This window comes from Dermochelys coriacea, chromosome 10, assembly GCF_009764565.3.
Source record: "Dermochelys coriacea isolate rDerCor1 chromosome 10, rDerCor1.pri.v4, whole genome shotgun sequence".
In the NCBI taxonomy this organism is placed as follows: domain Eukaryota; kingdom Metazoa; phylum Chordata; order Testudines; family Dermochelyidae; genus Dermochelys; species Dermochelys coriacea.
The window spans coordinates 80,929,703-81,046,401 of NC_050077.1; the positions used below are offsets into that span (position 1 = coordinate 80,929,703).

Genomic DNA, 116,699 nt, shown 5'->3' on the forward strand with positions numbered 1-116,699 from the left:
ACCTGGGATTTTGAAGGCTACACTAATTGCTGTGCAGCGCAGCTGTCAACGGGTAGGTAATTCCCAGCCTTAAGTGATTGACTCACATATTTACACACTGAACAGGATTAGATATTTCACTCCTTAATACTTGAACAGAGGTTCTTTAAACTGACATTGTGGTTTATGGAGGCTAGAGATACTATAAGGTGCTTATTTTGGTGGCAAGCAGAAAGCTCTGTTTAAACCTAAATTGGTTTGCACTGCATCCTCTCAAGACACCCAGCAGTACTGACTTGCCCATCGTTTATCACGGGGGTGCAAATATTTTTTTGCTGGGCTGTTTTCTTGTTCTGTGAGGAAATGCCAGGCGTGTCCTCAGTGCTGGAGCGTGGCTTTTACATCTTACGAACATATTTAGAATTTGTATTGAGGTAGTGCCTATAGGCCCCAATTGGAGATCTGAGCCCAGTTGTGCTTGGTGCTGTACACCCACCCAAAGACAAGAAGGTTCCTTCTCAGAAGAGCTTATGCTATGTCTACACTGCCCTGCAGTTTGGACTACGGGGGTGTGAATAGTGGTGCGCTCCAAAGGGCTGCGCTGTAACTCCCCCATGTGGACGCTTCATGTACAGACCAAAAATTTCTTACTTTGCTTTGATGTAGTCCTGTTTAAAGAGGACATGCCCTCGGTGTAAAATGAGACATAACCAACTGCTGCGGGGAGCACAAGCGAAGGCTGAGACTATTAGAGTTTGTGCACGGGAGATGCTCGTCACTATAAATACAGCTGATGTTTCTTCCTTAAAAGATGATTTTAGATACATGGGCTGGATGGGTGTGATTATAGAACCAAGGAAGAGGGAGAGCAGCGGAAAGGCGCTGGGGATGGAGCGCAGGACTCTTTACTTTCTGTTTCATGTGAGCGGGGGAAACTGGTGACATCTGAAAGAGGGGGAAGAGAAACTGAAGTGTCCTCTGAGCTCATTTACAGCAGTGGGTAAAAGCTCATGATACACCTGATTCAAGATCAGGTTGGCACTACCTAGCCCAAAGAACTGCCAGTCACCCTATTTTCTTCTTTAGTCTATATTTCTTACAGTTGTCATGTACTGCAGTATGCCACGATGGGCTAAATTCTGCCCTCAGATACACCCTCATGCATCTCCCATTGTCTTCAGAAGGAAGACAAACTTGTGAGAAATGGACTTATCCCAATAGATTAAAATCTCAGACAAGAGCGTGCGCTTTTGCATCTATGCAGAAATGATTTTGTAAAAGATACATCCCTGTGTGCGTCATTTGTAAATGACCACACTTTTCTGCACTATCAAGGTTGTTGCACATGCAAAAAGTTTGGAGGAGCTGCTGCTGTTAGGTAAGGCTGTAGGAATGGCTGGAGAGCTCAAAGGCAATGCAGCACTGCTCCGTGAATGCTGGCCAGAATGGGGCCTGGGGCAGATGGGAGTTCTGGTCTGGGTATGTAAGGTGGATTACAGTTAAGACTAAAACAATGCATTTGTTTAACACCAGCTGTTCTTGTGACAATGTGAAGAACACCACCCCAGACATGGGGCGCACAATCACACACACATTCTACTGAAAATGTAGATCTCTACACCCGTCTAATGTAGGCTGTCACTTCAATCCGATGCTGCCATGAGAAATTTGTGAACATAAATCTCTTGCCCTGTTGGTGTCAAGTTTTTAATGTATAGTTGAAATCCAAGGTTGTATATGATTAAATGTATTTCCCTTTAATATGCCAGGATTATGTGTGTTTCCTCATTCACTGTGAAGAACATATAACTTGGTAAATGAGGTTAACATCAATTAATCTGATGGGGCAGAAGCAAGTTCCCACAAATCGGTCTCACAAAGCTGACAGAGGAGACAAAAGGTTCCTTTAAACTGCGCAAATGGAAACCTCACATAGTCTGTTGCGTGTGCCACTCAGCTGAAACATACATGGACTGAATGTTTTGAAAGCTATAATGTAAATACAAGTGATCATGGAAAGACACACCATGAGTGATCCTTTGAAAAGCATTGATTTGATTTTCAGTATAGGGACGTGCATGGGTTATGTACTGAGGTTTGCGTTTGTCACAAGATTTCTTAATGCTTAGGAGAGCTGTCTATTGGGCCAAAATAACATGAGATCTATCTTGCAGCACTCTTTTACTTCCTGGGTGATGGAGATTATACCATGAGAAGACTAGATCTGGGGTAATTTCGGGTTCATAAGTGGCTCCCTAAAGGAAAACCATTGAAAATAGCACACTCTGTGGTGTCTCACAAGGTAAAGGGGAGGCAGGACTCAGTTCCAACAAATATTAAGTGGATGCTTTATTGAGATTACTGGAAAGAGACAGAGGGCAAGATTTTAATAAATAGGTGCCTCAAGTTATGTTTCTACATTCACATGAAGACACCTAAATAAGTGGCCTGAATTTCAAAAGGGCTGAAGATCCAGTAGCACTGATGCTAAACTGTGAAAAGACTCATGTCAAGTCAGTGGGAACTAGTGGGTTCTCAACACTGTTGAAAGTAAGGCCTAATTCGGTGCCTAAATGTGGATTTAGGCCTCTTAGTTTAAGACCCTTTGTCACTTTTAGTTTAGGCACTGCTTTATGAAAATCTCAAATTCTCCTTTGCTCTGTAGCTCCCAGACTAATTCAGAGCATGCTGTCTCATGCCATCACACAGAGGCCCCCAAGTCTTGGTTAAAAGAGACTACAAATACAACTATCAATATGTAATGGCGCTATCCTACTCGGTTACCTCCTCTGGCACCATTCTTCTTGCGTGTTTGGCGGATAGGCCTGGGTTCTTCTGGGTCCTGTCTCTAGCCTAGCCTGAGTGTTTTCATTGTCTTGTCCCAGTACACAATCACTTGGCAGTTCTTCCACCTCCCTGGCAAAAGTACCAGCAGGTGCTGCTTGGAAGGAAAAATTTCTAACTATTGTCTAACCCTGGCCCAGCCAACTGATATATGGAGACTCCCAGGGAATAACCCAGAGACATACAGTGTGTCAAACCAAGTAATTTTAATAAAGGTAAACATTAATTAACAATGCAAACAAATACTTTTATGGTCACCAATGCCCAACCCTGTGACTTACTCCAGAAGGGAATAATGTCCAATGTGTACTATACAGGGGCCCTGGCTGGCTGGTGCTGGTGATGTGGGTCGATGAACAGAGAGCAATGCTTTAGGTCACAGTTGTTGTATAGGTAACTTCCGCCCAGTGGCCCCAACTACCTAGCTAAGGGTTGATGCACTCACAAACTCCATGATGTGGGAGATCTTCAGGTTCAAATCCTGGCCTGGCTCCCTCAGCAGCTGTAGGAGGGGTCTGACAGTCTCAGTCAAGATCCATGCTATCCTATGCTGGTCATGTGGAATTTTTCACTGCCAAAAGTATCTTGCTTCTGCCTCTGAGGTAACTTTCCCCACAGAGGGACTCAGGGAACAGGCCCAGACTATATAAAAATAATTCTAAAAAATCACAAATCCTCATTTCTGATTCTGTATAGCCCAACTGCAGGTTAAAGCAGGCAGGAACTCCAGAGCTAGCAACAGGAAGGATTTCTTGCTGCGTAATAACTGCTTTAGTTAGAGAGCTAAGGGACTAACCTAGTCCTAAACTAGGTGAGAGCTTTCCCAGCTGAAACCTATAAACTGAGAGCTATCATGAACAGGGACTGGAACAAGCTGAAGTCTATGGCTGCCAAGGTCCCAGAGGCCAGTTTTGGGGGATGACCCTGCATGCAGGCATAGGACTCCTCAGCTCTCCAAAAAGCATGTTCTCTCTTTAGTAGCTGGCTCCTCTTTACCCTAACACGGCTCGTCTCTCCTCATAACATGGCTTCTCAGGGGCCTGCTCATCACGAGAGCCTTCCTCATTGGTTAGGCTAATTCATTGCCCTTGGCTTAACCTGTCAATTAGCCACACTTTAAACCACCACCCCCCTGATCCCCCCCAATATGCATCTTTGAGCAGGCCTGCTGGTGGCCTTCTAGACACATGCTGCAACAACTTCCCCATGGCCTCTACCGCTGGAACTAGCATCTCCTCTCTCTCCCTCTTGGTTGCCTAGTGCCCAGGATTCTGAGTCTATCCTTGACCCCCGTGCCTCCAAGGCACAGAGTGCCTCTCCCTGAGCTATTAGCACAGAGACACCCAAGAACCAAGGTAAGGTCCACAGGGGTTACAGTTAGATTGATTCAGTTTCTTGCAGATACAGAATGCACAGTCTTAGTGTCTCTAGGAAGTGAAATGTACAGCTGTTGGATTATTTTTTACCCAGCAAAGCTCTATCAGTGTAAAATGAAGCCACTTTTCCAACCCTCCTAGTCTAAGATGATTTCAGTAAACCAGAACGGAGGCTATATTGTGGAAGAAACTTGAATTCACAGTTACGCTTGGACATGATCTTTGTTCCCGCCTGGTGGAAAAGAGCTTGGAATTTCAGCACAATGTGGATTTAAGGTCTGCTTTTCACACACACGCACTAACAAAAAACCCCTTCTGTACGTGGAACTCAATAGCCAGTTTGTCTAACTGCTATGGCATTTTTATCCATGGGCCAGGAGATGGAGGCTACAGGAGGTTTGTAATGAAAAGCATTGCTCTCCTGTCGGTGCCTCTGGACTTGCTGGAGGAATTTATGCTAGAGCAATCTTTCCAACAGATATTCAATAGAGGCAAGGAGAAAAGTCCTAATTTATTTTTCCCCTCCTCGCATAGTAAACATCTGGAATGTACATGCGTCTTTTCATAAATTAGCGTTAGTGTTGCCAGACCTGTGGGTTTCCTGCGGAACTGGGTGGCTTTTTTAATGGAGAGCAGCAGGATCATTTTAATATCGTGTTTTCTGGTGCACCAATCACCTTTTTCTTTCTGTTCCCTTGCTCTGACCACCAGTGAAAGTGCTCGTTCAAGTCCGAGCTGCAAGAAGTAGTGAGAGGCTGTAATGTAGTGGTTGGTGTGAGCGTCAGCTCCTTTCGTGCTATTATATTTTGGTTGGGGCTGGGAATGGTATGGTGTAGCTGTTCTGAGAGCCTGTTTGAGACTATGTACTATTGTGATCCCCTGACTGTTTGCCAGAGCAGCAACAACCAATACCTGAAAATCTCTCTCTCTCTCTTTTTGTCTTGCCAACTGATGATTTTAATCACGTTTCATTACATTTGGGGTGAAATTCTGGCCATGTTGAAATCAATGGGAGTTTTGGCATTGACTTAAATGGGGCCAGGATTTTATGTTTTTTGGTAAAGGTCAGGTCCTGGGGTCACGTGATTACATGAGAAACTCAGCTTTCATTTAAAATAAAAGGAAATGTCCAGTCCTCATCGTTTCAGAGAAAAACTTGAAAATATGAACCTTAAAAGGCTCAGAAACTAGAAGACCAATGAAGTGATCCCCAAATATATTGTTTTTTAAACCTTCTGATTTTTAAGCCAGTCTTGTGACTTCTTTTTTGTCCTGACTCAATTTGTGAACACTTGGGGTTGACAATACTGCTCTCAATCTCACTGTTTCTCCCTGCACCAAATAATTCAATTAATTTCTGTAATTCTACACTTCTATAATTGTACAAGCTGTAGAAAGGAAAAAGACAAAAACAGCCCAAGTTTTATAAAAGTACATACTAACGGTGCATGCACAAAATGCACAGGGTGTGTGCAAATCAATGTGTGCACCCAAATACTGTATGTTAGCTTCTGGGATTTTACAAATGTGCTTCTGAAAATGCAGGCCCTCATAGAGAAACAGTTATTTTTCAAGTCTGAGACAAATGTGTTATTTTTACACAGATCTTATTTGAAAACTTAGGGAAAAATAAGACACATGGGGCCAGATTCTGCTTTCAGTTTCACTGGTGCAAATCCAGAGTGGATTTGCCTTCAGTGGAGTTATCCTGAATTTATTTTGGTACTATTGAGAGTGGAATTTGGCCCATAATCTCTATCCCTGTATGTTTCTTTGGGAATTCAGACTCTTTGTTTATATGTTGTGTTTCATAATGATATTTTACATTAACAGGTGGCCTTTCATGCCCTTGATCCCAAACCGCTTTAAATCTAACCTAGATATAGAAATGACTTCATCTACCACTGAAGAGGAGCTTGGCAGTGCTGTAAGATCCCACTCCTACCTGGTACAGAGCACCTTCAGCTCCCACTGGAGACTGTAATTTTCTTGAATTGGTTTTTGCCTGGGAGTCAGATCTGGGATCTATTTATGGTTCTTCCTCCAAGGGTATGTCTAGACTATGATTAAAATGTGGGAGGACGGGCTGGGGATGGGGTTTAGAATGTATTAGCTAGCATATTGTAATTAACACCTTCTAAACCTCTGCTGTAACAAGGCAAGTTGTACTTTGGCACATAGGAGCTGGTTGAGTGGAAGCCTAGGCTCCAAAATAACTATTATTTTCCTTCTAAAAATGACAGCTTACATTCGGCAGTTTCTGATCGGGCCAGGAGGGAACTGCTGATGCCAAACAAGAATGGCTTCAGACCCGTGGCTAGACTCCTGTCTCCCAGCTCTGTGCCTTAACCACAAGACTACTCCTTCTCCCCTTTGATATGGCCATTTCTTAGTTGACCAAAAGGCACTGATGAAAGCCACCAAACAGTATCCAAGCTAGAAAAAAGCACGTGTTGTGCATTCAGAACGTCATTTCAGTCAAGTTCAGGGATCAGTAGACTAGACTCTGTTCTGTTAGACAGCTTCTGTGTGCCACCACAGAGATGGTTGTAATTCAGGGGTGGATAATCACTATATGTTCTTTGGGATGAAAAGCTCTATACAGTTGTATATTCCTTTCCCCCTCTAAGTTCAGCCTTTGGCTTGGACTATCCAAAGCAGTCAAAAGTTTATTAATAGTCTGTTTCTGGAGTCTAAGTGACTCCATAGAGGGGAAATATTCTGTGCAAAACAAAACAGGAAAAGAAAACAATATCCAAATCCTCCATTCTGAAGTTGAGTTCAGAATGCTGTATTGTTTTATCTTTCCCTGTGAAGCAGAGATCTTAAGACAGAGTAGCGATTGCTTAAGGTATATGCTGTGATCTGATATAGAAGCGCTGCAGTAAGAGAGACACAGGGAATATTCAGGAGTGAAATATGACTGACTCTTTTGAAAAGTAGTCTGTTCATAGCCAAGTCACTGATTTAGGAATTCGGCAGGAGAATCAAAGAGAGAAATTTCACACACCATGGTTTGTTATTTGATGGAATCCAAACGTTGGCACGTTATTGTGAATATGACCCTCATTATTGTTACCAAATGCATATGTGGTACAGGTGAAATTCATAGGATCTACAAAAGGCCTATGCAGCAATTAAGCCCCATTTAAACCGTAAGTTTCGTGCTTGCCTTCTGCATAGGGGCCAGTTTTCCTTATTTGTCCTCTTCCATCATTAATTAAACTAGCCTTATCTTTTGGGTTTTGTTCTATTATGTGCAGCTATCCCACAGGCTCTAACAAACATGGGGAGAAAATATGATGAAAAAAATCTCCCAGTAACAATCAAGATACAGGAGAGCAAGGTGAACAGAATGATAGATGGATGGGCAGCCAGATGGTCATTCCGACAGGGTCTGATCAAATTACCGTGGAAGTCAATTGATACCAGTGTGTTTTGGATTGGGCCCTTAGTAGCACTGAACTGGCTTACAACTGATAAAAATGAAGTTTGCCATCCTGGAAGTCCAGTATCATCATCATTTTGCTATCAAACTTGTGATTATTTACAAAAAGAAAAGGAGTACTTGTGGCACCTTAGAGTTATATTTCCTCAGAGGTGTTCTGCCTATCTCAGCTAATAAATCCATCTAAGTTGAAAAGAACCAGGGGAGAAAATGCATGTTTGCCCTAATTGACAATTTCAGCATGAACTCAAGACCCAATGGAGATACAATTTCATCCTCACATATTTTCTTTTTTAAGTTAATTATAAGAATAAAGCACATAAGCCTTTCCTGTGTCCGCGGGTTATCCCTAGCTGTGCTTTTCATCAGGAAAAGCATCCGGCTCACTCTTTGTCCCTATGCTGCATCAGTATAAAATAATCCCCCATGGTATATTCCACTGGGATTTTGACAGCTGTTAGTGGAGAATTGTTTTTTTCATTGCCACATTTAAATGTATGCCTCACATGACAGCTAAGTGCATTTCCAGAGTCATGTCTCTTTAGATAAATAACAAGTTAATTTTGCCCAGAGAGCATGAATAAAGAGCAGGATAGGTACATCAGAGCTAAAGTATAAGGGAAGAGTTTTAATGAGCCATACACAGTACAGAAAAGGCTGCATATTTTAGCAAGCAGCAGCTTGGAGCCATCTTTTCATTCCAGCAGTTCCAGCCTGGATTCCTTCAGCCTCACTTTGCATCCTCCTTATAATAACCTGGATCACCTGAGAAGGAACTGTTTTCCTGGGTTTGGCTTACATGTGAGACATCCAGGTTTGGGTCTTTAACTTGCAATTGCTCATCAGTGAAGAGCAATGCATGATCTACTCACCAGTGATTTATCAGAGAAGGGTCCAGAGTTCTGTAAAACAGATGAACTGCAAAACAAACAACAAAGTCCTGTTCCAAAGAGATTATAGTCTAAGGGCCCTATTCTACTCCCATTGAACACAACAACAAAACTTCCATTGGCTTTAATGGAGGCAGGGACAGGCCCTTACAATTATCAGCTCCTACAATAATATATTGCAACTTACATATTGAAGAGGAAAATAAATGGTTCCCAAGATATGCAATGTGACAACGCAGTTAATCTTAGCAATACATGCTTTACTTGGGCATTGAAGTGTGCTTAGTCTTTGGGCCAAACTCAGCACTAAATTGACATTGGTGTAAATGTGGAGTAACTCCATAAAAGCCAGCAGAGTTACTTCAGTGAGTGCAGAATTTTGTCCTGTTGTTTGCGCTGCAGCCTTACATATAAGTGGAAAATCTTGGAGTAGTTGGAAACAATCAGAGCTTGCTAGCTCAAAGAATCGCCACAATGTCCTGGTGCAGGAATGATGTATTTTATGCAGAGCAACTTTTTGGTTAAATTTCTCTTGGTCAACTTCGGTGCAGGATGTAGCAATGTCAGCAGCAGAGAAGGATTTCTACATGTCTCTTCATTTACCTGAGGCAGCTTATTGGTCTCCAGCGAAAGTGGAACTATTATGGTTGCTTTGGCAACAGAGGTATCACATCCTCAGGTAGGTGATGAGATGTCAGAGCAAGCAGCTCCTGGGGAAAGGCCCAGATCCTCAAAGGCACCTACCTCCCATTGATTTCTATGGGAAATACCTTATAGGATCTGGGCCAAAGTCCCATGGAGAGAAGTAGCGGGATTGTTCAGAAATATTTGTAAAACATTTGAGAAATCTTCAAATGTTAATAAAAAAAACATATTTCAGCCATTCATATCTACTGCCAACACCCCACTGAGGTAGCTTAATATTATAAATCACATTTTACAGATAGGGATGTGAAGGCTCTGACACTAAGTGACTTCCCCAAGGCCACACAGGTAAACCTGTCTCAGAATTTAGGAATTCCTGGTTCTTAGTCCCCTACCTAATCCATTAGACTCTGGTATATCTCAATAATAAAATTAAAAGAAAAGATTTGCATATCAGTTCTCTGTAGAGTAAGCTGTGTGGCTGTCATCAATGCCCAGGTAAGCTGTACCTAAATTGTAGAGCAGGAGTCCTTGATTCTGCAGCACTCTACTGGAAATTCAACAGCAGGCTCAGATAAATTTGCAAAATTGAGGTTTGTAATGCATTACACATGAAAATAAACAATAGTTAGTGCATTTATTTTGATATTAAATTCAGGTTATTTTATGCTGTCTCCACGTTACAAGTTTTCTAATATATAGCAGACTGTCTTCTTTAGGTTTCAGAGTTAATGTCAGCTTTAGATGAATGGGACAATTCACACCTCTCAGAGCTATTGTTCTAGGCTGCCTGCTAGTTCAGATAGACATCACTACATCAGTTACTCTTGGGTCACTTTTTCTATGTTTTCCCCACAACTGTGAAGGCTAGAAACATATTTTTTCTTTTAAATGAAAGCTGAGATTCCAGGGCACAGTTCTGCTGCTTGAGGGGAATTCTGCAGCAAATTCTGTCACTGTGGAATGATAGCACACGGATCGCACTGGCTTTAATGAGAGCTGGTTGGAAAGACTCTGATGAAACATGATTTCATTCAGCAAAATTTGCTGATTAGTCAAAATTGAAACATTTTGTGGTGAGGGTTTGATGTTGACGAAGTTCTGATGGAACGTAGCAGGTTTCAAATCGTGGCAGGCTGATGCGTAGAGGAACATCTGGGAGCCCAGGCTCATGGCAGCCCATGCTCTTGGATCTTCCAACATCCCTGTCTCCACGGCATCCCACCAGGCAGCCTGCCCTGGAGCTGGGACTCTATTTCCTGTCTCAGAGAATTTCAAAATTGTTGATTTTTGTTCAGAGTTGGAGTGAAACCAGATTTTGAAATATCTAAATCCTCCACGAAATGGAATGACCTTTCTCCTCCCAGCTCCATTGCTAAGCTCACCCTGTCCACAGGTTTTCTCACACTTAGAGAGATCTGCCTCTTTCTCTAAATGGTTCCAGTTTGTGAGTACTCTCACAGCCTTGCCAATGAAGGCACATCTGAATCTAGTTGCACCGGACACTTTAGTTTAATTATCGGAAAGAGTTATTGGTCTCAGAAGATTTTTACGCTGACAATGGATTTGTAACATAGTTTCTTTTAAGTATCTCTTTGATTTTCCCTTGTTGCTTTGTGATGTCTGAGCAGTCTCTGAAAGGCAGGGATGGGGAAAGGGGAAAGGGGAAAGATGTTTTCAAACAGGAAACACAGGAGCTTCATCTACACCAGGACAGAGGCTTCTGCACCAGTCCAGCAGCAAAGGTGGTAGCCATAATGCAGACAGGACCCAGTCCTTTTTACCCCCATTGGAGCATCTAAACTTGCTCAGAGAGACGATGGAAAAAAAGCCCACACAATACAGCTAGTCCAGGCAGAGCAGCACGCCAGTGGTGAACTAAGGGTCCAGGTTTTCCTCACAAAGATAAACCCTAATGCTCTATTTTCTTTTCACGCACATCAGAGTCAATCAGCAGTAACTCAGTTGAAGGCTGTAAGGTTACACCAGTGGAAAACTCATGTAAATAAGTGGAAAATCAGTCCTGGAGACAATAATCTGAGCGATGATAATCTCTGCATTGGAGCTGAGCAAAAGGGTAGAGATGGTAGAGATGTGGGGTGCCTGTGAAGTGGGCCCCTCAGTCCACACTCTATTCTGTTGCTTTGAGCATATCAAAAGCAGAAGCTAGAGCACTACTGATTGGCTTGCACAAAGCTTAGAGCAAATTCCCATTTTTAATATAGTCCATATGCTGTAACCACTTATTTACTTGTGTTTTTGCCTTGGACCCCAATCCTATGAGGTGTTGAGTACCTCTGCTTCTGATGGATCGAGCCCTTCGAAAGCACTAAAAATCCAATTGCATCCCAAAAGCTTATGCTCAAATAAATTTGTTAGTATCTAAGGTGCCACAAGTATCCCAAACAATGATACTGTTTTCCTTTGTGTTTTCTTTGGGGAGCAAAACAAATTAAATCTTCATGGAAAAATTGAAAGGCAACATGGTCTAGTGAGTGGGGCATTGGGCTAAGCATCAGGAGTGCTGGGTTCTGTTCCCAGCTCTTCTGTGAGACCTTGGATAAATCAGTTCATCTCTGATTCCCCTCCTGCCTTTGGTCTATTTAGATTGCAAGCTCTTTGGGGGCAGAGACTGTCTCGTACTTTGGCTATGTCTACAGCAACATGGTAGTATAGATGCTTGCTACATTGATGGAATGGGTAATTCTGTCACTGAAGTAAAACCACCCCTCTGAGAGTCGATGGAAGAATTTTTCTGTCAGTCTAGTGGTGTCTACGCCAGGGCTTAGGTCAGCTTAATTATGTCTCTCAGGGGTGTGAATTTTTCACAGCCCTGAGCTAGGTTGTCCTGAGTTTTAGGTGTAGACCAGGCCTATGTGTCTGTACAGTGCATACTACAGTGCGGCCCAGACATCAGCTGAGGCATCTAGGCACTACTGCATTATAAATAAATAATAATACAATTTACTAATGACTGTCCTTAAATAAGATTCCCCACCCTCCCTAATGCCCTGTTACAACCAATACAAAATAAGATTGCAGGAAAACTGAAAATCCATTGGAACCATTGCAGTGAACTGGTTTTCCTCCTTTTTAAAAATTGCTTTCGGTCGGCTTTTTCCTCCTTTCCTCTTTTTCAGGCACACGTTATTTGGTGCCGCTGGCACAGTGACAACACCGGGTAGTGATTGAATGAAAATGTACGCACAGTTCTGAAAGGGAGAGCGGCGCTGAATGGCTGCACGTTCCTATTCCTCTTGATGTCAGTGCTTTCCAGAGCAGACAGAGAACAATACACTAGTGTCGAAGAATGGGAGCGTCTAGCACTGACAACACTTTCTTTCTCTTCTAAGAACATATGAATATAAGCTGAAGTCATTTTGTCAGCTGGGCAAGGGAGTAATTAGAGGGCTCACATTAGCAGCTGAAGGCCAGGCTCTGAGTTGTGATATGATCGATCATGCTAGAAAACTGGGACAAAAAGTCATACAACCAGCATGACCAGGGAGGGTAACCTCTGGGTAGGGGAATCCTGCAATAGGCAGAGCTGGCATAGTGCTCATACAATCCCCTCCTAAGAGCTGGCTTGGGGAAAAGAGGGCACCTGGGGTATCTCCGCACCCTCACAATCCTTGGCTGCTGTACCAATGTCTTGGTAACTGGCCCCTGGACACCTGACGCCATTTAGAGCAGCCTTTAGCCCTGTTTAATACCGAACTCTAATGCAGGAAAGCTGTCAAGGAAGGAAGACTTTGCTCTGTGATTTGAATCTTCAGCAGCAGCACACACAAAATTGTACAAGATCTGACCTGTGACATGTTGCTAAGGATATGTCTATGCTGCAAAGAAACCCCCTCTGCCAAGAGTCTCAGAGCCCAGGTCAATTGACTTGGGCTCATGGGGCTTGGGCTGCAGGCTAAAAATAGAAGTCATGAGGTTTGGGCTTGGGCTGGAGCTCGGGCTCTGAAACCTGGCAAAGGGGGAGGGTCTTGGAGCCCAGTCTCCAGCCCACGCGGGAACAGCTATACTGCTATTTTTAACCCTGCAGCCCGAGCCCCACAACTTGACCCAGACTCTGAGACTGGGCGCTACAGGTTTTTCTTTGCAGTATGGACATAAATAGCTCCACAAAAACAACCCCTAAGAATGCTGATGGTCTTGGGTGTAGGTAGCAATGAGTGTGTTTGTTCTCTAGCATGGCCTCAAGTCACTCCTGCCCCTCTGTTCAGCAGCACATTGTCAGTATGATACTGTGTCTCTAAGGAGCAAGTACAATCTACCACATGGATCCTTAAATTCTGAGTCTTGCCTTAGACCCATGTGTTCCCAAGGAAGTTAACGGGAACCATACATGCATCTGTGGGCAGAATTTAGCCCTTGCTTTGCCAATGGATTATGCCACACCCATTATAGTCTGAGCCATGATGTCCATCTGCCTGGGACATGAAGCTGCATGTAGTCACTCTGGGTTTGAAAAGCCTCATGGAATTTTAGGGCTTGTCTAGAGAGCAGCAGCACATACTGAGGGTGTGATTTCGAAAGCGCACTAATGTGTTGCAAATTAATTAGGCTGTGTAGACCCTGCTAGTGAGAAATAAATGTTCCCTAGTGTACTTTAATGCAATATTGTTTAACAGCACTCCTGTAGTTTGCACCAACAGGGTCTATGCAGATCGTTTAATATGCAGCATCTTAGTGCATAGTAGAATCACACCCCCACAGTGTCCCTAGTGCTCTCTGCAGAAAAACACTTAATGTATAGGGATGGAAAATCAGACTTCTAAACCAATAATGTGGTGTCAGAGTAGCAGCCGTGTTAGTCTGTATTCACAAAAAGAAAAGGAGGAGTTGTGGCACCTTAGAGACTAACAAATTTATTTGAGCATAAACTTTCGTGAGCTACAGCTCACTTCATCAAATGCATCCGATGAAAGTGAGCTGTAGCTCACGAAAGCTTATGCTCAAATAAATTTGTTAGTCTCTAAGGTGCCACAAGTCCTCCTTTTCTTTTTGTGAATAATGTGGTGGTTACTGTTTTTCCAAAACACCCAAAGGCACCTTATACGTAGACAATGAATGGCCTGCACAGTTTTAGTTAAAATGTGAAGCTGTTTTCCAGTTACAATACTCATCCCAAGCTGGTTTTTGCTTTTGTTCCCTCTACTCCCAATAAATTAGCTACCAGGTGGATTTCCCATGGCCCCAAATTTGCTTCAAGAGATAGAAGCAAATAGTTATGTCTGCATTTCAAACCCCTTAATAAAATGGGAGGACAGTTATCTAAGTGCTGACCCAGCCTTAACTATAGAGGTGCAAAGAGTGGGCCTGGTTCTGCCATAACTAATACCTCACTCCAGGAGTCAGCCTCATTCATGTTAATGGGACTAGTTATGCAGTAAGGAGGGTATCGTAGTCTGGCCCTGTGGCTGTAACCCACTGAGCTTGTCTAGAGGCTACACCAGTGTTAACTGTCAGTTGCAGAGAGTCCGGAATGGTATCAAGGGCCCTGACTCCAGACTGGTTTTAATGCCAAGTGATTTAACTGGTCAAAGAAACAAACCTATCAGAGACTTTCCATGACAAGGAGATGTTGTTTAAAGCAACTCCAGGAACAAAAGCAGCTTGTGTAGGTTCATTTCCTTGAGCATAGCTCCTATGGCAAAAACTGCAGCCCAAAGTAGTGCAAATTTGGCTGGTAGTCATTAAGCAATAGGATTACCATTTTTGGTTTGAAAGCAAACTTAAAATAGAAAGACAGTCTGGAGCAAGGAAGAAACTCTGTTGACAGAACATAGGGAACATTCTTCCAATGTACGTTTGTAGAGGACTATCTCTGTCTTTAATCTCGGCACTATTTCCTGCACGTCTCCTGGGTCTAGATTCCCTCTCATTGTTAGGGGTATATCTGGAAATGACCTCAGACAGTTCTCAGTGACTGGCGACCCATGGTCAGAATGACTAACCCAGTCTGTCTCCATCCCTTGGACATGTCCTATTGACTAAAAAAATGATAGGCACTGACATATGAATAGAAACAAAAACAGGCTAAGAAGTGAAATCTTAACTCTTTGTAACAAATGGAGTTTGCAATAAACATTTCAACCCCTCAGTAACTAAATGTAACTAGAAAAGGAGTACTTGTGGCACCTTAAAGACTACCAAATTTATTTGAGCATAAACTTTCATGAGCTACAGCTTACTTCATCGGATGCATTCAGTGGAAAATATCTGAATGCATCCAATGAAGTGAGCTGTAGCTCACGAAAGCTTATGCTCAAATAAATTTGTTAGTCTCTAAGGTGCCACAAGTACTCCTTTTCTTTTTGCAAATAAAGACTAACACGGCTGCTACTCTGAAACCTGTCTAAATGTAACTAAACTCAATATAACTAAACATCATGCACATTTGTTTCGATGGCGATAATGTAACAAGGTTCAGTGAGATTAGCTGTTAAGGGGAACAGGCCAATACACAGGAAGCATATAGGTTGCAAAGACCTTGAATATTCTTAGCTGAGCTGCTTAAAAACTGTTTTAAAAGCCTTCTTGTCTTTGTATTTCTTTAACTAAGAATATATTTGTGTATAGATAAATGTTCCTTAGACTTGATTCAGTAACCCTCCTGGGAGGAATCCCATTGAGCTCCACTTTTGTAAGTAAGGATTACTCATGTGAGTAAGGGCTGTGGGAGCAGATGTTGAGCTTGCCATTGGATCCTGGGGAGTGGACCATGCGGAGGTTTGCCGGTATAATTTAACTCCAGGATTGGGGCCTTTATTGCATCCATCCTAACAATAGCCATTACTAGTCAATGGTCAGCAAATAGACCATTCCCTGCTATTACCACCTCCTGCCCAATGAAAATACCCACCCGGGACTTTGTAGCCCGTCCTTCTTCCATTGAAATCAATGGCAAAACTCCCACTAAGGGAGCAGGATTGGTATCTACATCCTTATGCCTCTCCCAAAGGCTGCCAATTTCAGGTTCTGTTAACCAAAAGAAGGAGGACCCCTATTAACAATATCCCACCCCCAGATTAACACTGGCACAGAGAGCAAGAGCATCCCAGGTAATCACAGTGTGATATATTTTTAAGCACCCAATCTGACTCTCTTTGGAATCCAATGCTAGTTTCACCATTGTTGTTACTGGGAGCAGCATTAGTGTCAACAAATTACATCATGGATGTTTCTTGGCTGGCAAAACATTCCTTTTAATATAACCAAAATATACTTTAAATGCTGCAATAATAACAATGAATACTAATGCTACTTAGAAGTGATAGAGCACTCAGTGTGTTGTAAGGATAACTGCATTGGGCAAGGGTTAACAATGAGAATAATATAAATCCTGGAGAAGAAGTAATGATATGAGGGGTGGATGTGCTGCTGTGGTCTGTTGGCTTTTTGCTTTAATGTAAGTAACAAATAATTCCCTCTGGCTCTCTGCACTTGTGGATAAGGCCATAAAAAATAAAGAAACCTCAACTAATAAATATGCTACCCTTGCTTTTATGCCTTAGAGAGCAACATTTGTTGGTTGTCTAATGACGATATTCATAACTAGCTCTGTGATCGCTGCTGTTATTATTTAGTACTATGTATTTAATATCTGCATCTAGGGTGTGAAGACCCTGAGCCTGCATTTCAAGGGATGCTGATCCATCTCCGGTTGTTACCTGAAGGTTTTTGGGCATCTCTGTCTGGATAGTTAGGAATCCATTCTATTGTTTTCCCAAACTGTGACCCATTATAATAACTTCATATGAGTGGAAATATTGGTGATTCAGTCAGCAACACTCTTAAGTCTGACCAAGGTATAGAACCAATGCCCAGCTATGGGGCTAGAGAGCTTGGTAGTGTTGGCAGTTGCATCTTTCAGGTAACATATAGGTCATGACTTAATCTTGATGTTTTAGTCAAAGTAATGACCTTCCTTCCTAAATTCTTCCTGTCCTAAGCTGTTGTGCGCAGTTAAACAGCTGCTGTGCTCCAGTCCAGAGGTGGATACTTTTCAGTGGTGATTGAAAACATCCCATGTGCAGATGAAAAGTGCTGTAGAAATGTCAAGCAGTAGTATTGTTCCATTGTATCCATCATATGGCTGTGGCCTTCTGAGCACCCAACCTGACAACTTGCTTTGGGGCCCCTAAATTAATAACAAATCTTCCTCCATCCTCCCTGGCTTTCTCTGTCTCTCTCTGAGTTAATCCTCTTTGGTGTAGAGATGTGCTTAATTAATAGCTATCTACTTATTAATTAAATTTAAAAAAACAGATGACTAAAAATCATCAACTTTTATTTCCATTCTATGCATTTGATGAAGTGGGCTGTAGCCCACAAAAGCTTATGCTCAGATAAATTTGTTAGTCTCTAAGGTGCCACAAGTACTCCCGTTCTTTTTATTTAAAGGACATTTTAAAACAGGTAATATACCCACATACATGGTCTTTTTGAGAAGCAGGGTGTTCTTGCCACATATTATCGGTGAATATAACCTGATAGGCCACGGGAAGCAATTAGTTTTAGTGGTTTTTTAAGTATCTAAAACTGATAACTATGGGTAAATTTTCAAAGCTTTCTATGAATTTCTGCAGATACTTGGTGCTGTGCAATTGCCAACGCACTGTCTGCAGATTCTACTCCGGAAATGTGCTGACTGATGTACTTTGAATAGGGTGGATAAAAGTCAGCTACCAGGTCTAGGTCAGGTATTGGTGTATGTCCCCAGGTATCATCCACAAAAAACAGATGAACTTAAATATATGGGCCAGTACCTCAGCTGGTAGAAATCGGTGTAGCTCCAATTGCCTTCAGTGGAGCTGTGCTGATGCACTCCAGCTGAGGACCTGGCCCCATGGAGGCTTGTTACCCAAATGTTAAGAGAAGCCTTAGAAATGTGTCTCAGCTTTGTTGTAGATGCAGAGAGAGATTTGGAAATCTTCAATTAAGAGTCCTAAGAAATAGGATTGGGTTCTACAAGGGTGGTAGATATATCCTGTCCCAAGTGGGAAACACCACAAGGGATTGTCTGATAGATCTTGATCTTGCAAAGAGATTTTGTTTTGTCCAGCCAGAGAAAGAGAAGTTGATGTCCAGGTCTAGGCATACACCATCTTACTACAATGTCTGAGATTGCATACTAGTATGGAGGCAGATTTTTGTTAAAGATGTTTTGGAAAATAAGCCACTGCTTCTGTTCTTCTCGCAGCAAAACCAAGGGATTTTTTGGAGAGAGATTTCTCTTCACTATTTAGCAGTGAAACACTTAATATATGGATACAGCATTCAGAATGGGGATCTCTTTCCACTGGCATATCATGGGCAACAGGATAGACAAGGCTCTCCAGAGATCGGTGTGACTTTTGAACCACATCTTCCTTTCTTAGCAGAGTTTATTCCCGTTAACACCTAGAATTCTATTGATACCTTGACTTGCTTGGTGTGTATTTAAAGATGATGTATCCTCTGTTACACCCATGAGCACCAAGGAATTCCAGGTCAGATCCTTTCCTCCGCACCCCATCACTTTCCATGTTCACATACCTCTTTACTTCCTGAGCTGGCTTTGCAGAGCTTGCAATTCAACCAGAAAGTAGAATGATTAGAAATAGAGGTGGTTGACATTTTGACCAAAAAAGGGATGAATTTTTTTGTAAAAAAACTCCCCATACTTTCTATCAGCTCTAATTAGAAGAGACCTTTTTTTAATGAGATTCACATCCCAGTTTGGAAGACCCAAGAGGGTTGGATAGAGCCTGAGGGAAGCATCCGACACATTTGAATGAGCCTTTTGAAGTGGACCCATTCACTCTCACTTTGATGATCCTCCTTAGCCAGTAACTCAGAATCAATAGTTTTCATTTTCTTTGGACGTTCAGGGGCAGTTTCCCCATCTTCCTTCCCCTGTTCCTGCTGCTCCAAACTTTTGCTCTGTCCCAGCAGCTTTTTGCTGATTGGTATTTTGTGGCATTTCTGCACTGCTCCATTTGAGTTATTATTGGAGATGACTCTGAAATAACAGTGCTGCCCTATAAGATCGCTACTGCACCACTGCAGAAAATATTTACCAAAGATGTGGTAAGCAGCTCTTTACTGGAGTGACTGGCGTCTGCTCTGAAATGTACCAGACGCCAGTCACTTCAGCAAAGAACTGCTGCAACAGAACAAATTGCCCAGGGCAGCAGATTTAGGGGAGGGAGGAAAGCCAGCAGCCCCGTCTGTCTGTCTTTGTGTTTTCCAAGGGAGAAAAATTATCTTTTTACAAGCCTGCCCTAGTTGGCGTTGACCAGCTCTTCCCAGAAAATACCAACATAAATAGAAGAGCAAACTCTTGCATAAAAGGACAGAATACCATTTATATTTGACCTCTCTCAGGTCTGCTTTGATGTTTTGGTCAAGTAATGCTTCCTTTTCATCCCATCCCACCACATTTTTAGCTCACAGGGCTACAATGGTAGCGTGGGTGCCCCTCAGCCATTTGCAGCGGAGAGCAAGAGATTTGTTAATTAAAGTCAAATTTTTTGTATTAAAAATATTTTTTTTTAATGTGGGGTTGGCAGGTTGTTTCCAGTCTGTTTCCAGTCAGGTTTGTGGCACATACAAAGCCAGAGTGTTTTTGTTACTGTCGAACGTTTCCAAATGGAAAAGGACAATCCACAGCAATTGTGCCAAAAAAATTAAAGGCAGTTTCAGCACTGGGTGTTATCTGCCTGGAAAAGACGCCAGAAAGGCAAACTGTTGCCATAGGCTGCTGAATAAATGCTGATAAAAAAGACAAAATATGACGTGTTTGGTATGGGTGGTAGCTTTTGTAGAAAGTATCCCCATGTGCACACTGGTTGCTGTACTCCCCTTCCGATTTGAACGAAGTGTCTGTTTTCTGTGATATCATCTAACTCCTGTAGTCATAACAGAGCCAGCAGAATTCAAACTGCTAAACCCTCTTGTCTATCTAAAGCTGGAAATATCAAAGAATGGCAGAAATGAAGCTTGAGACATGGGCTCCGTGAGACTCTTAGCTGCTGTTCATGTGTATACCGCAGCCTGAATCAGCATCTTCCCAGTGGAAAGGGCAGCACAGAGTCATGCTGTCCCTGGAGCAGAGCAGGGACTGAATTGTGATTGAGAGTCCCTGCTTCCACCTCTGCCTAATGGAGCCAATAAACTGCTCTGTTCTTTTTCCCAGCACAGATTACTGCCCCTTCTGCACTGGCTGTTGTATTGGAGGGATGGAGCCCAGGCCCTGTCCACCTTTGGCAAGGATAACAAATGCAGCTCACTCCCCGCAGCATGAGCACATGGCCAGGGTCATGATATGGCCCCATGTCGGTTTGGCTAACCATGAATTCCCTTCACCATATTTTTATCCCTCCTCCAGTGGTGCCTCCTCAGGGTGAACTCTGTAGTCAGAGCCATGACCCTGGAAACGATCACTGAAACGCCATAGTCATGTTCATTCATTTCCAGTGTGTGTGGTGCAAGAATGTCAAGCCATGTGAATACTATGTGTTCTGCCTGCTCAGCCCCTACCATGTGAATTGGGAGGCAGTGTGTCCTAGTGGATAAGGCACCAGCCTGGGATTCAGGAGCCCCCTCCTGCCCTTTGTCCTGCCTACTTAGTTTGTAAGCACTGAAAATAATTCCAAATGTTACGGTATGCTGGTCTGGTGGCTAGCAGTGTGTTTCCCCAGTGCAGCGCTTCTGTTTTTATGCTACAAAACACAGAGCATTGCCCCTACCTGTTACTCACGTTCTTGTGAAATTAGGGCTGGACTGTGACCCTGGAGGCTGAAGTCCTGGGTCACCCCTAGAATAAGTAAAGCAGAGGTGGAGTGACAAGACCCGGCCAATGTGTCTAAGGCCTTTCCTGTTGTGACCAGCTCAAGGTATGGTCTTGTCTCCAGGACCCATTAAGCCCTTGGTGAACACTTGGCCACTGAAAACCAAGCAGAAACCACCAACCTTATTTCACTGCCTGGCAATTGGATGGCAACAACATTTTGTGGGCTACCATGCTGGGCTGGCTTTGAACTGAGATCAAGAAATGAAGGGTGCACGGACCTATTACTGCTCCCCTGAGTCAACCGGTCCCTCTGCATTATGCACCAGTTAGAAATAATATGCATACAGTACACATCAATTCAGGGTTAGTGGAAGAGAAGGTGGATGGTCCAATGGGTAGGGTCTTAGCCTAGGACTTTGGATATCTGGGTTCAATTCCTTGTTCTGCCACAGAGGCGCTGTGTGAGTATAGGTGGGTCTCTCTGTGCCTCAGAGAGGGGGATAAGAGTAGTTCTCTATGTAACTGGGTGTTATGAGAATAAATGTATTAAAGATAATGGAGGGGCATAGACAGATTATAGCAGGCAAAGCTCAGAGGGTTTGAAGGTTCAGTCTGCAGAGGCAATGACAGCTTTGGAAGCTTAACTGAAGCTTGAGTCTGCAACATTGGGAAGGACATCTGGTGAGAATGGGCTCACCCATGACCGCACCATCACTTCTGGTTCAGACAGCAATCAGGAGGGTACTTCCTGAAATATGGAGGGAAAGCAATTTGTTAAAGCTCAAAAGAAGTTTGGTTTGGTTCAGATCAGACCATTTTTTATTTTACCCTGACCTATTTGCTCATCTCCCATCAGAATTGCCTAGTGTTCAAAACTCAGCTAAGTGTGAAGGTCCAGACTAAAAGCAGGTGAGGCTGACTTACCTATGTTTCTGACATGTCTGTTTTAGAGTTCTGTATTGTGGCCCATTACCCATAACTTCAGTGAGGCGTGGGCAAAGGCAATGGTGAAACAGATTACCACGTGGCCTCCATGAGGCCTCTAGTTCTTCACCCTTTTCAGGGTACAGAAAGCTCTGCTTAGGTTTGGTTTCTCTTGTTCTTATGACATCACCTAGCTATGTCTGCTCTTCAGCAACTTGCTCCCATCATCTGTGATTTTTGTTTTTCATTTTCTGCACCAGAAACTGTTAGCGGGGCTATGCCTGTACTTGGTTTCCATATTTCAGTGTCTCTCCTAAAACTGACAGGAGAGCTGAGAACCATCCAACTTCTTATTTCATTTGGACCACATCAGAGGAGTTTTGGAGTAACATACGGGAAACATTTGATGCAGATTCTTTTAAAAATCCTACGAAGTCTGAATTCATTACACTAAATGTCTGCTGTGATATTTTGCTGTGCTCTGGCTTTTCCATGGATTTGGGTTAGAGAGGGCCCTGCAGTAGAACCCTCATTTTTGAGGACTGCAATTATTTCTGTCTCTGGGGATTGGGACCTCGTTTGACACTGGCAGAAAATGACATGACCCAGGCTGTGAATTTGGCCTCTTTAAAATCAGCCTGAGTTGTCCATCTGGGTTACAATCTATCCTTTTTGACAATACCAAAGAAGAATACTTGCTGGAATATATACTATCAAACTTGTATAGTAAGGATGTATTTCTAAGTGGCTAGTATTTCAAGGGAGGAGGATGGAAAGTGTTTCAAGGTAGCCACTCACGATTTATGATCACTGCTGTGAGCATTCATCTCTTGCTGGACTGTGAAATTACACCATGAGATACGGGGGTTAAAAATATTATTTTGGCTGCATTATGAGAGTGTCCGAGTCAAAGACATTTGAGGGGACAGTAGGCCAGACAATGAGCCATATTCTTAGCTCTGTGCTGTCTGCAGATTGGAGTCTCTGTTATTTTTCTTCTTCTGCCCACAGCTATGTACTGAATAGGGATTGAAAATTTTTGCAGCATTAAGAAATTTTCTTCCTGGGGCAAAAGAGGAAAGAAAGAAAGGGGAGCTGCGGAGAGAGAATGGAGAAACCCAGGGAGGAGGAGGAGGAATGATAGCCACGAAGCAGCAGAAAGGAAGAGAGCAGGGAGGAAATCTATTAAGAAAAGGCATTTTTATCTGCAGCTGGGGTTTGCAATATGCTTGTTGCTGTCAGCCCCTGAGGCTGTGGTGCCTAATAAAGACTGTACATGCTGAAATGCTACTACAGCCCTGGAAACGCTGGGCTAACCTTGCCCCACCCACAGCTGATACTCAGGAGATGGGCTTTGGAAGGCCTGGAAACTCAGCAAAGTTTGTCTTGTCAAGTTTCCATTAACTCTTCGCCATACTCAGCGCCTTGTTCTCCTGCTGAGGTGGGCATGAGGGTAGTAAAAGAAGCCGGGGCGAGGCCTCCCAGAACCCACAAAGGCTCTGGATCTGCAGGGAAAATACTTGCGCTCCCCTTAGTGCCTCTTTGCTCCCTCCCGGCTCTCCTAGTGGCACCAAGGCCAGTGGGCAAGCAACTGAGACCTGCCCAAGAGCCTGTCCCAGAGAGGAGGACTCTGGTGTGCGGAGAGGGAGACTGATCTAACACTCCTGGAAGCAGTAGATGGATGATGTATTCTTGCTCTCCCCTAAGGCATGGGTTATCGCTCTGGGGGCTTGCACCCATCCTGCCCTTCCCAAATTGCTAAAGGGTAGGGAGGGCTCCCGACTAGTGGGAGGGGGGTTCTGCCATGGAAAGAGTTGAGAACCACTGGTCTAAGGCATTCACTGACAGAACAAGGAGTAATGGTCTCAAGTTGCAGTGGGGGAGGTTTAGGTTGGATATTAGGAAAAACTTTTTCACTAGGAAGGTGGTGAAGCACTGGAATGCGTTACCTAGGGAGGTGGTGGAATCTCCTTCCTTAAAGGTTTTTAAGGTCAGGCTTGACAAAGCCCTGGCTGGGATAATGTAGTTGGGGATTGGTCCTGCTTTGAGCAGGGGGTTGGACTAGATACCTCCTGAGGTCCCTTCCAACCCTGATATTCTATGATTCTATGATTTGTAATGCACCCATCCGTGCAGCGTCTAGGGCCCAGACCCTCACAGGGACTTAGGGGCCTAACTCACTGAGAAGGGCAGACTTTGGACACGCCCCTCTCCTCGGCACCTGCTGTTGGCTGGCTCAGGCAGTTCCCTGCCTAATATGCTGAGGCAGTATATAAATCTATCTGTGGGGGGGGTATCTTCTGCCTGGGAGGGTAGATACTTCTGTGGCACTGTAGTATCAGAGCACCTTTACAATCTTTAATGTAACACTCTCCCAACACCCCCGGGTGGTGGGGTGTTATCCCCATGTTACAAATGGGGAATTGGGACATGGAAAGAGACGAAGTGCCTTGGCCAAGGTCGCACAGGGAGTCTGTGGCAGAGCAGGAAATTGAATCCAATTGAGGTAAGCGCACTAGCCATTCTGCCCGCTTCCTCTTCCACTGCTTAGATCCGACAAACCCCAGTCTCTGGGAGCCTTGGCTGAGGGACTGCTGCAGGGTCAGGAAGGAAGGGGAGCAGGACGCACAGATGACTTCTCTCTTCCATGTCTCCCTCCCCACCTCTGATCTTTATGTTCGTCTTCCACTGGCTGGCAGGGGTGTGAACTCTTTGGGTCTTCCTGGGGAACCTTCGGCAAGAGGATGGAAGTTTGGTTTCCCGAAGAATTTTAAGATTTCTATATTTGGTTTGGTTCCAAATTGGAACCCCCGAATTTAAAAATTCCTCACAAAGCAGGTGGCCAGGCATTTTGTGTATGGGTTGATTGAAATGCTCTGTTTCAATTCTGACATTTTAAATTTCGTATTATGTAATATAGCACAAGAGCTAAACAATTCAAAACAAAATCATTTCAAAATGAAAAATCAAAATGTTCCATTCAGAAAATGTTCAAACCAGGATGAGTCAGCAAGGTCAGAACTTTTTTTTTCCACTGGTTTTCTTCCTAAACAAAATTTGGGCAAAAGGAACCCGATTTCACAAGATTTTTTGATTTCAAAGGAGTCGCATCTTCTGAAGGAATAGGATTCCGTTGAAATTTCTCAAACCAACTCTACAAGTCACTGAAGCTGGCTGTGACTCAATTCCTCATTATGTCAGAGGGGAATGATCATTCTTCTTTTCTCCTAGCCTTTGTGTGTCTTGTCGTTGAGGCTGTAACCTCTTTGAGGCAGGGACTATCTCTTACCACATGTAAGTACAGCACCCTGCCCAACAGGGCTTGAATGGAGTTCAGCCCTCCAGGTACTACTACAATACAAATAATAAAAGGAGTACTTGTGGCACCTTAGAGACTAACAAATTTATTAGAGCATAAGCTTTCGTGAGCTACATCGTAATGCATCCGATGAAGTGAGCTGTAGCTCACGAAAGCTTATGCTCTAATAAATTTGTTAGTCTCTAAGGTGCCACAAGTACTCCTTTTCTTTTTGCGAATACAGACTAACACGGCTGCTACTCTGAAACTAATACAAATAATAATATCAGATCAAAATACTGGGATTTTTAAAATGTAAATGTTAATTATTCAGATTTTTTTAAATCTCTTCTTATCCCTGTTAGTTTAACTTGGTTTAAAGCCTTTTAAATATACTGAAGGTAAAAAATCTAGAAAATTACCAGATTATTTTTCTTATTAAAAGAACAAAATAAAATGGTCTCTGTATGCAGGATTTGACCTCAGTTTCCCCTTAGGCTGGTGTGGCAGCCACTGCAGGTCTGTGCTCTGTCTCCCATCTCCCTGCATAATGCATCTGCATCCTGGCTCTCTCTGGGCGGGAGAAACAGGCTGATTCATTTCCCTGTCTTTGGGGCCACTTATGGTCCTTCTAGAGGATTCGACCTTGTATGGTACCTTTGGGAAGAATAAAAAAAGGATCAATTTTAGGTAACTGGCAAACTTTTAAAACCTTCTGATGCTTTATCTAGCTTTTATTCTGAGACCTATATGACAAGCTTGAGAGCATCTCACAAGAATGTTTGCTCTTATAAGAGGCCAAAAAAAATGCAGTGAAATAACACACCACTATTAATTACTAAAAATCCTTTAATAACCAACATTATTATAAATTATATGCACATTATGACAAGTACAATTGAGGTCTCTGTTTTTCTTGCCCCATTTTAGAGTGCCAAAAAATGTGATCTTGTTGGGAAAAAAATGAAATCAATGGCACATTTAGTCAACTTGGGACTCCTATGTTGCATACCTGTGCTTACAGTGATAGCAGGGCTTAGTTATTATCTTGAAGGCTCCATTGTTCTTTGAGCTATACTGTATGCAGGATGATTATACACTGTTGAGAAGCATAATACTTTGCTTGCCAAAACAATAACATGTCGGTTACTTAAATGAGGTACTATTTCAGATTTTTATATTTAGATGCCACTAGTAATTGCACATTTGTGACACTCTAATTTGGGCACCAGTTTGCAATGCTGATATTAGAAAGAAAAGAGTTGGCAAATTTTTAAAGGCATTGGAATCCATCAAGTTCTGACCTATAAAAAAGGATGAATTCTAAGTAGCTAGAGGCCAGGTCTGGTCTAAACACAGCCCTTGGATTTCAGAAGTCCTGAATTCTGCTGGCAGCTCTGAAACTGACTTCCTCTGTGATCTTAGCAAATCATGTAACCTCTGCCCTGGTTCCCCATTATAAAATGAGGATAATACTTACCTGCCTCTGTGGGGTGCTGGCTAATATTTGTAAATTGCTTTGAAGCATTAGATAAGTACAAAGTGTTGTTAGGCTGCAGATCACTACTGAGCAATGAGACATCCTAGTATTATCATGGTCTGTCACATGACATAATTTCCATGCCTTGTGAGTAACATTCAAATGAGATTCCCTGTGTTCACTCCCAACCAGATTTCTGCATAGAAATCTAGTGGGTCTGCTGGAGACAGAACTGCAGAGAATAGCTAATCCCCTGCTCTGCCCCCTAAAGCCCTGAGAATCCTATGGAGGTGGAGAGAGGTTCGAGTGAGTGCTCCCCACTTGCAGAGAGACCCCTGGTATATGCGCGCACACACATGGAATTGATGATCTGGCCTCGTACTCATTATATGAGGCAGCCGTGTAGTTCGAATACGGTGCTGGAGTGACCAACAGAAGCAAAGTGGATTTATTACAGGGCTAAGTGCAGTGGGTTATCAATGGCAATGGCTGTCTTCCTCCACACACAATATATAATACAGTCACACAGCTAGCTGCTAATAGGGATTGTCAAGCATTTCCACTTGAAATGTTGAATTCACCTCTCTTCCCCTTTTTAGTTTATCTTCTCAAGCCATGGAAGTGTAAACTGGGAAACTGAAAAAATACGAGCCAAGGAATCCACCCTTTGGAGCCTTGGGTGTCAGAAAGCAGCCAGAGATGTGTCAGGTAAGCTCTTTAGGGGCAGGGACTGTCTTTTTATTCTCTCTGTGTACAGCCCCTAGCACACTGGAGTCCTGCTCCATGACTGAGGCGACTAAGAGCTATGGTCAGACAAATAATAAATAATGACAATCAGAGGGCATTTTATTTTTTGTTATGGAAATTACTTAGGAAGGTTCATCACTTGGAGCCAGACTGAAGCCTGGGGTAAACAGGAGCAACTGAAATTACGTGGAGTGGTGCCAGCTGATGCCAGGGTGGCATGGTGCCCTACGACTCTACCGGCCTGTCAATAGTGGGGATGTCTGTACTGATGGAGCTATAATGCAAACACCCAGTATAGGACCACTGCCCTGCTGCCAGCCTGCTATTACAGCTACGCGGGAGGTTTGCCTCGGTGTAGCTACAGCAGGACACATATCCCCATTGTAGACAGGCCCTTAATAAGTGTTATTCGTTTATTTTGATTTAAGATCAGAAAAAGATGCCTAGCCCAAGCTCTAGGCTTGCTGCCCTCAATGCAATGTATAGGTCAGAACCATATAAAACCAAAACAGCCCCAAGCCCACCCGTACATACCAGCCAGGCAGCAAAGTCACATCACCAAATCCAAACTCCCCGTTGTCTTCAGTTCCCAAAGGAAACACCACCCCACAGCCTGATTTAAAAAAAAAATTAAGAAGAAGAAGAAGAAGAATTGCACAGCTTGCCCTGCAGGTCACTACATTTGCTCTGATTTGGAATGGAGCGGAAGAGAATTCCAAAGTCAAGGGACGTGTCTATCCACAAATGTAGCTAAACCAATGCAAACCCCTGTGTGGACACACTTACACTAGTTTAAAATTGGTTATATTGGAATGTACAGGGGCAAGCTAAACTGCTATCGGCCAGGTTTAAATCAGTTTAAGTGTCCACACAAAGTTGTGCTGATTTAACAATCAGTTTAGAGTCACAGATTTAGTTGAAGTCGTGCAACTCTGTGTTTAGACCAGGCCTAGGGGTCCTTGCAGAGAACTGTATAAATAAGACTGTAATACTGCCAGGAGTTGGTCAGAAAATAGAGGAGAGGAAAGAAAGCATGAACATTTTAATTTTATTTTACGATTTTTTTAATTGAAATTTCATTTTCATTAACATGTCCTGAGCAGTTCAATCACTGGTTGGGAACGGGAGGAGTAGGTGGCATGGGGGTAAATTATGAGCATGTACGGTTTGTGTGTGTTATCAAAAATTTTCAACTGGTTCTAGGATCAGCGTTAAAGGGTCTCAGGGTCTGTTATATTTGTTGGTTATATTTGTCTCTGATGTATAGCTCTGAATTCCCAAACAATTATCTCATTAAGCATTTGTATCTGTGAAAAACCTCCATCCTTAGCTGCAAGACTACCTTGTTTTGATGTTTGAGAATGAAGAGAGAAAGGGGAATTGAGCAGGTAAAAGCCCAGAGAATGATGGCGTGTGGAGAACTCTTTTACTACCTGTAGCACAATAAAAAATACTTGGCAGGGAGTTTGGAAGGGTCTCCTGCTACTCAAGAGTGACCTTTTACCACGTCTGTGCCCTTTATAATACTGGTATGAGAGAGTTGCATTACGAACATCATTCAAACAGGGGTTCACTACCAGAGCAAAGTTATCTCACAGGAGCAACCTCTCTCTTGATATTTACACATTTTTATACATGTCCCTTCCTGACAAGGTAAACATCCAAAATGTTCTACAATAAAGGTAACATTTAATAAGCGGCTGGTTTGCAGTATCACTCAGAAATCTCCCCAAGGGGGCAGCTGCCACTTAAAAGAGACATTCAATGTGATTGGAAAGGTCATACAAATTATAAGTCAGTATTTTAACTATAATAAGCCCATCTAGTTTTCAATAAACTTGTTTAATCCTCAGATAATAAGTTCAGGAGAACACGTTTGTTAGCCACTCAGTTTCAAGCCAAAGATTATGTTCCTAGCAGGAGAAAGCTGCTGCTACTTTTAACAAACTCTAACCTATTAATGGGCGGAATAAATCAATTTCTCTGCCCCAGAAAACGTTGTTTCAAGTGTTTAACAAAAACATTGAGGCTTTGAGCTGCCAGAGCCTCCCTCTAGTGGACTGACCTTGTAATACAGCTTCCTTGTTGGGATCTGTGCCAGAGAGACGTACATACAGCCTGCTGAAGTGCTCATAATAAAGGGTGTCATCTGAATAATTAAATTCGCTGCCATCTAATAATTAATCTCTCACTAGTAGTTTCTAGCCCAATATTCATGGTCATTTTATTTGGTGCTTCTGGCACTTGGGATCTGGTCATTCTAATTAAACGAGAGACACTGTGCACAGACCTGTAACATGCAAGATCTAAACCAAAGCTTCCTAAATTCCGGAGTGAGACTTATTCCGGAGTGAGGCAGTCAAACTGCCGACAACTAAAGCAAGAGTAATGCTGAGAGCTGCAGGTTTTGAGAGCAAGCTAGTAAATAACAAATTAAATCTACTCTGGAGCAGATTATAAACAGGAACAAAACCAAATGCAAAGGCTGGTGCGGGTGTATTGTAAAATCATGGATTGCTTTTTTTTTTTATTGCAAGTGCCTATACATTATACCATACTGCACTAACACAACGTGAATGATGCACAAATACCGCTGAGGACCAATGGCGATAACGGAATTTCTTTCATTCAGTGACAATCTGTGATATAAAGTAGGTTGCTCCCGTTCACTAGCCCAACCAACCAGCATTTAAGGGGCGAGGCACATTTCTGCTGAGAGCCAATCGAGACTTTACAAGCCTGAACTTTTGCCACCCTGAACCAGTTAATACATCCAGGAGGTGTGTCCCAGTCTCACTGACTCCAGCGGAGGAAACTACATTAACTCTTCATGTGCTGAACAACATTCATATCCGAGACATGCTTTTCTGACCGCCTTTTCCGAGTGCACCTGTAAAACGGCGCAGTGCTCAGCAGCCTCCGGAACCAGAGAGCAAAAAGGCCAATTGGAAAAAAAACAAACAAACAAACCCGCCACCCTCGTGGTGAGGTAGTAAATTAATGTTAAATAGAAAGAAAAGGAGGACTTGTGGCACCTTAGAGACTAACAAATGTATTTGAGCATAAGCTTTCCTGAGCTACAGCCCACTTCATCGGATGCATTTGGTGAAAAATACAGGAGAGAGATTTATATACACAGAAAACATGAAACAATGGGTGTTACCATACACATTGTAAGGAGAGTGATCAGGTAAGGTGAGCTGTTACCAGCGGGGGGACCTTTTGTAGTGATAATCAAGGTGGGCCATTTCCAGCCGTTGACAAGAACGTCTGAGGAACGGGGGGGGGGATAAACATGGGGAAAGAGTTTTACTTTGTGTAATGACCCATCCACTCCCAGTCTCTATTCAAGCCTAAGTTAAAAGTATCCAGTTTGCAAATTAATTCTAATTCAGCAGTTTCTTGTTGGAGTCTGATTTTGAAGTTTTTTTGTTGAAGTATTGCCACTTTTAGGTCTGTAATCGAGTGACCAAAGAGATTGAAGTGTTCTCCGACTGGTTTTTGAATGTTATAATTCTTGACATCTGATTTGTGTCCATTTATTCTTGTACGTATAGACTGTCTAGTTTGGCCAATGTACATGGCAGAGGGGCACTGCTGGCACATGATGGCATATATCACATTGGTAGATGTGCAGGTGACAGATTGACAGAGCCAGAAGAGTACCCAGAAGTCACCTACTACAGGACAGGCCCAACAAAGAAAATAACAGAACGCCACTAGCCATCACCTTCAGCCCCCAACTAAAACCTCTCCAACGCATCATCAAGGATCTACAACCTATCCTGAAGGATGACCCATCACTCTCACAGATCTTGGGAGACAGGCCAGTCCTTGCTTACAGACAGCCCCCCAACCTGAAGCAAATACTCACCAGCAACCACACACCACACAACAGAACCACTAACCCAGGAACCTATCCTTGCAACAAAGCCCGTTGCCAACTCTGTCCACATATCTATTCAGGGGACACCATCATAGGGCCTAATTACATCAGCCACACGATCAGAGGCTCGTTCACCTGCACATCTACCAATGTGATGTATACCATCATGTGCCAGCAATGCCCCTCTGCCATGTACATTGGTCAAACTGGACAGTCTCTACATAAAAGAATAAATGGACACAAATCAGACATCAAGAATTATAACATTCAAAAACCAGTCGGAGAACACTTCAATCTCTCTGGTCACTCGATTACAGACCTAAAAGTGGCAATACTTCAACAAAAAAACTTCAAAAACAGACTCCAACGAGAGACTGCTGAATTGGAATTAATTTGCAAACTGGATACAATTAACTTAGGCTTGAATAAAGACTGGGAGTGGATGGGTCATTAAACAAAGTAAAACTATTTCCCCATGTTTATCCCCCCACCCCACCCCTGCTGTTCCTCAGATGTTCTTGTCAAGGGCTGGAAATGGCCCACCTTGATTATCACTACAAAAGGTCCCCCCCCACCCCGCTGGTAATAGCTCACCTTACCTGATCACTCTCCTTACAGTGTGTATGGTAACACCCATTGTTTCATGTTCTCTATGTATATAAATCTCCCCACTGTATTTTCCACTGAATGCATCCGATGAAGTGAGCTGTAGCTCAGGAAAGCTTATGCTCAAATAAATTTGTTAGTCTCTAAGGTGCCACAAGTCCTCCTTTTCTTTTTGCGAATACAGACTAACACCCTGCTACTCTGAAACCTGTTAAAAAGAAAGCTATTTTAAGTGAAATGTTACATGACTGGGTCAAAGTGGAACTGACAGATTAAAGCTTGGTGATGAATTGCAGATCAATTGATCTGCACTGCATCTTGGAACTGCTTCTTCAATAATCATAGACGACCAATAATTAATAAATAAAAGCTAAACAAAAGACCTGAAGGTTGTGTATGAGTTACTGTTTATAACATCAATATAAAGCAGCCTCATAACTCAAGGGTGTCCCAAGGCGTCTCTGGGAAGCACTTCTTGGAAATACACGTGTGTTAGGGCAGGAACAGAAAGCACTTTTACAGAGGTACTTTTTGTGTCAGCTAAAAAATGGCTTAGCTGTGCTGCAAAGAGAGGGCTCACTTCCTGGGTCGCCAAAGCATTCACAGACACGTCTTTTCCTTCCCCCTGCAGCGATGGTTAATTCAGCGGGGATTCACTGTTGATCCATGCCCAGGCATTACCCTTCTGCCTTTGCCAAGCAAGATCAAAGTCCTCTTCAGCCGCCAGTGAGTAAGGATGGCATGTGCAAGACACTGCTTTTTATACAATTAAAAAATGAAGGGTTGTGGATGCTATCAATGACTTAGAATTTACCAGCTGAAACAAGACCAGATGCGCCCCACACCCCACGTTACTCCCGACGCCGGAGTTCAGCTGGAGAGGTTCCCCTCGACCTGCAAGCACTTTTTGGTTTTTGGTCCCCAAATTTCCCCTTCCCTTTTTGCTCGGGGTCCATCTTTTAGCAAACGGTCACTGGGTGTGTGCAGGGGCTGGCTGTCACGCGGCCGGGGAAAGGACACCCCCCCCCCCGACCTCCCCCAACCTTTCCCCCGTGTCCGCGCCTTTGCAAGGGATGTGTTTTCCTTTAAGAGTTAAGAAACTTGAAACCTTGTTTGCGCAACAATCAGTGCAGCAGAGAGCCGCCAAAGTGTCTAGACTGGCACATGATGGGAGGCAGCCAATGACTCCAGTTCTCTCCTAGGGGGCCCTGTGTGTGTTTTAGAAGAACAAAAAAGAGAGAGAGAGAAAGAGAGAGCGAGAGAGAGGGAGAAGGGGAAAGAAAGAAAGAAAGGCACAGTGCTGTTTAAACAGATCCCATCGCAACAGAGCAACCAGAAGTCACTTTTTGGGGTGGGGGCTGCTCCAGGACCATATTCCAGCCGTTCCAACGTGCAGGAGAGTGGATTGGTGTTTTTTGTTGTTGTTTTCCTTAATTAAGGATTTCCAGCCGCTCTCTCCGGGATATTTACAATTTCCATTCATGTGTTGAAACGTGTGTGGGGTTTTTGTTTTTTTTTTAAAGGGAAATAACTCCCAAGTGTCTCCAAGTCTAGGACCCGGTGCCAGTGTACTGATCCAGAGCAGCCGTTTCGGATTTGCCACCTCCCCTGTTACTGTTTTCATGGCAAAGAAATACGGTTGATGGGGCTAGATTTCAAGGAAGGATTTTTGTTTGAGAAACAGCAGCAGCGTTTGCCTTTGACCCCTCTGGCTGCTTTGTCTTTGGCTGCAAATTGCTAGTAAATGCAGGGCATCTCCTGAGCGCCTCCCGGGCCGGCCGCTGCCAAGGAGCGTTTGCAGGCGACCCCCAGTGTTGTGTCGATGTAGCCCCCCGCGGCGCGTCCCTCTGCCCTTTCTTCCTCCCCTCCCCGCCGCCTCCCTCATGTTTCAGCCTTGTTGCAGTCTATCGGCGATTAGCTGTGCAAGGCTTTTGCACGGCCGTGCAAGGGGCCGCCGCTTCAGGCGGGGTGGCGATCGCGGGGCTTGCGCCGGGGAAGGAGCGGGCATCAAATAAAATCCCACCCCCCCCCAAAAAACACCCCCCCCCCGAAATTACCAGCTCCGAGCTGTCGTATGTTCAGGTCCAAACGCGCAGGTCTTGTGCGGCGACTTTGGAGAAGCCGTGTCATCCCGGACAGGGAAGGGGGAGATGGGAGCTCCAGGCACAGCCATGACCACGGGGGTGGCCCCAGCCGCAGCAAAACCCCGGAGAAAAACCCCTCCTCGGAAATCCGCCCGGTAACCCGCACCCTGGCGAGGGACCCAGCGGAGCTGCGCGCCTGGGAGCCGGGCCAGGCGGGCAGGGGGGGCCCCATGGCGGCGCGGGACGGGCCCCGGGGCTGCCCCGGGCAGCGGCTGGCGGAGGACGGGGAAGAGGCGAGCCCGTGGTGGGCGCCGGAGCGCGAGTGCAAAACCGTGACTTGCTGCCTCTTCAAGGAGCGGGAGCCCGGCAGCCCCAGGCCCGCGGGCGCCTCCCCCCGGGACCGGGAGCTGCGGTCCTGCGACTTCCCGCGGCGAGCCCCCCCGGAGCCGCGCAGCCGGGAGGCCAGGTCCCGGCTCCTGCTGCTGGAGCAGGAGCTCAAGTCCGTCACCTACTCGCTGCTGAAGCGGCTGAAGGAGAGGGCGCTGGACAGCCTGGTGGAGGCGGTGGAGTCCCGCGGGGGGATGCCCAGCGGCTGCGTCCTGGTCTCCCGCACCGAGCTGCGCCTGGGGGGCCAGGCGGCGCCCCCGCAGCTGCTCCTGGGCAAGCTGTTCCGCTGGCCGGACCTGCAGCACCCGGCGGAGCTGAAACCGCTGTGCGAGTGCCAGAGCTTCGGGCTGGCCGACAGCCCCACGGTCTGCTGCAACCCCTACCACTTCAGCAGGCTCTGTGGGCCAGGTAAGGAGCGGCCCCGGGGAAGTCTGGGGGTCTCCCTTGGGGGGGGGGGGTGGTCAGAGACATCCCGCGTAAAGGAGACGGGGCGCTGGAGCGGTGTGATTTCACCCCCAGCCCGGCCTAGTGTCCTCCCCCCCCCCAGCTTTGGGAGCAGAGATCGCGCCCCGTCGAGCTGGGGGGGCATGGCACGGAAATTAGCCGGACCTCTAAGCAAGGTGTTGGGAAGCTCTCCTTGTCCCCGCTTGGTTTAATCGCGGCGTACGATTTAAATTTTGAATACAGATGGTTGGGCAACCCAGGTGCACCTGGCGGGCTTGCTAGGTTTGCAGGGCTGGGTCAGTTTTTATTTTTGTGTGTCCTCTTCCCCGCCCCCCCCCCAAGTAAAATTCTTTGCAGGATTTTTTGTTTTAACCATGAGCAAAACCTGTCAGATCTGCATCTGATTAACCGCAATAACTTGCACTTGAATCTGATACCCTTTAAGAAGATCTCTACCCAAAATGCCTATCCCTGATGCATTAAGGATCTAACAATATCCAGGCATGAGAGTTAAGAGGAATATGCAAAGATGCATAAAGGCCTACCCAAGCCAAAAGCCCTAAAGCCAAGAAAATTGGCAACATCACCTTTTTGCTCCTATTTCATGATTAGATTGTAGTTTGCTGTGTAGGCAGCACCAAGAACTATTCATCCCCAGAGGTTTTTTTTCATAAAAGGGAAAGATGGTATGATTGGTGGGTTAGGTGTCTTAAACAAACAACCAACTAACCAAAACTAAAGTGGGGCCAGTGGGAAGGAATATTTTAGTTCTTGCAACGTTGGAGCATTATTTTCTGTTTTAATTAAGATTATTTGTACCCTGGTTTAGGTTTAAGACTTTATGCTCTTTGCTTGGATCAGTAGCCCATCACATATGTTTTAGAAGCCTGTGTTGAAATTTAGCTGTTGATAATTCACAATGGGATAATGTTGAACCGTTTGTGTGGGATCTCCACGCCTCTTGCAGTTAAATGCCTTGACACTTTGTGTGTAGCAGGTTATCCCTAGCCTTGCGGGACCGGATTTTAGGAAGGCACAGAACCTTTTCCCGTGTGCATAATAAATTGTACTTATGTCCGTATGTCAAGTCTGAACTTCCTCCTGATTTTCACCGCTTTGGTGTAGTCCATGAATTGCACCATTGTTTCCAAATGGAGTCAAGGAAACACTCTTAATACGCAGCCAGCCGGTTGATGTTATGAATCGTATTTTTCCACCCATTCAAGGAGTTTGAGAAAGCCTCAGTGCACTGGAACTGTGTGTGCATTTTCAGGCAACCCAGCATAGACACTCCCCTCCTCCCCTGCAGCCTCTGTCTCCCTTTTAGTCTGGCAGGGGCGCTTCTTTCCCATTGTGCAAAGGCCAGTAGGAGGCACTAGTGCAGAGGGAGGAAGGAGGCTGCTCTAAATTGCTGCTGCTCAAATTCTGAGCTGAACAGAAGCCATCCAGGGCATCAGTAGTAGGTCTCAGCCCCAGCCCCCTGCACTCTGCTGGTCTGCACCAGCCACATGACACAAGTGAGTTCGGGGGGCATGGGGCAGAAATGGCAAACTCTGTTGCCCTGGTATCTTGGTGAGAGCCGGCTGAGACCCATTGCTGGTCTACCTACTTGCTGAGATCTGTTGTTTTCGTCCGTCAGGGGCCACAGTAGCATATGTGTGTGTGTAGGTAGGGAGGGAGTGGTAGCAGCCAGCTGGGGCAATAGACTCTACACGAGGCAAAGCCCATGGCGAGTTTGTAGATTTAATCTACTCAGATCCCCGGAATGGATTAACCCCCATAACTGGAGATTGCCTGTGTGAGGATGAGGGGTTTATAAACAATGGGGGAGGCGGTTCCCAAAGCTGGAGAAAGTCTCGTACCCCCCCTTACAATCACCCCTTTTTGTGCTAGCCCTCCCCAAAGGGAGCCAACAGCCCCTCTTTCAGAAGGCGGCGAGGCTCTGGTTGCATTGTGCACATAGCTGGCACTCATTGATGCGTGGCTTGATAAGGCTCTGTGTAATTTCTGTCATTGAGGGAGACAAACTGGACTTTTCCTTGGGCTCTCTCTCCAAACATGCTTTTAAAAGGACATCTGAAAGAGTGGCACTTCCTCCTCTCCCTCCCTCCCCCCCCACATTTTGAGACAGCAGGAAAACTTCCAGAGAGCTGCATTTGTTGAGATCAGTGCTTTGGAGCTATCTGTACTCATTTAAAAGATGCCTTCCTTTGACCCAACAGATCATAGACTGTTTCATGTCTGTGGATGGACATTTTAAGAAATACTTTAATCACTAATACAAGTGATGTTTTTAAAGCCACTTCTCCCAAAAGCCTCCGTGAACTAGGAATAAACCCCAGTCTCTTTGCTTCCCCATTTGTTATTTTGCTCTAATAATAGTAATTTTGTGACTATAAGCTAAATCACACCGAAGGAGACACAACTTTTAAGTGACTTTAGAAGGCAGCCTAGAAAAACATAGGTTTGCTGAAGCAAAGAATACAGGAATTAAACAGACAAAAACTTTTATTTGGCCCAGCATTATCCCCTTTGAATTGAGATCAGTTTCAAGTTATGCTTAAAAAGCCCTTTTTTTTCCTAAGGAGGGTCCCCCTCTGCTATTTAGGTGAAGAAGTGGTGATAATATGCAGTTTGCATATTGCTGGCGCCAGTCTGACTAGCTGTTTATCTGACTGACTGGGGATCTAGGCAATTACTGCTGCCTTTCTTAAAGCTGCAGTGACCCTTTTTTTAACTTCTTCCAGCCAGTTTAGGTTTTATGAGGAGAAGAAAGCACATACTCCTTTGTGATAGCTGTTTTAGTGCAAAGAAAACCTGGCGGAGTGAACCAAATAGCCCACCCTAAATAACGGAAGTTACTTATCCTTTTTCTGTGTAAAAATACAGGGTGAGAATAGAAGAACGAAAGAAATTCCAAGATGGAAAGTCCTGACCAAAGAAAATTCTTAATTTTCACATAGTCTGAAGTTTCTTGAGTTTCATTAGCTCATGCATAAATGCTGTTTTTCTTTTGTTATGAACAGAAATCCTGCAGGACATTAAATATCATGTTAATGTTCCTTTTTCTTGGGAAGAGCTTTTTAATTATTTATTTATTTATTTATTTTGCAAGCAGAAATCCTGTTTAGCTCTGTACCAATTTTTTTTGTAAGAAACTACTGTATTTTATGCAGAGAACTAATGCAGTTCTTTCCCCCTGAAGATTATGATGCCTGAACATGAAATCACATTTTAATTGTAGCAGATGTGTATTTACGTTAGAGAAGGCTACATCTGTAGAAATGTACAGGGTACCTTTTTATGTAAAAGTTTTCCAAACAATGTAGAATGTAAATGAAAACAATGTAAAACCACAAAGAAACAGCACAGATCTCAACTGTCTTTTTATCATTTTCATACTGGCAATTTGTGTTGGGACCCACAAACTTGGGGCTGGATTTTACTCCCATTGAGGGCAATCTGGAAATGAGATTCAGTAAGAGTTGGATCTGGCCTTGATGCCCTTTCTTCAAACATGTCTGTGTGCCTACTCTGGATTCTGATGTGTGTGTTCACATTGGATACCCACCCCTTCATCACTAGGTTTTACAGTTTCAGAGCAGCCGTGTTAGTCTGTATTAGCAAAAAGAAAAGGAGTGGCACTTTAGAGACTAACAAATTTATTTGAGCATAAGCTTTCGTGAGCTACAGCTCACTTCATCGGATGCGTTTACAGTATGTAACTAGCGGAAGGGTGTGAAAATGCTATCTGTGCTTGACAGAGGAAATCTAGTGCTGTGATAGGTCTGTTTTTAGAATGTAAGAAGTACATTTTGCAGACACAAAATGCAATTAGATCTCATTCCTTTAGAATCAGCACAATCTGGAATGTTGGCTACTTTTTTTTGTTCTTTGAAGCTCTTAAATACTTGGGAGAAAGCTGTCTTGCCTGTGCAGATCCTGTGCACTGGAGCAGAGTAAGAGAATTGTGTGCTCTTGTTTTATTATGGTTACTGATGCTCATTTCAAGATGTAGGACCTTTACTCTTGCAGCAGCAGTGAATGACTGCAGTCCAAATCAAAACCATCACTCTATGGAGATTGAGGTTATTTTTAATAAAGTAATCCAAACTGAACTGCAGATAGGTTAGGGAGTCATTGTGTTGCCCAAACTATTTGTTTACAGGTCACTGTAGAAAACACGCTAATCTCAATAGTCTGGGGGGGCCACATCATGCCATTGAATTGTAAGCAGAACTCATTGAAGCCAGTGGGAATTTCTGCTTAACAGGAATTAATTGATATGGCCCTGCCAATAGCATTTGGCTCTCACTTTTTAGAATGTTAAATGTTTAAAAGAAAATTTATATAATGATTAAAAAAAAGAAAGAACATAGGAATGGCCCTGCTGGGTCAGTTTATCAAGTGATCCATCTCCTGTCATGCAGTCCCAGCTTCTGGCAGTCAGAGGTTTAGGGACACCTGGAGCATGAGGCTGTGTCCCTGACCATCGTGGCTGATAGCCATTAATGGACCTCTGTGAACTTATCTAATTCTTTTTTGAACCCGGTTATACTTTTGACCCTCACAACATCCCCTGGCAACGAGTCCCACAGGTTGACTGTGCATTGTGTGAAGAAAAACGTGCTTTTGTGTTTAAACCTGCTCTCTATTAATTTAGTTGGGTGACCCCCTAATTCATGTGTTATGTGAATGGGTAAATAACACTTATTCAGTTTCTCCTCACCATTCATGATTTTATAAACTTCTGTCATATCCCCCATTAGTTTTCTCTTTTCCAAGATGAACAGTGCCAGTCTTTTTAATCCTCCAGTGGATGCTGTTCCATATCCCAAATCATTTTTGTTGCCCATCTCTGTACGTTTTCCAATTCTAATATATTTTTCGAGATGGAGTGATTAGAACTGCACGCATTATTCAAGGTGTGGATGTACCAGGGATTTATATAATGTCATGATGATATTTTCTGTCACTTTCCTAATGGTGCCTCACATGCTATGCTGTTCGCTTTTTTGACTGCTGCCGCACATTGAGCAGATGTTTCCAGAGAACTACCCACAGTGACTCCAAGATCTCTTTCTTGAGCAGTAACATCTAGTTTAAACCCCATCATTTTGTCTGTATAGCTGGGATTATGTTTTCCAATGCACATTACTTTGTGTTTATCAGCACTGAATTTCATCTGCCATTTTGGTGCCCAGTCACTCAGTTTTGTGAGATCTCCTTGTAACTCTTTGCAGTCTGCTTTGGACTAAACTATCTCGAGTAATTTTATATTATCTGCAAACTTTGTGACCTCATTGTTTACCCTTTTTTCCAGATCATTTATGAATATGTTGAACAGCACTGGTCCCACTGCAGATCCTTGGGGACCCTGCTATTTACCTCTCTCCACTGTGAAAACTGAACATTTATTCCTGCCCTTTGTTTTGTATCTTGTAGCCAGTTACTGATCCATGAGAAGACCTTCCTTCTTATCCCATGACTGCTTACTTTGTTTAAGAACCTTTTGTGAGGGACCTTTTCAAAACCTTTCTAAAGGTCCAAGTACGCTATATCTACTGGATCACGCTTGTCCACATGTTTGTTGACCCCCTCAAAGAATTCAAATAGATTGGCAAGGCATGAGTTCCTTTAATAAAAGCCATGTTGATTCTTCTCCAACATATTGTGTTCACCTACGTGTGTGAAAATTCTGTTCTTTGTTATAGTTTCAACCAATTTGCCTGGTACTGAAGTTAGGCTTACCAGCCTGTAATTGTCAGGATTGCCTCTGGAGCCTTTTTAAAAAATCGGCATCACATTAACTATCCGACAGTCATCTGGTACAGAGGCTGATTTAAATAATAGGTTAAATACCACAGTTAGTAGTTCTGTGATTTCATATCTAATTCCTTTAGAACTCTTGAGTGAATCCCGTCTGGCTGTGTTGACATATTACTGTTTAATGTATCAATTTGTTTCAAAATTTCCGCTATTGACACCTTAGTCTGGGACAGTTCCTCAGATTTGTCACCTAAAAAGAAAGGCTCAGGTGTGGGAATCTCCCTCACATCCTCTGCAGTGAAGACCGATGTAAAGAATTCATTTAGCTTCTCCACAATGGCCTTGTCTTCCTTCCTTGAGTGATCCTTTATCATCGCTCATCCAGGGGCCCCACTGATTGTTTGACAGGCTTCCTGATTCTGATGTACTTAAAAACAATTTTACTGTTAGTTCTTATGTCTTTTGCTAGCTGCTCTTCAAATTCTTTTTGGCCTGTCTGATTATACTTTCACACTTTAGTTGCCAGAGTTTATGTTCCTTTGTATTTTCCTCAGTAGGATATGACTTCCAATTTTAAAAATCTCTAATGACCTCTTTTACTCTGTTGTTTAGCCATGGTAGCAATTTTTGTGGTCCTCTGTTTTTTTTTAAATTTGGGGTATACATATAGTTTGACTCTTTTATGGTGTTTTTTTAAAAATTCCATGCGGTTTGCAGGCATTTCACACTTGTGACTGTTCCTTTTACTATCTTTTTAACTAGCCTCCTTGTTTTTGTGTAGTTCCCTTTTTTGAAGTTAAATGTGGTAGGTTTCTTTGGTATTTGCCTCCCTACAAGGATGTTAAATTTAATTACATTATGGTTGCTATGACCGTGCGGTTCAGCCATATTCACCTCTTGAACCACATCCTGTGTGCCACTTAGGACTGAATCAAGAATTGCCTCTCCCCTCATGGGTTCCAGAACTAGCTGCTCCAAAAAGCAATCATTAATGTGTCTAGAAATTTTATCTCTGCATTCGGTCCTGAGGTGACAGTCAATATGGAGATAGATGAAATCCCCCATCGTTGGGTTTTCTGTTTTTGTAGCCTCTCTAATCTTTCTGAGCATTTCACAATCACCATCACCATCTTGGTCAGGTGGTAGGTAGAATATTCCTACTGCTACTCTCATTATTCAAGCCTGATCAATTAAAGAAAAGTCTGACCAATTAAAGGGTGTTATTGTACAGCCATTATTTTCTTGAGTAGTCCTTATCTATGCAAGTGGTCCAAGAGCTATGTAGGTGGCCCTGGTTCAAAAAAGCATTTAAGCACATGTTCAACTTTGAGTCAACTGTCAGTAGACCTACTCATGTTTAAAGCTAAGCACATGCTTAAGTACTTGGTTGAATCAAGGCTGGTGTAGTATAGCTAGATTGGATAACATGCCATTATGGTAGGCTATTACTACTGACCTTTTATTCTATCTAGGAAGTTATAGGGACAGACCTAAGTTGCTTCATTGGGTTTACTAGATTTATATTGGTATGAATGAGATCAGAATCTGGATCATAATGTTTTCTTTTATGTCCTACGATAGTGTTTTTTTATTGATGCTATGCAGTTTCTTAGTCTTTGTGGCACAATATCCAGCTAATTCTTGTTAAGCCCATGTTTATGTTTTGAAATAGGAATATTTTAGACAGATGACCAGATGATAAAAGCCAAACTTTTCAAAAGAGACTGATGGTTTTGGGTAACTGGATTTTTGGAGATGCTCTAAAGGAGCCTAATTTCCAGAGGGTGGGTGCTCAGCACTTCTGGAAACCCCTTACAGGTGTGTTAAATTGAGCACCAAAAATCACCGGCTGCTTTTTGAAGTATCTTGGCCAAGAGTTATTTGCATATGACTTTTCTGCCATGTAATAAATGGGGATTTACCTTACCACCAAAATATTACTTCCTAGGAGGGAAAACTTGAGGGTTTGAACTTTTAACCTGATAGAGCACTAATATCAGGTCTTGTTTTTCCAGAGTCTCCCCCGCCTCCTTATTCTCGGTTGTCTCCTCATGACGAGCAAAAGCCACTGGGTAAGTATTTTCTCTTTACAAACTCTTAGGACATTCACGGTTCATAACCAAAATGTTGTATTGTTTTCTACTGGGGTCGTTTCCAGCCTGGTGTGTAAGGCAAATGTCAAAATATAGGAACGTGGAGCTCATTGCTAATTCTGAACAAGCATCAGCTGACAAGTTATCAGAAATACACAATAAAAATAAAATCTTCGGTATATTTTTTATCATATCTTTATTACCAAGGGTTTTATATATGAATACACATCTGTATTTTTCAGAATAAATCTGCATTCAGGTGAATCACTGTCATTATTAATGAAGATGTAATGACTGGTTATCAGAGTTAAATTTTTTATTGGCTATTAGATTGGATTTCAGCCTGGAGTGGGGGTCAGAACTCCTGGGATCTATCCCCAGCTCTGTAACTGTCCTGCTCTCTCACCTGAGGCCTATCACCCTGTAAAATAGGGACGATTATACTTTCACTATAAAGTTCATTAAGGTCTCCAGATGAAGAGTGCTATGTAAGAGCTAAGGATTATTAGTACAGTGTTTATTAAGAGACACAAGCTCTTTAAGCTCCATACTGTAAAACATTTGAATGGAATTTCATTTTTTCCAATGAATTATTCCGACTTTTAAAAATATCATTTAAATAAATCTGGTCACAGCGAGGCATAAGATGTGACCTACTTTAAAATTGGCAAAATTCAATAGCGAATGCCTTCCAAAGCGCATATTCCCTTAGTAGATGATGTGCCAAATTCTGCCCTGGCTTTCACGGTATCCAGGTAAATAGAAAGTAACAAGTGCACCTCAAAGGGGGGAAATTTGATGTGGTTATTTTGAGAGACTCTGTAGGCAATGGGCCAGATTCTTCCAATGATAGTCACTTTGAGTGGTATCTTACTCCTCCAGTTCTCCCATGGTCAGTAATGCTGGCTCACAAAAGCGGAAGTACACAAAGAAAGACATGTTCATCACAGAGCTGTTAGAATCACGGGGTGGGGGGGGGAATGAGGAAACATTCAGAATTTGCCAATTAGATAAGGACACACTTGGCAAATACCTTACTCTGAGGTCTCAAAGGGGTTTAGAGAGGGCCCACTCTTGAACTCTCTGTGCACCCAGGAACACCAGACTGGGAATTGTGAGGTCATACAGGACTGAGGAAAGATTTCAAAATGGCAACTTTAATCTTTTCTAAAAAAAACCCCAGAACAAGCTAACAAGAAAACCGAGCAACCAAAAAAATCCCAGCAAAAGCTAAAGGCTGGACCATGGTGGGCACAGTGCACCTATGCAGAGGCCTAATGGGAAGTGAGAACCTCTTTTACACTCCTTATTTAGGCTATTCAGACCTTGGGCCGGGCTGCTGAAGAGCACATGGGTGTTGTGTACCTGGTACTCTCTACATCGGTGGCGGGCAACCAGCGGGCTGCACATGGCCCGCCAGTGGATTACCCTGACGGGCCGCAGGTTGCCTACCACTGCTCTACATCCTGGAGCAGGTAGGCAGGGAGGGGTGGGTAGTGCCAGCTGAGCTGGTGTGGTAAGTTTCTTAATTCCCCGACGGTCTGGGCCAGCAGCAAATTACTAACTCCCAGAGCAAGGGAATTAGGGAGGGAGCTGTGTCCTGGCAGGGTGTTTCTGAGTCACAGTGTTTCCTGGGATTACACTTGGGGTGGTGCAGTGCATTGGCTGCCCCTTGCTGAGAGGGACAATCTGACCCGGAGAAGTGGCTCACAGTGGTTTTTGCAGTAGAGGAGAGTATGCTTCATGGCTACTGGTTCACACCAGAGGTCCAGCCATAGCATATCCCGGAAATAGAAAGGGCTGGTCGTGTAAGTTGACATTACATAAGAAAAATAAGCTCAAAATTAATTCCTTTTAGAAGCTGCTTGTGCTGCAGGTATGGAAAACAGTGAGATGTGCTTCGTGGGTTTATTTGACTGAAAAAATAATATGTGAGCAAACATTTGAGCGCTTAATTAAAGGGGTAAGCAAGAGAGAATAACAAGGACTCTTAACTTGTTAAAACAAAGTTTCCTTAGCTTCAGCAAAGAGGAAGGAAGGAAAGAAGCAAGAATAAACAGCTTCAAGAATTTTAATGGTGATAATTAGGTATAGTAACTATGAATTGTTTAGAAGCTTAACGTAACTTTATCCAGTACGCACCAAGTTTCTACTTGTTTAATCAACTGAACTGTAGTTATATTTGTGGTCGAAGCAATTGAAACTTTTCATTTTTGCATGTCAGAGAAGAAAAGTTAAGCACTTACTTTCCGCCCTGGGTCAGCAGCAGTTTCACTGTGGAAGGTGTGGGCAGGCAAAGTGGCACAATATGTCCGTGAGCGGGTGCAGTGTGCTTGTGGCACAAAAGTACTAAATGTTCTTCTTCTGTTTTCCAGATCTATCAGATTCCACGTTGTCTTACACTGAAACAGAGGCTACTAACTCACCAAACATCACTCCTGGAGAATTCTCAGGTTGGCAGACATTAACACATCAGCTGTTGAATGGTTATTGTGTTGGAGCTGTACTTGCTGGTTTTAGCAGAAGAGCAGAACTAAATATAGTTTTGTATGTGAGATTCTCAGGGAAAACAGAAAAAAAATGAAGGGGCTGTTCAAGTTGGTTGGTCAAATAGAGCTTTTTGCACAATCCAAGCTGTATTAAAATGTTGTTAATTGTCTGATGCACCCTTGGAAAAGCAAGGAGATTTGGAGTTAGGGCAAGAACCTCATTCCTACTCTGGAGGGTGATAAAATCACCCTCTGTTAAAAGATCCTGCTCAAACCTTGACACAGAAGGGTGAGTTAAGAATGGTCTCTTAGTGCCAGATATTTTATTATAAAAAGAATGAATGGGCAGTTCAGATTTAATGGAGTTTTTTGTACTGTCTCTGGTGAATACTTACAGCATGAATTAACTGTTGTGTTTCAGGACTTAGTGTGCAAACCCTTGCTCAGGCGAGCAGAATCTTCTATCCCATACAGTCCTGTTGAAGCCAGTGAGCAAGAGTTTGCAAAATGCGGCCCATAGCCCCGTCTTCTGGAATTGGCTCCCCACCATCTGTGCAGAACCTCATTGATTTTAATGGGGCTTCACGTAGGCCGAAAGGTCAATTCGCTGGCAAGACTTTGTAGGCTTGGAGACTTAGATTGTAAGATGCTTTGGACAGGAACCATGGTGCAATTCCATGGAATTCATCCCTGGGGTAACTCCATTTACTGCAGTGGAGTGGTGGGCCGAACCATTCTTTCTGGTGAAGCTCAGACAGCAGGGATAAAATGTTGGCGGAATGGCTGGCGAACCTTTCATGTTCAATCAATGGCACGTGCACTTATGTAGTGGGTGTCCTTTGATTGTTCTTTTGTAACGGTTCACAGAATTACAGAATTCATGTCTGTTAGGTCAACTTGCCCATTCCTTTGCCAGCCTGAGATTTTCCCATACGGTATATCCTCTAGTGCAGGTGTTCCCAAACCATAACGATACGTGAGCTTGATGTTCCATCCATTCACAGCAGTTTTTAAAACAGTGGTTCACGAACCAATAAAGTCCAGGAGCTGATGCTCTAGTCCTTATGGCTCCTTTGCCTAGTAGTACTGTTTTATCACACCTACGTGTGATTATTCCAGAATTACATATCTGAAAGATACAGCTACTTTTAATTAGTTTTGGTAGTGGCTGTTAATACAGCTCCCATGTAGTGCAGTATTAGAGATGAGTCTTGTTTGTTTTGTTCAGTGACAAGGCGAGCCCAGATTGGCAAGGCTCAATTTTTAAATACACCAAAAGGTATGAGCTTTCTTGTCCCTTTGTTTTCTTAATCCCAATTTTGCTGGTTATTGGGTTTACAGACATGCTTAAAGATCATCAGAGGATTGTGGCTCCCCCTAGGGGACTGAATGATGTTGCCTGTATAATAGTGTTAGGAGACTGCCTCTTCGCCCTACTCCTTTTATCTTGTCGAAGAGTTTATCACAGGCTTTGGGAGAGTGATGTATTTCTTGGGGTATTTAAATAGTTCCATACCACATGGCATTTTAAAGAGGAATGTCGTGTTGCTTGGCACTGCAGCACAATAATAACTTAGCGCTCTTCTCCCTTACATATTTTTTCATTTTCATTGCCCTTTAGGGTTCTTTTGGTACAGAACATGTCTTGGTGTTTTGACAAACTGAATCAAATGTGCCTGTTGTCAATTGTCCATAGCAGGGGAAAACTTGATAGTGGGGAGTTGGATTGTTTTGAGTTTCATTGTAATAAATATATGTTTGCAATTTCTAACAAATTCCTTGTGCTGTGTATTAGTTCATAATGCTTCTGATGTCCCTAGCTTTTATAGCACTTTGATGATAGCCATTAATTGTACCTGCAGAATTTTAGAAACAGAGTTCCTATGGATGGTGTTGGTTTAGTTACTGTGTTATCTGACAGGTTTCAGAGTAGCAGCCGTGTTAGTCTGTATTCGCAAAAAGAAAAGCAGTACTTGTGGCACCTTAGAGACTAACAAATTTATTAGAGCATAAGCTTATGCTCTAATAAATTTGTTAGTCTCTAAGGTGCCACAAGTACTGCTTTTCTTTTTGCGCTTTCTGAGTTAGACATCCGGAAGGTTTTCCGCAGTAGAAGAGATATTTTAGCTTTTACTTGAACAACATAATGTTAACGTGACCAGGATTGCACTGAAATTGGATACCTTCTCTCCCACTGTGTAGTTTCAAGTGGTGCAACTCTTAATAAGAGTCTGGGGCTAGGTGATTTATTTTTTCCCAGTGGCCATGGTTACAGATAGAGGATAAGAGTTTCATTGAAATTAACCCATGTATGTTGTCAAGCAGGAAGTGAAAAACTTAACATAGAACAATGTAAGTGCCATATTTTGGTCTGTTTAGTTCCTGGTGCAACCTACATATATGCAATGACATACAAAACTTATGTCTGCCATGCCTTCTCCATGTATCTAAGAAACCAAAGTGTGCATTTAACTCCTGTTCCAAAAATAAGAAAACTTTGGATCTAGCATCAAGCTGCTACTATTTATTACTTTAGCTTTGATCACCAAAAATGCTTTTCCTACTAAAACCACAAAATTCACTTTCTGGTAACAAAGAGGTCCATTCTTCACTGTTGTTAGTTTAACTTCTAGCCAGGAAGTTTTAGCAAGAAGTCAAATGGTTATCTCTGTAAAACAAAACAAAACCCCTCTCCTTTTGAACTTGGCCTGATTTTCATGAGCACAGTATTGATCCTAGCAATCTTGAAAAGTCTCTAATGAACCAGCAAATCCACTATGAAAATTGAAAAGTATGGGTGGCTTAATCATAGCCTGGAAAAGGACACACGAAAGCTAATCTTATCTTTTCTCTTTATCAAAAGCCTTCTTAAGATTGCATTGGAAAAAACAGACATTTATCAAGCTATAAAGGAAAGCTTCTTAAATGTATTGTGCAGAATGTTCACACTTTTGTTCTGTGCAAATGCACACAACAGTGGAATCCCTGGACCCTCCCTCAGCTGCGGCTTAAAACATTTTGGTCTGTAAAGTACTCCGGGATGATGCTGTGCCAAGCGTACTCTCCCATGAGCAAGTAACCCGTAAAGGCAGCACAGTCTGGAGTCTGGGCTGGTGCTTCTGGTTTCTTGATAAGATAAGACAGGTTTTGAATATTAGGATTGCACAGAAAAGGCAAATACGAATGTTTGGTTCCAAAGTCTCCAGTCTCTTAGTTCAAGTAGCCGCAGATTTAGGGTTAGGGAGTATAAAGAGAGGTCACGTATTTTCCTCATTGGAGTTATTTCCCTGCTATATATTATTACTGCTGATTGTTGTGGGTCTTTATTTAAGGAGGTGGGGGGGACAGGACAAGTAGGTCTTGATCCTGCAATGGCCTGAGAACATCAGAAAGACTGGTACACATGCTTACATTAAGCATATGCTTAAGGGCCTTCTTGGATCAGGACCGGAATGCTCAGCCCTTTTCAGAATCAAGTCCTTATCTGTGCACACGCACACACACTCATGCACACACGTGTGCACATACAGACTGACACATGGCTCAGTCATGAGAAGGGACGTGTGGTTGGTCCAGTGATGGCCAGGTCGAAACTTTGGTAAGAATGACTTATGTGTTGCTAGTAGAACCGCTCAGTGTGAGCAGGACCCAGCTGTGGGCCCCGATCCTTGGAGTCGTTATGTGATACCCGGCAGGGGGGCTGGCTGCTCATGCTCCAGTGCACAGGTGAGTGGATGATAAGTATGAACACAAGTGAAGTCAGACTCAAACAATGTGCAATCTTCCGTCTTCAGCAGACGCTCTCCTTGCCTACTCTCTTACTTGCAAGTCAAAGGGCAGAAAAGGGATGGGCGTGACAGTGCTATTCTCTCAGGCTTCTCCCCCCGCCTTGCCCCACCCCACCCCAGACTTGCTCTTCTGCTGCTAGTCATGGGGAGCTTGGCAGCCATCCATTAGTACTCTCATTAGTGCCCTGCTCACTACTGTTTACCTTGCACTTGTGCATGCAACACACTGCACCAGAGCTGAGCAGCATACCCACCCTAACTGACTGCAGAGAGCAAATCTCCAGATTGGGTCCACTGTGCTGCGATGTTCACCCCTGGGCTCCTTGCAGTCCCATGGGGAGAAGGTGGGGCCTGCTAGTTCAAAGGACAAAAAACACCAACAGCCCAAAATCAAAACCTCAGCCCCATGACTCATCATTGATGGAACATTAGTAGTAATTTTTTCCCCAGACAGTTGGCTCCTGTTCGAAATGCCAAGAAGCTGTTGTACCCATTAGACTTGCCTGGCATTTAGAGGGTTACGCTGTTGTGGAAACTGGTTCTTTACTGTTGTGACACGCTCAAGCAGATGGAGCCATGCCTTGCAGTAGGCACTGTGTAGGATGGTCCATGGGACAGTGGAATTTGCTCACCTTCCTAGGACCCTGAGCACGGAGGGATGTCTTCTCCTGCACAGCTAGCTTTTCTAAACCCCATAGCCTGGCACTTCATTATCGTCCACTGCCAAGCACACAGCAGGCTGTACATCAGCTCAATGTCTGTCCGGCTAGTCAGCTGTAATAAATTAATGTGAACAGTGACTCTCAGTTCTAATTTAGTGGGGCTGTCAACTCCTCCTGGAGTCTGGACGGGTATATGCTATAAGCTGTATGAAGAGTAGTGGCTGTGTTGGGGGGTATTATCCCTAGTATTGTGCATACTACAGTTTTCCAGTCTCCTTCTCTTAGAGCTTTGCATCTCTAGCATTTCAACAGCAAATCTGACTTCCTAACAGGCTCGGTCTGTCCCTCGGTTCTCATTCCGTCATCAGACTAAGTTCCCAGTGGCCCAAATCCTGAATGGGGCTGAGCATCTGTAACTTCCAGGAACTTCAGCAGGGGTTCCAAATGCTCAAGCACCACTCAAGATGGGTCCCATTTGGAGCTTACTCTGAGTACTGACCATATCCCCATTCTTTCCCCAGTGCTTTGAGTGGAGCCAATCAGCTTGATGGCATGCACCTAGCTTAATCACATAGCAAATAACCCCATTCCCACTCCTAGGAGCTGAGCTACATCATTTCCATATGAAGATCCCCGTTCAGTGGATTGTGGTGCTTGAGTCTTCCGGCCTTTCAGTCCTTTTTAAGCTTTAATTTGGCTTCACAGGCAAGTGAATGTCATCTAGTGGGTAGAACCTGGGGTTGGGAGTCAGGACTCCTGGTTTCTATTCCTGGCACTGTCAGTGACTCACAAATTCCCTTTCACTTTTCCACGCCTCAGTTTCTTCATCTATAAAATTGGGTTAATAGCATATACTTCACAGGGACCTCAGATGTTCATTAATGATTTGAAAACATACTGATTTTGGTTGGGTGGAAGGTGAAAAATATTATTGTCTTTATTATTATCTATGATAGACTAAAGCCTGGAGCAGTTAGCTGCCCTCTGGGGCTTCAAGAGCAAGCAGAGGTATTGGGATGCTAGATTCCTTTTGGAACAACAGTAGAAGGGCATAAATATTAGATGCAGAAACAGGCTGGCATCAGCTTTGCAGTAACTGTGGGTGAAATTCACTCCTGTGCAGGGGGCCATGGGACATTTAACCCAGTGTGCACACATTATGCCAGACGGAGATCGGTCTGTGTGCCTCCACGGAAACTGTTCAGTGAATAATGGGTGGTGCCCTGTTCCATGCCAGAGTCAGTGCCAAGCTTCTGTGAAGGCTGTTTTCTCTCAACATGAGCAGCTAGTCTCCACGACTTCTCATGTGTCGCTACGTGCCTGTTCTTTATTTCTTTCTTAATCAGGGGTTGTATAAATCTTTGTGTTGTGCTTATGGAAATTCTTTCGAGAATTGAGTGTTTGCTGCAAAGTGCTAACCCTGGGTGTCAGTATTGTCCAAAGGGAAACTTTATTCCCTTCGTAGAGTGTGTGTCTGTGTTACATGTGTAACGATGCCTACTGATCCAATGTAATTCAGTTTTATTTTCTACCAGGCCTGCATAACCTGTGAGCCCCACCCTGTAAGATGTTGCACACCTCCAAGCTCCTGTTTGGAGTCAGTATTCTTGGGTGGACTTTTGGAGTCAATATTCTGACTCAGGAGGCAATAAGCACCTTGCAGAGTCACGTACAATACGTCAAAGTGATTTCGAGTTAAATACTGCGTAAAAGCAAAGGGGGCGGGGGGAAGATAAGAACTACAGGAAAGGGAAAAAAACGAGTTATGGGCCAAGAATTGAAATGAAATGGAGAGACGGTGGATGGGGAGATAGACAGGAAAGCAGCTGCAGATGGCAGGAGCTGAAAAGGAGAAGGCTCTCGCGCTAATAATGGCAGATGTTGTGGAGCAGATGTGGGCAAACGCAGCAGACATTTTTCCGCATGCATTCTTCTGGATTTTAAAATTATTCACTTCTGCTGTGTTCACACCCTTGATGAGTTTGCATCCCACAGACATCGAGTGTGCTGACGGGAATGTGTATCTGAAACGGTGACTGTTAGTACTGTGAGAATATTAGTGAAAAGCAGATTTCAGCTTTGGGATCATGGCTGTTCACATCAGAATCCTTATTCATGGTCTCCAGTGAGGACGCAGAAAGCTCACCATGTGGCCTCCCTTCCTCCGCTCAGACCAGCTCGAATGTTAAATGCTCATACCAGACAAAGAATTATTTGTGGAAATTAATGAACATTTTGAAAAAGGAGTAGAGTCTAGAAAATACAGCTCTGTTTGCAGATGGCTCCCAAAGACAAGAGGTGAGAGTTGTCAAATAAATGGTTTGTTACAAATTATTCATCCTGCACTAATGTGGAGGGACAGAGAGGGGAGGCCAGTGCTAACCTAGCAGAGGAACAAGAAATGGAATAGAGAGAGACTGGTTATGAAGCAGCCTGAAGGAAATCCATGGAGGGTTTTTAAATACAATGAGGGCGGTTTTGATCTAGGCTTTGTTTGAGGTTGGGGGTGATACGTAGGTGTCATGGAGGGTTTTTAAATACAATGAGGGCAGTTTTGATCTAGGCTTTGTTTGAGGTTGGGGGTCACACATAGGTGGGTGTGCGAATGGGGCAGCAGAAGGAGGGAGGTTGTAGAAATGGAATTGTCCTAGTGATCAAGAAGGACTACACCCCTGAATTGAAACTCAAAACAATGCTCAGGCAGTTCCTTTAGCACAAAGCAATGGGCATGGTATTTTCTGCTTTCAGCAAGCATTTAGGATGAACCTAAAGGAACATATTTTGAGGCCCAACTGACTGGAGAAATGAATACCCCCTCTCCATCGCCCATCCCTCCCAAAAGACTGCCAAGATTTGTGCTAAGAAGGAAATTTATGAAGATCTCCTCTGTTAGGAGTATGAAAAAAAAAAGCCTCTAAATATGTGAGGCGGATGTGTGTGGAAACTGGGCAAACATTAACCTTTCCAGGTTTGAAGAGAGATTGTGAAATTACCTGTTAATAGAAAACCCCACATTATTTTTCACATAAATTAAACTGGGAAGGAATTTTTTGTTGGTGGTTAAACGTTTGTTTCTGTAGTGGTGCCTGCGAGCCTGGGAACGCGGGTTCCGCCTCTTGCTGTCATTTCGCTCTGTATTTGGGATTGTGGCAATAGATGAAATCATTCTTTGTACCAGACTCTCCATTTCTTTGTGTAGGCAACAGTCACTGCTCCCTGAGTTAGGCCTTGATCCTGCAATTTACCATGTACAGCAGCCTGCTGTGCTCAGGGCCCCTTTTATTTCATTGGGGCTCCATGCAAGTGGGTAGTCTGCATTTGCAGGATCAGGGTCTTAAATAGTAAAATTATTGCATCGTTTTTTAAAAGTTCATTTTGAAAAAGCCAATGCATGTCTGTACGTCCAGGTTAATCGTAGACAGATGTTTATATGCGCCTGTAATGTTTTTCCTTTTTCTTTCATATTTAACTTCAGGTTAGTTGGCATGTCTCCCCACTCTGAGCAGTCTATAACAATCAGGGCTCGGCTAAAAAGTTTTCTTGTCAGGGTAGCGTGTTTGTTGCCAAGAGCTACTTCTTTGATGCAAAAAAATACATCCTGGAGGTGCTTTGTCAGATGTTTTTATATTAAATATTTTCCCTCCATAGTCCTAGTTTGCCAACGGGAAATAAAGTGCATCTATTTTCCAGTTTACTTTAGAAAATAATTCTTGGCTTCTTTCCCCATATAAAGGCTCTATAAACCTTTAAATTAAAATTACAGAGCATGATTGAGCAATATCATTTCCCAGTAAGTTGAAAAAACCCAACCCAAAACAGTAAGGTACCTTCACTTTGTTTTTGTTAATACAGAATTTTTACCATGTCTGGAATTGACATCAAAGCCAACACTTGCATACAACAAGGTGAATCACTGTTCACATAACTAATTAATCTTTAAAAGGAAAGTTTGGGAAAGTCTGTGATATGGCATGTATAATATTTTGGAACATGCAGGTGGCAGGGAAATCCAGATGTTGTAGTTTATTTTACAGCAAAAGTTTAAAGTCTTTCTGGATCGACATTAAATACACCATAAGCCAACAGGTTTAAGGGAAGACACTGATGGGCATCTGCACTGAATTTAGAATTGTACCTACCTCTGTAGGTGGCCTAGATGACAACTTTATGAATGAAATTTATTTTCTACGAGAAGGCTGAAAAACCAGCAATAGACTGTGCAGCTTGGTTGATTTTTAGTAACATAGAAAGTAACATATAAAACATTATATTAGTGTAGGAATAAGGAATATAATATAATACAGGATGCTCCACTAGTGCCAAGTTAATGTGCGGCTGAAAACGTTGTCCAGAACCATTGGACTTAATGAATATAACCTGGTGTATGTTTTGCAAATGGAAGGAAGAGCTCCCAAGATCAAGCTGAATGTTATATGTCCTATAATCTACAGCAGACTGCAGAGGATAAATCCCTGAGCACAGTTTTTACTTCATTTAAATATTGCAACACATCACCGATGGGTCGCAAAATTAAATATGAGCCTTGTATTTGTGTCTGCTGTCATTTGTGCATGCGTGTAACTATTCACACAAAACCTGCAGGTGAATATTTAAGGCCTTCTCCCATTGACATCAGTGAGAAAATTCCCATTGATTTCAGTGGGAGCAAGATCAAAGCCTGAGTGGAGACTCACTTGGGAAAGGTAGGCCTTAGTGTCAGGCATCTGAATGGAGAAGAAATTCAGCCAACAGGTCAGCAATTGCAGAAGAATTTCTGAGGTGAGTTACACCTGTTCATTAAAAAGCCTACCTTGTTATGGGCCTACCTGCAGCCTTCTCCTCTTTGAAATAAAACCTAAATAGAACTGTGTTAGTAACCAGTGAGAAATAAGCATGTCGAGTGAGCAGGGCCTTCAGAATATTCCATTGTGGATATGCAGTAAGATACTTATGTGTAATGAAATCAATTAACTCTCCAGCTCTTGCTAACATCAAGTAAAGTTTGTTGTTCTCAGCTCATCTGCCCTTTACATGGCCGAAAGGAAGTAATCACATAGTCATACTGGCTTCCTGAGAAGGGCATTTTCCAGGCTGGGATGAGGGAAAATGTCCCCGGCTGTAACATCACAATCAGGTATGCAGAGACCGTGAGCTCTTACACCAGATCCTTCTTGCTGAAAGGCTGGAAAGGGAACTCAGCCAAGAGTAGCATTCTTCCCAGCTTTATTTTAGGGGAGCGGAGAGGGGTAGCTGGAGGAAGACCATGGCATGGACCTGTATATTTTAGGACCCATGTCCACTTGGCATCTTGTTTCCCTGCACACTGCACATCATAATGCCATACAGTAGCCATGCATGGTGCTTTACAGGTAAATAAAAGACACTTTCCTTGCCTGGAGGAGGTTCTTTAATCAGTGCTTTTTTACCCTGGGACCAAACTATGATGATAATAGTTCCCCAACTGATTTTCCACGCGGATTGCACAGTAGGTGTGCATGTGCCCCATGCATCTGAGACCGGATTCTTTTTGAACAATAGTGTTTGTTGGGGCCACACCTGCCTCTTGGGAGCCCTCGTGACCACTGTAGCCAAGGTTATAAAGGGTGGAGTGGCCTCAACCACCTCTTGTTTCCTTGTTAGTGATGGTGGCTGTGAGACAGAGCCCACAGTGTTTGAGTTACTGTTAGTTGGTGGTTAGTTCACTAGATACATTTTATTTAACCCATTCTATTGTCTAGTTACTTTAGGACTTTGTTTTCTTGTTTCCCTCACCCCCCTTGTGCAAGGTATAGACTCCCGCAAACATATGCCCAAAATGGCCCAAGTTAAGTCTGCAGGGTTCGAGATCAGTCCATCTTTGATACAGGAATGCCATAAATACCGGGCACTCGCCCTGCCTCTTGTGGCTAGGAGAAGGGCATGTTCCTGAGCGCTGTTCGGTATGCAAATCCCCTCGAAGCGTGCTCAGAGAAGGTAGAGTGAAGCTGCATCTCTGAGGAAGATCAATGCAGACGTCTTCCTATCCAGGCAAGCAACCAGAGAGGACCCCCTCCCCCCCATGGTCAGTTACGCTCCTGGTGACTGCCCCCCCGTCTCCCCCGTGAGCCATGATATTATTCTGTGCTCAAAGGGTGCTCAGTAGCTTTACTGGTCCACCACTCATGCGCTGAGCCAGGAGAAGGCCATCAGAAGCAATTCTCCAGAGACCAGGGCATGCACAGATCTCCCTCCCCAGGCAGGAGACAAAAGTTCTTCCCCAAAGCTCCGATATCGAAGAGCCTCAAGGCAGAGTCTTGGAAAATCAGTACAGGTGGTTGCGTCACACAGCAATGATTGTGCTGCCCCTGGTGCCACTCAAGCAGCAGAACCTACTTCATTGCTGAGTGGCCCTTAAAATATCCATGCCCATTTTATTGGCACCAACAACTAAGGTGGCTTGGGTGCAGATGGCACAGACGGATTCATCAGCACCAAGACGGTTCTCGGCACTTGCTGATTTAGCTGTGGGACTGGTATCGGACTTTCCCATCTTGGACAGGCTAAGAGACGAGAGGATGACCCTCCATTCGCTGGAACTGTGTACGTTCTGGATGTGCAGTGCAAACAACGACAGCACAGTGCTGGGTGTGGTGAGAGCCAGGTGCTTTTATTTAGAAAGGCCTGGGTCAGTTAGAGCCTCATCTAGACCATTTGTTGCATTTGCAGAACAAATGAGAGGACAGCTGATAGCCTTGTCAAAACTATCTCAGTGGGTGGCAGAAAGGTCTCAGTCTAACTGAACCCAGGCGGGGTCCACAGCTTCATTGAGTATCATCCCATTGACTGAGGTACATAGGGCGGTGACCTGGAGTTCAGTCCTGACTTTTAGTACTTGCTATGCCTTGTGGCAGGCTCCTAGAGCAGATGTAGAATGGTCCTTCAGTTGATATTTAAATAGAACTCCTGTTTCCTGCCTCTGAGCATGGGTTATGGCTTGCTAAGCATCAGGTGTGGGATCTGCGTGGACAGTCACTCGAAGACTCAAGAATGGTTACTTACCTTACAGTTACTATGGTTCTTTGAGAGGTGTCCCTGCTAATTCGGCATCCTGACATATGGGATTCTTTATTGGCAAAGGAACTGAGAGGTGCCTCAGGCTGCCCTGCCCCTTACGCTCTAGGCTACGGTAGTTGCAACAGCTCCCAGAGTGTGGGGCCTCAGTGGACATTTTGGTTCAAAAAGAATCTGATCTTGCGTGCATGGGTGCATGTGCACCAAGAGTGGAATCTGTGTGGACATCACGTCTTGAAGAACCACAATCACTGTAGGGTAAGTGACCATGGTAGCACGAGTATAATAGTGTTTAGAAGCCTCAATCAAGATCAGGGCCCCATTGTGTTAAGTGCTGTACAAACCCTAACCCAAAGAGCTTATGTCTAAATAGACCAGATAGATGAAGATTAGGAGAAAATGATTTTTACCCCACTTTCACAGATGTGGTACCAAGGCACTGAGAGAGCAAGTGATTTGTTCAGGGTCACCCAGAAAATCTGTCACAGAGCTGGGAATTGAGTCGAGATCTCCTGAGTCCCAGCCCAGGCCCTTAGCCAAAGAACTGTGCTTCCTCTCCCATTATTATGAATATTGCTTGCACTTCTCTATAGATCTTACGACATTTTAAAAAAGTGGAAAAACACCATTGTCTCTATTTAAAAAATGGGAAAATGAAGCACCGAGAAATGACTTGTGCAGGTCAAATAAACAGTCAGTGGTAGAATTGGCACTCAAAGTTAGATCTCATCAGTGTTTTGCCTGGGCCAAATCCACTATATCAGAGCTCCCCCGCAGACCAGACTTCTACATTCAGACATGCACATGTAGCTCCGGTTGATTTAAATGGGATGCCCAGGGACCATGCAGAATGCAATCATGGCTACATTGCCCCAAAATTCCAGATCATTTTTAAATTTATGTATGATTTGTGCTCCAGAATCTCATGTGTGATTTACAAAGAAATAAGTTTCTAAACCTTACGTTTGCAAAGGAAGCCTTCCAAACCTGAACTCGCTGTGAACTGGTGCAGCAATGCCTGTCTGAATTTGCAGACAGCCCGAAACAATAACTCCAAGAGCACTTTGTTTTTCGACAGAGCTGATTTGTCTAATCAGAAAGACTTTGGCTTGGACAGGTGAAATAGCCGGGACAGGCAATATTTGAGGACTGACTTTCCCATTTAAGTAGCTTAGTAAAGTGAAAGTTTACTGTTCATTTTACAAAAAAGACAATCAGTTTCCCTTCCTCCCTCCTTACCTGGAATTGGAAGCGGGTTTGAGTAGTTAGCAAGAATGTTTTCCATGTAGAAGTTCTCTGAATAAGCATAACACCAGATAAACTATGTTTTTGTCTCTGTTTCATTGAGTAGCCATGATGTTTGACCTTGAATCACAGAATAATCATAGCCCTCGTTTCTCTAAGCATCGCACTTAAAAAGGAAACATCAGGAAATAAACAAGTTATTTGAAAACAAATGAATTTAGTCTTTCTAGCCAAAACATTACAATCTTGTTCCCTGTTAGGAATTGGATGTGACTTTCTAGTTAGTAAAAACGTGTTTGATGTAACTCCCGTTGTGTCTTTTAAATAGTGCATATCTGATTGGACAGCTTCGTTTGAGTTTGACTTTTTTCTCTGTATGTGTGTGTGCGTGTGTGTGTTTTGTTTTTTGAACAGATTTGCTGAATGCTGGAGATAACTTTGAATATGGTAAATGGTATGAAGGAGAAATTCTGGATTCTGATATGAACTGGTAGGGAGAAGTTAGAATTCAGAGTTACAGTAATAGATGTTTTGTTTTGGTGCTTTGAGGAGGAGAGGTGTTTATAGGCTTGATTTATAACTGAGTTACTAAGGTTTTCCACGGAAATAACTTATTAAAAGCGTGGCGCACACCGAAACGATTGAAGTCTGTAGATTTGGTATTCATCAAAGGCACCTCCTTTCCTGGAAGCCGATAGCTAACTCAGCAGTTCACTTCTGGAGGATGCTCAAGGCTAAAATGGGTGTGCGGTGTGAGACATGTTTTAGTAAGGGGGAAAAAAACAACAAAAAGCCCCTCCTCCTAAGACAAACTGGAAAGAAAAAAAAAAGTGGCTCCAGGAAAACATCTACCGTTCTTCAGAGATCCTGATGGTTAAACCTGCCTCTCTGGAACACTGGATATTTGTGTGGATTTTACTGTGCGATTCAGCAGCTGACAAGTACAGGCCTTACCGTTTCTGGCTGTGCTGCCTAAGTCTTTGAACTGCCTAGCTTCCCTGGGACCACAGGCTAAATCTACTGGCAGAGTAGTCTTGGCTCTGGGTCGGAAGGGACTACAGACATGTGCATTGCTGTTTGTATCTCCACCTCCGTGCTCGATTCTGCCCTGCCCTGGTTGGTGTGGGAGTCAGGGGGAGGAGAAAGCATGGAATCCTAGTCCTCTGTGCGGGGTCTGCTGGAAGCTTGTGCCTACAATGGGGCTAGGCATTCCAGAGGGGATGAGGGGAGCCCCATTCCATCTCCACCTGGGGGCTAAGGGAGGAGCTGGCTCCAGGAGGGGAATGTATGCTGAGGATAGCCGCGGCTGCACTCTCAGGGGCATTGTGTTTGAGGCACAGTGCATCCTGGGAGCTCACACTGAGACACTGCGTCCACCGCCCACTCCCCGTGCCACTCCCGTGGGCTAACTGCAGTGTGGATGTAGCCTTACTCTGTGCACTTTTGTTGGTTGCTTTTGCTGGGATCCTCAGCCATGTGATGATGTGCTTCCTGGCCTCCATTACGCATGGCCTCCGTCCACAGAGCACCAGTCCAGAGAAGTTTGTTCTGATTCTTTAATATCAGGGCAGTGTTTATTATTCCCCACTGTTCACCTTTGGCCAGAAAAGTGATCCACTATGTAAATATCCTCAGAAATATCTTGCCCCCTAGAGGCAAAGAATTGCAGAATGATGGAAGCCACACATAGAGAATGACTGTAAAACACCAGCTTTATCTAGTGCTTTCTCCCAGCAGCGAGCTGCTTTTCCTGTCCCTTATAGCTCACATTCCTGCCTCAGGCACTTCCCTGAGGATGAGAGTACCAGGGTTAATCTGAAGAAAGTGTTGCTGTGGGTCTAAGTACCCGCACAGCCCTCAAGCAGAAAGGAGGGCTGGAGTGACATGCTGCAGTAAGAAAAGAGTTGTGCAATAAGCCATCAGCACTAAGACTGATAAAACCGGCTGTTTGGTGTTCTTGTAAGTATAAAAATATTTTGCATGGAAATGCCCGTCTTGGCTGACCTCCTCCTAAATTACTAAATGCTGAACTGTAATGGCCTTTACAGCTCCTTGGTTTGGAACCGGGATTAGACCATGTCCAGCGATAAAACCCTGGAGCATGTTAACAGTCTGTTCCGCTGGCCCCTTTCTTGATTTATTTGCTTGGTTTATTGCCCTTGATGGGAATCTGAATGTCAGTTTAGTTAGTCATAAAGGGAGTTCAGTTTGTTGACAGCATCAGACCTGGAAGTAGATGCAGTTTAAAATCATCCCCAAAAGCCAACCCCTCTGCTGAACTTTATCATGTATTTAAAAATATTTGATGTCAGTTTGCTCACAGTTTTGGAAGCATTTTGCTTTTAGCACACAACAGTCTCTGTGTGCATGGATCCATTGGCAACACCGTTCTCCCTGGCCCCGAAAACTCTGGGTTTGAGCCTGACATCAGGGTGTTGGGTCATGGCCGTGTCTGGCTCTGCAGTGCAGCAGCGAAGGGTGGCAGTCCATCAGAGGTGCCAGCCGTCAGGGAGCTATTGAGCTCAGATTTCTGGTCACCATCTAAATGGAGGTAAACAAACATCCAAGCTGCTTGTTGTGACTAAGGAGCAACCTTGGTTTCCAGGCTTATGTTCTCTTGTGTAATAAAACCTGTTCTTTCTTGGGTCTAAAGCTGGGTGTAAGAATTGCTGAGCATAGACGAGCTGCCGTGGTGACCTATGCCGTTGCTGTACCAGCATGGTTAAACTCCTTGGTTTTTAATGCACATTATGTATGAAAGGTGCTGTAGAAAACCAAATAGTCACAATTCTCCGCTGGTGTGAATGGGAGATACCCAGTTGAAGTCATTGGATCAGAAGATCACAGAATATCCATTGTCTGTGAAGGGGGAAATCCTGTCTCCCCTGGCCCTTCCTAAGGGCAGAGGGCCATCGGGCTACAGGACCAGTGTGATTCTGCTGTGTGGCATTTGCAGGGGCTGTAAATAGGGCAAGCACCCCCATTGTAGGGTGAGGCCCAGCTGCATGTCCTTTCCCTGTGGGCAGAGGGGACCTTGAGGGAGGGGAGGGACAGTGCTGGCAGTTCCATTCTTATGTGGCTTCTCCATTCTCTCCTGCGAGGGAAGGACTAGAACCATGGAGGTGACTCCGACTCTTAGTCTAAAATAGCAGCCTCAGAACATCTCCACTAGCTCTTTGCACTCAGGTGGGGGGATTATTCACTGCCTTCCTAGCCTCTCGCCCTATTACTCTGGCACAGAGGGTTTTGCCTTAAGAGAACACCAGGCAATTGAAAGGCTCAATGCCATAGTAGCAGAGAAGCTTTTGAAACTCACCTTCTATTCAGCTCAACAGTGATGTTTCATTGTGGCTGCTCGGATGCTGGTGTGGCTGCAGTATACTGTGCGACCACCTGCGGCATCTCAGCTGCACATGACACTGGGACATACGTTTTTAGACCACCTAACAGGTATGTTTCATTGAAAGGATGTGGGCTGAGGGCTTGTCTTCATATACAACACTACGGTGCAGCTGCACCACTGTACCCCTTAAGTGAAGACGCTACTCTGCTGACAGCAAAGCTTCTCCCATTGGCATAGTTCATCCATCTCTCCGAGGAGTGGTAGCTGTGTCGACAGGAAGAGCTCTCCTATCAGCATAGTACTGTCCACTCTGGGGGTTAGGTTAGCATAACTACATGTGGATTTTTCACACCCCTGTGTGATGTGGTTATACCGATACAGGTCTGTAGTGTAGACCTGGCCTGAGGCTACGCTGCACTGGAACTTACATTTCTTTCTGCGGTTGGCCGAACATACTGTGTACAGTGTAAGGGGGATCAGCAGTTATTAAAACCATTTACCTCCCTCTCCTGTTGTCGCGAATGACCTGGAAGTGTGTGCGTGGCTTTGAAGTCACTGGGATATGTGTATGTCTTATCCAAAGCTGCATACTAAACAGAGAGATTTGAAGACAGACACTGTCCCTAATTTGCACAGCCCTTCCTGAGGAGAAGGTAGGGTGGGATGAGGATCATCGTCAGGGCTGTCCCTAGCTATTTTGGTGCCCACCCGGGGCGGGTGGGGGGGCTGGCCCCAGGCCTCCATGGGGCAGGCTGTGTGGGGCTCCACTCCAGGTCCCTCTGGGGGATGGGGGCTGGCCACTTCCTGCGGGAAGTGGAATGACCTGGCCCCAGCTTGCTCCGCTCCTCTGGCTCCCAGCCGTGCAGCCGGCGAGTGCTGGGGGGTGGTTCCCCCCTTCCCCCAAGCCTGGGAGCCAGGGGAGCGGAGCAGGCTGGGGCCGGGTCACTCCACTTACCACAGCGGTGAGTTCAGGGTCCAGGGTCGGGCCTGGCTGCAAGCTTCAGGGGAGTGGGGCCGGGGCTGGGGCAGGGCGAAGCAGGGGCGGGGGCCTGGGGAAGAGCCGGAGCAGGGGCTGGAGCAGCACGGTGCCCCACATTTCCTGGTGCCCTACGCAGCTGCGTGCTTTGTGTATGGGTAAGGACGGCCCTGATCGTCGTGTTCTTCCCTGTGACTTTCCTGGTTCTTTTTTCTTAGTTTGTGTTGCAGCTGGAGGGAGGCAACATCAGCACGCTTAGTTTAGGGAAGCCACAGAAGCTGAGCTGTGTAGTTGATTGGTTGGAGGTCTCCCACCCTTGATCCAGCTCCGCAAGGAACCTTCTCCCTTTCCCTAGCTCCGTTCCTACCATTTCCCCTCTCAACATATCTCAGCCCCGCTCCCTCCTTTCCCTGTACAGTCTGCTCTCTGCCTCACTGTTCCCGCCACTGAGCCTGAACTCAGCAGCTCCCGTTTCCCCTCCCAGCTGCCGTTTCGCCAGTGCCCCTCGGTACCATGTGTTCCATCGCAGTGGGCCCCTGAGTCTCAGCTGGGCTGGCTGTAGACTTGGAGCCTCACAGTCTCTGCTTCGTTTATTTGGGAGGATTTCTGCCCTCCCCACTCCACTGCCCACACCCTGATTTTACAAGTTTGGGGCGCTCTCTTGTCAGAAGTACTCTTCGGAGGCAGGGGCGAGAGGGACATGTTCCTCTTCCTCCCCAAAGGCTGCTGCTGAAAAGGAAGAGTAGGTATGAGCCTTTCTCCTGCTGCTAGGCACCTCCTGATAGCACATAGCAGAGGCCACCTTTCCACTGCACTCCTGGAGCATCAAGCTCTCCTGCACTGTGATGTCCTCCAATGAATTCCCTCTTACATGGACTGCAGCTTACTTGGGAGGGCAGTAGCACAGGTCTAATTTTGGTCACGTGCCTACTATTAACCAATGGGATTTCAGAAAGAACCAACCCCTTTTAAAAAGCTGTATAATGTCCGAGAAGAACCTCATCTGAAATACCTGGGCTTGGGAGAGGGTTCTTCAGCAGACGTGTAGGGCTCTAGCAATGAGTGTGTCAGATTTATCTACATAGCCCATTGAGGGAAGAAAAATGCTCCAGCAGGCCAACTATTTTTCGGATCTTTCCATTTATTAGGGCCTAGTTTGAGATTTTTTTCCATGGGAAAAGCCAAAGAATGCTAAAGGCTTTGTTTAAAAAAAAAAAAAAGACAGTTGACCATTTTCTTTGTTTTTTAACACTTCAAACAGTTGCCTATTAAAAAAAACAAACCGCAAGCATTCCTTGATTGAAGAGAAGGGTCTCAGTCGAGGTTGCACAGAAAGCGGTGTGGGGACGTGTACTTCTGAACATTGGAGCCAGATCCTCAGCTGATGTAAACTGGACCAGCTCCATTCAGCGGGGATATGTTGATTTACACCAGCTGAGGCTTTGGCCCCCGCCGGTGCCAGGTTGACATACGTGCTGATCCGCAGCACTTCGCCTTCCTTCCTTCCTTTTCGTGACTGTTGCAAAATGTGACCCTCGACAACTGAACACTTGTTCCCCATTCTTGTCAGAGAATTGGGATTCAGACAACGGTCTGTTTGTGAGGCGATATGCTGGGAAAATGTGAGTTTGTCTAGTTCAGAGAATGACTTGGTTGAGTCATCCTTTCCAGCCAAGAGGCTCAGTAATCTGCGAACATCCCTGGCTGCTCCTCAACAGTGCACATGGATCAGAGAAAGCAAACATTGACTGTTGGGATTGTAAACTTAACAAGCTCTGTTTTTAGTCACTTCTGAATGAATGACAAGTTATCCTTATTCACTAGGGCCAAACACTGCCTTTGAAAACACATACACAGCTTCCGGCCATGCCAACAGGAGCAGTACTTACTTACACAAGGGCAGAATCGGCCCCCTGAATCCTTATGCATCTTTTATAGTTGTGATCTCAGAGCATTAAAACTGTGCTCCCATTTACCCTCACAGCTGCCGTTCATGCTACATGTGACACATGTAACAAGCTACACGTTAGTTTTTTCCCCCTACATTCATAGAATTTAGGTCCAGAAGGAACCATTGGATAGTCTGACTTCCTGCAAAAGGCAAACCATGGAATGTCACCCACTTATTCCTGGTAACGAGACCGGTAAGTTATATTTGACTAAATCACCTCTTCTGTATATTGGATGTCCACCATGTACAACTCACCCAGCCTTTAATGATACTCTTGTAGGGAGTCACCCATATGCATAAAACAGAAGATAGGTCAGATCCTCAGCTATTGAAGTCAATGGAGCTACCTTGATTTCCACCAGCTGAGGATCTGGCCCAAATACTTAACTCCTCCCTATAAGGAGGTTGTCTCTTCAGTCTTCTGTACTGGTTCAGAAATCTGAGCCCAGGCTGGAGTAGTAGATCTTGAAGAAAGAAAATTATTAGGTAGGTAAAATTTTCCCCTTCTGAATTTACAGAGAAAGGATCTGAGCGCAGAGCTAGGAACTTTGTGGATGGAGTATGCTACATATTTACTAACAACTGCTATTTTAAGATACCACACGAAAATAACATTCATGAATATATAGGCTACTTTTGGGGGCGATGTAGCTAATATCACTTGTTAGGAATATAGTTTTCTACTTCTTGGAGTTCTCTGTTTGTGCCACAATGTTGAGTATATTTCACACACCTAAGTCTGCATTATTAGCTTTTAACATTCATGTGTTGTGATTCGCATATCGCTGTGGTGGGATTTTGTATGGCATAAAAAATGTAGTGGCATTTTATAGTGCAAAAACAGGAAGGAGAAGAGTTGAACTCCCCTCACTTTCCTGGTTATCTGTATTTTTACTATGTCCCAGTGCTGCTTGTGTTGTCAGAATCATTCATTTTTGCAGGCCTAACAGGTAATGGACCTGCTGATAAAATAAATATTACTTCTGTTAATGAATGACTGAACCCCTCCATTCTAGTGGGTCTGGGCTGAGCTGGGGTGGCAGGAGCAGTGATGTAGTCTTGCTCTTCTCCTAAACATGTGTCAGCTAGACTCAAGCTTAACTTTATGTGAAATAGTTGTTCATAGTTAGTGACAAGCCCAAGCTCCCAAACTCAGATCTGGATTCCAACCTCTCCAAAGTTTGGTTGTGTCCAGTGCAAGGTGTAGGTTCATCCAGTTATAGAGAGAGAGAGGCCGGAAGTGAAATCCAGATCAGGAGTGGATTCTGAAAACACATTCCTCAGAGATTACGGGGCTTCATGTCCACAACATCCACTGAGGTTAGTAGGTGCTGCAGCTGCATGGCTGATGATGGGATGACTGGGTCCCTGTTCACCTGGCCAGTTACATTGCTGGGGCTTCTGGTCACCCTAGGTGTGAAAGCCAGTGGAAATATTTGCAGTGGTGGTGTAGCAGTGTTGGTCCCGGTTTGTTCTTCTTCAAGTCTGAAGAAGAGCTCTGTGTAGCTCAGATGTTTAAGAGTTTGTCAAGCTCAGATGGCAGCAGAGTAAGACATTGCTAGAGGCTGTGCATCACTGCCGCGAAGGCTGTCTAGCCCATCAGTGGCTGCTAGTGCAGACTCACAATCTTTTGGATGTTTTGCTCTTCTGAAAGGCCTCATGAGGTGCTCTAAGGAGAAGCAGCCCTGGGGGTCTGCTGCTGATGCCTTGTCCAGGGTACACTCTACCCCCACATACAACAGAAGCAACTAGTAGATCAGGCTTTTATCCCACTCCTCTTCACGTTTCCAGCCTCTCCCTATAAAGCAAGAGAGGGCCAGATTCACTGTGGGCATGACCAGGCACAACACCATTGAAGGAAGTGGGGCTGCGTTCATGCCAGCCGTGAACTTGGCAGAGGGAGAGGGACAGCACGCACGCTGCCAGCCTAAACACTCAGGCCAGTCACCTGTTCCGGTTTGGTATCACTGCCTTGTGCTGGAGGCAGGCACCCAGCAGACCTCAGAATCCTTGCCTGACACGATTTCAGAATGGGATTTCAGAGGTTCCCGGGTGATGCATGTGGTGCTGCGGCTCAGAAAGAATGGAGGAGAACTAGAGATGGCTCCATTCAGGCAGGCTGCAAAGGAGATCTTTTCTGAACTTTTGAGACCCTCTGTTGTCTGGAGTCACTTGATCTCAGGGAATATATTATTGTCCTGCTTTAACACCCCCCCTCCCAACACCCATATTTCTTTTGTGTCAGTGTCTTTTATCCAATGGGAAAGAGAAACCTGGGGGAGGGTTGAGAGGGGCAGGCAAGAGGAAATTCTCCGGCTTTTTAATCCCCCCCCCAAATTTGGTAATATGCTGCCCACTCTGAATCTGTCTGCTGTCGATGGCCCTCATCGCTGGAGGAGCTGAGCTTCTGAGGGCTTATCTGTATGAGAAAACTGCACTGGTATGTGGACTCATATGTGTAAAAAAGTGGCTTATTTCAGTTTAATTAGACCTGTTCCTAATCGACTTAAGCTAAACTGCAATAAGCTGCTCTTATACAGAAATCAGAATCTCCACACAGCCTCTTGCACCAGTTTAACTACACTGATACTGGTGCAACTTTCTCATGGAGATAAGTTCTAAAAGACAAGTAATTTCTTAAGGGCCAGATTCTGAAATCCTTGCTCCACCTTACTCCACAATCGATCCCACTGAAACTAAGTAAGGGCTAGATTGTTCCACCCTTATTCATACCAAAGTAATACCTGACTCCTTGAGTAGTGCTGTCAGACCCAGTGTGGAGTAAGCTGTGGGTGAAATCCTGGCCCAGCTGAAGTCCATGGGAGTTTTGCCATGGGATGGGAGCCAGAATATCACCCATTGTGTGTAGGGGTATCAGAGTGTGGCCTATAATGTTCCCATTAAGACTTAACAGCACTGGAGTTAGTCAGAGGAGATGGGGGTGCAGAACCGAAATCAGAGATGGTTCAGACCCACCAAAGCTGGCAAAGGGTGCAGAAGTTTGGAGGAAAGGCGTTTTTTTTGTGCTTGAGTTGGGATTTTTTTTTTTTGGCCCATCTCCAAACACAGTAAGATGTTCCTTGTGTGGGAGCCCTTGCTACTTCATTGTTAGCGTTGCGGAGACCCTGGTGAAAGTATCGTCGATTTTCTCCTTTTTAAAAACTGGAGTCCAAACTTTTGTAGCCTGCCAAGTGAAATGTAAGGCGAAATTTCTGTTTTCTGCTGTTGTCAACCGAACAGGTTGATGTGTCACTGGCAAGAATGAATACGTCAACCTAAAGCGGTGGTTTAAGGTTTTTTTGCCAACAGTTTAAAGCAACTGTTTGTTGTTTGTAGCCAGCTACACAGTATTCAGAGGTCTCCTCCATCTCCTCCCTGCCTCCAGGCACCTATATGGCTAATCCACAACTGTTTGCATGGAGGCAGGGCAGCTCTTTCAAGTTTACCTCTGGGAACACTAGTGCTTAAGAGGTGTTTTCACAGGGATGGCATGCTCTTTACCAGAGGTGGTTTTTACTACCTTGGAAAAAACTAGTGAGGCCCAGTTTATTTTAATTTTTTTTAAAAAAGTAAAATTGCAAATGGGGCTAATATTAGTATAGGTAATTAGACTATTGAACATCGGAATGTCTGTATACGTTTTGGTTTGGTATTTTTTCAAGGAAGTTACGCATGTGTTGACTCCTCTTTCGGTTTTCAATATTGTATAAACACAAGTCAAACACATTCAGTTCCATGAAAACGCCAGTAATGCAGTGTTGTAGACTTGAAGCATTTAAGCAGTCGGAAGCATGCAGAGTTGCAGACTCAATCCAGGTGCATTTAGCCATGCAGCATTCTGCAGCAGAAGACCAACTCTGGCGTAGCAGGTAGACCAAGCTTGTCCCTCGGTTTTGAATGGATGCATCCAAAGCATGAGAAGATTCGTTCTGGGCTTGCTGGACACTGATCCAATTATTATTCCCAGTTTCCTGGTTTAAACTGGGTTTTAGATGGTATTAAACTAGTTTTTCCTGGGAAATTTCCAACCCTGCATGTTCACCCAGTTGATAATATGTCACATCTGTATTCTCTTAGCTGAACTCATTTATGCCCATTCTGGAAAGATTTATGCCCATCTCCTGTCAAAAAGAAACAAGTGAAAGAGATTGAACCCATTTTTCCCATACTGCAGGACACTTTCCTAAGTGAATTGCATGCAGCATAAGCCTGAGATCTATGGAAATTTCCATTCTGAAGGAGATCAAGGAAATTCCTTTGCAAGTACAAAGTAAGGTAAAGATCCTGTATGCATGGAGAGTTGTTTTTCCCCTCATTATTGAGCTATTTTAATGAAAGGGAAATGTCAGCACAAGTACGTAAAAACGCAGAGCTGGTTTTAGAATGGAAACACTCTGGGCAGCTCCTTTGCTTTATGAAACAAAAAAATCCAGTGGCTTTTTAAAGTTTTCAGGTAATTATGGCCATATATTCTTAAAATACCCTTAGTGTTTTCCACTCAGAACCAGCGATATGAATCTTTCGAGCTGGAATTGAATTCAGCTGTGCTTGAAAGGATCAGTCATTTGAAACTTTTAACGTTAAAGATCTTTGCAAATTAGTTTTGCTCTTGCCATACTGAATTTGTTTGTGCAGAAAACCTCAGCGACTTTTGGTATGTGTCCTTCTTTGAAGGGGTTTGCTTCAAAGGCTCACTCACACTTCGTATTTTAGACCCTGAGATACACTGCCCATGAGGCTTGTTGATTTTGGTGGAAGCCTCAGTGACTGGCTGAGTTCAAATCTTAAGGAAAGAAAAACGAGGCTTACATTTTCAAAGCCACCTATGGATTTGGATGCCCAATTCTCGTTCTTAATAGAAATTGAACATGTAGATTCTTTAGGCACTTAGAAATGTGTATGTGTGCACATATATGCACATGCACGCACATACATTTGCTCACATATGTTGCATGTATGACAGGGATTCGTGGTCAGTCTGGTTTTTATCTGCAGTAAGGTGGTGTGTGAAACTGTAAGTGCAAAATTGGGAGGCTGTTTGGAAATTTGGCCAATGGAATGTTTGCCATCTGAGTGGACAAGATCAAGTAGGACCCATTTAATAGTGGAGTTTGTTGGTTGCTTACTTTTCCCTTTGTTGCACGTTGACACTCTCTTCCCCAAAACTACAACCACTTCTCCCTTGAAATGGAACTACATTGGCTTAAGATGGAGTGATTGGCTTCTAGTCACTTGTCTGAGAATCTGAAACCCTAACTGAACCTTGGTGTAAATGGCTGTACCTCCTACAGGACTACATTTCGCCTTGCAACACCATTGATTTCAATGGCGGTGCAAGTGTTGTAAATCAGAACAGAATCTGTCCCCCTCTACACTGAACTCTCTGCATCAGGGCACCATTAGTCCCCTTCTAAATATTGCTAAAATGAGACTTTATGCCTGATCCTTCCCTCACTTCATGGCTTCACTTCTGATTTGCACAGGTGTGAGAGGAGAAACTTTTATCAATGAAACTTAGATGCTGGAGAACACGGAGAATGTGGGCCGAAGCTACAGCTCCTAAAATTTGGGCACCAATCCCAACAAACCTCTGCCCAAACTGTCCTGTGTAGGGGACTAGACGTGAAGCTATTTCATTATTTCATGAGAGCACTGCATGAAATGAATGGTCACTCTTCAGCCTATAACAAAAGGAACGACTTCTTCAAACAACATGTATCTGTCTTGAGGAATTCTTTGCTGTAAGTGGCCATTCAATCAAAACTTTGGCTGGATTTTACAAGAGCTGGATTAGTTTGTGACCAGTAATAACATTTTTAGTTAAACATACGTGCTAGGGCACAGGAAATCAAAGCTCTTGTTTCAAGGCATAAGCAGATAGTATAAAAGGAACTGGAAGATAGTGTCTTCTGGGACAGCATAGTGTCCATTGACTTTTCTGTGTTTGTATTATCAGGGTGGAGCATCATACATTGGCATCAGGGTGTTGCCCATGATGGGCCCATGTTGTAACTTGGAAGGGTATATCCTTCATTCATAAAAATTCATCAACTCTTGTCAGAGGACATAGGAAATTCAAGGAATCCATGTTGTTTGTCTATCTACCTAGCAGAGAAACAATCTATTTCAAACCGAGTGACTGATTTAACGCCAGAAGGTATTTTCCTCCATTACTACTGTCCTGCCCCTCTTCCTTAATATATTGCTCTTTTTGGAGGAATAAGAAGAGTTTTCCCTGTTTGTTGCCTTGTGGCTGTGTTGGCGTATTTGGTGCTGGGAATTGTTTATGCTGTAGTTTTTGTACTTTCCTTGTTTAGCATATTTCCAAAAACACCCACAGAATACAATACACTTTTCTGTTCCAACACTCTTCTATAAATATACCTGCCAGAAGTGGATTAATAATAATGTATTGGTATTTCAGTAGTTGCTTACAGACTACTGGAGCCATTGTCCACAGATGGCATCTTATGTTTTTCGGACGTGTTGCCAGAATGCTGCAAGGCTTTCCGGTGAACGCTGTTCTCTGGGAAGCTTGCAACATCTGGGATATAATTCTGCTGACCGACGGTGGAGGCAGCCCACAGGCAGACCCCTGTTACATGCGTGTGTCAAGTCTGTTCCACGTTGGGCTCTTGTCCCGTCGATCCCTTGTGGTCGCACAGGAATGGACTGAATGGCGAATGATCACTATGTCCGACGCTTTGGCTAGGAGTTGAATAATAACAGTTGCTTGAGGCTCCAATGAGATTAAGGAATTGTGCTGGGTGCTGTACAAACATATAGTAGGAGATGGTCCCTGCCCCAAGAAGTTTACAATCTAAATAGACAATCAAAAGGTGGTGAAAGCAATACAGTATTATTATCCCGTTTACATATGAGGAACTGAGAGGTAGAATGAGTTCCCCAGAGTCTGTGGCTAGGGTCAGAAAAGTCAGAGCCCTGGCTAAAACTCCATGTCTACCTCCTCCCTTTGCCATCCACCAGTAGGCCCCAGTATTGCAGAACTCGCACTAAACAGATCTGCATTTCTAAGATCCCTAAAAAGACGAACATAATCATGCAGAAACTAAATGCATTGACAACATCAGTGTAGGTTCTGTATGCAGAGCAGCTGCAGGAGCTTGTTCTAAATTGGTCGCCATTCCTAGGCGCAACGGAGGAAACACATTGAAAAATTCCCAAGCAGTCATATAAAACAATTTTAAAAATGAGATAACTGCAAAAATACCCATTTAATTACTGCCATGGCCAACTGTGTCCCTCCTTGTAAGAAAGAGCTTATGGTACGTGTCACGTTCCTTTAAGAATAAAAGATACAGTAGTTGTCAAACACTGAGATCTCTGCTAAACTGATTTGTTTCTTTTTTCAAGTGTGAATTTCAGGGTAGGGCAAAGGGTGTTGCATGGGCAGTCGGGGGAGACAGAAGTTCTCTTTCTTCACAGAACAGGAGAGTACAGGCAGTAGCACGGGAAGGATTAAAGAACACTTCAGTCTCCATGATCATTTAGTCCTTGGGCTGATTGTTGTGACTGTCAACCAAAGGAACATGCTGGTGGATTTTGAGATTTGAAGACAACTGGCCACTAGCAACTGAACTGAGACCATTGGTTTAGTTCACTCAGTCAGAAGCTTTCTGATGGCTACAGCAGCTACCTACCTGAGCTGGATTTGAACCGGTGATGATTCACCATTTACATGGCCATTTAATAAAAAAATACTGAAAGTCTCGGCACTTTAAAATTTCTTTTTCCAATAGTAATCTAGTTTTGAATGCAAAAATGTCAGAAACTGGCAAACATAACATATTTTGCACATGATATCTGCATGCAGAGTTTCAGTGCAGTGAAAATTTTAATTACTGCTTTTTAAATGCAGGATAAAAAGATACTAATAGAAATGCCTTCGGATCCTTGGGTATTGTGATGCTAGTGGGAACTGCTTTAATAGCAGAATACAAAATGACTGTAGGCATTATGTAAAAAATCTATGTTTGTTGTCCACTTCAAATGTAAATGCTTCATTTGTGGCGAATTATATTTGGATTGTGTTACCCAGCTGATCCAAATGAATAGACTGTGATTGAGAGGTTTATTTGTATTACACGAGCAATCCCAGTTTAAATGAGGACAAACTAAATAACACAAGAACATTTTTGAGAGCTAAAAGATAATCCTAGATCAGCTGTAGTTTGAACTTCCATAGTACCCTGGTGTATAAAAATCTTGTTTTCCTGCTCTTCCCCCTTTTCCATTCTCATTGAGATTTATACACAATATTATTGAAATCCTTATACTCTCCAACCTCCCACCCCCAGGTAGTTAGGCAGGCTGTGAAAAGTACACAATTGGAAACAGCTGACTATGAAAATGAATTTTCCCTTGAAGGCAGGAGCAAGCTGTGTGCAGAGGCTTGGCAAGGTTGAAATTGGCTTACAGCAACGCCAGTGCACGTTCATTGCTTGTTTCTTGGTGCCTGTCTGGCATTCTTTCAGCTCTCATAGTCTTCAAAACGCTTTTCTCCTGGGTCTGTTGCTTTTGAAATGTACAGTATTCTCATGGGTTTTCCCCCTTTATCGTTGGGCCATGTAAACATGTTTTGCTTTAGGTTTATGGAGAACCTTCCAAAGAAGTTTGGCATGCTGGAACCTCAAGGGAATTTCTGTGTCCTGCTTAGGTGCTCCTGAGAATCCCACTACACACCGATCTGCATCTTTCGGGGCCTCAGTATATTTGAAAATCAGGCCCTTAGTGCCTCAGACTGGCTGGAGTGCTTGCAGTAGAAAAGTTTTGAACTTGAAATGTAGGCCAAACATATACAGGGAATTATGTTTATATTACAGATGATATATTCTGCTGGATCTGCTGTATAGATCATATCTCTGCAGCGATTACTCTACCCGGGGCTGAAATGCGACCACCTCCAGGGTGAAATCAAGCCTTTGCTTAGTAGTGCACAGCCGTATGATTCACCACAGATAAGGATGGGAAGTGTCTAGAATACTGTAGAGTTTTCAGCTCCTTCTCCCCATTTAGGAAAGCGCTATAGAATTGAGTAGGGATTAAACCAATAGATTTCTATAGAAAGTATACTAAGGAGCTATAAAATTCATCAAAGAATGCTATTTCTCTAGGCTTTCTGATATGGAAGTCTATAGTAGAGATGCAATTTTCTGTTCCATTCAGTTGGATGGTCTGAAAAATCCTATTGGAAAGTTATAATTTGTGCTAAGTGTTTTCGGATTGACTCCTGGGGTAGTGATGATGGTAACGAATGCCATCCTGACAGTTCGTCTTTCAGTAGGACCTGTTGTAGTCTCCCTGTAAACCAATTCCTTATCCACCTTTCGATGTTCATATTGATCCCCATCTTTTCTGATTTAACTAATAATTCCCCATGTGGCAAGGTATCAAATGCCTTACTAAAATCTAGGTAAATTAGATCCACTGCATCTCCTTTGTCTAAAAAATCTGTTACTTTCTCAAAAAAGGAGATCAGGTTGGTTTGGCACAATCTACCTTTTGTAAAACCGTGTTGTATTTTGTAAAAACCATTTACCATTGACTTCAATGTCCTTAACTATTTTCTCCTTCAAAATTTTTTCCAGGACCTTGCATACTACAGATGTCAAACTAACTGGCCTGTAGTTACCCGGATCACTTTTTTTTCCTTTCTTAAAAATAGGAACTATATTAGTGATTCTCCAATCATACGGTACAACTCCTGAGTTTACAGATTCATTAAAAATTCTTGCTAATGGGCTTGCAATTTCAGGTGCCAATTCCTTTAATATTCTTGGATGAAGTTATCTGGGCCCCCCGATTTAGTCCCATTAAGCTGTTTGAGTTTCGCTTCTACCTCAGATATGGTAATATCTACCTCCATATCCTCATTCCCATTTGTCATGCTACCGTTATCCCTAAGATCCTCTTTAGCTTTATTAAAGACTGAGGCAAAGTATTTGTTTAGATATTGGGCCATGCCTAGATTATCTTTAACCTCCACTCCATCCTCAGTGTTTAGCGGCCCCACTTCTTCTTTCTTAGTTTTCTTCTTATTTATATGTCTATAGAACCTTTTACTATTGGTTTTAATTCCCTTTGCAAGGTCCAACTCTACTTGACTTTTAGCCTATCTCACTTTATCCCTACATGTTCTGACCTCAATAAGGTAGCTTTCCTTGCTGATCCGGTTTTTGATCAAAAAAGCTAATGCGGTTTTGGGATGCATCAGGAGAGGCATTTCCAGAAGGGATAAGGAGGTTTTAGTACCGTTATACAAGGCACTAGTGAGACCTCACCTAGAATACTGTGTGCAGTTCTGGTCTCCCATGTTTAAAAAGGATGAATTCAAACTGGAGCAGGTACAGAGAAGGGCTACTAGGATGATCTGAGGAATGGAAAACTTGTCTTATGAAAGGAGACTGAAGGAGCTTGGCTTCTTTAGCCTAACTAAAAGAAGGTTGAGGGGAGATATGATTGCCCTCTATAAATATATCAGAGGGATAAATACAGGAGAGGGAGAGGAATTATTTAAGCTCAGCACCAATGTGGACACAAGAACAAATGGGTATAAACTGGCCACCAGGAAGTTTAGACTTGAAATCAGACAAAGGTTTTTAACCATCAGAGGAGTGAAGTTTTGGAATAGCCTTCCAAGGGAAGCAGTGGGGGCAAAAGATCTATCTGGTTTTAAGATTCTACTTGATAAGTTTATGGAGGAGATGGTATGATGGGATAATGGGATTTTGGTAAGTAATTGATCTTTAAATATTCAGGGTAAATAGGCCAAATCCCCTGAGATGGGATATTAGATGGATGGGATCTGAGTTACCCAGGAAAGAATTTTCTGTAGTATCTGGCTGGTGAATCTTGCCCATATGCTCAGGGTTTAGCTGATTGCCATATTTGGGGTCGGGAAGGAATTTTCCTCCAGGGCAGATTGGAGAGGCCCTGGAGGTTTTTCGCCTTCCTCTGTAGCATGGGGCATGGTTGACTTGAGGGAGGCTTCTGTTCCTTGAAGTCTTTGAACCATGATTTAAGGACTTCAATAGCTCAGACATGGGTGAGGTTTTTCATAGGAGTGGGAGGGTGAGATTCTGTGGCCTGCGCTGTGCAGGAGGTCAGACTAGATGATCAGAATGGTCCCTTCTGACCTTAGTATCTATGAATCTATGATCCCTCCCATCTTCCACTCCCTGTATGCTTTCTGCTTCTTCTTAATCACCTCTCTAAGATGCTTGCACATCCAGCTTGGTCTACAACTCCTGCCTATGAATTTTTTCCCCTTTCTTGGGATGCAGGCTTCCGATAGCTTCTGCAGCTTTGATTTAAAGTAATCCCAGGCCTCCTCTACCTTTAGATCCATAAGTTCTTTAGTCCAATCCACTACCATAACTAATTTCCTTAATTTTTGAAAGTCAGCCCTTTTGAAATCAAAAACCCTAGTTGCAGATTTATTTTTGTTAATCCTTCCATTCAGTTTGAACTGAATTAGCTCATGATCACTTGAGCCAAGATTGTCCCCTACAATCATTTCTTCTATGAGGTACTCACTACTCACCAAAACCAAATCTAAAATGGCATCCCCTCTAGTCGGTTCAGCAGCTACTTGATGAAGGAATCCATCAGCTTTCGCATCCAGGAAAATCTGAGCCCTATTATTATTACTAGCACTGGTCCTCCAGTCTATATCTGGGAAGTTAAAGTCTCCCATGATTACGCAGTTTCCATTAGTATTTATTTTATTAAAAACATTAAAAAGGGCTCTATCCATATCCAAATTAGATCCTGGCAGTCTATAGCACACCCCAAGCACTATCGTAGGGGAGGTTCTACTAGTTTTCTTCCCCAATGTAATTTTTGCCCAGACGGACTCTGTCTTATCTATTGCATCGCTTCTTATTTCTTTACATTCTACCTCCACATTGATATACAATGCTACTCCACCACCTTTGCCTTTATTTCTGTCTTTCCTAAACAGCACATATCCTTCAATACCTGTAGTCCAGTCATGAGGACTATTCCACCATGTTTCTGTTATCCCTATAATATCTGGTTTCACTTCCTGCACCAGTAGCTCTAGTTCCTCCATTTTGTTACCTAGGCTCCTCGCATTGGTGTACAAACATCTTAATTTTTGCTGTTTGGCCTCGCTCACATTCTGTACCTGATTAGGCACAGTCATTCTACAGCCAGTATGACATATTAGACTGGTATCCACACTGCCCTTCGTCCTTATGTCCATTCTCCTACTCACGCTGTATCCTTTCTTACTTCGTCTTCTTCCCTCTCAGTGCTAAAATCCGGCGTGGAGATTACCTGGACATCTCCCAACCATCTCCCCCAAATTCCTAGTTTAAAGCTCTCTTAATCAGTTGTGCCAGCCTCCATCCTAGAAGTCTAATTCCTTCCCTACTCAGATGAAGTCCATCCCGAGAGAACTGTCCTCTGCCCATGAATGCCTCCCAGTGGCCATACATCCCAAAGCCCTCCTTATGGCACCACTGCCTAAGCCATCATTTGCCAGCCCTAGGAGTGAGAGTGGGGTCTGCTGAAGACAGAACTTCCTTGGTGCCCAGCCCATGAATCCAGAACTCACTCCCAAGAGATCAGAATGTGCGTGATTCTCTGCACCTTCACAGCGAGACAAAACCTATTTCCTCAACGGTATTGACAAGAGTCGAACAGAGTTTACCTGTTGCATATGGTGTCGGGCTGACTCAGCAAAGGACAAGGAGCCATTTTCAGCCCCAGTGTGACTCAAGAGGAGTTTTGTCCACTTACCTTGGAGTTGAATTTGTCTCACAGATTCCATGGGTCTGGAGAGAACCTTTGTTTCATACCCTTTTCTGTATGTTAGCGGTAATAGCCATGAGCCTTCTTTTGGGGGGTTTAGTTTTTTCCTCTTTAACTATGAATGTCGTGCTGATGTCACGCAAACAGGCTGATACGCTCTACAAGACACGCCACATCACCAGCGGCCAAGTAGGTTTCCCCACAGTGCCCCATCAAGCTGCATCAACTTTGACTTGGCAGCGTGCCCTCCAATGTCGTTAAGTCCCTGGTCCTCCTGATTTGTTTTAGTGGTCATTCTTGTGATCTGTGCAGCTGGTCTGAGACCATTGTGTGACTTGATAGTGCTCAGTTGACCAGCTACCATCACAGGATGGATATGAACCAGTCACCTAAAGGCAAAGGGGTTAGCAGCACTGAGCCACTTTGCATTATTATTATTTACCTGTTTTATTACTGTAGTGCCTGGGGACCTCCCCCTTTAGTGCCTTCCTTCTGATGGGATAAAACTCACAGAGTCAGATGCAGGGAAAAATCTGAACGATGCAAAGAGTTTCCGAGCCTGTGGAATGCTAGTCCCATCCTGTGTATGGGATAATGATTGAATTGCTCCACTGGGGAAAAGGTAGGTAGAAAATGTTCATATGTGGAGGCTCTATTTCATTATCCTTTCAGCCTCACTCTCAGAGACTACTGTTGTTTGGCTGCTTTGGCCGGTGTTCAGTTTCCAAGATGCTCTCTAGCCCAATGGAACTCCCGTGGGGAGGTGAATAAATCAGGAATCAGGGTTTGGAAATAATGCGACTTGAGTACTTCCACAGTGGTGCCTCTCTGTTTTGAATAAGGTTGTGCATTGTTTATTTGAGGGAAGAGAAGCCTTGGCCAAGCATCTTGCTTTTCAAACCCGACTTCACAGCAGGAGCAAAGACCTCTGAAGCTGAGTGTGTGTGTGAATAGTTTTTTAGTGTGACTGTGTAAAATTCTCTGTGATCAGAAGGTGTGCTTTGCAGCAAGGGAAAGAAGTAAACTGGAAGTCATCTCCATTTGTCGTAGAGTTTTTCAGCCATACATGAATAAGAGGGCTCTTTTATTCCTTTTCGTTTTCAAAATGAGAATCCTTGACTGACAAGAAAAGATATGTGTGGAAAGGTCTGAGATTAGTCTAGGGACTGGGTTGGTATAGGGCTCCACAAATCTCAGCGCTTTCAGACTCATGGGAGTCTGAGCCCTGAGTTTTGTGATAAAACAAAACTTGTCCGAAAACGCCAAGTATTTTTTTCCTGGTTTTTGGTCAAAACTGCTTCTTTTCCCCTATTTCAGTCCCGGGCACTGACCTGCTAGAAACTTGGCCCAGATTCATCAAAAGAATTACAAACATATTTATGTTTCTGGAATTGTCAGGAAACCTGAAACCAGGTGAGTTTGGCTTAGTCTCGGGTCTCATTAGGGAAGTTTTGCACAGCTCTAATTGGTTCCTCCCGCCCCCTTTGCACAGTTTAGCTCAAATTACTGTTTGCCGATTTCTTATAACGAGTCTCTGTGCTGTACACCACTGTGAAAATGAGTGGAAAATCGAATTGGCTGTGAACTTTAAAGAGTTCAGGAATGAATGGCTGTTCTAATATGAACGTTATGGGCTGGGAACAGAGCTGATGTATATAACTCAGACTGGGATTGTGTGTCCCATACTAAAGAGTGTATTTCCAGGATGCAATCTTCTGCTCAGCTTTCAAGAGGCGCGCTCCTTTTGCCACGGATGGCCACCTCCAGTTACATTGTAGTCTTAACAGTTCAGCCAGATCTGTTGGTGAAGTCCAAGGGGTTTTCTGTGCACAAGGAGAATGTGGAATGAAAGCAGGAAAAAGAGCTTCATCTTCAAGTTATTGGAATGGTAAGAAGTGTTCTGTAGGTGTGTGTGTGCGCGTGCACACACACACACACACTCTGATGTGGTGATGGGCCACAAAGCAGACAGCCACACAACCAAAGCTATGAAGCCAACTTGTGGATGAAGGAAGACTGGGTTTCATTCTCCTTTTGTAAGTTGTGCTGCTTCCTTTTGCCTTCAGGATTTCATTGTGCAGCCAGTGACTCTCTTGACTAACTCAAGAGGCCCTTTGCAAAGCTTAGTTTCCTGCAGCAAATGAGAAGGTGGAGACAGTGAACCTGGTTAACAAAGGGAAGGGGAAGAGCAGTGTGAATATTCAGTGGTGCAGGCAAGACTGTTCTGGTAGATGCAACCTACAAGGCTAATCATGAACCCAGGACAGAATGAAGCAGGGTTTTGTGTGCATGTGTACTGTGCACCTAAAACAAAATCTTTAACAAGTTCTGTTGGTGCAGAAAAACTTCATAATTTTAGAAGAATCTTTTTAACCTACAGGTTTAACAGTCTGTTCTTGGCAATTCAAACATGTGGATCCTTTAAACTGCAAAACAACTTAATAGCAGCTCCTATTTTTTAAAAATGATTCTTCATACCTTTGGTGTGATTTGTAATGTTAGGGTCTCCCATGTGCCAGCATCAGTTAATCCACATCCTCAATGCCGCCTCAATTCAACCCATTGTTTACACGCTTGACACCGTGTGTGAATGGAGACTGGCACGTCCTCGTACAACTGTTCACTTTTTAATGGGATTTGTGGTATTTGAATTATGACTTGGTGTTATTTATGCTATTCCTGGTAAATGGCATTTTGGATAGAATCATACTAGTTATAGCAGGCAAACTAGTCCCCACCGCAGCATGCTGAATAATCTAGCCACAGCCTGGATAAGTAAGTTTTCTAATTAAGGACTGGCATTTCTGATTTTTACCAGGGTGGGGCTTGTGAATTGTATTTATATTTTAAAAGACCATCCTGTTTATGTTAGCAATTGGGGGGGGGGTTCTCTTTTTCCTGCTTTGAAACCGGTATGTGCGTGTTGTTTTCAGATGTTTTGAAAAACAACCTGGGCAAAACATGTAAAAATATCTTTCAGTTTTGCATGTGCAATTAAGCGAGGACTCAAATGCTAGTATTTAGGCACCTGTACCTTTGTTGTGCTTGCAAATAGCTAGATGATTAAATGCTAGTATTTGCATGCACAGTTCATTTCCAGCACAGTTTTAAGCCAAAACTAAAATAGAGGCACAGAGCATTTTACCTGTAAAATTGGTGAAAACATTAAAACTCAAGAGACCTTTAAAATTTGGCTTTGTATGGAATTAATGGGTGGAGAAATATTTGAGGTAACATTTGAGGTGGCACCTGATGCCCTGTGTTTTGTATGAAACTTTGCCATCTTGGTTTATTTTCTTTGGCAACAAAGCTAATGACGGGTGTTTGGATGATCGTCTGTGGCATGTGAGGGAGAAAACCCATTTTTAAAAGTCAAAAATAATTCAACATATCAAAAATAATTCAACATATCAGCCTCTATCTGCTCCCATTGAAATCAGTGGCAAAATTCTCATTGACTTTAATCAGAGCGGGGTTAGCGTCATTGTTTGAAGTCAAGAACATGATGTAATGAGCAGCAAATAGCATTAATTATCATCTGAGTAGGAGTTTAAAAATATCATCTTTTTATTTCTTCCTTTTATAGTAACCCTTTGGAAGCTAAAAGGAAAAATCTGTCCCCTTCCTAAATGTTTTCCAGATCCATTATGCAAACACTAGCTTGTTATTGTGGAGTTGCTTATGAGCACTGTGTTACCTTCATATTACATATCTATACTTGTCATTTTATCAATTGATAGCTATGTAGAGCAATCTCAACAGAGATTATCTAAAGAATATCATAAATGAATATGCATTGGTATAGCTGTGTGTATCCCAGGATAAGAGAGAAGGTGGGTGAGGTAATATCTTTCATTGGACCAACTTCTGTTGGTGAGAGAGACAAGCTTTTGAGCTTACATGTAAGCTTGTTTCTCTCACCAACAGAAGTTGGTTCAATGAAAGATATTACCTCACCCACCTTGTCTCTCTAATAAGTGAATATGGAGTTTTATACTAAAACATGCTAAACAAATAAAGTCAAATGTTTATGGAAAAGTCTTATAGAATTTGATATGGATGAAACCGATAGGGTTTCATAAATATTTAATAGGGTTCTATAGAAATTATTCCATATAAATACAGAATTTAGTAGAGAATGATATCTCTTCTGTTTCCCCCCTCCCTTTCTTTTAATTGTCCTATAGAATTCTGTGACAGGCATATAATCTTTTCAATTCTGTAGAGTGGCTAAAAATACCTATCGCGAGATTACAATTTTAATTTAAATTCTATAAGTCTTTTCCATAAGGGGAGATAATCTAAGGCCTTGATTCAACTAAGTGCATATACTATAATTTAATCACATGAGTAGTACCTTTGACTTCAGTGGGTCTACCGGTGTGCTTAAAGTTAAGCAGATGCTTAAGGCTTTGCTAGATCGGACTGTAAAGGAATAAGACACAAATGTGGTACAGACAAGCATAGTGTGATGTATTTATTATACACTGTATCTGGAATATTTCAGAGAGCACAAGGCTTTTCAGAAGCTTTTGGACAGAGCAGTAGAAAGCAGTTTGGTGATTATTAAGAGTAATATGCTCCTTGTTTTACTAACATTACTAGTCACAATGGTTTTGTGTAAGCGAAATGAGCAGAATTTGGCCCTAAAATTAGAGGTAACATTTTCAAAAGCACCTAAGGGATTTAGGAGCCGAAATCCCATTTTCAAATGTGATTCAGGGCCAGATTTTCATAAATTTTGGTGACTCAAGATAGGCACCTATTGGGATTTTCCTATGGAAGCTAGACACTAAGTGCTTTTTATAATCCTACTGGCTGCCCACTTGCATCTTTATGTGCCTAAATACCTTTAAAAATCTGGACCATGGGCAGTTAGGAGCTTAATACATTGACTTGCAATCAGACTTAGGCTCCTAAATGCCTGAGTCTCTTTTGAAAATGGGACTCAGGCTCCTCACTCACTACAGTGCTTTTGAAAATATCATCCTAGATGATCAGGCCACCTCACAACATTGGACCCTTTGTGAGTATGCCAAACCAGAAAGTACTTCCCATCGCATCTCTGTTGCCTCTATCAAGACCTAATACTAGAACTCCCAGAATGAAATACAGTCTGTGAGAAATGTGAGATGACCCAAATGTTTATAGACAAGATCAAATATGGCTACTTGATTCTTTAGAAAGAACCCTCTCGTTTTGATAAAATTTTGTGTCACAATAAAAAAAAAAGTATCTGGTGAATTTTAAGGTTCATGGCACTGTCTCATGCCTTTATTGAAAACTCCTTGTTGAAGTCAGCAGAGAGCTAGCTACTTAATAACTGGTGGCAGAGAATGACATTTAAAGTGGGTTGCTCATTTAAAAAAAAAAAGAGAGAGAAAGAGACTTGAGTACCCAGAACCAAACTCTGCTCTCAGTTACGATGGTGTAAATCCAGCACACATGTAGTCAATGGAGCTACTCTGAATTTACATCCATCTCGCTGAATACAGCTACCGGACCTCATCCTGGGGAGTGGTTTAGAATAAACTGAAAAAATTAATGCTAGTTAGAAAATAAGTGCAGACTGCTCACCATATAATTGGGTTGGGTATCAAGCACATATTGAATTTATGTCTTGACACAACTTACCTTTTCCAAAGCCAGTTGCCTCAAATGGCACCATTCACATGGCTGAGGGCATTGGAGTACAACAATAAATAAAAATTGAACAGTCCTAGAAATGCAAGGAATGTGCAAGCCTTTAAATGAATTAGTCTGAGATAAAGTTATGTAACCATTTAATTGAATATCACACTTTCGTCTTGAAAACAGTAGCCTTTAACTGCCATCCAAGTCTTCAGTGACTTTCTTTGCACTTCATCAGATGCAATACAATGCCGTTAATTTGCAACTTCAGTAAACTTGCATTTCCCCAGCTCAGTTTCTTGAGGGTTTTGTTTTTTGTTTTGTTTTCCCTCAAAGAAACCTAAATTGCAGTAAAGAAACAATTGAATGGAAAACTGCTAAATGTGCTGTTTGCCCCATTAGTTAGGATGGTCTGTTTTTATTTAAGAATTTTAGTTAAGCTTGGTCACTTGCTGTGATCAAGCAAATTACTGCACAATCTTCAGAGCTTACTGATTACAGATGTATTAGTTGATACAACATCTTTTCCTTTACAAAAGTAAGTATTCACCTCCTGGGGATATGGTTTATTCTAACAGCATCCACTAGTGCTGCTATAGTGAAGAGCCTGTAGTATTTCTGTTATAGACACCTATATTGCAGTGGGGAAGTGTTTTAGAATTCAGCTATAACAAATGAGGCTTTGCTTCAAACCTGCCACATGGCATTTGAAAGAAAATCATTTCATTCTTGAAGCTGTAGGACTGCAAAACAAATAGAAGTGGCTTGTTTCAGATTTACATCATTTTTGCTCTGACTGCAAAAAAAAATCCAGCAGTGTATTTTAAATTGAAAAATTGCAAGTCTTCCATCCATAATGCAGACTACTGTAGGTAGCTTGGAAAAAATATTGAGTGACCACTGGAGTTGTGTTTACTGTAATGGTTTATTACACATCCACACTCCATTTTGGGGGGAGAGAGAAGTGGACCAGGTTAATAATTATTTCCTGCTGATTTTTAGCATGAGGAGCACCCAGTGTGTAAGTGTAGCAGAGGAATGGTGTGCATTCTTGAGTTCTCTAAGGGCTCTTTGTCACAATCGACTGTAACCGTTTCAGGAGACCTTATGGTCTGTTGGGTCCAGAATTAGCTTTCGAAAATGTCTGTGTTTGTATTTTTAAAAATTGTAACACGTGTGCTTAATCGGTAGACAGCAATGGTTCTGACATAGAGATTTATGTCCTGCTAAGTACATTGTAGGAATTTTATGAAGTACCTTAAATATTTACACAATAAGCATTTAAGGAAACTCTGGTATGTCTCCAAAGGAGCTGTTGATCTTTTTAGATCCTTCAGACCATTAATACACATTTTTAAAAAAACTTGTCTGGGCTCCAGGAGTTTCTTTTTCACCTAATTGCTTTTAAATAGACAAACAAATGGAAATTCATACACAGGAACCTATAAATAACATTAACAACTGGCTTGAATCCTCAGAAGCCAGGATATACAGAATCATGATTGAAACTTTGCCCTTAGCTCCTCAAGTGATGGTGGATAGTGTAGCTGATTAGATTCTCTGCCAAGAGACATTAAAATAGTCCCCTGATCTTACACACCACTTTACCTAGCTCCTAGGGTTGAGTTAAGGAACAGAGAAGAGTGTTGTTTAATGTGTGGAGTTCAGGACTGGTCATGAGAACTAATAAGATTGATTCTGTTCCTAGCTTTGCCGCCACACTTTGGACAAGTATCTGACCTTGGTATCCCAGTTTACTTGTCTCTGACACGGAGAAGAGTGTAGCTTACTGTCTCATCGCAATCTAGTGAGGCATAATTCATTAATGTTCATAAAGCATTGTCAGAGCCATATATGCAAGAAGTTAAATTAGTGCAAAACGTAATTATTACATCTATCTATCTATCTATCTATCTATCTATCTATCTATCTATCTATCTATCTATCTATCTATCTATCTATCTTTTTTTTTAGAACTCTGATTATGTTAGCTTTTGTGGCTGTAGTGGTCCTAATGTTATGGTTTGTGACTAGCCACTTTGCCTTCTGTGTTCCTAAAAGAATACAGTGCTCCTACCATGAGGGTTGGAAGGCTCTGTCCGTTAGTGGAGATTAGGCAAGCTCCAGTATTTCCTCAATATCCTTTTGAGTCCTGTGACAGTAACACTATAATATTTCCTATAAATGCAAAATCACTTCAGGCAGTTGGCACTGCTGTCGTCCAATTAGTTTTTCAATGTATGTGGGCAGCGTACACCACATGCGGATGGGTGGTGCCATGTGATTAGGCTTGTGATGGTAGAGAGAAGCTTGAATATTTTGGTTTACACGTGTCACAAGACTTGTGTGTTCTCTGAGATTTAGCATCCTGTTCAGCTCCAGTTGAAGTCAACAAAAGGCTCCTTTTGACCTCACTGGGAGCTGGATGAGGCCCTCAGTTCCCTTCTGTTCTACTCACTTTATTGCAGCTCGATCCCCCTACATTCCCTTAAATGACAGCATTTTAAAATGCTCTCTCCACTACCAACTATTGGCCATGGGTAAAGATCATTTATAGCAACGAGTTCGCTCTCCATTCATGTGTTCCAGAGGGATGCAGAGACATTGGAATAAACAGGATGTCTGAGTGATCAGACAGCCAGCCTAGTGCAGCTTTCAGATTTCTGCCTTTGTTTGGGAACTGCCACTCTGAAGACACCATGGAAGCAAAATGGTGGCATCCCTTTGCACGAGTTCCATGTGTCTCCATCTTTCTGTACCAGCTTCTGCGCTCAGTAAATCTGGAATCACTTCATTTATTCACTCCAGCGTCACTGAGAGCAGAATCTGGCTCTGTGGCCTGAGGGTGGGTGTTCTCGTTCTTCTGACTGTGCAGCTGAGGAGCTTGTGAGTTGGTAGTTTCTTAATTTGTCCAGCATTGAGATATAAAAAAGGGTGGCTGACTGTGATTAAGCCTTGTAAGGTGCTACAATGCACTGCCATGACGTGTCTTCAAATCCCTCGGACTTCACTGGGACTTGCTGCTACACAACACCTTGTGGGAGTTCTCAGCCCAGCTAAGCCCTTGCTGCACTGGTAGGTCCACTGCGGTAAATGTGACCCCTAGTGGAAATTCTGTGGAAATTTGTCAACTGGTTTCAGTTGGTCAGCTAGATTTTGGAACAGAGCAATGGATCTGCTGGTGGTAGTGGTTATTAGGGCTAGCATTATTTCGGTTGGATCTTACAGATACCAGTAGAAATCAGTTGCCTGATTCTAACTGAGTCTGCTGGCATTTCCACTAGAGATGGCTCATGTGGATAAGGACTACTCCGATAAAGGGTGTGCAAAATTACCACCCAAGCCCTCAAAGTGAAATAGTCCCTCCGAGGAGAACCTGGACAAAGCTGGAATACTGCTAGACTGAGCCCTTTTTTTGGCCTACTTTAGAAAAAATGGTCCAGACCCCTGGTGTTTGCTGTTTCATTTTATTCAGGGACACATATTGTAATGCTCCTCCTAGTTGGCATCACTAGAAAAAACCATATTGCCTCGTTGGAAGTCTGTCTGTTTCCCTCTCACGCGCACACATGTCAACCCTTCAAATAGATTTTATTCTACTGATTTCATTTACCTCCTGCTGACGTCCATTACTAAACTGCTTTCCCTTTTTGTCCAATTAAATTAAAGGAGAAGGCTGAATCGGAATTGACACACACTTTAATGGCAATAGGTCATAACTTCACTGAGACCTAAGCAACAACTGGATCGTGAGCAGTCTCAGAAATTGTGCTCAGCTTTTTGTTGAGCTGCATGTGTGGGTTCTTTTCTCTTCGCTCCGTATGACTCACTGATTTTTTGTGCTCCCTGAGATGCACAGGTTTCTCCCACTAGCACAGCAAACAATGTATAGATCACAAAGGAAATAAGCATGCTAGTTTCTCAGCTCTGTACACAGAGAATAGCCATCCAAAATAACTGACTTAAATGCCAGGGGGGAAAATAAAGGCAAATCACTGTAAACAAATAATTAGTCTTCCATTTCAAAATGCTACACTTCATCCCCAGGGTTGCACATCCCTCTTGTTTCAGTGAATGTTGCATTTATTTTTGCTTTTTATTTAATGAACACTTAATGAACATTTAATGAACTTTCAGAGGCAACTGTATTTGTTTATTAACATTCATTGTGCAGCAGAGTCTTGCATCAAAGGTGGTATTCTAGATGATTAGAAAGGTGGATTTAGTTGGACATTGAAGTCTAGATTGTGACTTGGGCTACCTGGTTGCACAACAGAACTTAGGGGAAGTTAGAGCCTGCAATTCTTCATTTTGCTGAGGTGCACAGAGCCGTTAGGATGGATACTTCAGCTGCTTGCAGCTTGGGGGCAGAACCAGCCCTGTCAATCGCTGGCTGACAGGGAAGCCCCACCTCTGGGAAGTTCCCATCCGTTGTCTCTGCCTCCCCCTTGACCAGTGACTCCTCTTGCCTTTCCTGCTGCAGAGCTTGTGGGAAGGAAATTGCAGACTTTTATTTCCAATTCTGCACTAATATTTGGACTCAGTAGTGTATCTGATTCCCAGCTGTGTCCCAGGACTGCATTTACCCTTTTGGGCGATCATCTTTGCCCCTGCAGGCTTCACAGTGCAAGCGAGGTTGAGTAAGTCCACAGTTTCTGGCCTATGCTGGAGACAAATGGATCCTCCAGAATAGTGATGGAAATTGACAGCCAGAGATTTGGGGTTGTCTCGTTGGGATTTCTGAACCTCTGCAGTAGGAGATGTGTTTTTTAATCAAAGTACATGTCATACTGTCTGTACTTCGTGGAAGTAGAAATGAAGTATCTTGGCTGTTGATGTTTTCCCAGAGGGAGACAGATTCAGGGGGTGGGGTATTCCCTTGCTGCCTGTGATTGGCAAGGCTGGTCCCACCCCCTAGCTGTAAGCAGGCTGATGTACCTGTTGTAACAGGTCTGTAGAGCTTATTACTTGAAGCCCAGGTCTACACTATAAACTTACAGCGGTGTGACTATATTGCACAGGGGTGTGAAAGATCCACACCCCTGAGCAACGCGGTTATAGCGAAGCTCTCCTGTCCGCGTAGTAGCATCTTCACTGTATGTTTTAAGTGTAGACCTGCCCAAAGAAAAGAAATCGTCAGGTAAATGCAGAATTCCAGCTGGATGGGCTCGGAGTAAGCAGGCACTGTATGTACCCTTATTCCTACCCCATCCCTATCCGCTACACCTTGGCATAGCAGGTGTCGTAATGCGCTGCTGATATAGGTGAGCAGCAAATTCCTACCCCTAGAGCAAGAAGCAAGCAGGGGAGGAATTGTGACTCAAAAGGGTCTCTGTGTCTCAGTACCTCGTACAGTACTCCAGAGTGGGGCACCAGGCCTTTGCTCACCAGGCCTTTGCTCTGGGCTGTGGCTAAACTCGCAGTGTGGCCCTAAGAATGTCACTCCCTGTTGGACAACACACAGTGCACTCACGGCCTTCCACATGAGCTCACAAGCTAGAAGACAGAGCCAGGAAACCACAGTGCAGTGGCAGGCCAGAGGAAGGCGGGCCCAGTAGTGGGATGTTTAATTTTTGTAATGCTGGGTCTCTGGGATTAAGAGGCTCTTTGGAAGGGTTGGAATGAAGAGATGCTGGATGCCTGGCATCGTGAGACCAGGAGGTAATTCCATGCACCTAAAGGGTATGTCTACACAGCAAAACAGGACCCGCAGCAGCTGACTCAGGCTTGCACTGCGGGGTGAAAAATAGCAGTGTAGACGTTTGGGCTCAGGCTAGAGCCCGGGCTCTGAATCCCAGAAAAGGGGAGTGTTAACACCTACCCTACTATGTTTAGCCAGGCAGTGCGAGCCCAAGTTAGTTGACCTGGGCTCTGAGACTCGCTGCTGTGGGGGGATTTTTTTTTGCTATGGGGACGTACCCAAAGCCCCCGTGGAAAAAGGTGGGAAGACCGGAGTGGGATAAGGACACACAAAGAGCTGTGAGGCAGGCATGATGGATGGAGCAGAAGGCATGGAAGGGATAGGTGACGGCGCTCGTTTGCACCACTCAGAAGGGGCTGCTGTATTTTTTTTTAAGCCAAATTGGTACGAATCAGAGACACAAACAGCATTGTGGGTACTACTGGAGCCGCTCAGGCGTGACGGTAATACAAATGATGATGATAACTGTCATCTCCAAAGACTTCCAGATGAAAGTGTGTCACAAGTTTTTAGTTTAAAATGTGAAATAAATAAATGAGACGGCACAGTTATCAGCCATCCCTTCCCACTCCATTGGACCCACGGCTGGCTTCTGGTCCTCTGCAGAAAAACGTTATGCATTTAAAACGGTGCGTGCGATGGAGCATCACAAAGACCGATATATTTCTCTGTACTAAAGCTGCCAAACTAAAGTTTTTGGCCAGTCTCTTTTCCATTGAAGAATTCACTTCATGGAACCCTGTGGTATCGTCCCTGGTGAGAATTAGCCAGTTAAAGCCACATATTCCCAGAATCATAATGGTGACAATGAAATTACTTCAGATTTACACATAGATGGTAGAACTAGGGGTGCTGCAGCACCCCCTCGCTTAAAATGGTTTCCATCATACATAGGGTTTACAGTTTCGTTCAGTGGCTCTCAGCACCCCCCTCTATACAAATTGTTCCAGCATCCCTGGATTTATATCAGTATAGGGCAGAAGTTTGCCCTTTGTGTGCATGCAGCTACAGAATAGGTAGAGCTTGCAGAGACTGTAATACCTAGTGCTGCATCTTGATCTAAACAACCTCTGCTTGGATCAGGGTGGAGGCCTGTATGCTGGGAACCTATAGTCTTTGCTGGCTGCACCACTCTATTGAAGGTGAACTTGAGTGCAGCGAGCTACATTTTATACATATCAAGGACATCCCATAGGCCCAGGGTGCGTTGCCAATCGGCAGCCCCTCAGTTGTGCAAACGTTTGGACGCTCCTCTTGTAGAAACTCTCAGAGTTTGCCACTCCAGCCAGGTTTTGTAAATTTCATTACAATGACAATGGGGACTGAATGAGAGGGCTCCACTGGTTTGGTTTTTTCCCCCTTTCTCTCCATGGGAAAGCTCTATGTAACATTATAATTACTTCAAACATTGCGGTCCACAGAGGTGGGGAAGAAGAGGATGGGAAGTTTTTTTAGACTTTATTTTATTTTTTCATTTGGAAATGAAGCCTATTTGCAGTAATGTTGTCACAGTTAAAATAAGGTTTAAATTATAGGGCTGGCTGTGGGTTTTTTCCCCCTTTCTTTCAGAATTTTTGCCAACTTGCAATTTACTTAATGAAATCCTGCTATTTTGTTTAACGGGGATATTTTTTGCAGATGTTGATTTAACTCAACTTTATAAAATATGTGAATTGTGCAGTTTCTTTCCTATTTTTAACAATGTAAGGATTCTAGTTCACTAACTGGACAGCATGTATAATGCCAGCATCATTGTTTACTGTATTCAGGTTTAACAGTGTCCCATCTTTACCTACCACTCACACACATTCCTCTCCCCACCAGAAATAGTGGGAAATCTTAGGACAAGGAGTAACATGTGTAACTGGTGTAAATAGGAATTAAGCATGTGCAGGCTGTGGAACTGTGTCAACAACTCTGCTGATTTACTCCAGCAAAACATAACAGATCTCACTTTTTCACTGAATATTTTTTCTGCTGCTTTTGGGCTTATTTCTTCATGTGTATATTTGTGTGTGTGTATATGTGATCTGTACTCACAAGGGACTTTAACAATGAAGTGAAATGAGATAGCATGGTGCCAGGTAATCTTTTTAGCAAATGCTATTGGACCTACTTTGCCAAAAATGTTTCTTTCTTTATTTTTTTAATCAATTCACATTGAAAAGAGAGAGAGACTAACATTTGTCCCTTGGTGCTAAACTGTGTGTAGTGTGTACAGTCTTGAACTCGTTAGCCACAATGAAGCATTCACATGCTGTGTTAATCTGACTGCCCCTGATTTGCAAACGTTCCTACTGCCCCTCCTGTCCTCTTTTCCTTAAATGAGAAAGTCGTTTAGTGTTATACTCAATCAAGCAGTCTTAATTACCAGTGTTAAAAACTGAATTCTTTAGAGTGACTCCCTCTTTGCAGGAATGTTCTGTATGCCTAAGTGAAAGACTGGCAGAGCTAAGAGCAGTAATGCTGATCAGGCTGGGCATTTTAGATTTGCTGTTTCTTGGGATTAAATTGAATACTTTCTAAAAAGGTTATTTGTTTAGCTTTAAAGTCTTGTACTCGCCCCCAAAGATGTCGGCTTGTCCAAGAAAGCTAGGAGGATATGTCAGTCAGTTGAAGGCCCTTTCGTTCCTGGGAACAATCATATTTCTCCTGACTACAATGAATCCCATAACGAACCCACAAATGATTATAGTTACATTACATTGAATGAGTGACATGGAAAACCAGGAGACTCAAAGTTAATGCTGTCCATGTGTCTTCACTGTATGCTTCATGCCTTAGGTACTAACGTGCCCATAGTGTATCAAATCAGGCCCCCTGTTCTTTGGTGACACAAAACAAGACATGATTAATGGAGTTACTCTGGATTTGTATTAGTGTAACAGAGCAGAATATGATCCACTGAGTTTGAATTTTCTTTCGTGAGTTGGTTTCTCTCCCATCAGTCACCTCATTTGGGGATTATGTGTGTGTGTATGTTGGTATTTTCTTTTGTTTCCACTTAAAAAAAATAAATATTTTTTAGAACTGAAAACAGATTTCTTTGGGAAGGGTGGGTAGTTGTCACGAGTCACCTCCTTTCTCATGTTTCAGAGTAGCAGCCGTGTTAGTCTGTATTCGCAAAAAGAAAAGGAGTACTTGTGGCACCTTAGAGACTCCAATGATGAGACTCACTTCACATCCGATGAAGTGAGCTGTAGCTCACGAAAGCTTATGCTCAAATAAATTTGTTAGTCTCTAAGGTGCCATAAGTACTCCTTTTCTCCTTTCTCATGTGTACATGCATGGTTAGGGATTTTGTCAAATGGGAGATTACTCTGAAAATGCTTTGGGGGATTTGTAAAAGCCATGCATTACTGACTTGCTGGGTGTAATGGATTTCTGCTAGATGCTATGGATTATCTTGAATATGCCTGCTTTTTAGATAATTTAATAAATACATGGGGTCCAGTCTCACCAAATGAAAGTATGTGCAACCACAGAGCGGAATTGCAGCTGCCAATTCCATGTCTGAATTTGTTCCATTATGTTTATCTGATAGACTTCAATGCATTTATGGGGCCCATTGTAGTGAGTATTTAAAATATGGTTAAGTTTCTTCCACAACTGTGTTTAACCCACATTAGCAGAAACCATCCAATATCTGCCCTCGTGTAGTACAACTGCTCCCTTAGGGTTATTAATTTTCTCTACCGAATTTTGAGTGAGGAGTATTCAACAACACGCTTTAAACTACACAATCAGTTCTCCAGTATAGTATGCAAATGACAAGAATTATTTTCCACTGATCTTTTCTCTCATAGGGGCCGATTCATGATGCTTTCATAGAGAGAGAAGGATAGTTCAGAGAGGCAGGAGTCTCCAACATGAAACTTTCAGTGAGATGATTCTGAATGTTCAAAAATAAATACTGATATAGAGCTGAAATCCTGTGGCCCTTAATTCACTGTTTACACGGGAGTGAGAGCCCAAGTGTTTGGGCCATGAGTAATCCTCAGTGGGGGTAGGCAGAGCAGAGGAGCTGCTGACTGTAAGCAAGGGCTGGAATAGTTATTGAAATGTCTACATGTATATAAACAAGCTAGTGATCCGAAAAATGTACCAGTGTGTGTGTAGATATGCAGTGGTGCATGTTTCTATGCCTGTGTGTGTGTGTGCGTGCATGCAAGTATGCGTTTGGGGGTGTCTGTATGTGTGTGTTCGGGCGAGTGAGAATACTGGCAGACCAGGGGAAGAGCAGGAATCTTTCCCACATTCTCCATCCAGATCTGGATAGTTAAAAGTGCTACTGATGATGCTACTTAATCCCCACCACTGCTCCAGTCCTGTCCCACAGGGCAGAGTTAGCTACCAACCACAAAGAGCCCACTTCCCCAGAATCACCCTTGCAACGCACAGACCTCATCCGATTATCAGTCAGCCTCTCTCCAAAGGAAAAGAGGGGTAGAACCCATATACGATACAATTATATCCCTGTATTATAGCTCAACTGGCTTCATATTTGCAGAGGTACAAAGGACAATTAGGTGTCCAATTCACACTGACCCTAACTCCCCTCTCCTCCCAAAGCAAATCAACAACCCCCCCGACTGGGTTATACAGAATCACATCAGTTGAGCCACAGACCAAATCCTGCAGTGCTTTCTCAAGACCTCAGTGGGATCGTTACTTGGGGCAGGACCCCATTGGGCTTTGGCCCAGTAGGAACAAAGCTGTAATCTTAATTTCATGTTGCAAATCACGTTGTGTATTGCCCCATGTATGTGTGGATATTGATCACGTATTGAAAAAAGCCCGGTGGTTGTATATGGGGTGAGGGGCTGGTTCAGGTGGGCAAGGGCTGAGAGTCACTTGCAAGATTATCCAGACCTCCTTGGGCAGAGGGAGGCGCACTGTGATGTGGAGTCTGTATGGGGTACTGAGCGTTAGCGTGGTGGGAAGGAAGTAAAAGGGAACCCCAAAGAACCCAAATTGTGGGATGTATGGGGGGTGGGATGATAAAACTTGCACTCCAGTTGAAACAGGCACAGAACTATCCATGCTGCAGGGCCCCCTCTGAAGGTAATTTCCTTCACACTTTTCTGGGCACTGTCACTTCCTTTCTTGTCCCAAAATGCCAAATCATCCAAGGGAGAAAGAGAAATGTCCCAGCCCAGCCATCCCATCCAGACCTGGGTATACGGGTCCACTTGCCCCATGAACACATGTTAAATTACAACTTGTCCTTGCTACATTAGGGTATTAAATGTGAGCTACCCCTTTTATCATATTGTAAATGTACCAGAGCACAGATTGTTGCTTTTACCCTGGGTTTGACGGTGATGCCACACCATCCTTTGGGCCATGAAAGCTGGTAGCGATAAAGGAATGCTTGCCGGCCCTTGAAAGCTGGGCTCGGTTCCACATGCTGCTCAACACAAAACGTTATTCCTCAAGCCAAGGGTTGCACATTCCTCAAGAGCCACGTGGGGTGTCACAAGATCACTCTACTCAGGAGCAGGACTGTGGCAACGGGGTTGTAGAGGGGAAGCAAAATTATTTATCTTCAGCCATTTCACAGCCCAGTTGGAGAAAAATACTTGATAAGCTCCCTAGTTCCTCACCTTTTGCAGGCCTCACCAACCTGACATTCCTTAGCCTGAGCTTGTTCTCTGGGTCGGCGATATGGTTTTCATAGAGCTTTCACAGTCAGGGGTATTTTCAGTTGTATTGGTGTACAGCCCACAGATGCCTGTCTCCAGAACTCTAATTTTCTCTCTAGTCTGCTGCTTGCAGCCATGGGCCGAATCCTACCATCTTCAGTCCATGATGGTCAACGTGGTCTCAGTTCTATCAGACTTTTATCTGCCTCCCATATCCAACACTTCCCACAGCAAAAAAACAACAACAAAAAACCCTGTGAAAATCACTTCAGTGTCAACATGAAGTCCGAGATCAGAATGGCACTGAGTGAATTTTCTCTAAGTAGGAAACAATTCAGTTGGGAGTTAATTGTAGGCTCCTTAAAAAAAAGAAATGTGTATCTGTGAAATCATATCTGCATCTATCAGTGGTTTGGTTTTTCTTTTTAAAAAAGCCTCATTACTAGTTTTCTGGTTTATAGGAAAGCATTCAGAAGCTATTTCACTCACAGCCTATTTTGTATCTGATGTTGTACAAAAGCTTTTAGGTCTGAATTTTCAAAAATAAGCACTGTGGGATATCAGCTTTCAGATACCCAGCTGAAGACACCTTAAAGGGCCTGATTTTCAGAACGTGCTGAGTGCACGCCTTTGGAAAATCAGATTCCATTAAGATGTCCCAAAAACTGAGACACCCAAATCATTAGTCACTTTTGAAAATTTAGACTAGATTTGGGTTTAAAGATAACATAGAAATGAATCTAGTTGTTTGAACTGCCATTTGACTGAGAGTCTCACAGCTCCTTCCTATCGTGTGTGATTTTATCGCTGAGTCTGTTCATAGGCACAGAGCTTGGCAGGAGCTCCCACTCCCTCAGTGTGCAGAAACTTTTGTGACTGGGGAGTGGAAGGAAATGTGCAAAAATATTTTCACTTTGACAATTACAGGTGTCTTAGTAATATTGAGGATAACAATGGCCAAAATAGCATGACTAGCTAGTGATACGCTTACTTAGCTAGCATGGCACTTGCAACATTTTCTGGGCACAGATGTCCTTTGTTATTCTAAAATGCTTATTTCCCTGTTAGATATTATCCTAACCCCCTGGAAAAATCTGCCACAGGTTTTCCTATCCTCAGCATGGAGGCCGCATCACTAGCGATTAGAGGGAATGTGAGTCAGGAGTTCTAACACGGCTTAACATAATTTTAACTTGATCATGGTCAGATGATGTGGTGGTCAACTGGGGCTTCTACGGATTACTGCAATATGATGAATACATAATATTGCAATCATAATGATATCAGTGCTGGATGGACATTAGTGTTCTCACAGCTGCTTTTTTGCCAGTGGAACTTCATTGGTGGTTGTGCAGCGGCTGGAGGTGTGAGGATTTGAACATTTGTAGACATGCCTTTACAGCTGCCTGACATGACAGTCTTATAAAAACTGTGTCTAGGTCCACATAGAACACCTTTGTAAAGTGGCCATTCCTGGTCTAGGCTGGCCGGAAGAGCAGTGTTTATGGTTTGTTAGTGTGAAGCATGCACAAATGGTGTTTTAACAGCCCCAAATCTCTGTGCTTTGGGTTATCCTCTTGTAAGATGATCGTCCAGTAGTTAAAGCAGCTGACTGGGAATTCTGGGAATTCTGCATTCTATTCATGGCTCTGCCATTAACTCATTGTTTGGAGTTGGGTAAATATTTGACTTTTCTCTCTGCTTTCCTTTCTCCATCTGTAAAATAGTTCTCCTACAGGGGAGCTGAGTCTTAATTCATGAACCTTTGTAAAGTGCCTTGAGAGCTAGGCCTGAAATGGAAGTGCAAAGTAGCATTATTTCTGTTACTATTAAATTGTACCTAATAATTAGTTGGTGTTTGTAAAATGCTTTGAAGATTTCAGATGAAGATATTTTAGAGGCACAAATAATTATTATTACAGTTTTCAGGGTCCACTGGTTCGGGGAAGCATCCCCATCTCTGCTCGTTTTATCTCCCTATCTGTCAAAGATTAGTTTTCTCTCAGCATTAAAGTTGGGATTTTTCAATACACTCTACATTGATCTAACTGTGCTTCCATTGAAGTCAGTGGTAAGATTCTTATTGGTTTCAGTGGGAGCAGAGTTAATCCAATGGAAATCTCACCTCAACTATGGGAACTGCATTAGATGGTTAGTACATTGTTGTGTGTCAGAAGGGTGGTTGGGTTTTTTCTTTTTCTTTTTATGTTTGATTCTAAATGTTCTTTCTTGCAACTTGTGGTCACAGGATATGGTTGAGATATTGCAAGGAGCCTAATGTAACTAAAAGGATTTGGCAGGCTGAATTTCTGCCCACCATCCCAGCCAAAGTAGGAAGTGGTTAGGGTGGCCAGGAATGCAGCATGCGTCCCCTAGATTAATTAATAACAAGAGTTGGCTCTGTGCCACCCCAAGCAGCAGAGAGATAAAGCAAACAAAGGATGGTTAACAGTGGGGGGAAGGAAGAGTTTGACTTTGCTGTGGCTAAAAGGGAAACATACAACTGAATGATTTATTATATGAGTTCTCCCAGAGCTGCAAGGGTTTTCTGTCTTATGTTTCTGGTAAAGGACTGCAGGAACGCTTTTAGGATCTGAGAGTCACAGTTCCCAAGATCTGAAACTTTGGTAGAGGGGTTTTTTAAGAGATTTTGGTGCCACTTCACTGTCCCCTGCTCCCTACCTCCAGAGGGCGCAGTGTACATTGGGTGATTTCTCCATGTAGCCTGTTGTGTCCTGAAAACAAAGCTGAAGGGCACGAGAAAAAAAGCAGAGAAAAGCTAAATCTTGCCAGAATGAGCCCAGAAGCCTCTGGTAGCTGTAGGCCCCCAGATTTCTTGGCAAGTTGATTTCTGTAAATTTTTTCTCCTCCCCTGCAACCCCCACTTCCCATCTTCCATCTTGTTTCTCTCCCCTCCTCCTGGACTGTCGAAGATTCCTGTCTGTTTCGGTCAGGGCTGATTACCCCAGGAAGACTCCTCTGCCACTAATCACCATTCTCTGACATGGAGTACGTATCATCCAGTTCTCTTTAGGCCTTGGCCTCTTGCCCTCTTGCTTTATCAGAAGAAATGGCCTTGACTGGAGTATTTGCTGAGATCCTGCTGTCGTTGAAGTCAGTGGCAAAACGCCCATTGACTTGCACGGGAGTGGGCACTCGGAGAACAAATGAAAAATAACTGGTAGCGAGGGGCTGGATCTCCATTTGAGAAGCGCCTGGCAGGGAGTGAAGGAAGGCAGTTGATCACAAGAGTCAAAGCTGCCAAAGGGGTGCTGCTGTTTCACTACTGTACAGCAGCCTAATGCTGGTCAGAATCTGGGACATTTGCTGGGATTGGAACTGCCCAGGGCTGATTTCCTAAACCTGAAAGAGTCGCCGCCAAATTGGGGCTGATGACAGCTCTGCTGCTTTCATAGTTGGCAGGAAATGTAGGTGGTTATATTTTGGACTCCTTTTTATGACATATTTAGATGACTGTGTTAACTTTACATGCCATGTACAGAGCAGTTACATGTACAGCATAACACACAGATGTGCTCAAATGTCATGGATGTGCCTATGAAACTTTTAGCCATGAGAAATGGAGATTAACGGGACTAAGTTACCTTGGAAAAAAATCACCTTTGTACCAGAAAATACTGTACTCCGTGGAGTTGGCAAATAATACATAAAAAGGTCAGCGACATGCACAGGGTGCAAGTGACTGCCATTTTTGAGGTTGAGAAGGAATTTTTTCCTGGATCAAATTGGCAGAGACCTTGGGGGTTTTTTAGCCTTCCTCTGTAGCATGGGAAATGGGTAACTTGCTGGTATAAAGTTGTGTAAATGGTGGATTCTTAGTAACTTGAAGTCTTTATATAATGATTTGAGGACTTCAGTAACTCAGCCAGAGGTTAGGCATCTGTTACAGGAGTGAGTGAATGAGGTTCTGCAGCCTGCAATGTGCAGCAGGTCAGACTAGATCAGTGGTTTTCAACCTGTGGTCCACAAACCTCTGAGGGTTTGCAGACTATGTTTAAGATTTCCAAAGGGGTCCACACCTCCATTCAAAATTTTTAGGGGTCCACAATTGAAAAAAGGTTGAAAACCACTAGACTAGATGATTGTGATGGTCCCTTCTGGCCTTAAAGTCTATGTGTCTAAAAATAAATACTTGGTTTTCAAATTGTTTGCTTTTTCATTGTTTCTCCTGAATAGCCAGTTTCTCTCTTGCCAAAGAGACCCTCATAAATATCAACAGGGGAGTAGAAAAAAACTTTATATGATATTTAAATATAATATTCAGGACGCACTATTTAAAAGGCAAGGGAATGATGTGTCAGAAACCAGTTTCTTGAAATTAGTCAGTTTAAAAAAAAAATCCAAGTTGAGAGTGTCATTTAAATTGGAGTTTTCAGACGAGAACTGCAAGCCGCGCTTTAACTGTAAAAGAGCTGCATATGGCTCGCAAGCCATGGTTTGGCCACCTCTGATTTAACCTGTTCTTAAAAAACCTCCAATGACGGAGATTCCGCAACCTGCCTAGGCAATTTGTTCCAGTGCTTATCTACCCTGACTTTCTTAATGTCCAACCTAAGGGATGGATTCTTCAATCACTGGAAGTTTTCCCTGAGCAGGAGTGGCGCCATCCGTGGATATTTGTATGCAAATGGTACAAGTTTGTCCTTTGTGTAGAAAGGAAGTCTGTGTTGTATTCCTCAAGGAGAGATTCCTCTTCCAGAGAAGATTCTGCTGAAAGAGTGATGGTACCTCCAAGCCCCCATGCTGTTCTCTGGACATCCTCACCTCCCATCGCCCTCTCAGTGAGGCACAGTGGCCTTTTTGAAGGAGCAGGGCCTATAGTGCCCATGCAATCCAGAGGCCTGTGGGAAGTTCTCCTCCGCTGAGCAGCCCCCAGTCAGACACATGCAGCTCAATTCCCTCTGCACACATTCTGGCTTTCCCTCGGCAGAATTTTGCAGTGGGCTGTATGTCTCTTTCTCAGGGAGGCAGCCCAGGGCTCTATAGCCGTGACTCCATTTCCACGGGAGCTACACATACCCAGTGCTCCTCCCCGCAAATTATATCTGCTGCTCCTCTCTCCCTCCTATTCCCTCAACAGTGTCCTCCTGAGTCATCTTCCAGTGCAGGGTGCTGAACCCCTTAGCTCCTCCCGATAGGAACAAACAAGGGGGACCCTCACATCTCATATTTTTTCTATCCTACATTGGATTTTCCTGTGGGAGGGACAAACACTAAGAATTGAAGCCTGACACTGGGCTGTTTTATGCTGTGTTCCAGCCCTAGAGGCGCTTACTTTGGTGACACATTGAAGAGAATCAATAAAAGAAATTGCGCTTATTGAGGGGAACTTTTTGTTTTTCAGTTCCTCCACAAAATGGCGAAATGTTGGACTCTGAAAGAGTTCCAGAGCTCTCCTGTGAGGGGATAACTCACATTTGCAAAGCATCTGCCTTTCCTAGGGTTGGTGGCTTATTTTTCTGAATCTTAGAACTGAACGAAAAATGGCAGTTACGGTTGTTGAGAACGGATAGAACAGGAACCAGTGGCTCTGAAGGTATCTCAAAGAATCAGCCTCCATAAATAAGCAATTTTAGTAGTGACATTTTAACTGAAAAATGCTGCCATCTGTCACAAATCAATATCTCTGCACCTGAGAAAAGCAGATATAAATGCGTGTAAGAAAACAGTGGAAAATGAGAGCATTTGGGATTATCATGTTCTATTCAGTACACATGATCACATATTAATTTCTCCACAGGCAGAAAATCCACACAAGCTTCTTTATGTTGGAGCTTAATATAATGTAGTGGTTGGGATTTTTTTTTGTTTCTTTTTTAGTGATCCATTCCAGCTGAAACTTGTAAGCCTGAAGTATGTTAAGTATATTGGTTTAACAAAAACGATTGTGAGCATTGCTGGGGCAGATTGACAATTAATTGTATTTTGTAGGGCCATAAAAATTCCATTTCTGCTGTGGAAAGTTTTAACCTCTTCACTACCCTGGAACTTGTTTCAAAGAACATTAACAGGGTTCATTTCCGCTGATGGCTCCCTCGTGGTCTGTAACAAGATGTTTTGGAATATGCGTTTTCTTTTTGCTGCACTTTCTAGCTGGACCTTGCTTAGGAAATTATTCACAGCCAACATTTTTTTCTAAAATTATCTCAGTTCTATGCTTTCTTAAAATATGTAGTGTTTATTTTGAAGCAAAGGTAAGATATTACTGAAAATAAAAGGAATTTTATATATATATATAGTCTAAAGAGGGATAAAAGTAGAATGGAAGGCCTTCTGCAAGCTTCTCCATGGAGTGAGCGAAGGATATGACTCCATATAATAAGATTACAGAAATGGTACATGGCCCAGTAACACATTAGAAATTCTTTATTACAGATCAAGGGTGGGATTTTTCAAAAGTCCTAAGTGACTTAGGAACACAGGCTTTATTGAAAGTTGGTGGGACTTGTGCTCCTAAATAATTTGGCCACTTCATAAAATTGCACTCCAACTCTTTTACAAACAGACCCAGATATTCAAATCCCTGTCTGTTAAAAGAGTTTGGGTGATGCAGTAACTTTGTTACATCACCTTTCCTTTGGGCAACCCATAATAAGTATCATTCAGAACATATGTAAACAACATCCTTTTGGGTTAGTCTGTAAAAATGCAATAGAGTGGGATTACAGTTCTTAGTCCCCTTGGGAGTCTCTGCTTAGAAAATAAAACAGCTTGATTTGTGACTATTAAAATATGATAGCACTTGAATGGTAATAAGCATCAAAGCATTTTATTAATTAAATTCCGTCTCAGAACAAAAGTACTACCAGTCTCCATTGCCTGTTTACAATAGTCCGAATCACAACAGAATAGTGACCAAACTTTGACATTATTTTTCTGAAAACACACATGCTACATGATATGTAAATCTCACTCACAACCATGTATCTGTATTATGGAAGCACCTAGCAACTCTAAAGTTAAGGGTGGATTCAAATTAGTGTATAAAGTACTGTTAAAATCCCTCCATTTCACATGCTAATGGTTAAATTTAGTCTCCAAATTTAACACACTGAGAGCCCCGATCCTGCAAAGTGTGCTGCATTGAAGAACTGCTTTTGTCCTTATGGTGGAGCCTCATTGATGTGCCACATGGGTGCTGAGGTTTTCCATGCACAGAACAGCTTGGACCTAACTCTTTAGCACATGCTTTGCTGAATAGGGATGGCTTAAAGTATATGCCAAAAGAAAAGGAGTACTTGTGGCACCTTAGAGACTAACCAATTTATTTGAGCATAAGCTTTAGTGAGTAGCTCAAATAAATTGGTTAGTCTCTAAGGTGCCACAAGTCCTCCTTTTCTTTTTGCGAATACAGAGTAACACGGCTGCTACTCTGAAACCTGTCATTAAAGTATATGCTTATAGTTAAACACTGCTAAATTGGGGCCTAAATTCAAACATTAAAGTATGAAGCAGAGATATGTTAATCTTGCATGTTGTATAATATCTAGTGATTTTTCTGTGTTTTTTGGAAAATTTTTGCAAAATTTGATGGACAATTCTGTTATGCTTTTAAAGGCAGTAAGAAACAGCCAGCAAGGACATTTTTTTTTAGGATTTTGTTTACAAGAAGCATTTTATTAGTGAAGTGCTTTGAACTTTACTTACATTTAAAGTGCTGTCAGCTCACAAACCGTCAAAACCTCAAGTTATGTTTTCTTTACCTTGAGACCCCACACAGAGAGAGAGAATTTCCTTTTGGATTTCCTTTTGGATGTGTCTGCTGTGAGGTACAGCTTCACCAGGGGAAATGGTGACGCTAAGGAACAAGCCCACAAGTAAACAAGAGCCAGAGTTCCAGTGTATACATCTGATCGATAAAGCTGGCTTTGATGGCAGAGATAGCTCTGACGCCAGCCAAAATGTGGTTGCTATAAGTTGTCGCTGCCTATAATGATAGTTGTTAAAAATGTGGCCTGTACCACCATTGAGGAAGGCAGTATAGGGCTAACATACTTCTCTTTCTTCCGAAAGAACTTGAACAAGCACGGCTCTGTCCAAAAATCCCTCCTGATCTTGTCGTCAGCACATAAAGGGCAGCATGCAAAGTGGGGGGGAATAGGCTATTTATTTAAATTGCAGGGATATGACTTTCTGTCCATTGCCCCTGCTGTCTGGTGAGTGGTAGAGCCTAATGGCTGGAGGCGAAACTAATACTTGGCAGTGGATAAGACACAGAACAGGCTCTCTTGTAATAGAGGCTGGCTAAAGTGCTTGCTTCATGTCAGGGTTGCAAGATGAGTTCATCTTTTCAGGATTTGTTTGAATACGCTGAGAGATAAAAGAATGAAAAGCAATCCACCTCTGCACAAGCAGCCACTTTGTTCAGCAGGGGAGACTGCCGAAAGGGAGGCTATGTACGAGGCACATAACGAGACCCTTTAGAGAGCTTTCCGGAGAACAGCCTTTTCATTTGAACCTTTTAACTGTCTCCTTTCACTGAGTTTTGTTTGCCTTTCGGCCGTAGATGGGTTTCCTTTTCAGCTATTGCATGGCTTTTAAAAGCCATTATTAGCCCACTCACCCCCCAAAGAAAAGTGGGATTGCAGGGGAGACGTTTAGCTGCCTTGTCCGTCCAAACACAGTTAACTAAAACTAACATCCGTCTCTGCTCTAAACATAGGAGATGTTTCAAATACTTTTTCATTGCTTACCTCCCTCCTTTTTGGATATCCTTGAAAGGAACTGAAATGAGGGGAAAAAGAGATGAAGTGTGTTGGCTGGTTCTTTTGGATTAGAGATATTGAGTGGGTGTGTGGATGGATGTGTGTGTACACACCAGTTTGGGGGTAATTGATTCTCAAGTCTCGTCTGGAAGTTATTTTAATAAAGGCACCTAATCTCCTGCCTTCATCAACAGTGATGTAATGATTGATTAGGAACATCCTAGTTGAAAAAAAAAGTCCCTTGTTTTCACTACTTCAGAGAGGGAAGAGGAATTCCTATCAAATTATTGCATATTCTTGGAAAGTATGCATACTATTGGGGACACTAACAGCCTGCTATTAGAGCTGGAAATTGATGTAGAGAGTATGCTGCATTCCTTCATCGTTGGTTTTATTGGACAGAAGGCAGAGCGATTTGCAGTAAAGAATTGAAAACACCTATTAAAAATGTCTAATGCTGACTGTTCTAAAGAATTTTACTTTTAACTCAATGCAAAATCAAGTTTTGAAGATATCCTCTCTTTAGTTTGTAGGGAAATTTAGGGTTTTAAGTGGTAATTTCTGAAGAATATAATAACAAAAACTACTTACCTAATGGGCAAACAGGGCTTTGCAAAGGTTGTGAGGTTAAACGGATGCAGAACTCTGTAATTGCTAGCAGGCTCCAGACTTTACAGATGAAAAGCCACAGACTTTACTGTAGCTCAGTCTGTTGGTCTGACTAAGACTTAATGTGGGACAACAACAAAACTTAACAGTTGGTGTGGGGGTACATTGGGCATCTCAGATACATGATATTCTAGGGAAAAGGTGATCTAGAAAGCTAGCAAAAAGATACAATTTTTCTGCACAGCAAATGATGTTTGTTTACACTGTACACCATGGAAGATTTAATTACAAATGAAATTCAGCTGCTCAGTGCCTGATTTCTGTTCTTTCTACTATAGTTCTGTCTGTTAGTCATCCTCTGCTCTCCTCATAAAATTTAAGCTTTTCAATAGAAATATATAACTGTTATGTTTTAGTATTTTATAAAGAAGAAAATAGGCATGCAGACCTGGAACAAAATAGTATTCTCATTGGATGGCAATAGACAGGGGGAAATTGTAATATAAGGCCAGGTTGATTATACTCATTCCAAACTCCTTCAATTCAGTAGGTTGTACGGACATAACTGAGGACAGAATTTGATTTGGCTGATAGTGTTTTGGAAATCCTTGACTGACTGAGACTTCAGTCAGTACAGATTTATGTTAATATCACTGACTATATTAATGCAATTTTGCAAATACTACAGTAATACTGCAAAGAGATTCAGAAACTTCTTTTTAAGCAGTTCCCTAAGTCTTAAAATTACTGTTCTTCATTCTGATTAGAGATTTGAGAGGTTGAAGAACTCGCTATGTCATATTTGGATCTAAACAGATCTTTTTATGAGTCAAAATTAACTTTGAATCTCCTTCCCTTACTCACTCTCCTAAAACTGTATGTTCCCATGACTAGTGCCTGGCAAGTCATCTTGACATGTTTTGGGAAGAGCAAAGTCTAGTTGACAGTATTTATTGATGTGCTTGGAGGATACATGGTCATCACGGAACTTTGGATGAAGTCATGGCTCTTCCAGAGTAAGCATGCTGATCATTTAACTCCCCCATAAGCCATGGGCTGTAGGTTCTTTCGAGATGGTAAAGGAGATAAAGGCTTTTGGTCAAAGGGTTAAAGAAAAAAAATCTTCAGTGTTTACAAATTCATTGTGCTGTGAACAGTCTGGAGAACTTGGAAGGGCTCTTTATGATATAGTGACTCACTGAGCTGTTTCCAGCCCTTTAGGAAGATGGAAGGGAAATTTGCTGGAGTTGGGATTCATTTTTTGCTTTGGAGCCCAAAGCAAACAGGTTGTAAGGGTGCTTTTGTTTATGTAGGTCAATGCAATGTGTCGAGCCAAAGGGCTAAGTTATGTGATTGTGCTGGATGTTACTTCCCTAGAATAATTTTCTTAGTTGAACAGGAACTTTAACTTCTGCCCAAAGGTTTGACAATTAACTGTATTCAGTTTGACACAGCCTCTCCATACTAACGCTCAGTGTGTCAGAAGGCAAGTGGCAGATCTTTTATAGCTAGGCCTATACATTTCTGACGTTGAATTTAAAAATGGTAGAGTCCAAGATGGAATATGCCGTTTGGGGTTTATGAGATGGTGAAAGGTTAACCTTGTGACTGCCTGTGAGTTAGTCAAGAGCTGAATAAATCTTTCTCCTATCTCTTGGGTGTGTGCATGTAAAGAATGGTGGCGGATACAGTTTTAAAGACTTCATCTGTGATGTTTAGAAGAAAAACATGGGGATGACTTTGATGGGAGAACAAAAGACTCCCATTTTCTCAGTCCAGCCTATGTAATTTGCTGATTTTCTGGATTCGGACTTAGATTTTCAAAGGCACCTAAGTGACTTAGGTGACTAACTCCCAGTCAGTTTCTGTGGGATTTGGGCACCGAACTCCCTGATGCTGTTTTGAAAACCGCAGCCCCAACATTAACCTCTCTCTAGTTCAGGTGTTGGCAACCTTTGAGAAGTGGTGTGCAAAGTCTTCATTTATTTACTGTACTTTAAGGTTTCACGTGCCGGGGCCGGCAGCCGGAACCCCAGACTGGCAGCAGAGTGCCACTAAAAATCAGCTCGCATGCGGCAGGTTGCCGACCCCTGCTCTAGTTATTCCATCATGCAGCTGTTTGTCTTTTGACAGTGATTCTTATTGTGAAAAGAAAAAAGATCAACAAGCAGTCATTTAAACTTATATTGTCTTTTTCATTGTGACAGTAGTGCTGGATCAAAACCTTTTCGTAATGATAGGTGATGTACTTGTTTTTAAAGTAGGGGTGCCGTAAAGTTGGACTAAATTTTCAATCAGATTGCTGCTAAATTCCTGTCTAAATTAAGTGGCTTTTGAAAGACTGACAAGCGAGGTGACACACACACCAAGGGATGGGTCAGTGGTTAAGGAGTAGCCTACTAATGGGGAGATCTGGGTTTAAGCTCCTACCACAGATCTCCTGGCTGAGTTTGGGCAGGGAGCTTAGCCTCTCTGCAGCCCAGTTCCCCCGCTATAAGAAATGAGGGTAATAGTATTTCCCCAACTTCTATTGTGAGGCTAAATACATTAAAGATTGGGAGGGGCTCAGATACCTTGGTAATGGGGCCCATAAAAATATGTAAGATAGAAATTCAGTGTTTGTTGTAAGACTCTTGTGTCAAGCTATACACAAAGGAAGGCTCAGTGTGCTTGGATGCTGTTTTCAGAGCTGTGCTATTCTGTGCTCATTACATTGGTTATTAGGGCACCGTAATCTGTATGTCTGCAGAAGCATTGTATATTGTGCCGAAGATCAAGCTCAGTTCAGAAAGGCCCTTTTTCTTCAGGGCACTCATTTTCTCAGGCTGGACAGAGGGCATTCCAAACAGGAAGCCCAAAAGGTATTTCCCGTGCAAACAGAAGAGCACTTTTAATACCCGTTCCCCTTTTAATTGCTTCAACAAGGAATGGGCCAGCCTGCAAATCATGGCGGCTTGCATTAACTTCTAGCCTGATCTCCCCTTATGCTAATTATGGATCTAAAAAAATAAAAACCGAATCAGTACTAGCACATGCTCTCATTTATTTTATTTATTGGCATTTTTAAGGCATCTGTTGCCATAGTAACCCAGTCCCAAAGAGTCCTGAACTCCTGCTCAGAACCCCATGTAAGTATTAACATCCCCATTTCACAATTGGGGGATGGAAGCACAAAGGGTCAGATTTTTAAAGGCATTTTGGCACCTATCTGTAGAAATACCCTGACAAATTGGCCCTGAAGTGACTTGCCCAAGCAGTAACAGCAGAACAGCTCCGTCGACTTCAGGAAAGCTACGGTGACTGGTGTATGTAGGTGTAACAGAGCTGGATTTGGTATGCCATATGTTACAAAGAAAGATTTTGGTGGAATTTGGGCTCCTGAATGCAGAAGCTAAATATCAAAAGTAGCTCAGGAATGGAGAACATGTTAGTGAGAAAGTGGTGTATTTATTGCTAAACTCAGCCATGAATGTCTTATATTCTGTATATATAATACCCTATACCAACAAAATTAACTTCCCATTGGAAGTATTTCCCTCCTGTCCCTCCCCTTCCTCCCACCACCGGTTTAAAGATTTGGAGTGTTCCTGGATGGGCGTTGGATAGGGGAAAGGGGAAGCTGCAGTGAATCCACTGTGTGTTTACTGCTCACCCATCCCACTTGGCCTAAATGTAACTCCATCCCCACCTCACCCTCACTCCCAGGAAAGCCAGAGTTCTCCTGCGCACAGTATATGTAAAAACACAGCGCTTACGCTAATGCACACCAACTTTGAGCTTTCTACAGCAACATCCTTTGTCTCATTGTTTTGGATTTTTAGCCACAGAGCTGGGATTAGGAGATGGAGATGTATGTTGCCACTTTCTTTTGTTCTTGCAGCGTATGAAAGTGATACCTGTCTGCACATCCGTGTATATTTTATGTAAAATTCACCTATGAACTGAGTAAGACATAACCTGCAGTTGTTTTTGAATTAACCTTTCTGTTTTCCCTTTGTTGGCCAGGCTGTAGTACAGAGTGGAGCTGGGGACTTCTGTTTCCTTGCAGATTCACCAAGCCTCACTGATAGAATCAAATAAATCTTTGAAACAAAGCCCATTAGGAAAAGACTAAAAGAGCTACATCTGTATAAATTGGCGAAGGGCTTGCCTGTACACACAAACTGTAAGCCTTTAACAGTATAGTTAAAGCAACATAACCCCCCTAGTGTGGATGCAAGGGAAGGGGAATATACTGTATTGGTGTAAGGCACCTTCATGCCAGTATAACTATGTCCACATTGGGGATGTGCCAATTTAACTACTTGAGTAGAGAATCGCACCCCTAACAGAAATTGTTAGGGATACAGACTAGGTCACAGAAATGATTCACAGTGTAGTGAAGGTGGTAATGAGATAAAGAGAATGTATTTAGGGTGGTACAAGGAATATCACTTGGAGTAACAGGGCAAAAGTAAGAAGGGAGAAATTAAGGCTGAATATTAGGGAAAACTTCCTGACAGCTCAATTAGAGTGTGTAGTGATCTCCGCTGGGGGGGGGGGGTTGGGGGGTGCCAGGGAACCCCATTGCTTGCGGCTTTACAAACTAGAGTAGAAAACGTACTATTGAGAACATTCATGGGAGTTGGATTTGGATTAACTAATAGGTCTTATGCATCTTCTGTTTCTAAGATCCTGGGAAGAAGAATCTTATCTGAAGTCCATTGCCTGTGTAATGTAGGAGGAATTTCAGCCCCAGGATCCTACCTTGTCTTTCATCCAAAATTTTAGTAGCCTGTTTATCAAAGGCAGTCCGATAAATTTCGTTGTTTAAGTCTTAGCGCTACTGACCATGCATTTCTGAGAAATCCTGTTTACAACCAGAGCATTTGTGGAGCCAAAAGATGCTTTTAGCCCTGCCTAGCCTTTTATGGAGGAAGTTGGAAAACAGGTTTCAAAAGCTGGAGGCTCTGAGGGTGAAATCCTTGCCACATTGAAGTCAACAGGAGTTTTGCCCTTTTACCTCAATGGGTCCAGGATGTTGCCCTAAATTTTTGATAGCCGCTGAGCACTGGCTTGCTCCTTTGTCTAAGCCACCTTAAGCAGCAGGGAATCATCTAGCAGGTCTCATTCGCCACAATAAAGAAAAGGAGTACTTGTGGCACCTTAGAGACTAACAAATTTATTTGAACATAAGCTTTCGTGAGCTACAGCTCACTTCATCAGATGCAAATGCCTTCAAACCTCCGGGTGGGGACTTTGTAGAAACAGGGCTGGAGCTTCTGCTTGGCAGCCATTCACCTGGATGTGTGAGTGTGTTCACCTGGAGATTATATACACAGATGTATGGGGGATGGGGAGAGCCGTTCTCATACTTCCTTTGAGGTTTGTGCCTGTGACAGCTCATGGGCGTCAACATAAAGGGGCTAGTGCTCGACAATAAACATTCCCCGTCCTTGTCTTGCTTGCAGCCAGATTTTTGCCAGGCTGTTCTGTGTTTAGAGGTGGAAAAGCCCAATTACCTACCATTTTTCTCCTCCTTCCCGCTTCCCCCCCATTAAAGTTGTATAGCTACAACTCAAGTTAAACTCTAACAAAGCAGCTTAATTCAAAGACTGTTAATGGGAAGGAAAGCCCATTCCACTCCAGTGTAATTTGAGAATGAAAAGAAATGGGGCTGTAGGCCTGTGCTTTAAATCCGGTGCCTTAATAGAGTCTCTGAAGCAAAATAATGGCATCACCCTGTGTGTGAGTTAATCAGACTTGATGGCATGAAGGCAGAGAGGTCAACAGGCCACAGTCTTGTGATATATTGTCAGGGAGCTTAATGCAGGGTATAGAACAAGGCTGGCTCAAAGCAGAGCTCCTTGCCGGGTTTATAGCTCTGGGACCCTTGCCCAGAACAAGAATGTTAGGCGTATTTTATACAGAAGTGGCCAACTTAGATTGGTTATGAAAAGACCAGTCCCTACATGCAGTAACAAATGAAGTAATTGTTTTCTTTAATTTTTTGTTTGCTTATTTATTTATTGATTTACAAAGTAAATCATTTAGCACTAAATAAATCTAAAGCCAAAAAATCGAACTCCAAAGTTAATGTCCTTAAAAAAAAAAGAGCTTTGTATAGGTGAAGGAAAGTGTGCATAGCTCACTCTTCTGCTGGGTTTAATCTGTGCACTTCATTAGTATTTTGAATGCTGAGAGAACTCTGATGCTGTATATCACTAGTAGCTGGAAGATCTAACTTAAAGCTAATTGAAATGCCACTGACTCGAATAGAATGGAGAATATGGATGAAGAGTCTCTGTTTATTATACGGTCATCCTTGAAATCACAGAGTGGATTTTTGGAAAATAGCCTGTAAGCATCAGGATTACGTGTTTGGAAAGAGCCTGTTTCACCTTTTAGGGCCCCTTTTAGAGATGTAAATTCCTGTACAATTTCTAGACGCACTGTAAATAGTGATAAGCATGAACTTTAAAGGCATCTCCAGCTGTCCCAATACCTCCATTCTTCATTGAACGTGGTTCAGAGAAGGAAGAAGCCTTCCTGTTGGTCCGGAAGATCAGTAATTCAAGGTTACATACAAATATTTATATAGTTTTATGGAAAATATTATACCCTTGGCACGAAAGGGTGCCTCACATTTCTTGTTTCAGAGTAGCAGCCGTGTTAGTCTGTATTCGCAAAAAGAAAAGGAGTACTTGTGGCAGCTTAGAGACTAACAAATTTATTTGAGCATAAGCTTTCGTGAGCTACAGCTCACTTCATCGGATGCATTTCTTGTTCTCACTAGAGGGACACCGGAGCTTGTGTCAAAGATTGTTAGCTAGGAGAAATCTTCCAGAATATGCTTGCATTCAAATCCTTTACCTTGATAGGTAATAACAGTTCATGAGTATATCTGTGCATTACTTGTCAATATGAGTTTGCCTTTGAAAACCAAGGTACATTGTTTTATATGTTCCGTGACGATGATAGCAAAGGCCTGGCTGAAGTAACTTCTGTTTTCAAAAGTGAGTTGGAAGAAATTTCACTGACATTTTGTGTCCTTTGGTCTCCTAGATTGTCAAAGGAGAATATTAATGTTTAAGTTAATATGGGAGTTTATTCCCTGGTATTCTGATAAAATACTTTCTCCATCCCCTGACATCAGGTGGGACATGAAGGAACTTGCTTTGGTTCTGTTGGTACTTGAGGAAAAGTGCAGTTGGCCAGCAAATAATATGTGGGATACTAAAGTCTGAAACTATGCAGTTGGGTCACTTGCTGTGATCAATGAGAACTGTCAGACCTGTGACCATCCTCACCTTTAATATTGAAAAGCAAACCATGGAGGCTATAGATCCCAGGCTTCTGTGTCCCAAGACAGAGCACTGCATGCTGAGACTTTTGGTTTCCTTGACCCCTACCCATATGTTAAAGAGGAAGAGCTCTATAGTCAGCTAGGTTTCCCCTTCCTCCAGAAAATTTAAGGGGCTGTTAATTTCACTACTCATGTCAGTTAATATGACTCGCCTGAGTCAGTGTTGCATGTTCAGCCCTCTTAAGTTGTAATCAGTGCTACTAACCAGCTAAGAGTTTGCACCTATTGTTACATTTTTATTTTGTTTCTCCCGACCCACCACCCAGTCTGGCCTTCCTGGTTTGTATCATATTCCTGCTAAGTCTTGTCTTTTGGATTGTAAATTCTTTGGGGCAGGGACCATTGTTTATATGTCTGTATAGCACCTAGCCCAATAAGGTCCAACCTGCTTGTGGCCTTCAGGCACTACCACAATACAAATGTTGAAGTGTAATAGGTGGGATCTGTGGGATCCTGACAAGTTGCCCACATCCAACATGTTTGGATGGCTCTGATCTAGGCACAGAGGGTTTGCTGTGGGATTGACTTAGTTTGGGGTTTCTTTCCTTGTGTTATTTTCAAGCAGTGGTAATTATTAAAAGGGTTATTTATTCGTGTGTGGCTTGAAATAGGCCAATGCTATATCAGCAACCTTGAATGTGTCTTTGCTTTTCCCCCCCCACAGATGCCAGTATGTCACCTGATGCCATTAAGCAGAGCCACTGGTGTAATGTTGCCTACTGGGAACATCGGACTCGTGTGGGACGCCTCTACACAGTGTATGAACAGTCTGTCAGTATATTTTATGACCTACCTCAAGGAAATGGCTTCTGCCTCGGACAGCTAAACCTGGAAAATAGGAGTGAGACTGTTAGAAGGACTCGAAGTAAAATTGGCTATGGGATTTTACTTAGCAAAGAACCTGATGGTGTGTGGGCCTACAATCGCAGTGAGCATCCTATCTTCGTCAACTCCCCAACACTGGACATTCCCAATTGTAGGACTTTAATAGTACGCAAAGTGATGCCTGGCTATTCGATAAAGGTATTTGATTACGAGAAATCTTGCCTCTTACAACACGCCACGGATCTGGATTATGCAGATGGGCCCTATGACCCAAACAGTGTTCGGATAAGCTTTGCTAAAGGATGGGGGCCATGTTACTCGAGACAGTTCATCACGTCATGTCCTTGTTGGTTGGAGATATTACTCAGCAACAGTAGATAACAATCAGCCTCTGCCGAAAGAAAGGGAAAAAAGAGAGAGAGAGAGAAACAAACAGACTATCCCAAATATCATCTACCTAGATTTAATATAAAGTTTTATATATTATATGAAAATATATATTATACTTGTAATTATGGAGTCATTTTTACAATGTAATTATTTATGTATGGTGCAATGTGTATATGGACAAAAAAAGGAAAATGCACTTTGGCTTATATAATTCTTACAATACAGATTTAAAAAAATTATACAGCAAAAATAGGAAAAAGCCCTAATTTTGATGTATGGTTTTTTGAAATATTATTAATACCAGACAAAAAGCTAATACCAGTCACTCATTGATAATAAAGTATTCGCATTATAGGGGGTTTTTATTGTCTTTTTTTTGTTCCCGAAAGAGGGAAGAACAGTTATTTTTCTGTCTTTAAATAAAGTTCTGAGCAGTCTCTCCTCAGGCATTCTGGAGTCAATTTAGATTTTCCAGAGTGAAGATTGCAGGCTCAAATCCATGCCAATTCACTTAAAAAAAATCAACTCCTTTCTGACTAGAGGGCTCCAGTTGTCTCCAGTGCTTCATACATGAAGGGAGGCCAAGAGCAAGGGGGTGGAAAAAAGGATTAAAGAAAATCTGTTTAAAAATGTAGTTTTGTGTGCTGCTCTGTATTCCAGTTGGTAAAACAAGTATGCTGGTTGAGATGTAGTGAAGTGTGTATGTGTGTACGCCATACACACACACACACACACATTTAGCAAATTAATGGGTGACAGGATTGATGAAAAGGACAGAATACAATCAGAGGCCTGATCCTGAAATACTAAGTCCACTCGGATCAGTTTGCAGTATCAAGGCCTTGTAGCTATTCAGTCTCTCTTCAGTTCTTAGTGGAGAAGCCCAAGATTTTAAAAAGCGATTGGCAATTTTGGGTGCCTCCATTTTTGGAATGCACAACCTGAGGATATACCTTGAAGCAGCCTGAATTTCAGAAAGCTGGGAATGGGCGACAGGGGGTGGATCACTTGATGACTACCTGTTCTGTTCATTCCCTCTGGGGTACCTGGCATTGGCCACTGTTGGAAGACAGGAAATTGGGCTACATGGACCATTGGTATGACCCAGTATGGCCGTTCTTAGGTTCTTAAAGTACTTGAGCACCCTTTTGAGAACATCTTATGCCTTTTAAGTATCTCAGATCAGGCACCCAAAAATGGAGGCACCCAAGATCTCCAGTCACTTTTGAAACACTGTTCAGGCATTTTGGCCCCATGGTGTCAGGAAGCTTTTACTGCCACTCTTCTAGTCTATATCTCAGCCACTCAGCTAAGACTGCAGAGCATTGTTTTGTAATCACATTTGGATTACGAGGTGCAGTTGTGATCAGACAAGTGACTGAATAAAAGGCCCTTCCTGCCTTAGCAGATCTGCACCCTTTGTGAATTCAGGGTAAAATCTGCTTACTTTTTTTGATAAAAGATGTGATTTTCCTACTTTTTATTCCTGTTAGCATCCCCAAGCCCACCCAGCCATGGGAGAATGTTGGGAGTTTTCTGGCTCCTGCATTGTTATCAGTACAGTTGATAATTGCATTGTTCACTTCTAATGTGGCTACCTCTTGCCATTTTATTTTGAGTCTCCCAATATTGGTTTTCATAAATCCCCAGTTTCTGAAGTCCTGTGATTGTGAGAATTTCAGCTTTCATTTAAAATAGTCAGTTTCTAGCCCTCATAGATGCAGAGAAAAGCTTGAAAATGTGACCCTGAAAAAATAATGAACTAGAAGGCACATCATAAGAACACCACATTTATTATTTTTAAAAAAAATCTTATGAACTTAAGTCAATGTCATGATTTTGGGGGACCTGATTCATTATTTTTTGTAGCAATAATGAGTGAGGATGCCCAAGCCAGGTGCAGTACTGCTCAGTTCTCAAACCAGAGTGAGTTTACAAGGCTGCCGTAACAACATAAGAACGGCCATACTGGGCCACATCAATGGTCCATTTAGGCCAGTAACCTGCCTTCCAACTGTGGCCGGTGCTTCAGAGGGACCGAATAGAACAAGCCCATTTATTGACTGATCCATTCCCTATTGTCTAGTCCCAGCTTCTGACAGCCAGAGGTTTAGAGTCACCCAGAACATGAAGTTGCATCCCTGAGCATCTCAGCTAATAGTTACGGATGAACCTATCCTCAGTGAACTTATCCAATTCTTTTTTAAATCCAGTTATACTTTTGGCCTTCACAACATCCCCTGGCAATGAGTTCCACAGGTTGACTCCATTGTGCAAAGAAGGACTTCCTTATGTTTGTTTTAAACCTTCAGCCTACTAATTTCATTGGATGACCTCTGGTTCATGTTTTATGGGAAGGAGTCCATAACATTTCCTTATTCATTTCCTCCACCCCAGTCCATTATATTACAGACCTCCTTAAATCATCTCTTTTCTAAGATGACCAGTCCAAGTCTTTCTAATCTCTCTCGGGGGCAAGCTGTTCTATACCCCTAATTATTTTTGTTGCCTTTCGCTGTACTTTTTCAAATTCTAATCTATCTTTTTTCCTACGAGTTGGCCAGAATTGCATCAAGGTCTGGGCTTACCACATATTTATATCGTGGCGTTATGATATTTGGGCAGTTAGAAAAAAAAATCTCACTTGTAAAATAAGCAAACTTGATTGGGAAGTCAGTGAGACACAAGCGTGGAATGCCACGGTGCCATTTTCACAGTCACTTTTCAAACTATAATCACACTTTAAATGACATTTAATTGGGACCAGATTGGTTAATGTCATGCAGCATAAATATTTATATTGTGCTTCATTATTTTTCTGTTTATTTTACAACAATTATTGTCACAATGGTGTCAAAACATGTAACCATCATTTAAAGCCAGCTCTTGAGATAGTGTACTGATCTTTTTCTTTTTGCCTAGTTTTATTGCATAAGACCATACCATCTACATCACAGGCTACATCTGTCATGTGCAGTATTTTAAAAGAACACTTTCATGTTGTGTCACTTCTTAAAAAAAGAACAGTTCTCCCTTACTCCATTTCTGATAGTAACTTTGATTATTTAATTTCACAAAAAAAAAGGGTCTAATTTACTATTCACCATTTGTGATATTTACCTTTTTCAAAGTTCTTTTTGACTTCTTCATAGTTAGAAGTCCAAATCCCACTGAAAAATTCAATGAGAGTTGGACACTGAATGCCTCTGTCCCTTTGAAAAACTCCAGTCTTCATGCATTTCAGTCTGTCTGAGCAATGAAAAGAGAGTGGTTTGTTTCATTTTCTAATTCACATGTACTGGCAAATTCCTTGGGGTTTGGATAAAACAGTATGGGGGATATTTTAAATCCAAACAACAAAAAACCCAAGCCCAAACCCTTCCTGTTCCCATTATTCATTTACTCTTTCATGTCATGAGAACAATTGCAGTGTTAGAGTGTATGAAACTTGTTCTTTTTTTAATCATGTTTGTGTTTAGGGCTTTAGTAGCTGGGTCTCCTTTTAAGCAGAGCACCCACATCTTCTTACATGGGGGTCCAAAATGGCCGTTTACCAGAAGCCCAAAAGAACGTCCATAAAATAGATCAGCTTGTACTACCCCTCACCTTTGATGTGGACCAGGTTCTGCCTGTGGAGACTACAAGTCCCAGCATGCACTTCTGTATCACTGAAGTACCCAGGACCCAAAGTCTGTGCAGGCCACTGCCCAGTAATAAAGATGAAGGTCGCCATCATGTAGAATGCCATAGGACGTACTCCCACCCTCCCTGGCCCGATGGAAACCATGGGCCTGATTCTCCACTGCACTGCCCCTGCTGTCAACCTTTGACGCCCATGTACCATTCTGATTTGATAGCTTTACCTCCGTTTTCGACAGGTGTAAATCAATTCCTAGACACAGCACTGCAGAGTCAGGTTCCATCTATTTATAACGTAATTACCTGTGATACTAATAACATCTTGGCTTTATAAAAGAGAATGAATTTCTGACATCCCATTTACTTTGCACTGTTTCTGCTGTTTAATTTTTGCACTTCACTCAGCTTGAACAATGTTAGTGACTTTTCCGTGAACTCAATTCCTGGCCAGTATCACTTATAAGTCCTCGTGAAATAGCACAGTGGTAGCGTTCAGGTTCCCAACGTGCAATGGAATGGTTACATTTAGGATTTTTGTATTTTTAATTTCATGTACACTTTTCCATGAATAAATCTAGAAGCTAATTTCAGTTGACAGCGACTCTTGAAATGCAATTTAGGTTTTAGGAAGGGGCTATGAAATAAGACATCAACTTTTGTTTTTCACTGCCAAGTTGGGTCCTTTAATATATTTAACTAAGACCTTTTAGTCCTTACCCTGTTCTAGATCCTCACTGTGCTTAAGTTAAATCTTCTGTAAACTCAAGTCTCTGCACTACTTTTGAACCTGATGGTTGTTTGGTAACTATAAATCAGCACGGCCAACAGCCCTCATTGTGGTTTCAAGCAGTGTCCTGTTAAAAAGACCTTGCAATCAGACCACCCAGAACTCACTTCTAGTCACTTCATGAGTCATGCTTTGTAAGCTCAAGAAACGCAGCCTAAACAAGATGGTTTTCAGAAGATAAAAAAGAAAAGAATGTTCCCTCTGGCCTCTGAAGAAGGTGAATAAGCTGCTCATTTTGCCTTTTCTGAGAATAACCTCAGCTTGGTCTCTTGGTCGTGCTGCTTTTATTTCACCAATATTCCTTTTCTGTATTAATTTAGTTTGGTAGTGAGTTAGCCAATGCCAGCATGCCTCAATCCTAGCTCAGAGACACCAGCTTTCGGGGCAGGAGGATAGATCAGTCTTCATGTTTAT

General features: G+C 43.0%; 1 protein-coding gene across 2 annotated transcripts; it reads left to right on the plus strand.

Annotated features, from left to right (window-relative positions):
- Positions 1-32,995: 32,995 nt before the first annotated feature.
- Positions 32,996-112,218, plus strand: SMAD6 (SMAD family member 6). 2 transcript variants are annotated; one of them, XM_038420800.2, is made up of 4 exons: positions 32,997-34,787; positions 42,608-42,664; positions 45,061-45,138; positions 111,309-112,218. In XM_038420800.2, exons 1-4 carry the CDS (start codon positions 33,983-33,985, stop codon positions 111,848-111,850), a joined length of 1,482 nt encoding a protein of 493 aa, XP_038276728.1. In that variant the 5' UTR covers positions 32,997-33,982; the 3' UTR covers positions 111,851-112,218. The 2 variants fall into 2 exon arrangements, with proteins under 2 accessions (XP_038276729.1, XP_038276728.1); XM_038420801.2 differs by lacking the exons at positions 42,608-42,664; positions 45,061-45,138 and having other exon boundaries at positions 32,996-34,787.
- Positions 112,219-116,699: the final 4,481 nt, after the last annotated feature.

Bases quoted from the DNA above. Each gene is read 5' to 3' on its own strand.
- SMAD6 (XM_038420800.2), top strand. From the start codon at position 33,983: ATGTTCAGGTCCAAACGCGCAGGTCTTGTGCGGCGACTTTGGAGAAGC. The intron at 34,788-42,607 runs GTAAGGAGCGGC...TTGTTTTTCCAG, and splicing joins CAGCAGGCTCTGTGGGCCAG to AGTCTCCCCCGCCTCCTTAT. The intron at 45,139-111,308 runs GTTGGCAGACAT...CCCCCCCCACAG, and splicing joins CACTCCTGGAGAATTCTCAG to ATGCCAGTATGTCACCTGAT.